This window comes from Platalea leucorodia (genome assembly GCF_965183815.1).
Source record: "Platalea leucorodia genome assembly, chromosome: 7".
In the NCBI taxonomy this organism is placed as follows: domain Eukaryota; kingdom Metazoa; phylum Chordata; class Aves; order Pelecaniformes; family Threskiornithidae; genus Platalea; species Platalea leucorodia.
Genome location: NC_138829.1, coordinates 62,723,856 through 62,868,034, shown reverse-complemented (window position 1 = coordinate 62,868,034; position 144,179 = coordinate 62,723,856). Strand labels below are relative to the sequence as shown.

Here is a 144,179-nt window from a genome sequence, read left to right as displayed (position 1 = left end):
TCAGGCAGTGCCCTTTCCTTTAACTGGCCTTTTTACTGCTTGGTACTGGTACTAATTTTGTTTAGTTTTTCTAAATGAGACAGACGCTAGCAGTCCCTGCGGTGCGCCATTAGACTCTCTCACCTCCTCTAACACTTTGCTGCTGATCGTTATCCTTTGTTTATAGAGTTGCTGCCAATTTTTCCATCCTGTGACTGCTTATGTGTGAGACAGTTTGAACTGAGTATGACAGGGAGCTGCTGTAGCAAATGCCTTAATAAAATCCCCAAAGCAAAAGCCTATTGCACTCTTTGCATCCACTAATTTTGCAATCCAGTAGAAGTGAAGTTTGTGCAACAAGATTTCTTCACAAGTGCACATTGTTTATTGCTCGGAGCTGCAGTCTTTGCTAGATGATTTGTAAATTTTGGCTCTAGGTATTGTTGATATTTTACAGGTGTCTGAAGTAATGGCGAGGACGACTGGTGCTGTACTTGCGTTATTCCTCTGGCACATACTGCAGTGCCGGTAATTTCTTTAGTGAATATTCCAGTGAGATTCACAGTGAGGTAATTCAGGGCTGGTGGAGTTTTTAGAAACTGACATTAATGTGAGGTCAGAATTTCATCTCTTGGTGCATGAGTGTTTATTTCCTATGTATTTTACAGTATATTTGACCTGAAAGAGCTTTGTATTTGAGGCAGAACTCCCACACTGTTGTGCCTACAGTCTTACCAGCAGTTCTGATTCACTGGTTTTGTTGGTTACTCTGTTGGGTGTTTTTTCATGACTATTTCACAAATGGTCAGATATAAGCAAAACAAGCTTAATAGTCAGACACACAGACAACAAAAATCCCTGCTGTTATTCCATGATCCCCCCACTTGGAGAGCTTCAATTATTTCATAGTATTCAGGCTTTTCATCTCAAAGCACATTGTAAACATTAATTAATTCCTGTTACTGGTAAGCAATCTAATTTTTTTCCTATTCCCAACCCCTTCTTCTCTCCACCCACCAAGACATTTGCATGCACAGATCATTCTCTCGACCCTTCACTGGAACTGGAGCTGGAGTGACTAAGCAGTCAAAAGACTTGCATCACAGGTTTATCAATCAGCTCTGCCAAAAAAGCCACCCACCCTTTCCTTGGTATTCAAGGCACAAAGGTTACAGGACTGGGTGTAAGTTAGATTGGCTTGGTGTCACTAGAGAAAAGTCGAATAAGCACAGCCCTGGAGGGCTGGTTGTCTCTCTTTAATGACAAAGAAACAAGAGACTTCAGCATGAGTTTTGGAAGTTACAGCCGCTGTTAAGAATGTGCGTATTTCAAAATATTGAAAAATATCAGTCAAGAATGTACATGGAGGCATCTTGTAAAAGTCTTCTGTTAGATTGATTAATTTGGTTGGTTAGGGTGTTTGTTTTGGGAAGACTTTGATACTTTGAATATATTCTATCCCCGTAGCAAATACGCCTGTATGAAATACACACGTGTCATCTCTTCAGTTCCCCGTGTTAGGTAGCACAAAGGCAGAGCTTCCCCTTTTGAAGCAGTCACATCTTTCATTTCAAATCAGATCATAGTGAATGGCATTACGACCAGCAGGAGGAGGAGAGCTGACTGAGGGTGCGGCCTCCAGGTACCAGCTGGGTGTCTTTGGTCTCAGCGTAGTGCTTGTTCACGGGCTCCCGTTACATGTGGACATCACGCTAGATAAGAATGGCAGCACATAGAATGTAGCAGGATAGTTAGAACTGAATAGTGCTATGCAGTATATGTGTGTGTATTTTTATTGTGCAACGTGTATTTGATCACATTGAGTAAATTATTCTATAGAAAATAGAATTAGATTAAGCTTTATTTTACATTAAAAAACCTTAATACAGTAAAATATTAACTTGAGAGCCAAATTCTGCCTTCATGCAGGCAATCATAATTCCATGCAAGCGAATGACTTAGGTTGTGTCCTAAGACAGATGAAGTTTCATTGTGGCTGAATTGATATCACTGCACATCAATGTAGAATTCCCTTTTCTGTTTTTTTTAAGTAGAAATTTGGCATTGCCGAATTAAACTTGCATTACAATAACTTCTCCTTCCTTCAAAACAAAATGTCAGTTTTGTCATAAAAGAGCTAACTATCCTAAAGGAAAAAATATTTCTTATGGGTTTGTTCTGACATTTTATCTTATCAGAGCTGGAGTTGGGGATTTCTGTTTCCTGCTCTCTCTGCTCTCTGTAAGATGACATCAACAGCCGTATGTCATAGCTAAGGATGCCTGTGATGCAACTGCTTCCATGCACTGTGCGGGTTAGGGAATAGAGTGGGAGCACCACTGCTATGAGATGCAGTGGAAAGGTTTCCTAACTGGAATATTTCAGAGTTCTTTTTTTTCCCCATCAGGGTCAAACAAGCTAACTTTTTCACAGTGCCAACATTTGCCTTAAAATAAAACATTCTTAACCAGATCTGTCTAAAAACCCTTTGGAAATCCCAATTTCAAGCCCAGTAGTGCAGTGATATTTTTCCATGACACTTCCTGTATGTGAGGAAGCATTTGGGTGTCTAAAATGTGAGCAGCTGGCTGCTGTATTGTGCTTATCACCTGTACTGTGCGAGGCCAGAGGGAGCTCAGTGTCAAGACTGAAATAAATAGGGCAACCTCCCCCCTCATCTGCCATGCAATGCTAATATGTTAGGTAAATGTTTGACAGTAGGGTGATTTTATGTCATTTAAAGCTTCAAGACAGCAGTAAGCAGTGTTTAACTGGTCTTCGTGTAAGTCTTGTTACAAAACCCAGCAGTGGCTGGAGTGTGTGGCTTTTCCCACTAGAAAGGAGTCAAACACAGCAGTGACAGTTGTGCTCTAGCCGCGCGCTCCTGAAGGGCAGCGCTCAGTGTCCCCGTAACATCCAGAGCAGGGCTAAGGCTGAGAGCCTGCTAGAAGGGAAGGAGGAATTTCAGTTGTTCCTTCAGCAGTTTCCCATGTGTATGTGTGAAAAGCCGTGAGGGACGTGATCGTTTTATCCCTTCATTCAAAACTATCCACCCAGCAAAAGAGGCTGTCCAGATTTCAGCATCATCAGGACCCTTCAGAAGTGACTTAGGTAGCGAGAGCAGCAGAAGTGGGCAGTCACCAAACCTGGTCTGGAGTTTGGAGCTCTAGTTTGTAGCTGCCTTCAAAGTATGGGTGGGGGCCCCCAGAGCAAGGAGGCATCTTTGCCCTTTCCCCAAGCAGCCTCTGCTCTGCTCTCCCACCAGCCGCCTCGCAACCATTCAGCTGCTTACCAGATCTCTCTCTTTCCTGCCAGCATTTGCTTCTTAGCTGATAGGATATTCCAGTTTACCTGGGCAACTCACCTTTCTTCCCCTTCTCTTGAGATACAGACAACCTGATAGAGACCTCATCTCCTCATAGTACAGTCTTCTATCCTGTTGCAGTCCAGGCGAGAAATCAAACCAGTGGGATCGATCCAGTTCACGGTCCTGAGTAAATTAAGGAAGAGAATAGCTAGCTGAATTACTGAATGAGGCTGATGGGGGGATTAAAGGATACCCTCTCCAGAAGTGAGTGCTGTTGGTTTTTTGTCAGAGATACTGCTAGTAATCTCTGCACTATTTTGAAATGTTAATTTTCTTCCGCAGGAGGTGAATATTGGCAGAAATTAATGGTTTGTGGGGTTTTTGTTTTCTGTGGTTGTTGGGGGGGAGGGGGAGTTAAGCAAAATCTCAATTATTTCAGCTGCAAATCTGGAGATTCACTTTGTTCACATATGAGAAACATAGCAGAATTAGGAAAGGAGGGTTCAAAACCAACCCAAATTATGAAAAAGACTGTGTTCATAGATCAGACATGAAGAGACAATTCTAACCATAGATTTCAGCTTCCCATTTAAGCAAGTCATCAGAGTTCAATATCTTAATTTATTTGAACTAGAGCATCACTTTTAGAAAATGCAACCAAATTTGTATTTTAGATTTGTAATGAGGTAAATCCGTCATAAATATTGGTATGCTTTTTCAAAGGTTTATACTTTCTTTTGAAAAATGTAACATATTTCTAGCATGAATATTGTAGGGTTTTGGTTCTCATCATTAGATCTCTTTATATTTCTTGTTATCTTCATAAGAAAAACTAAAGCATTTTTTCTCAGTCCTTTTAATTGTTCTCACAGCTCTCAACTGTCTTCAGTATATCAGCTGATCTTTCTTTATTTCTTAGCACTGGAACTAGGTACCATATGGTTGCCGTAGTAATACCAAATGTGTAGTAGTAATGTACTTTTAGGCAAGGTTCCTCCGTTTTAACGTCCAGGCATTGCAACTCTCTTGCTCTACCGTAATAGCTTGTATTTAACTAATTGCCTGTCACACACCAAGTCATTTTCGATTTCACTGCTTCTAAGAATGAAATCTTCTGTCTGTAACACTTGGACTCAACCAGTAAAAGTCTTGGGTGGTACAACCATGTTCCAACACCTAATATTAAGTTAGATTTAACCTGAGCTGAATTTTTCTCTGTAATACCTCAGGCATGCTGACTGTAAAGTTCTTGGAAGCTCTGGGTGCAGCGCCTCTACAGTCCCAGGCAGGCAAATTGCTCACGACCAGGTCACCGGTTGCAGAGCTGTTCAGATGAGCCAAAAGCCCAAGACAGACATCATCTGACCAGTCTGTCTGTGTGCTTTATGCCTGCATATGTGTGTTTGCAGTGACCACTTTGCCAGATGCCTGGCAAGCCAGGAAACTGAGTATCCAGCAGACGGTTGCTATGAAGACGAAAGAAGAATGTGTGCTCTTTGACATTTCAGGTCAGATTTAGGATTTCACATTAGAGTAAGAAAATGCGGTATCACATGAGATGTCTGGCAAACCGTAGAGTGGACCATACAGTGATTTTCAACTGAGGGTCCAGTGTGTAGGAGTATGCATGTCGTGCTCACTTCTTTGTGCTATTGACTGTCATCATCACTATCTCAGAAAAAAATAGCACTGCATCATAGCCATTAAGCAAGAACTCCTTCTGACATGTTTTTTACTGTTAATTCCAGGAACAGAGCAATGACTAGCTAATACATTCTTTCAACGCCCCCACTCGACAAGCAGAAATCATTTCCATTTCAGAAACAAAGACACTGAGGTAGATAGGCAGGCTGCAGCATGCCAAAGGATGTCGCCCACTGAAAACCTGCAGCATCTCAGGGTTAGAAACCAGGAATGTCCTTTTAACCCTTCTCTTCATGTGCTCCTCCAGACAATTTGCAGAGAGGACAGGTGATTTTACCATGAGGCCCAAATCTGAGGGTTTAATTGCACCTAAGCAGACATATGAAATGAATATGCTTAAGTGTGTTGCTGGAGAGGTCTGTGTGGGCAGTAGCGGGAGCAGCCTCAGAGTCACGCAGGACTGAACATAGTGTTGCGCGGACCTTTGATGGTATTTTAGTAGGCTTTCTGATCCCAGCTTGATTGATTCCTGTGTGCATAAATAGTGGGAGGACAGACCGACCTCAGGCATTTGGAGAGTTTAGTAAATTCTTAACTTTTTTGTTTGTTTGTTCTGAACATTAGGCCTATCTGTATGTGGGTGTTGGGAGCTTTTAATGACTTTTTAACTCCATTGAAGTTTTCTGTCAGTACCTTTTGGGTCAGCTCAGAGAACTTCCCATCTTTCAGCACAGAGAAAAAGGTGGAAAACTTTTCTCTGAAAAAAGCATTAGAACACCATCTTGAGACAGTGCCTTCATCAAGTCCTGAAGTAACCATGGGGCTCAGTCGAGTTCCCCTCACTGTCCTCCCCTGTATGGTTCAAGGCTTTTCGCAGCCTCTGCTGTATCAGAAATGTTGCTGGAGGTGGGAGGGGAGAACTCTCAGTTCCAGCACTTCAACTGAAGAGCCTCCAAAGAGTTTGCAGAGGATGACAGCTAATAAGCCAAACTTGGAACCTAAATGCAGACGTTTACCACACGACTCCTGCTGAGTACAGACTCTGGAATTTGGCATTGCTGCCTTGGGCTCTCCAGGATTTCAACAGATGTAGTGCATTGATTTAATGTTTAAAAGGGAACCCTGCTGTGGCTTCCACAGCTTGTTTCATCGCTTTAGAAATCAGGCAGTAACATACAAACAATACAAGCAATTTTGTGTTATAAACAACATCCAATGTTTAGGGAATTGGGATTAAAATAAAACCTCTTCAAGACTTTTGGCATTCCCCTGTCCTCCATCTGGAGATCATTTTCTTTTTCCAGACTCTTCCCATTTTTGTCTATTTCTGAATTCTCAGTATTTTCCTTGTAACTTGGAAATATCTTCAATTAGCACTTCTTTTTTAACCACACACTTACCTTGACAGGGCTTGTTGTTTGCCCCAAATAATAGCTAATAAAAAAGCTAACTTCACACATATGACAGTACAGTGTTTGTGCAATGAGCACTCCACAGTGCTCACTGTGTTGTACAATACTCATGTGCAGTAAGACACAGAGCCCACAATAAGATCATTTCTATGTTAACATCCATGCTTTTGTTTATACATTCTTGGGACCTGATGCTTATACTAGGCTCTCTCAGTTTGTATGTGGTATGGGGAGGAGGTCATCATGCTTCTGAAAACACTTCTAGAAATGTAAAAGCATGGAGATTTGCTAAATCTTTTACCATTTGCTTTCAAGGAGTTACTTTCAGAAGCATTCAAAGGAATTTGCAGAAATAAATCCAGGTTCCTTTACCTCTACCACTGTGTTGTTGACATGATTCCATGTCCAAAGAAAAATAGTAGAATAAAAAGATAAAGAGAAAGGCAGATAGGGCAGTAAAAGATAGGGACCACCTTCTGTGTTGAGCATGACATGAGGTTTTGTTGAGCATTACATGAGGTTTTTAGCTTAGAAAAAGACAACTGAGTGGGGATGAGGTAGAAAAGTATAAAAATCATGCATGGAGTAGAGAATGTGACTAGGAAAGCATCATTTACCGTTGCTCATAGTTCAAGAAATAGGTGGCAAATCTGAAAGAAATTGAGATACTTCTTCAAACGCAAGGTAGGTACACCACAAGCCTTACTGCCAGAGGGCGTCGTTGATGCCAGAAGTTTACCTGGATTCAGACTAGACCTGTTCATGGAAGTAAACTCCACCAAAAGCTATTAAACACAAATGTAATCATCTCTGATTCCGGAAATTATTACCCTGTGTATTTCTGAAAGCTGAAAGAGTTTGTCAGGGAAAAGGTACTATACACTTCTTCCATTCTCTTACTCCTCTATCTGCCATTCAGCACTGTCAAGACAGGATACTGGGCCGTATCCTGCTGTGAAGTCCAGCAATTCTTATGTTTCTAGTCTAAAACTTTATTTCCTTCAACTTAGCTTCTTTTCTCTTTGTTTCCTGCAGTTTCTATCAGTCTTCATTTTTTCCATCTATCAAGCCATGCTTTTTGCCTTTTTTACTACCTCTGCTATTTTCTACTTTCTTTAGGTCATCTTCAGAGATTAACTTGTTTGACCTCCAGCAGATCTTTTACCTTGAGACCCAGAAAAGACCTAGAAAAGAGTTTAGCAGCTTGACACCCATCTACATTTTCTAGTTACCAGTGATTTGGGGATCTAAGAATGAAGTATCTCAAAGAGCAGTTAGAGCATTCACCCCCTGAAAAAGTAGGTGTGTTTAAGGAGTCTCTACCCAATTACCAAAGAATTGTAACATGCAAGAATTTGGTTGTTGCTACTATTTTACTTGTTCAAGTGCTTGTTAAATTTTTATGCCTTTAGCTGAGGGTGATTTTTAAAAAGCGAGGTGTTGTGACTGCAATATTGGGCACAGTGGGGATCATGAAAAATGCCAGATGGAACAAAATTATTCTGATTTTTGATCCACAAAGAGCCTAACTGTCAGTCATGCTGAGCATCCAGCAGCTCCCATTGAAATCAGTGGCCCCAGGCCAATCCTGCTAGAACCGCTTAGTTTAGTTCACTGGATTGACATTATTGCTGAACCTGCCTCGCACCACAGCTGAGCTTAAAAGAAAGAGATGATAGTGTCAATAAAATAAGGAGATGCAGAGAAGCCCTGGGGAAAGGCAGGAGATTGATGCCCTACTGTTCCTTCCTTTTTCTTTTTAAACTCTTTTGCATTTTTCATTCAAGTGTCTTTTCTGTTTACAACTGCTCGACTCTGTCAGCTCTATTTTGATTTGGTAGGACCTGGCAGGAAACATAACTGATTTGGAAATATAAATTTGTGTCTCAGGTAGCAGCCTGAAGTCATACTTGTTGAATCCTTTGCCTGTTTTGTAGCACATTCTTATGTCAGATTATGGGGAAAAAAATCCTCGTGATCATACTTGGTTGTAGTATACTGGAAGGCATGGCTACAAGCAGCAGAGCAGTTCCTAAAAATACACTTAGGATTCACTAATGGAGTTTATTCAGGGGATTGTTTAGTCTTCTGTTTTGTCTGAGAATATTTTTCAGCCGGCAGTTCAGTTTTATTCTGAAGCACATCAGAGCTCCAAATCAAAACATGCCTGAAATTGAAATAGAGAACTTCAGACCCAAATGTAAGATTATTTGGATATTTGTATTCATGTCTGAATTTAGCCCACTCTTGAGAACAGTGGAGCTGTGATGCAGATTCAAAGCCCAAACCTAATGATTTTATTTGAATCTATCTCTGTATTAAAATAGCAAAATAATTACTGATATGTTTAGAAGAATAAGCATACATACTCTGTTGAAGGTGGCCTGTTGCTCTGTCTGCAGGAAAATAAACTGTTTGCAGAACAGAAGGATCCCTTCAAAAGGTTCAAAAGCCATAGAGGATACATAAACTTCAAAGAATGAGGCTGGGATAATAAAGAAGAAGGAAACAAGGAAAATAACAAGGGACCTGAAAACTTTGGTCGCTGCATCTTCTGGATATAGTTCCGTTTCTAGTTCACGGATGCACTCCAAAGTAGTAACAGCTTCAGATCCCTGTTACAGGAATGTAATCATATGCTCACCTGTGAACAGGGAGGGACGTAAGTCTACAATTCACTTGAAGCACGTCATGAACAGAATGTGTTCTTTGAAAACTGATCTTTTAGCATAAGCTGGTTTGAATTCTGCCATCTACATGGTAAGACCCTTATCTGAGATACCATAGTTCTATGGAAATCTCGCAAAAGCATTAAAGTGGCGGATTACTTTTTCATAATGTTAGCTTGTGCCTTTCCGTATTTAAATTGCTTACAAACGTGCTGTTTAAGCTTCTAGCAACACCTTTTAGTCTGGACCTCAATGCAATTAGGCTTGTGTTGGTCTCCTGTGTTGCATAGAATGATGATAGCTGGGAGAAAAGAAAAATGGTAGCAGAAGTCAGAATGGGAAGCTGGAAGTGAGCGCTAGGAGCATTGCAGGTGTTTTCCCATGTGAGTTTATCAGTCTGCAGGAGAGGCCAAGGCTGTTAATAATGACTGTGGATAGTTATTATTATCAAAGATAGGCAATTAAGTTGCTTGGATTGCCCAGCACCTCGGCCCCATATATATACAGTATTTGGAGGTCCAAGAAGTCTAACTGCTGCTTCACACCATATCCACAAATGTCAGTTACAAGCCTCCTGCCGTATGGCAGAGCTGCATGGTAGCACACTGAAGATTCACAAATGCGCTGCCAGCCCAGGTGCGTGTTTTCTGTCTGCTAGAGATGGAGCAGTCGTGGCAGAAGAAGGCTGGCCACCAAAGCCAGCAGATGGGCTTGTCCTTGGAGCAAATCAAGCAATGAAGCCAGGTGGCCGAGAATCCCCAGCTGGCCACCTGTAGCTAGGGATGGCCAGTCTGGAGGAGCCAAACTTGAAGCTTTATGCCTAAGTTTTCAGTGGCTCATATGCAGCTCTGCAAGAGACAAAAGGGAAAACAAATGGGAACTACCATGATAGCAGGCTAATATTTTGCCAGGCTGTTTGCTTTACTTTTCGATGTCATATAACATAATGAACAATTTCTCCAGATGGTCAGGCCTCCTTCCAGCTGTCCTTTGCGGGTGGACTATAGGAGGATGGGATCTTCTGGCAAGTAGTTGCTACATAGGAAGCCTATACTGGAATCTCCTAACTGTCCATTTGCAGTTTTTAACTGCCAGACTTGAACAGACTACTTTGAGTTTGCTTGTACCAATTTGCAGCTTGGTGGCCAAGTTCAGCTTGGTCCCTAGCCAGTGGTTACCCCAGGATAACGGTTTGCCTTACCCTTTGTCAGCCTTCCTCTGTGCCGGGAAAAGGTAGTCTGTGCAAACTGTTGTGTCACAATGTTGGTAATAAGCTTTTACTCCAGTGGGAGGCCCTGAAAAGGTGCGTTTTCACCTAACTTTAATAAGTGCATCTACAGATGAAACAGAGATAAGAGGAGATCTGTGTGAGAGAATGAGGTGTGGTTGCTTAAGCCCATTTACTGTACTGATAGCTGGCAGCAGATAAGGAGATGACGTGTTCAGGACTAGTCTCTGTATTATACCAGTTTGGATCTTATTTTTCTAAAGCAAACAAGCAATTTATGCTACCAGGTAGTTGTTCCTTTTGTGGGAGACATGATGCAGCCTTTTCACTAGGTGAACTCTGTTTTGAACATTCAGAACAATTATTCAGGTTTTTTTTCTGACTCTTAGCTAGCTAAAGGTTTCTATATATAATAACGATCCATCCCTTCAGCCTCCAGGAGTGGCTGTTGAAACAGCCAGGTATAAATCCTGGAGAGTAAACAAAGAAAAATAAGCTCTCTATACCGTGTGCATATATGAGCCCTGAACTCTGCAAGTATTGTGAACTCTTCACACAGCCGAGTAAGTGTGCTGTCTCCTTTTAAATGCTTTAGCTCTGCTGGTTGCGTTGACATGCTCTGCTCTGACTATTGCTCTGGGCTGCCGCTTGCTCTGGCTCTCAGCGCTGAGTCTAGCGCTTGGAAGAGGCACTCGCCAATAAACTGGCTGCTGTCCAGCAAAGAAAGGGGGTTATTTGTGTCTGCCTGCATGGGGTTGTTTGTCTCTGTAAATGGGCGCTCTATTCAGTGCTGACAATTCCCACAGTTTTATGATATGGCTCAATATTTAGCGCTGGCCTAAGAGTCAGACCTGGGGCATTGTGTGAGATGTGTAGAGGACTTATGATCATAAATATAAAAAGGGATGTTTTCCATTCTCTTGAGTACAGTGGATTGGAAACACCAAAAGGTAAAAGCAAAATTTTCCTTAAAATTATTCTTTTCAAAAATTCTATCACTTTATTTTTGGGTGCGTGACACGGTTTCTGGCTGGCTGAAGTTGACAATACTGCATTCATCTGTTTTCAGTGAAACCGTGGTAAAGTCAGAGTCTGCCTTGGCAATGCCTGCAGCTCTGAGCTCCATTACGCGCTGATGCATCACAGATTTAGCAGCACAGTGTTACTTCATGGTGCTTTCTGCTCGCTGGCTCGGCAAATGGCTTGCACTAACCCGATCACATATCGGCTGCAGCTTGTGCTCAACACAAATGATGCTACTGGATGCGATGGCTTTTGGGGTGGGAAAGCACGGACGCAGGGAGATGCCTCCCGCCTGTTGACCTGGCTGATGAAGCACAACCGCACTTCTAGGGAGTTTGTTAACCGCCTCTCGTAGCGGTGTAATTTGTACCAGGTGCCAGGCAGATGAGAAGTGAGGAAGGTGGCCAGCGGGTATGGTGTCTTGTGTAATAAAGACGGGGAGCACTTAACCTCCCTGTGTGGCTGAAAGACTTGGGTTTTTTACTCGCATGAGGGGAGATAGAGAAGCTATTAACCTGCCAGCAGATTCACAGGTTTAAGCCCTGAAGGATCCACAGTGATAATCTAATCTGATTTCCTGTATAATATAAATTGTGGAATTTCCCTGGCTTAATTCCCGCTTCGTGCTCGCCCTGTTTGTCAATGAGAAGGTGTTTGTTCGAGAAGTGTCCGATTGCAATTTAAACATTCCCAGTGACGGCAGCTCCCTTGCAGACCTCGACAAACGGTTGCGCGGCGAGGGGCGGGCGCGGGGTCCAGCCTCCGGAGCGGCGAAGGCAGGAGCTGGGGCTGACGGCGCCTTCCCCTCGCAGTCCCGCCCCGGGACCCCCGGGCTGCCTGTGCCCGGGGGCGGTGCGGGGGCCGCCCCGCAGCGGGGGCCGCCGCTGGGTGTCGCTGCGGGGCCGCCGCCGCGGAGAGGCACCGGCCGGGAGCGGCTCCTGCCCGCTCCAGGGAGCAGAGGGGAAGCGCTGCAGAGAGTTCGCCGGGGCCGGATTCTGCTCTCCGTTATCCCAGGAAATTCAGGAATTACTTCGTTGTTTACCGCCTTATCAGAACCTTTTGATGTGACGTTTCTTCCAGTGACATAATTTTGAATTGAAAGTCCGACTGCTTTTCAGTCTGCGTCACTGCGGTAGTTATCCACCATCCCTATGATACTGGAAAGCATGAGGCAAGCTAATAACCTGATGAGGATTTCCCAGATTTCCCAGGCTGACTGCGTTCATTCCCAGAAGGTTTTTCCAGCTGTGAATAGCAGTTAAACAAATGTTTGTCTAAAAAGACGTGCCATGTTCTGGGTGCTGAAAATTAGGCTGCAGAGGGAGCTAGTCTCAAGGTAAAACTCTTCTTCCATATTCCCTTTCCATGTCAGTTGATGTGATCCCTTCAGGTTGTTCTCCATGCCACCGAGATAGGACTACTGAAAATCCAGTTTTCCCCAAATATACCTTGTGCTGTTCCCCAACACGACTGTTTTCCAGGCCAAGTTTGAGGATTGAGGCTGTTTGGGATTTTGTTACAACAGAGTGGGTGAAACAGTAGTTTTGAGTGATGAGCCAGTCAGCCAGAGGTATTGGCCGAGCACTGCGAACATCTGCACCAACACCACAGTACAGGTCCAGAGGGTCTGATGCAGCCTCGGATGTATCGGACAGTTGCTGCACAGATGGTTGGTGCTTGCAGAGTAAATACGATGCAGTCAGAACTAGTCAGACTTACCGCACGTGCTCGTATTTCTGCATGGAAATACAGCAACCCGGCGATCCACTGAGGACCACAATGACAAATTAATCTGAGGATCCTAGCCAGTGTAGCTCAGTGCTCTGGTGATCTCTGGGCAGCCTGGGTACGGTGGAGGTTTGCAGCTGTAAAGCCAGTTATACTCAAAGTGCTCTCAGCACTTGTGGTTGTCGCTTCACCTCTTGCTCCTGCAACATGGTAGTAGCAACTCATGTTATCTCCCTTAGAGTATGGCTGCTCCCCAGCCCCACTTTGAAGCAACATTTCCCTCACTAGCTCTTAAAAAACAAAAGGAGCATAAAGCGAAGAAAACTGCTCTCAGCTGGGCAGCTCTCAAGCTGCCGCCTTATGGGAGGTAGCGGCAGCTGCCAGCTCCATGTCCTAGTCTGGTTCTGCATCTCGTGGTCTGGTCAAGCAGAAATCTGGGGAGGACAGAGTCTGTATCAACTCCCATCCCATTGCAAGAGGTGGTGCTTAGTTATCGACTGGCTTTGGTTGCTTGGCCCCTGACTGTGTGTCTGTATACAAAGTGTTTTAAATCTATGTAGATTTGGGTTCCTCTTCACCACGGAAACACATAAAATGACAAGTGAGCAAAGACTGATAATGCCAGCAATAGGGAAGAAGATGCAAAGACTTTGACCCCCGTGTCCTCAGCTTGGTGGATGCTGTTACTGTCTGATGAGTTTTCTGTGGCCCATGTGAAATGATTCAGTGTTGTAAGGTCATCTCCTACCTCGTCTTCCGCTCTGCAGCCAGCAGGCAATCGCAAAGCAGTGCACTGGGATAAGTATCATGTCTTTATTTCTGAGGCGTGTGAGGGTGAAGTAATTTGCCCATGGTCACCCAGGTGGTCAGCGGCAGAGGTGAGGGTGGATCTCTCTATCTTAGCCCTAGTCTGGTGCTGTAGTTACCAGACTGCGCTCGTGTCGTGGCTCTGCACAGGTGACCAGAGCTACAACCCATGCCAGGATTTCAAAATCTTCCTCTGTATTTTTCCTGCATGAGCAAGCTGTAGAACCTCTTTTCCATTTTGTCTCAGTCTCATGGCCAGGAAAACATAATTTTGCTTTGTCCTTTTTAACCTCCATTTAAACTTTTGCTTAACAGAGTTGAAAAAATAATCTACTTGTCACTATTTATCATAATCTAGTTATCTGTTTATATCATTAATAGAGAGAAACTGTTGAAAACAAAGGTTCTAATGAAAAAGTAAACACTTTTAGAAATAGTTTGTTTCAGGCTGTGATGTTATATATATATATATGTGAATAGAAACCCAAATGCAAAGGGCATAAGGAGTTGAAATGGGAGTCCATCTCTGTCATGTTTTTACATTAAACATGTTTCTCAGCATGCCCCAGGCTTTGGCTGATGGGTAGGGTTTCAGTAACAGAAAGTCTGCTCAGCACAGCCAGAAGCACTCACGGCACCAGGAATCCGCGGCGCCTGGAGGTGGGGGGGAGCGCTGCTGGCACTCGGGCTGCTCCCCACCGACGGGGGAACGCTGTACTGGATCTGCACCACGTACTGTACCGAAACAAAGCCTTTCAGCATCTGTGGCAGGAAAGTCACCAATTGCCATATGTCACTCTGCTGTGCATATGTTAAGTGGGCCCAACCAATCGCATTTGCACATTCTCTGTGTGACTTGTTGTCCCACACAATGAGTGCCCTGTTGTCACCAGCGCTAATGCGATGCAATCTGCTTTGCCGTAGTGCAGCAGGCAGCTCGCCTCTTCATATCGTAGCACATTTTGCCACATAAGCGTGGCCCCGATATCGCCGGATGCTTTGCAATCTGTTGCTCTGCCGAGTGCAAGCCCTGCTGTCACGTTTGCTGCAGCCTGTTGGGCCACAAAGGAGCAGGCGGGCTGCGGGCAGGGCCGCGCTCTGCTCAGCTGCCGTCTCAGAGCCGTGCGGCCCCTGTGCCATGCCTGGGCTGCTCGGCAAGAATCAGTCACATAGCAGGAGGGACGGGTGCTGGTGACAAGCTTCACAGCTCTGTTGTCCATAACTAATCATCCCCATTCCTTAATAATTTTTATTTGTATTTGTTTCATGCGTAACAAGCACATCCCAGACTGCGAGTCAGTCTGACTTGCACAAAGGGAAGAAATGGGATACTTTCTTACGTTACTTGAAGCACTTCTTACACAAACAGCTGATACAGACAAGGTAGAGTAGTGGCCCAATACTTCGCTAGGAAACAGAGGTCACTGCAAGACTTTCTTCAAAAACTCTTTGTGTACCACCCTTTAATTCAAGTCTAGGAGACATATAAGGCTTTGGTGCTGTGAACTTCACTGAAACAAACCTTTGAGTGGCACGGCCTTGCTGAGGATTGCAGGCTGAACTTCTGCTGAGAGGAGTCCCAGGAAAATAAATATGTGCGTCTGCAGTATTCACATACCATGGGGTCATCTCCAGGATACAGGTAGTGATGCTAGGGCCACCTGTTGACCAGTGAAGATGTGATAAAGCGCTGAAAAGCTTGTGCTTTCAGATGTACTACCAGAACCACTAGCACCCATTTGGAGATTGTACTCTGCAGAATAAGGTGTATATACATGGGAACTAAATTAGGGCTTGGAGGACAGTTTTAATTTAGGCATGCCCTAAGACTAGGTGCTTGATTCCCAGACTCTAATTCCTTATTGTAGCTTTTCTCGATGCAGAGCAGTTGGCCCTCCTGCCTGTAGTGTCTTTTGACACACAACTTGTATAAAGTCAGAAAAAAGCCCTGATTTAGCAATGTAATTCTATAACATTCACACCTTTGTTTCCACTGAGGGCTTTGAAGCCCAGTAAAATGGATAAGATAGAAAAGAAAAAAAGAGACCAAGAAAAAAAACCTGCCTGTAGAAATATGACTAATGCCCAGACCTGTCTGTACTTGTTCAAATGTGCTAGAATGACAATGTTAACAGCTTGGCCAAACATCAGAAAATCACTACTTCATCTGATGCTATTAGCTGAGTTATTCAGTAAAGGCAGAGCTGGAAAAATAGTGATGCCTCCCTGGGCCTCAGGGTGGAGCGGCAGAGAGATCTCACATGCATGACTAAGAGATGCTAATGAGTCTGGCCCCTTATGCAAGCTGCCCCACGCTGCTGCCACTCTGTCTTGAGTGGCCTGGTACCACTGGGCCTGGAAGGCTTTCTGTGTCTCACCAGTCAGCAATTTGGAAGGTGTGTAACATGAGGGGCCCTCCTGGACAACACTTCAGAGAGACAAAAACGCTACTTTATGTTTTGCTTGAAAGGCTATGCTCAGGCTGCACAAGAAGAGCCCAGGGTGAACCACCAGCCACCCCGAGAATGAGCTGTGTGCCTGATAATCGCTTTCAAATGTCCTCTTTCCCTGTGGGTGGGATTTTTTAACAGGAAAACAAATCCCCATCAGCTTTTGTGGCATAACTTGGACAGTTATATTTCTACAGCATTGACACCGACAGCAGGATCTGTCTCTCTGGTGTTTATCTTTGCCTGTTCAAAGGCACACCTTTGGGAGGTGAAGGAGTTGATCTTTGGATTGGTGCCTCACCGTTCTCCTAAAATGCTGTGCGCTGCCTTCAGGTTACAGGCCCCGTCATGTCTGCCTTCCAGCGAGGCACGACTCTCACCTGCCTGGCTGAGAGGGGGGGAGGTCTGTGGGTTGTGTTTGTGCTAAATCCTGTCTAGCCCAGTGTCACCCCCTGAGCAAAAAGTGACGCAAAGGGGGGAGTCTGTGATAAAGTCAGAAGTCCTTTATACTGCAGGTTTGCGTTTCCTGGAAATGTCTCTAGGAATAAAGGACAGTGCTTTAAACAGCACTTGCCGTAGGCATGTACTTCATTATGGTCTTCATGCAAGGACACATTGAAATTCAGTTCAAAGAGAGAAGGAAAACCATTTTGCAGTAACCAGAGATCAGATTATTTGGTAAGCACAAAAGCCTTTTGAGTAATAACTTTCTGTGGAGAGTCAGATGGTTTCTATATGCTTAGTAGTTTTAGTTTCCCTTGAACTGTGTAATTCAGTTGAGGTGCCTCACTCAGCTTTTAAACCATCTTACGCCGATGTATCACAGTGCAGCTGTATTCCCGGACTGGCAAAGCCACTGAGCATCTCTTGCAAGGCCAGTATCTGCAGTGTTGGGCCTTGATATTCGGAGGGATACAAGGAGAGTCTGACTAAAATCCAAGTCTGTCTCCCCCAGTGGCCTGCCTTCAACAGCAGTTGGAAGTAAATTGGTGTTTTGAATTCCTGTTTGTACTACTCCCGCGGTGCATAGAGGCCTCCAGGAGCGACAGGGCCTCTGTTGTTTTATGTGCTATGTGACATAGGGTATCACATAGGCCAGGCAATAGAGAATTCGGAACCAAGCCAAGAGAATACATAGCTTACTGTATTGGCAGTGATGTGAAGAAATACAGAGAAATAAGCAATCAACCTGAAATAGAACTAAAAATTAGAGGATTTTTTTTTAAATGTTAACTTTGCTGTCTCAGCAGAAGCCAAGAAGCCAATATGTTATGGTAACGGTACAATTTTCCTTCTTTTCAGCAGAGCTGAATGTTTAATTGATTTAGCAACTGAAAGTGACGGGTAGGATGCTGCCGGTACAGGGGACAGTTTTGGAAAAGAATGGAAAAGACAACATATTACATTTGCTTATACCTTAGTAGTTCCCTAAAAATACATATAGACTAAGGTAGTAGATACAAGCTATTCCCAAGTACCAAGCTGTGTTGCTGGACCAGACCATAGTGAAAAAGGGGAGGAGGACAAAAGGGTATTTTTTGTAGTAGTTGTTCAGGTGGATCAAATCTTTCCAACTTTGGTGCATAATTTATGTTGATGGATAAATTTCTACATTTTGTGTTCATGCTGTGCGCTAGAGAAGACTGAGAAAACCAAATACCTTACCAAATCCTGCTCACCTTGTGCTGAGGGTCCACTCACTATGCTGTTAATTAGGCAGGAAGGGATCAGCCCATCTGCAAAGGAGGCTCAGAAGGAGTTGCGGGTCGTAGTTATTCATGATGAATGCTGCAGCTGTTCTTTCTGTATACAGATCCAGAAAGTAGAAGGGGGACAACCTTCAAGATTTACCGCAGATCAAAGGGAGGTCAGTGGCTGGCAGGAATATGGGAGGGGGGAAGAAAGGTGAGAAGTTTCTGTTAAAAAACAACAGCGACCCCCTCTGCCTGCAGGTCACCAGCATGTTTAAATCGGTAGTTCTTTTCTCTTGTGCTAATTAGTAGGGGCTACAGTGGAAGTGCATACTCTGCCAGCTTAAATTCAGTTAGTCAAGAAGGTAGACTGTGCCTTATAGGTATTCTTTTCGGGTAAACTCTTCCTATTAGGCACAATATATTACCTAGGGACCCATCATTGACTCACTTGAGATCATGGAAAATTTCCTGTGTCCCAGCTGGGATCATAAGTGCATCCAGAAAGATGAAGAACAGAGGCCTATTGCTTTCCAGGATATCCTAGCATTGAGCGCACACATAAGCAGAGCACACTGGACAGATGGGTCATGATTTGTTTGTACTACCTATATGTCCTATGTATCTCTATGTTTCTTATTTATCTTTATATATATTTATTAATTCAAAGACCATTTAGAATGATTCCCTTTATTTAAACATCCTCTAGATTCTATCTGCTTGTTTGTGCCTCCAGGAAAATCAATCCGTGTAGGGTACTGAGCACAAGTGTAATAAAGGAGAAAGAAATAAAATAGACAGTGAAATACGACGTGCTCTCTCCAGAAGGGAAAGTAGAAGCCTCAAGCCAAAGTCCAAAGGTTACGTACCACGGTAATGGTCTTATCTAACCTGATTATACCTAGTACTTGCAGGTAAACAGATTGAGACATGCTGCAGTCATGAAATGACTACAGCGAAGCCTGATGAGACTCACTGTCACACCGTGCTCTACATTAGACTGTGTTGCAGCAGCAAGCACCAGAATCCTTCAAGATCTAGCTGTTGTCTTAGGGCCATATCCTTTTCTTGGGCATCCCCAAAGATTTGGGCCGCTTCGGTGGAGGGTCTGAGGAGAAAATCTGGAACATGCATAAGTCTCCTGGGCTCCTGCCTGAGGGACTTTGTCAGCTGTTCAGATCACAGTGATACTTCGTATAAGCACAAAACCCAACTTCATTGTCATATGGATGCTTAAATCCAGTGATTGTAGGCATTGATACAATCTTGAAATGAAAGGGAGTAAGAACGAATGTTTCTTTTAAAGACATTTTGGGTTGTATCTTGCGTTGTATCTTGGTCAGTCTTTCAAGCTGCTTTGTTCACTTGCTGGCAGAGAAGTTTCTGCTCCTTTGCCTCTTACCACGGCCTCTCCGTACGGCTGGCGTTTCCTATATGATGTGGGGCTGCAGTGGGGGGCTGTGCATACTCTCAGCACCGAGGCTGTTTCCCAGTTTTCAGCAGAGCTGAGCAGCGCGTACTCCAAGTCCAGCGTCCCAGCTTCTCATCCGGTACTTTGCTAATGGCTGAACAGCATCTTTGTGTTTAACCTTTGAACAGAAAGCTTAAATATTATACAGAATTCCTCTTTTTCTGTTTGTTAAAGAAATGGACACCCCACCCCCTGTTGTTTGGGGACCACAAGGGTAACAAACTATCCACACTGCACAAATTTCTAAATTATATTGTGCAGGTATCAGTGTCCATAGATCTCCTTTGTAATCGTGACCATCTCTTACGCATAAATACTTGTCTGTCCTGTCGACAGGCAGCCGAAAACAAGCTCCAGATGACGTGTTGTTTTTTCAGCCATGAGTGTGTGTTTGGAGAACTGTTAGTCTCACCGCTTCCCTGTTCCCCTGTTTTGCAGACACAAGCACACCACACTGCCTCCTACCACCACACACTCTTCGAGTAAGGAAGAGCTGGTTGCCGGAGCTGACGGACCACTTCACAGGCCCGTACTGTGCAGCTCTATCTCCGTGGCTTTTATCTCCTTGCTCCTCTTGACCTCCCACCTGCCTCCCTCGCAGGGAACCTGTGGGGCAGCCCTCATCTTGAACTTTCCACCCCCTCCCAGATCTTTCTTATCTGTAAATCTGTCTACTGCTGCATCCACGGCTTTCCCATGCATCTCACAGGCACACCTGAGAAATTTGTGCCGTAGCTTCTGACGTTGGCAATGGTCACTCGCAACTCGCCGGCCACCTGAGCGCACAGAGCTCTGCACCTGTTCTTTCAGTATTTCAGGGATTATCTGATCTTCTCCCCTTCCACCACTCAGTAGCTCCCTACCAGGTTATTGGCCTTATTAATATTAATATTAATTCATATTAATGAGCACCCTGTACACTTTCCTCAGTCTGGTCCTCTGGGTTAATTTCTCTTTCTTTGATACTTTTCCAGCTGCCTCCAGTTGTTGATTAACACTGACTTTTGTCTCTGCTTTTTTATTTGTCTGACCAGAGGTAGTGGAAAAGCCTTCTCTGCAGTTCTCTGAAACAGCCTTTACCCTATCTCCTGCTTCATCAGCTTCATCTTCAAGTCCTGGCTAATCCCCATGGCTAATGCTTCCTTTCCATTGGTATTCGGGTATCTTCCAGTTAACTTTCTTCACTGTGCTTGTACCTATTCCCTTGGTGCTACAGTTTGCAGGGCAGACAGTTCTCTTCCCACCTCCTCCTGAGCTGAGAAACCACACTGGCTGAGAGCTGGGCATGTGGAATGAGCCTGCCTGGCCACCCGTGGCTGCCCCGTTCACCTCCTGTCAGTGGCTCCTGAGCCCTTCGACTTGCACTCTCAGAGTGGCCGTTGCCTTTGTACCACTTCCAGCACTGGCGTTCTTAATGGGAAGATGTTTTGTTTGCATGGAAAAAAATGCTAAGCTGATGCCATAGTTGTGTCTGAGTGCTCTGCAGTGCCTCACCCAGAGTGAAGAGGAATTGTGAGCCTTGCGATCCTAGTCTCAAATAATAGCCTTTCAGAGAAGGGAGCAGTCAGAGAAAAAGTCTGCAAAAATGGAGGGTCTCAGATCTCGAGACCCCCGTTCACGTGTTTGCTCGCTGCCCACATGACATTGTGTCCTTTTGTTGGCTGAGAGACGGCTGAAAGTGGGCAGGAAAGCCAAAAGGTTTGGCGTTTTCTTGTTACTGCACCGCATCTACCTGCTCCTTTGCGCTTATCCAGAGCCTATCGCTGGAGAGTCTTGGGGCACCTCCCAAACATGACTCACCACCACCTCCCTCAAAACAGGAGATCATTGGGGGAGATAGGGGAGCGCGAACCCTGCTGAGACTAGTGTTCTCTCTCCCACATTATTGCTGTAAACTCTGGAGGTGAACTGCATCGTCAAGTTTCCACCCATCGTGGTGTTCTGATGATAAAGCTTAGATTAAACCCTTTTAAAAATACAATATAGTCATAGTAAAACCAATACAGATATTTTACAATGAGGCCATCGAATTCTCTGTGCTGTGGAATGGTGTAATACGTGCACAATGTGGTTGAATCTCGTACTTCGTTGCCTGAGTTTGTCGTATGTGAGTTCAGTTTAAAACTAATGGAAAGGCCGAACGTGCCGCAGACGCAGGTATTCCCCCCTCCATCCCCTCCAGTTAATGTAGAGCTGCATCAAGAAGGAAGTGTGCGTATAGTGCATTGAAAGGAGCAGTTATCATGTGAATGCTGTTCTTGTACGTTTTGCCAGGTATAACGCTCACTAGGAAGTTCAGCATCACAGGTGAAGGGATAAGAAAAGACAAGTATCTTGGAAAAAAATAAATTCTCTGATAACACTGTAAAGAACATATGATCTTAGCAGAAAGGAATTTTTAAAAGTCTGGAAAAAACCCTAATTCTTTAGGCCCTGCCAACAAAAAATAGATTGAGCAGGATCTTTAAATATGGCTAATAAACTTACATGCTTGGGGCAGGAAAAAAAAATCAGTTTGTAGTTTGTTAATCTACTGGCAAAGTCAGCTGCACGTACAGCTCAGTGCTCTGTTCAGACAGAGCGTGTCTGAAAGCTGCTGCTGGAGGTCCAGAGAGCAAAGCATTGAGGTGCACTGCAAGGTAAGCGTGAGTAGCGTACTAATACCTTCTTTGAAGTGGGTAAGTGAGAGGAATGAAAAGGGACATGTACATCTTAATCACGGCTCCTGCACCATTTGCTCTGATGGCCCCAACCACCATCCTTAGTGGGACATTGACTTTGCCACAGTTAGGGAAACGCTGTAATGCCTAAGGCTCCAAAACCGCACCCTGTGTGTGGACATCTCTAACAGCCGATGAAGATGTTTGGAAGCAGACTTATGAAAAAATTTTTTTTTTTTTTTTTTTTTTTGCTTTCTGCTCCAGTTGAATAACATCAAGGTTAGCTGTTTATGCTCTCAGCTCTAGGATAGAGTGAAGGGGCATGGAAAGCAACATTTCTGAAATTCGTCAACCTAATCCTATAATGGACTCTGCACACGCACCCAAAACCACTCAATATGGAAGGAAGGTGGCTTGAGAAATCACCGGTGCTGGATGAATTGAGACCAGTCACTTGCACTCCAGTGTCTGTGCTCAGCTGATTGTCTCAGATACTCTTCTGCCCATTGCCCATGCCCACTCTCTCTCCCTTTCTCTCTCTGTTTTCCCACCGAAACCAAGCTGACAGCTCTTTATCTGTCAGGGAGGCTACAGGGTGCCTTGCTGCTGGGATTTTGGGGCTTTCTTGATTCTCCAGAGTGAGGCACGCAAGAACGGAGGCCTACAGCAGCCCTTTTCTTAGCTTAAAGAGGCTATGTCCCAAAACTGGAAAGGGCTAATAAGAAGCATTACAGGAGGGGAAAAAAAAAAAGCAATTCTGTTCACTGACCTAGAAGGTGAACGTTTGTCTGTTTTGTTGTAGCCTTTTTCTTAGTTTTAGTTCTCCCTCCTTCTTCTGATGGCCTTTTTTTGTTGTTATTGGTCTTCAAATTATCCTTTTTTTTCTTTCTTCCTATTTTCTCCTGTCCTCAGCTTTTCATTTGCTTTGAAAAGCAATATCCTGCTACTCATTTTTTTCACAGTCACTTGCACTCTGGGTTTCTACAATTTTCCTTTTCCCTCCACTCCCAGGACAGTCTCTCTACCCCGTCCCTCCTGCCCTTCCCACCTTCACCAAGTTTCCAGTGTCTCCAGCCCAGCTCTAGCTTTCACAGAACAGCAATCACGTAACAATTTACAGCCATTACCCAACTGAGTGTCACACCTCTCTACAAGGTAAGTAATTATTTATGAACATTGCCAAGTTACCGCTGTTTGGTGTAACAGATTGTTCAGCTGTTTCTGCTCAAAGGTCCCCAGACAACAATAGGAAGGCTGTGAAAGGTCAGGGTGGGGATGAACAGTTAGAGCTGGGGGGGGGACGACACACACTAGACATCTGCTAACACACTGCTTAGCTCTGAACCCTCCTTTTACTCTTGGGTTTGAGTGTTAAACGTGCTCTGTATTTGTAGCATCCAATAGGCTGCATCTTTTAAAAAAAAATATCCACAGAAAAGTCCGTGGACCACGCAGAGCTCATCATTCTACACTTCATAAATGGCAGGGAGTAACAGGTCTGTCCTTCGCTCCCTGACCACGCTGCCGGGCTCGCGTAAACCCGACTGTGCTTAGTCAGGGAGAGGCCATTGCTTCTGCTGAAGGCAGCTGGTTAACGAACTGGCGGTGTGACGTTACATGGGGACTCCCAACCTGAAATGCTGCATGATGTTTTTCCCAAAGGTGGAAGATTTATGGTTTTTAACCTAAATTAATTAAGAAGCAGAACCTTAATTAAGAAGCAGGTTGCTTCTGAAACAGCTAACCCACTTCAAAGGGCTGAAGCCGTATACTTAATGGGGAACAAAGAAGAGAAAACAGGGTCAAAACAAACCGTGTCTGTGCGTTGTTCTCAACCCATTCATCTTGCACACGGGGGGTACTCTGCTGGCATTTTAAAAATGGCAGTGGAACATCTGCCACCCAAAAGGAGAATTGGGGTGTGGAGGGGGGCATGTGGTTTATTCAAAAGCCACTGCTCTCCTTTTGAAGCAGAAGATGAGCCAGATGTACGTTTTTTTTCCCTGCCAAGTCCTGGTCATGTTCCCATTGACTTCACTTGGTCCAGGATATCCCTCTTATTCTCTTTTTCTTTTTCTTTTTTTTTTTTTTTCTTTTTTCTTCCTAGCTGGTGGTTTCACTTCCTAAATGCAGCAGGCAAGTTGATCCTGTTTCATCCTCTCATCATACCAGGTACAGCTGCTAGCTGGGGTTTAAGAAGTGGTTTAAGAAAATCTAGAAATCAGTCTCTCAAAAAATGTCGTGTTTTTAGGACCTCAGCTCCCACAGAACTCAGGGTCCTTCTGGAAGAAACACCTCAACCTCGGGTAACTACTGTGTTCCTCAGTCAGTTCTAGTTGACAAGTTAGCGATGTTTGCTACCATAAAATTTTGAATAGGTCATTCCTGCTTCGGGAATAGGGGGGGATGGGTGGCTTTTCCTATTAAAACAGTATGGTTTAAATGATGTTTCAAAAAAATTCCCCACTGTTTCTTTAGGAAGACACAAGCTAGAGGTAGCCACGTTTCTTGCCGATAAAATGCCAGAAGGCGTACGGGCTCGTTGTTGAACGCGGCTTCCAGACGTGCCAGCCTCGAGTGCCATCCCTGCAGGTTTTTGTAAATCCTGCTGGATGTCCGTTGCGCCTTCAGGGAGGCAGGCAGATACTGCTGCGAGTCTCGCCTTGTGCTACTTGGGAAAACGCTTTTGAAAGTTGCGTCCCACGTTAAAAAGAGATTGATGTAAGAGATTCAGATAAATGCACAAAACACTTTCATTTTCTTTATTTTCAATCGATACTGTATGAATACAAAGTTTCTAGAAAGCTACAAAAATTCTACCACTTTATCAAGAAGGCATCAAAATGTGTCACTTTGCAAAGACATGAAAACACCTGCAGTAACCGACACAAAAATAGCATTTTTAGAGTGATGAAATAATTGCACTTAACTGTCATGGATATTAAAGTTATCACACATATGTACCGCGAAAGCTAGAATACATTTTTTTTTTTTACAAAGCACTTTATAAAAAAATTCTCTGCACACAAAACCTATAATTTTCATATTACTATCATACTAAAGATAAATTCACTTTAAAGCCAACACTTAAAACATTTTAAACAAAAAAAGGTACCAGTACCTACACACAGACAATAACAAATACAAGAATACTGTACTGCCAAGAGGTTTGACGGAAACTCCTTTTGAAAGCTTCTGCAAATATGTTAAGAAAACATTGGAGAACATTCACTTTTTTCGAAGAGCCTTCCCTCCCTGTCTAACCTAGAGGTACTTTATCATCAAAAGGCAAGTTCTACATCAAAAGTTACCAGCAGCAGTACAATATTAAAGTAACCACTGACCATATATGAATATGCTTAAGTCACAAACCCATTTTATACACATTACACAAATAAACATAAAGTGAGAATTCCATTAAGTCATTTACAAATGTGAACAAATGCACATGGCAAAAAAACCCCAAAACAAAACAAAAACCCAACCTGTTTTACATAAAATGTACTGAAGAATTAAAGGCTATTCAGGTTTTCAATGTTATAAAATTCTTTTGTCTTTTTTTTTTCAGGCACATATTGTATTTTTTGTCTGCAGTCATGAGCCTGAATCAGAGGCCCATAAAACAAAACAAAACAAAAACAAGAACACATATTCTGTAAGGAGGTAACAGGGATCCATCTCCTTTTAGTCAACTGAGTGCATTTAAGATTTAATTTACACACTAAAACTAATTACATGATCTCCGCAAGAATGACCTGAAAAGTTAAAAGATGAAGATGTCCAAAGTGTTTCTCGTACTTTGACTTATCCAGCCTCAATCTTTTTTAGGGGGCTAAACATCTCGTCATGAAAGATAAGAGGGGGAAAAGAGAGCATCCTGAGAAAAGTACAAAACCGGACTCTTATTAGAGACATCTGCTGTCTGACCGGGTACGTGGATCGGCACGGGTCGAGTAAAGGGTAGACAAAAGGTTGCTCAGTATGAGTGATCCAGGAAAACTGTAAGGGGAACTGCTTCAGAAAGCAAGTATGCCCTCGGACTTGCAGTGGAAAAATAAATAGCTATGGATTAGTACGTCAAATGTTGTATCTGCCTTGAACTGGCCAGTTACTTACATTCAACATTAATGTACACCCTTCATTATTTCAAATAGCCTATACCGTGGAGGTTTTAACGGAAGAAGCTACTGCCAAACTTAAGGAGCTGTAGCTGTGGTAGAAAGGGAAAGCGAGAAACAGGCATTATATCTGCAATTCCTTCAAAATAGTGGTGCAGTACCTAAATAAAATCATTTTGGAATTCAAGTAAGTAAAACTACGTTTGTTAGTAGTAATTTTTAACAGCCCCAAATGGTACCGTTACACTTCTTTTAAGATTTTAATGAGACAGAAGTGTAGTTTATCACAAATATTGACTAGTACAGCTGAAACGTTTGGTAATAACTGAAGATACATGCTCGACTTGTGGGGCGAAAGCATCTTTGCCCTACCTCAGTCTCACTGAGTTCAGCGGGATTATTTGTTTTATAGAGGTAAGTGAGATTTAGACCTTGAAGGAATAACAAAAATAATATTTTAGAGACAGGGAACTTGAATTATCACAATATTTACCACACAGTGTCACAATATTTCTATATATAAAAAGTTAATCTTAGTTTTCATCAAATACTTTAAAAATCAAGTTAAAATTGTATTCACAACTATATAATCCCTCTGACAGCTTTTGGTTTTGCTGATATTTGTTCTTTCTAACGTCGTTTTCTTAAAATCTTGCTCCTCTTCCCATCAATTTTTGTTGCAGCGTACAGTATGGCCCCCGTTCACAGAAGGTATCAAATACAGACACATTATTAAGAGGAGCTGATTTTTTTTTTTCCAAGACATCATCTGGGAGAAAAGCAAAACAGAACAACCCTGTGTTTTGAATCGTGCTGGCCAGAGTTCCTCTAACAGCACCTTCATCCACAACGCTCGCACACAACATTTCAATGCTTAAGAACACACAATTGCATTTACCCTACCTATTCTCTGTTCTCCATTTTCATCTTGTTTTACGCAGCTGACTTTCAGCATGCACAACTTTGTAAACAAAATCTTCTGTCTAAACAAAAAAATCTTCACAGATACTGGAATATTATTAGAGGAGAACAGTAAAGTCACATTTGTCCGCTGTCTGAAATTCTGCAGTATCTGGATCTCTCATGCAGATGAATGACGGGATGAAGAGAATATAAACGTGAATCATTTTCATTTTTATATCACAGACAAATCAGTTGCTGGCTTGCAATGCTGTCAGAAATGGCAAACAGTAGATTATTCTTCAGCAGGTTGATCGTTAGCAAAATTACTTTGCTATAAATGGTGCTCTTTTGTGAATGGAGGCCTGTAGATTCAACTTATTCCAATAAACCAAAGGCATTACGGTGATAACTAAATATTTTTGGTCTCTCTACAAATTGTCATTATTATGGCAGCACTTTTCTAAGCTGGAATTTCAAACCAAAGGCACTTTCATGCTAGAGTGCAGAAGAGTCACAATTAATTATTTGGTCATGAAATTTAAAAAGGCAGCATTTATTAATACAATTCACTTTTCACGGATAACTAAGAATCTGTAACCTTTCCTTTTGGTATAGACATTTAACTGTGTAGTAATGGGACTGACTTGTACAGAAGGTTGGTTTAGACCAAGCAGTCAAAAAGCGTTTCTGTGGGAAAAAATACAGATTTTTTTTAAAAATGGAACCAATTAATAAAACAATATATAAAATTTATGTTAAGAGGCTAAAGGTACTTCTAATATAATGCTAAGGCACTGCATATTGTAATGCTTTGGCAGCTCTCAATTAAAAGGTTCCTACAAAAAAGTAACAGTAACAAGATAAGGACTTCCAGCTTACAAAAGAGCTCACAGTTTACAGGCAGCCTGTTGGACTACACACCCCACACCAAACAGTTGAAGGATTAAGGCTTTTTAGAATTAACATGTACAGGGTATGGATCATTTACAGAAGTGTAAAGAAAAGACGATGGAAGTAGTTTCCCTAATATTACATATGTGAACACCAATAAACGTCGTGACTTTTTATACCCTATAGTTACGGCATATGTAGTGTGCCAGATTCTATTAAAAAAACTGTACCTGGTTTTGCAAATTGACTTACATACTTTATATGCCTCAAACGGTTTGCTTGTTATTAAAAAAAAAATAAAATCACCAAAACCACAATTCAAACCCTAAATAAAAGACAACTTTAGAACAAAATAAAACAAAAAAAGTAGTTTTTGACTTGTAACACCAAGTGCTTAGAATAAAGGGCTACCGTTAGGCTGTTACAATGCAGTGCTTTTCCTGATGTGATTGTTAGTGTTAAAAATGAGTGTTAAAAGAGACCTTACCATGGACATATTTCTCTGTTCAGTTCACAGAATATAAACCAAAAGATCATCAGCCCTAATATCCACAAGCAGGTAACAGCTAGACATCACAGCAATCATCCACTTCTTAGAGTTAGACCAGAGGCAGGCTAAGGAATTTAAGCAGTCGCTCTTCCCCTGGGTGATGTTTGTATCGTCCTCTAACCCGAGTCCTCACCGGTGTTAATCTGAACATGGTCTGACGTACAGCAAACTGCTACCTTGTCTGGGCTACATTCTAGTCTAGATAATTCAACAATGGGCAATTCTAACAGAGGATATTATGCAAAAATATAATATCAAAAATAAGACTGGCTTTTCCGAAGACTACAGCACTGTGCCTGGGAGTAAATTCTAGACTTAAATTGTGCATGGGCGCATATCGGTAAAGGGCAGGGAGGAAGGACCTGCTAAATGTTAACTTCTTTGATTTAGGACTGCAAAAGACTTTCCCAAGAACACTCCTTGCCGATACCTCATGACTGATCTTTAAGGTGGCTTGTGCTTGGCCGGGCAGCCCTCAGCCTTTCAGACAAATGTTTCGTGTGAGAACCCGCTGCTGCCCAGCACCTGCTGCAACAACTGCTGCCTGGGGAACTGAGGGGCAGTGCTGGCTGTGCAGCAGAAGAAAAGAAACGGAGCAACGCTCTCTGGTGTAGCCAGGAGGAAGGAGACTACTTCTCTCGCATGTGCGTACCTCAGACAGTCACTCACACCCACATCCACGGTTTGAATCCTTACAGTATTAAAATATCTCCAGCTGTACTTCACTTCCTGGAGTCTTCCCTGAATATATCAGAAGGATGAATGCTACCACAGCCGGCTGCAAACGGACGTCAGCCCCCACGTGGTACGAAGGTGTGTGTTTCAGCTAAGGTCTTCGCCAGTCGGAACTGGAGAGACGACTGGGAGAGGTGTAAGAGCACCATGATAAAGAGGAAAAGGAGAGAAAAAATCTCCACTTTCCAATCTTCTTTGCCTGATGTTGGTTGTGATTTTCTAGCGTCTCATAGATATTAAAGCTGTTGATCCTTTCAGAGGTGTATGTATTCTTCTTTCAAACACATTAGTGTTTTGCTTTCAGTTTACGAATTACTCGGTTGTTTTGTCAGTTGTTTCCGTTCATCTGTTAATTTCAGAGTTGCAAGTTTTTCACTCAACTTATTAGAAAACATAGTTGTCCATATAAAATATAACTGCACACACAAGACTACATATAATGCGAGTCTAAATCTTCAGTATTTACCTACTTATTGCAAAATGAGCCATCTTTTTCATTAAATAATCAAATTTTCATATTAGTACAATACAACTTTATACTCTTTTAAAATACACTAGATATGTTAGGGGTAAGGGGTGATGTCTTCTTTCTCTGCAATACCTGTTTGAAAGTTTAATGGATTAGAAGATTAGTTTTAGCGTTGAGAAAAAAATACAAAATTTGCCTAATTTTAGGACCTGTCTGTTTCTATCAGGCATTTCTTAAGGCTACATTTTTCATTTGGTTTCAAACAGAAAAACGTTTCGTTTTAAAAAATAATTTAGTGAATTACATTCGTCCATATCTTCCACCCTAATTAGTTACAAAGATAATTCTATAAAGATTATTAACTTTGTGTACTCATTTACAGTTATAGCTAAAGATTCATTTCAATTTCACTTGCATTGTAAAACAAGTATTTCATGTTGGAAAAAAACCCAAAATAAATTCTTATAAACGCTGTCAGTTTTTCCCCATGGCAAATGCTCTGTCATACATTTTTCTATCAGAATTAAAAATAGGCCTCCACAGACAGAGGCGTCAGGTTCTTAAATACAGTCTTCCCAAAGAACTGTGGTTTACAAATTTGAAGAACACTTAGTTTTAGAAATAATTTTTACAACTGTACCAGAATTTCACAGCTACAATTATATATGAACACATTAAAAATGACTTCACTAAAACAGGATTTAGAAAAATGTGGGTGAAAGTTGGGCCAGAGGCACTGCCACTTAGTGTTGAGGTTTACAGTCTGTGTTTTGATAAAGAAGTGAAATGAAGTGTATATATAAATAACTGCTCAGTCCTTTACAAGCCTGTAGATATGATGCTGTGCTCCATGTTCGCTGTTCGACACTTCAAATACACAAGCCATGCAGAGCAGGGTTTCTTGTGTATCCCTGTTTGTTACAACCTGTTTGAGGGGAAGGAAGAGGTAGACAGTATGTTACAAACCTGGAAACACCAGGGCCCAAACAAGAAATGACTGGCTGAATTAAAGACAACCTTTAGGTGTTGCCGTTTGAAACGTGCGTCCCCTTGCTCTCTCTTTGGCCGTTCAACCTGACCTCTGTGACTGCGCTCGCGTAACGTGCTCTGGGGCTGAGCTGCAGGGCCGTAGCTCGCAGCGGAGGGCACTGAGATTCATCCCGCCCTGGCTGTTTGACCGTGAGCTGCCAGCGTGTGGTCTTGGCTCAGCCTTCCTCAACCTGAGCCCCACTTCAGCAAAGGGAAACCAGCGCACCCCTGTCACCTTGTGTTTGCTTGCCAAAAGGCAGCTGAGCGGGGTGCATGTGGCTCTGTGCTCACAGCCCTACCTCTTCCCCCTGCTGCCAGCCCTTGGTCCTGCCCGAATCCTATGGAAGCAGCAGCAGCGTGTGGCTCGAAGTGCCACCGCAAAGCCACAGTGAGTGACTGGGTGAAGCTGGCTGAAGGGCCACTATGGGGACCATTCTTCATGCTTTAGAGCACCGGTTGGGTGTACCCATTACTGCCTGCTTTCCTGGCCCAAGAACTCATTACCACCACTGACAGTTGCAGTATTATAGCTGGCACCTCAGTCAGAGCACATTAGATGAATGGGATGGTTCAAAGTTACTGCCTCAGGCTCGCTACAAACACCAAACAGAGACTTGCATGAAAAAAAGAGAGAAGTAAGCTGAATTTTTGGAAAGTAACAAAGACGTTTGCTCATGTTCTCAGCCAGCTTAGCCTTTTCATCCTTAGCGTCTCTAGTGCACAAGTCCAAGAGTATTACTCTGAAGTCAATAGGATGATGTGTTTAGTAAGCAACATGACTAAGGGATTCGGAAACTGGTTCTCAATATTACAAGTTAAGCAAGCCATACAAAGCCTGAGAGTATTTTAGAAATGAAAAAATAAAAAGTGAGTCCATACCAATAAAATTGTAAAGTTTTCCAACACGCTGTTCATCATGTATTTCTCTGGTAAATGCTTCAACTTGTGTATGAAGTTGATCATATATTCACACATTGGAGAGCGATTTATTCTGTACACGAATCGGCCATTCTCAAACCTTGCATATTCAGTCTAAAAAAAAAAAAAAACCAGCAACATTTAGTATAAGATAACTCAGAAATAGCAAAAAAGTGAATACTAAATCTGTTTTTTTTTTTTTCTTTCTTTGTGTAGACAGAAAAAAGAGAAAGTGGCTCTCAGACACACACACGCCTACTTGCTAACTCCCTGCTTGAGCTATGCAGTGGTTTGCTAAAAATTCAAGGGCCCTTAATTATTAAGAGTTATAATATCAGTACTTGTTCTCTAATCTGTGAATTAAAAACTGAACAGATGAGGATTACACAAAGGTAAGTCCAAGTCAAGTAAAAATGAATTAAGCAGAAAACTGTGGTAAGACAATTTTACAGTAGTTTTGAGGCAACTGTCTGCAAAGGGAACAGCAAAAATAACCTTATATATTTATGCATAAACATACACATAGAAACATAGCTATACTATTGCAGGATTTAATAGACAATTTATGAATTACAGGAAGATGCAAGACTACAGTCGGAAGAAAACCAGACTTTTTTAGATTGCAGGGGCTCACGAGGGGCTGAAGGAAGGTAAGGCTGTGACTCTTGACTCCTGCTGCCCAGCTACCAATTGCTCAGGTGCGCTACTCGGTGGCTTCTGGGTTTTTTTGGCTTTCTCTAAGCTTGGAATAATGGAAATGATGGAAAACTTCTTTATGGTCACCATACACAGAAAACATATTTAGTGTAAGAAGGACACGAACAGTGACCAGGACATCTATAAAGGCTCAACCTGCAGCTCTAGGCTAAAATTCCTGTACAAAAACTATATTGCAGGTAACAGCTGTGGGTGTGGGGCTTAGTACCCAGCAGACAAGTTAAACAGGTGCAGTACCATTGTACAATAAACCAACCAGCTACCTGACCACTTGATGCAGTTCTGTGCTTAGAAAAGGTAAAAAATAAAGGCACTTGCATGTTAAGAAAATACGCAACTTTGTATTCAAAAGCTGCTGTGACTGGGGACAGCATGCCTTTCTGTGCATAAAGTAAGATAAAATAAGCATGCGTATAGACAAAACATAGCACAACATCCATGGCTTTAAAATGTTTAAAAAAATCTAGATGACAGAGAGCAGCTCGTCACTGTGCTATGGTTCCAAACAGGCTACGTGGCTGCCAAGTGTTTGGAAGTGGGAGCAAAAGCGTTTTTGCTTCAGCTCTGTTCTGCCAGGTGATGGGGGAGGTGGCACTGATGTCAGCTGCAGGTTCCCCGCCGAAGGGTGCCACAGGCAGGGTGGAAGAGGGTCTCCAAAGCAACAGGTAACTAGGATTTTACTGAACGGTAATGTCACCATTCACATGGTGATTTAAAATGAACCCAAACACTGCTGGGAAGGAAAATACTCTTCCAGCAAGGATTAGAGGAAGGAAGGAAAAGACAGATAACAGCAAAGTAAAGACAAGAGAGAGAAAAGCCTAATTAAAATGAAAGGGAACCAGAGAATCGTCCCACACATCCCATCACAACACCCACCTCTACTTTTTCTACTACTTGCTTTCCAAACGAGCAGACTTTGGTGGAACAGGTGATTGTCATGTTTTCTGAGCTCTCGTACTGACTAGTGACTCCGTAAAACGCTCCTGTATCATCTTGAATGTTGCAGTTTAAGTCAGCCTGTTGGGAAAAAGTCATAGATGTTGAAGATTTTTATTTTTCATTTGACAATGTCAGTAGCATAAGCTGTAATAGCTCACCGTTCTTGTCAGAAATAAGGGAGGGGGGGGGAGTTTTATAGTGACAACAGTGACAGTGGAAGTCGTCTGTCAGGAAAGCACCTGCCTAATTGTTGCCGTAAAAACCTTAGGGAAGCGGCAATTTCTTCAAACTTCAAACAACAAAAGACAACTCAGTATTTCTCTGGGCTACAGGTGACGTTCTTGGCTGGCAGATAGCTGATGAAGTCCCTGGAGCAAAGGGAATGATCACCTGCGAGGAGCCTGGCTCCAGCGCTGACTCCTCTGGAGGGAACCTGCCCTGTGGCCTCGAATTCAACCGAGCCATCCTGCTCCCGAGAGGCCATAGTTCACTTTCTCCTTTTCCTTTCTTAAAGCAATGAAATCCTCACGGCAAAGGGAGACAGCTGTGCAACACGGGGATCGATCTCTGATAAGACTCCGTCAAGCCCTATGGCCCTGATTCAGCAGAATACTTGCCTTCATGGAGCTGGATGATGCAACTCACAGGCTTCACGTGAGCTGTGCGCGCGCTGAGCCGCGCCAACCGCACCAATAAAATACTACGGAACGTATTTCAGTTCTCTTGGTATTTCTCTGCAGCCTGAATAACTATCCGGCTGCCTTTGATATCTACCAACAGAGACTGAGACTTGCTGGATCAAGTGAGGAACAGTGCTACCTTTAATTATTTATATCCAAATCCAAGCCCTGAGCACAGCGTGATTAATTTGGCTACAAAGCAACAGCACAGGTCACATGCTGAATCCAGGCTCCCCAGGCCTGCCGCGGCACTGAAGCTGTTCTGCCACTGTGCTCTTTGTCATCACGAATCCATTTTCAAAAGCCCTCAACTTGAAAGAGCACTAATATGGACATAGGCAGAGTCTAGGGATAGCCACAGCTGGATTTGTTGATTCAGGCATTAGCTCTGCTGACATCTTTGGTGCCCAAGGACAGAGTGGGCAGGGTTTTCTTTTTATGTGGAAACAGCTGATCAGCTACTGCAGCGTAACATCTAAGAATCATCTGAATTTTTAACTTACTCTGAGACGAGCATTTTAGCAGAGAAATGCGCTTTCCCAGCTGTTTCACTTGCAAGTCTAGCTCTGCTTGTTTTTATTGCTAATACAGAAATGTAACAGAAAAATTTTGACAGAAACTTTCATGCCTACCTTGAGAGTTTTTAAAAACCCAGTTTACAGGTATGTTTATTTACTAGTTAGTGTGGAACATTTATAATCCTGCCTTTGCTATAGTTCAGGTCATTTGTAACTGCTATTTAATTTTTAACTAGGCAACAACTCATTAGTTCTACTTAGTGTCTGCAGTCCTTATTTGTGGTACAACATTCTGAGGCAATATGCTGATAATAGCACATACTGCGCTAGCTTGTGGTACGGAGAAGACACAGGTCTAAGATTACTTCAGGCTGGCTTTGGTAAATTAATCAGTGGAGAAGTCTCCCGAGGTTTACACGCAGTAACACAAACAGCCCTATAGTCACGTATTTTGCATAACAGAAAGAAATCCTGTCACTGTTGCACCTTGCTTCTTGCACATGTTTTGCATGAGGTCAGCAGTTAATGTTTAATGTACATCTAAAGCAGTGTGTTCGCAGTGAGCTGTAAGAAACTGTTCTAAGCTAATAGTAAATAAGCAATTTGCCATCACAGCTGGCTTGCAATCGAAACATGACAAACATCTAAACATGACAAACTGTAGCAGCCATCAGCCATGCCACAGCTGCTCCACCGCAATTTCTGAAGAACAGGGATTTCTGATACGACAATTGCATTGTTGTTAATAATAATAACAATAACTAATAATAACAATCATCATCATCATCGTCATTGTTATCTCTTAAAAAGTGGTTATTCCTGCTGCTACTACAATTACAATTTTACTATCATCAAAACATTTTCTTTTTTTTTCCTTTCAGATATAGACAAAATATTTAAGAAATTGTAACTAAAATGCTCCTCACAATTTCGTGTTGTCAAAAGGGTTAGCTGCATAGACCTTACATTTCAAGCTGCAATAACAACTGTTTATAGAGTTAAAAAATAAGAACAGCTTTTTATCTGCTGCCTTCTGATTTTGAAGCCCACTGAAAGAAAACTCTAACTGTTGTATTTACATGATGACATTTAACCTGGAAAAGTAACACATGTGGCCATCTGGCACCCTGTTGATCACTCCCACAGCTCGTCCAGCTCTTGCTGAAATCACCAGGAGTCCTGTGTACACAAAAAATACAGGCTGGGACCCTGATGTCTGAATGAGGAATGCTTGAAATTATCACTCAAATGTCATGATTTATTTTTATGCAATCACAACATTGTTGCAAAAGCCCCATGATGGTAATATAGATGTGACTTATCCTTATGTGCTATTCGATTTTTTTTGAGTCTAGCACCCAATAAAGGTGTTTTCAAGGAAAGACAGAATTTTCCTTTTAAACAACAGTTTTCATGTTCAACTAATTACAAACTGCTGGGAGCTGAAGCTTTAAGACTCCTCCAAAAAGTGAAACACCAACATAAAAATCATAAGAGTTGGCAACGGCAAATGCTCTTAAATGAAGGCTTCACCAAAGCCTCTTTTAATACTTAAAGAATTTTGTCTGTTCTCACATACTATAACAAATCTTCCCCCTCGGTCTGGGTTTAAATTTTTTCACTAGAGGCTGAGTACATGAACACTGGGAAGGAGCGTGTGTCATTGCGAAGTGGGGATTGTCATGTCAAGGACGTGTTCTGAACCAGGTATTGAAAGCTTTGTTCCATGCTGAATACCTTTAGAAAAGAAGGAAAGACTATCACTTCTGGTAAAATACAAAACTTTGGTTAAAAAATGATGGTGAAAGACTTGCTAATTATATTGTTATGGCTCACATAGCAAGGGGTTTGTCTAAACACAGACACCCGAGAGCAAAATTGTATTTCTTTAACTGATGAAAGCAGGTCACAATTAAAATTTGGGGGATCTTTTTTTTTCCCCCAAAAAAAGGTTATGAGACTATCACCAAAAAAAAAAAAAAAAAAAAAAAAGGCTGTGCTAAAAATGAGCACTGCTGTGGCTGAAAGAGTTGTAGAGGTAGCTTTGAGCAGGAACGAGGTGATGAGTTACCCTGGTATTCAGCTTTAGCAGGCTCCTTACTACAATATTGATTCCAGTTTTTGTGTCTACATTTTAGAAAGGATGTTGGAAAATTGGAAAGTGTTCAGAAAAGAGTTACAAGAATGATTTCAGGTCTGGAAAACATCCTTTGTAGTCAATGACTAATGAAACTCCATCTACTTACTTTTTCCAAGGGAAGTTTTTCCACGACTTTGTCATAGCCTACAAGTTTCTACATGGGGAAGAGTCTTCTGATAGATTAAATCTTGCAGAAAAGGACATTAAAAGACAGAAAGCTAAAGCAAAGCAAAAGCTAAATGAGAAACAAGGCAGTGGCTGGTAACCCTGATGGCAATGAAATACTGGCATAATTTTCAAATGTGGTGGAATCACCATTACTTGGGGTCTTTTTTAACCAAGCTGAATACTTAACTAACAGGGATGCTCTAGTTCAAGTATGCCTATTGTCTGGAGGCAGACATTACTTAGTGAGGTTCACTGCCTATATTACAGAAGAGGCAAGACGAGATAAATATTATAATAATAGCAAAATTGAAATATCGGGATTTATCTTATTAACCTCAATTAACCTTCTCCTTATAATTTCCTTTTTCAATGATCCCTGTGAAAAATGTGACAACAGTCAAGCTTCTGGAGTGCTGTGCTTGCAGCGTCTCATGCTGCAGCCAGCTTTGTCTCACTATTTCCTTGGTACTCTGTCTCTAGCTGTTCTCTTGCCTTTCAGACTCATATTGCAAGGCTTCCTGGGCTGTAAACCAGCTTTCCCTTCTGTACAGCTTCTCATCCAACTATGCTCTGACCCATGGCTCCAGGAATTAGGGTTGGTGAGCACTGTTGCAGCATAGAGAGATAAATAACCTTTTGAATGGTTATTTCAAATATATTGGCATGATTTCAAATATTATGGTATGATCACATGTGATGAACAGGAGTCCATTTACTCATTGAATTTTAAAATACAAGATAAACACAATTTAGGAAAAAATCCCCAACAACTTAAAAACACGAATGGATTTTTTTTTTTTTTTTACTTTCAAGAGTAAAACTCTAATTCTAATTTATTTCTAAGAGCTGAGATTTATATTAGCTGAATGCATTTGGAGGCGGGAGAGGCACTCAGCTTTCTGGCACCCCATCTACAGTCATTGTGTAAGAGCATGATTAATTCATTAATAAAGCATAGCTTGACAATGGGTAACACTGGAAATATTGCATATTAAGAGCACCAAGTGTTTGACGTGCTGCATGGAGAAGCCTCTGCCAGTGTGCCAGAGCAAGCACCAAAACAGAGCTGGCTGCAACCAAAATAAAGCGTAAAAACAAATAATAAAAAAAAAATCTTCACATTCACTTCAAAAGAGCTCTCAGGCTCTGTGTTAAAGGCGGGGGGCAGAGGGTAGAGCGCTTGTGTAATAATAACAGCTTTAGCTAACAAAAAAGCAACTCCAGCAAAAATTGCTGAGAAGAGTCTAAATCCTTCCTGCTGAGTAGAAGGAAAACAGCACCTACTGGAAACAGCGGGATCTGGGGAGGGCCAGAACAATTTACACTGGCATTCAGTAGTTAACGTTAAGCACATAAGGTCACTTATTAACAACATATAGGTTTTAACAACTGCTGACTGCAGGGAGGTGTGTTACTCATATGACCGCATCATGCCTCCCCTCCTCCTCTCCAAAGAGTGATCAAAGAGCAGAGATTACAAATTGTGAAGCAATTTTTTCCAACGGGAGCATCTGGGTCGTTGGCACGTTTCACCGCGCGTTACACTGCAGCTCAGGAATTGCGTCCAGGTCTGCCACATGGTTGGGCTTGTGATGGACAGGCCAAGCTGCTCCGGCTTCCCAGCTGCTCGGCCCCTTCCACTCATTATCCAGCCTCAAGCGCTAATGCCCTTGCAGCAATTCGCGAAGGGGTCCTCCACAAGCACCACGTGAGCTCCCTGTGCCGAGGGTTGTGATGGGGAAAAGAAAATGGATGTCTGCTTTCTTCCATATCTAATTTGTTTTGCATACATTTGCATGCTGGCCATAGACCCATTCACATTACGGATCCCATTTGCGAGTTGCAGATCATTTGCCAGTCAAAGCTGGCGAGTGTGCGTGTGTGTCTGTGTGTGTGTGGAGGGAAATCCAAGATTCTAGATTGTGCAATATAAATTACATGTAAAAATAGAAAGAAAAAAAAAAAAGGCAGTAGCCACAATTGTGTGTGTGTGAATGAAGGGCACAAAGAATCTCTGCACCTTTGAAGACGGCTGGAGGCACATGGGGATAAATTCAGGAGGGGGTGGGAGGGGACCACAGGCGCAAGCCATTTCTGAACACTGATTACATGGGTAAATTGTTTGTTCCAGTGTATCACAAAGAGAAGGAGCATTATTTTTCATGCCACAGCTGTTTTGAATAAGAATAGGAATAAACTTAACCATCCTCCTCATGTTACTTACCACTAATTATGGCATATATTTACATCTATAAAACAGTGAAATTTTGGGGGACATAATTTCATGCCCCTTTATTGTGTAGATTCCTTTATTTCCATCCTACATTTGAATTTCAAAAATGTTTAGGACTTCAAAGCATCTTTAAAAGCTTGCCCTAATTATAATATGCATTACTTTATAAAACTCCTAGTTTGCATTGCAGATTCCTGCAAATAGAGGCATTCATTTTAAACATCAATTAATATCATCCATGCATCTTCAGATGAGTTTGGGTCTTTATTTCAGAGTTGCACTGGGCTCTGACTAAGCTTTCCTCAGTTTGAAGAATAGTTCGAGCTACTGCAACCATTTGAAATTAAGCCAGTGGATCAGATCAGTAGAAAGCCCGACAGCCCAACATTAATTTATATCAGCTGTTTTTTTTTTCCCCTGTGTCATTAGTTAGAAAAATCCCTCCTCCTTTCAGATATATTTGCTTCCCATATCTGTTCCTGTAGCTGCAGAAGTCACAGTTCAGGTTGGCACGGAGCATTTGGCGGTGGCAGAGACACAAAAATCCTCGGCCACATTATTGCAAGGTGTGCTTGCACCAGCGCTAAGGGTCCCAACGGAGGCACGGACCCACTGCACAATACTGTAGGTTACATAGAAAAGTCATGCAAAAAGAGAATCCCTGCCTCAGAGTTTGCAATCGGGGGTTGAGGCAAAACATGGGAGAGAAATAACTAGCTAAACCAGAAGAATTTAGTCTAGGCTGCAGTGGACAGATAGGCACTGCTGAATTAACATTAAAGGGGCTCTTAGTAGTGAAAAGTGTTTGCTGGCTGAACTAGTGCTAGATAGGAGCCAGTTACAGAACTAGCAAAGCTAACCGGGGCAGAGAGGGAGATAGAGAGTTGTGCCTCCCTAGAGCAATTCCCTTGCTGGAGCCAATGGAGATGCATGTGGTAACATAACAGCAGAGTCAAAAATGAAGGTATGTGTTGGAGATGTGGCTGAGGGATACTGGATTCAAAAGGGAGGTGGTGTGAGTGGGACAGACATACCATCAACCTCCTGCAAGAGAAAGTGGAGAGCCAGGGAGGCAGAGCGCTGGGCAATCAATCAATCAGCACTGTGGGCCAGGAAGGCAAGGCCAGCAATAATGTTTTAGACAGACATTTTGGGGTAAAGCTGGAGGTGCAATCTATCATTTAGTTTGAACTCTTTCAGGAGGCTTAAGTGTATTATTTAGCATTAGATAATTCAAGAATAGTAGTGAGTAATCAGTGGGAATAGCATTAGATATCAATATGAGCAGAACTTCAACCAATAAAAGAAACAAATAGAGGCAACGTGTTGACTTAGCTTTTAGATAGGCTAATCAGAACTTCAAAGACCAGAAAACTCCAGGGCTTTTCTCAAGTCACAAAAACAGTTTAAGTACAAACTAACCAACTGGTATGTTGACCTTACTAGATTAAGATTAGATGGCATAAATCACATCTGGTTGTTTTACATAGATTGGGTTTATTTTGCTAGTGACTAAGGTAACAGGAGCAGGATTGTGCACTCAACCTGCACCCAGGGAAAGGTTTCATCTGCAGATATTCTGCAGCCTTGTCTGAATTCCTCATCAGCGTTCTAGGAAATAAGTTTTACATTTATTTAAGAATATTTATTTTTGTTTTCATTTTATATCCCTGTAATCTCTGGTTTCATATCATTGTCACACAAATTTCCTGTGCCATATCGTTAGTACATTGTTCCTTATTTACTCATTGTATTGAGTGCACAACATACCAAGTAAAGCTCCTTCTACCTATTACTGTAAAAGCCTGTCTCTGGGGTGACTTCCCTGAACTCTCTGGTTCCCAGTGACTACCTGGGATAAACAGAAGAGTCACTGCATTCAAGGTGCCAGACAAGGACCAGGACATTGCTTTGCAGGGCTGTAAGGTCGGTTGCTTTTACACCGTAAAAGGAGAAGTCTCTTCCTTTTATACCTCCTGCACTGTTAGGTAGGAAGAGGCCCAAAACTGTCACGTTCAGATGTGTTACTAGGACCAAGGCCAGAAGCTCATCCATTCCCAGCACCAGGCTGTATTTCACAGGAGATACAATCTGTATGAACCAATACACCTCTGCAAAGCAAAGCAACAATTTGCTTTGTACTCCATACCTGTCATGCTTTGCAAAGTCAACTCCACAATTGCCAAATGTCTTCTTGCAAGATCTCAGACCTTTCCCTCCCACTTTTTTGTAATCAAACCTTATTACCTTTATCACAGGGAAAACCATTCTGCTGAGAAGCCTCAAGCAGAACTAAATGGGAAAGAGCAAGAGGAGTATGCCTTCCAGCTACTAGAGCCAAGCTGCTTTCTGCCTTAGTCATCCTCAATGCGACGGCTCATCTCTGGTCTTCCTGTTTCCCATCCTTCCTTTCCACACTAGATTTAATGTCTAAACAAAATACCCTCTGTGCTGCCTCCAGCGACATGCTGACTTCTCTTTAAATCCATTTACAGGCTTACCATCCCTTCTGGCATCAAATCCTCACCTTTGCTTTCAAGCTTCCACATGCCATGACACCCGCCTGCTTTCTTCTTTGGTTTCCCTAAACTTGTTTCACTCATTGTCCCTGGATTTCTTTTGTTGATTCTCCTTACACTGCTTTCTCACCTGTGCTTATTTGCCTAACACAAATTCATGTTCCTCTTTTACTCATGTTACCATCAAATTCCACCAAAACATGGACTGTCACTGGACACTGATGCTAGGATGCACTAGCTTACAGCACTGAGCAAACTATCAATGGTTAAACGATAATGAAGGGAGAAGACAACAGAAAGGCTGGGAAGAGGAAAAAGGTTAAATAAAGGGTGAGAGCGAGTATTGTGAGTAAGCAATAACCATGCAACATGAACAGAACCTGGGAGAAGCTGAACTTTCAGAGCAGGAGGAGGTAGCGGATGGTAAGGAGAGAGTGGATACTGATTCAGAAGTGGATACTTAATTTAAAAGAAAAGGACAAGAACACAAACATTAATCTATTTTCATATTAATAAACTTGAAGTTACTAATAGGATCAAAAAGATTGTCAGCAACCTTTGCCAGCTTTACACTGGTAATATATGACTATTTAGAACAGTTTCTCAACATTCCCCATAAAAATGGGAACAGCGTCCTTTTTTTCTGAAGAAATGTCCTATTGGGGTGAAAGAAATTAAGGACAGTGAACGAACAGTTTAAGATCTAATTCTCATGACTAATTACACAGCCATCTTCTGTTTTTCCTGTACATATTTCTAGATGGGGGCACTGGTGTGAAGTTTATTCCTAGAAGGGCATTCATCGTGACTCTCACTACACCCAAACACTGCCCCTGGCACCTTCTCTCTGCCTCACTCACCCCACGGGAGAGAAAATCCCCTGGCCTATTTTAAGGTCATGGCTCAAGAAGGCATTCTCACCACATTTTTAATGTATAACTCAGAAAGATGTTAGCACTGTATGTTTCTCAATCTCTAAGTTAATACAACACTAAATTGTATTAAAAGACCATTATGTTGGAAGGCACAGTGAGGTTAGGAAATGTTGGATTGAAGTTGCCTGCACATCCTGATTGCTGAACTGCATCATGATACAGTCTTTAGCTACACGACTGCACACTTGCCCTCTCAGCATCTATACGATATTTCTTTGTCTTCATTATTCAATGTGGCCCAGTCCCTATTTCCTGCACCTACTCCAGACTTGTGCTGAACACAGAATTGTTAATGGCATTATCTCAATTCTTTATAAACAGCCATGAGTTTGATTTCTCAGTGACCACCTGAGGTGAAGGGATGGTATCACCCCCATATTACAGATAGGGAACTGAGGCAACGGTGTTAAAGGTGTGCACTGCTTGTAGGAGATCAAGCAGAGAAAGCTGGCACTTGAATTTTCAAAGTCATGAGTACAACACAGACCTTAATGATCCAAAGAAGATCTCTACTGGCTTTAGATACATCTTTGAGCGTTGCCTGAAAATCAGTTTCCACATTGAGAAAAAGCAGAACATACAATACATCAATGACCGTATCACAAATCTCTGCTGCTTCCACGTCTAATCTAAAGTCTGAGGCTTCTCATTCTCTGAACTGAGAACAGGCAAGTGAGGTGACATTCATTCTGCTAGCGGGTTTCACAAGTATATTATGCAAAGTGGATGGGTGAGATGACAGTCCCCAGTTCAAGCCCAAGTTTTGCAAGGAAATGTATTTAGTGGTCACAGACCCTTAACCTCCATGCTCTATTGCTCTGCAGCCAGATTTCTTCTGCCCTTACGCTTGTCCTGTTCCCACCTCTCACATACCTGTTTCTGCTGTATGCCTTCATCCCTATGTTTCCCCGCAGGCTCCTTATCCCAAATGCTCCCTCTTCCCACTGCCTCCCTCTTTTTGACCCTACATTCTCACCTGCCTTTTCCCAGGCTCCTGGTGCCTGCTGTGTTTCAGCTCCTGGTTCTCTGCTGCCTCCTTTTCCTGGCCTCTTTGCTCAGCCAGCCCTCAAATGCTTGGCCTACAGCTCCCATGCCCAGTTTTAAGCCCCATGAATTTCTCAACAGATTTCTTCTGCAGTCCACCACAGCTCTTGCTCAGTGGTTTATCCATTCTACACCCAGATTTGAGAAAAGAGAGTCTCCCTCATTCCCAGTTTCCAGTTCCAAATCTGGTGCCAAAGAAACTCTTGGCAAGATATGAAGTCTGGGGCATGTGCATGGTGGAGAGTATTTCAGGTCACATGGATAAACACTAGATCAATATACAATATCTCAGCCTTCCATTCTAATTCTTTTTTCACTCTTGCTCACAACTGATATGAACAGATATAGCTTTTGGAGCAGAGTCCCATGGTTGACTAATAAAAAAGGAAGGGAAAGGCAGATGTGCTCTGGCAACCAAAAAATATTTAAGAAAAATCCTGGAAACCTCCCAGGCTCACCGTCGTCCTGCTGCACACTTGGTTCAAATCCTGCTTGGTCCTATCTGCATAAGTGTGGACTGATTGCAGGACTGATACTTGTACTGTTTGCATTTGGCAAGACTTCAACATTTGAAACACTAAAAAGCAGTCTCCATCTCTGCGCGTCCCCGGGTTTTTTTGGACCACTAGATGGCAGTTCCCCATTTACAAACGAGGGCTCTCGTTACCTGTTTGCTCCTGCCCAGCAGCTGTGTCAAGCACAGTTGAGGCATGCATCTGCCTTTGCATGTCGTCTGCAGCACAGACTTCTTGTGGAGCTGTCAACAGGAGTGGCTGTGGGCCAGCGCCCTACCTGAAGGATATACAGCTTTGCACTTTTAAATGATGACAGAAGAAATTTCCACAAGCACCCTGAAGAATGCTAAATACTAAACACAGGCCTTATTGACAAGAGAGGTTCTCCACGTCGTTCATGTCTTACTCACCCAGAATTTTACGAGGAAGAAAGCGTTTTGGGGCCCCTTCCCAAACAGTTCCTTTAGACCGCCCTTCTTTTCAGGAAATTTGTCATAAATCTGACGAATGTCCACCGATTCAAGCAACGGGTCACTGTAAGAATGGTTAGCGTGTCCAATGTGTACGAAGAGGTGTTTATTGTACTGCAAGAAAGAAACAGGAAAATCAGTGCTGTACAAAAAGAACAGAGGTTTATTAAGGCATGGGTCTGCATGTGCTCCTGCGGAGGGTAGCATGCTTTGATGGATTAAATGACTCTCACATTACTCCTGGGACTATGATTTTCTGCGGTATGATTTCCATGAACAACTTAGTGATTGTGTCATAGCCCCTTGTGAACAAGGGTCAACATCAAAAAACCTGTGTCCCTACTGCAAACCACAAAACATGGTCATCTTCAAGGGAGTAATTTACACTGAAAGACCCAGCGGCAGCATGGTGATAAAGAGCCCTTCGCAGAGCATAATAAGATGAATATGCTCATGAGGAAAGCCTATTTCTGCCTCTTTAAACCATGCCTTTTAATGTCCCATGTCCTCAGAGCTTGAATTTCTGCTAGTGCTGCAGAGCCCACACGTATACACCTCCTGTTTGTCTATTAAAAAAACCCAAACCTCTATCTATAGCATATGCTAATGCCCCTTAACTAAAAGAGATGGAAGGGATTTTCTTCTAACTCCAGAATGACAATAACAAGAAGGCCAGTTACTCTGTGTTGCTGTTACTATAGAAGTGGTCCTCATTGCATGTCCTCCAGTATTTTGACCCATGTAATATTAAAGAGCCAAACTTTTACCACTTCCCTCGGGAGCTAGCTCTATAGATGACCATTTCTCTCTGCCAAAACACATTCAGCTTCAATTTCCTATTCTTAACTTCATCCCATCGCACCTCATTATAATAATGGGAATCACCTCAGCAACCCCTTTCCTGCCTGGGGGAAATCCTTGGCCCAGTGAAGTCCACAGCAGCCCCCTACTGAGTCCAATATGGTCTTTTAGGGGCTGCCATTTCTCCAAGATGAGAACACCTTCCAGTGCCTGAAATGAAAGCGGAAGGACGAAGCCCGAAGACCCTCCGCTAGTTAAGCAGCCTCACAGTGTTGTGTGAGCAGACTGAAGGAGCTTGAGAGTGGCAGGATTAAACACTGGGGTTTCTAACCATGCAGATCACAAAATATTTTGCTAACTCAGTTAAAGGAATGCTGATATGCAGTCAATGAACACTAGAAAACCCTGTTATATTGAACAGATGCTGTATATAAGGGGCAATTCCCAAAAGCTAAGCACAAATAAAATATTTAAAACCCCAAAGCAGACCTCATTTAAGCTATTTGGTTTACAATATACCTGCCGAATGAACAAACTGAAATGACAAATCTAAATTAATTGGACATCCACTCAGAGCCTTCCTTTGGTGTAAGCAGAGTCTTCCCTAGCAGATGTCCAAAACTCTGGGGAAAAGGAAATGGACTGGCTAGATTTCTGCACTTAGGAAATTAAATTGAAATCTATTTAAAAATCATCTAGCACAGTGAAACGTGAATTTAGAATCAGAGAACACTCATCTGTGTATGGAGCCAAAACTGAGATACGTTCCATGCTTTTTACAGCGTTGTATTTCTTTTTTAATTTTGTGGAAAGAAAAAGGAAAGCCTAACACTTTATTAAGGTGTTTGCAGAAGCAAGTCTAAGTCTGAGAGCACCGGTTCCACAGATTTTCCTTGCAGCCCTCTTTCAAAAGAATGCCATCCCAGCTTCTTCTGTGCACAAGTAGAAAACTTGCCCGGCCTTTACTTAGTGCATGGGGAGCCCAAAAGGGGCAGAGCTGATCCAGAGAAGCTGTTTCTACCTTGAAGAGGAAAACAGGCATGGCAGAGAAAGAAATGGGCGATGGGGAGCTGAATGCACGCATGCAGGAGTGAGTGTGCCCATGAACGTGTGCCAACTAGCCCTCCCCCAGCGCGGGTCTAGCTTGCACGCTGATCATTTACACACGATACAGGAAATCATCGTACTGGTTGGCAACCATGAGTGACTACCGTAACAGTATCCGTGGTCAGATTTAGCACCTTACTTTATACAGTAGTGACAAAAGTGGACTAAGGAGATGTTTTAACATGACAAAACAAACAAAACAAAAAATGCAAAATAATATGAGAAAGCACCATGGCTCCAACTTTCGGATTTTTGACACTGTTGTCACATATTTAGCTTGTGGTACTAGTAAATAACTAGAAGTCATGTTCAATATTTCTTGCTGTATCTTGCTGCCTACTGAAAAAATTAGATCTCAGTAAAATGTATCAGCACCCCATATACCCGGGAACTGCCAGAAACGCAAGAAAGGGAGTCCAGAAACCTGCTCCCGTTGCTTTCCTAAGCTACCAGGGGTGGAGTGCAGGAGGACGGGGCACAGGCTGGGTCACCGAATGTGGCTATCGATGGAAGCCTATCTGCGATCAGGCAAACATCTCCATTTTTCAAGTAGAATGATGAGAATTCCCCAGTAGAGGTAAGCACTTCAGCCTTTTCTAGCAAAATTAAACCAAAACGTTTCCCTTCCCCCAGCACCCCCACAGCCTGCCTAGGAGTGCCCAGCAGTTGTGCTCCCCCTGGGGATGTGAGATGCCCCAAAGCATCTCTCTGCTCTCCCTCTTTCAGAGTAAGGGCTTGAAAAAACTGTCCCCACCACTAGTGATCAGGCTATTATTTATTTTGTGATTGTTTCCTCTCAGTTCTCTCTGCTGGAGTTGTTCCAGGTTGTACAAATAACCACATTTTTATAGGAACAGAACTGAGGGCTCAGGTTCTCCTGTGCCCAGGAAAGGGTCTTCCCCAAAAGGGGGGGTCTCTCTCCCAGGCCTCAAGGTGGCTGTGGAGTGAAGCAGGAGGGGAGAGCTGTATTTTACAGTTTGGCAACTGCAAATTCCCAGGACAATTCACACACTGTACCTTATTCTGCAAACCAGGAAAATATACAAATTGCTCAGTATCCAAACTTTAGTAAAAGCAAACACATTTATAGGAACATAGACCATGAAGTCTTAATACTGTTTAAATATAAAAGCAAAGTTAAAGGCAGCTGTAAAGCTACCACAGTTGTCTGCCAAGCTCGCCAAAGTGCCAGATGCTGCTGCAGCAAAATTTCCGAGCGGGTACAGTAGGACAGATGGTATGACATCACCTGACAACATTCTTAGGACAGAAATGTTTATTTTGATATTGCAATGTGTGATTATTTTCTCCTTATGTTGCTGCAATTCCTATGCTAAGTACAATCATTACTACCCTAATTAGATATGGCATATTTCTATGAACTAACAAACGAGAATATAATACTAGGAGCAGGGTAAATGGATACCGAAATGATCCCTATCATTTTTACACAAACATACTCCATGACAGGAATTTATGCATAGATAAATGCAAAGAAGCTAAGTTTTATGCCTGTATTTTTGAGCCCATTAGTGTCTGAAAAGCTTAAAAATATCCTCATTATATTGAGAATTCACTGTTCTTTTAGACTGAGTATTCCAGAGTCATTGAAGTACATTAGATACTGAGGAATTTACTCATGCTACAGCATTTAAGGTATTTGCATCCAGCATTGGGGTAATAATGTGCTTTAGATGCTGTAAACCATCATAGGCCAAATCCTGTATTTTCTGAGGATAAAAACTACATAAAAATACAAAGAACATTTTCAGCTATGTCTTCAGCATCCGCATTACACGACATGCCCTGGAGATGGCTGCCTCTTACTGAGCTCCTTTGCTTAAAAAAATTCTAACTATCCAAAGAATGCAGTAAAGCCATGAAATATGACTGTTGTCAAATAATACCACGAGAAAAATTATAATCCACTTAGGAATTTAAAAGAACCAAGACAAATTGCCAATGGCAGGGGATGCAAGCATTTAAGCTGGTGCAGAACAAAGACAAATCACCTACATTTGTTTTATCTGCCAGCATACATATTTGCAATAGCTCCTCACCAATTTTGCACTTATATTCTAAGGCAACAGCCTTTCTGGTCCATGAAACACAGGTTTGTAAATTGCTACAGCTCTCTCTGCCGCATCCCTGTGCTTCCCCACACCTGTGGAGCTACCACCAAGCCTCGACAAGCCTGTAGAGGACCAAGTTTTTTATTAAACGGTGGCGGCCAAGAGGCAGATAGCAGTGAAGCCACCCTTGTCACGCTCTTGGTGCAGGTGAACTGGGCATGCAGAGCTGCTGGGCTACCCGCTCCCTTGTTGCTCCTGTCTGTCAGGGCTGCGCAGCCCTACACAACCATAACGAGCAGCATGTGGGGGGCGAGCAGCTCCCTGGGCCCTGTTGAGGCTGAGTGACACAGATGCGGAGCAAGGTGGAAGGCAGGTGGCCCGAGAGAGGGCCCTCGGCAGCTGCTTCTGCAGGGATGACCTTGCTCATGGGCATAGCATCCTGACTGCAAGGGCGCTGCAGCCTCCCACTGCACCCAGGGGCACAGCCGTGATTTCACGCCCTGGCTTCGCACTCGCACGCCTGGGAGTCAACCCACACCAGTGCGGACAGTATAAGCTCCTCTGCAAACACCCCTGGCCCTGCAGCGGGACAGCGAGCTGGTGGCTTGCTGGACCTCGCACACCCATGGGACGGTTGAGCAGGACATGGAGGTGGCAGCACCCTGCTGCCTTGTCTGCCCTACGTGGCCCAATAACAGCACCTTGCTAGCTGGGCTGCTTCATGAGAGCTGTAGGTTCCTGCAAATTTCAAGCATAACAACCATGAGGGTGAGGCCACCTGTATCATTACTTGCAGCAACAAATCCCTGTGAGAAACTACCATGGGGAGAGGCTGGCAACTTGAATGGATCGTAGTCTTGTGTGCCCAAAGAAACTCCACCACCCAAAGGAGAATTACATTAAAAAGGCTCTGCTGCAGGTCTTAGGGACAGCCTCTCAGCTCTCTTTGGACCGAATGTATTCTGTACTGCAGGTCACAAGGACTACTGCCGCAGCTCAGAGGGACAGGTGAGTGGAAGGCAGGTGGGACAGCCTGAGCTTTCACTGAAACAAGAGAAAACAGCACTGCTCAAGTGCCTGGCACTGTGCAGTGGTTCCTTCTGTACCTCCACAGACCGGTCCAACCCATCTTTTAAAAATATACTGCTGCCTGTGCAGCAACTGTGCTTTTGGAGGAAAAAGGAGCCAGGTGGGGTGGACTGATTAAAAACCAATCACTAGTATATCAGCTGTCTGTGTACGGCTCTAACCTGTACCCTACCCAGCCTCAGCTCTGCTGTCTCGCTGTATCTTGTAAATCTGACACTCTTTAATTTCCTGCTGATGTAAGAAAATCACTTGGTCTGCCAACAAGTTTTCTTATTTCTACCAAAACACTAGTAACTGAATATTTCATTCCTGTTGCTGTTGCCCTCCACTGAAGCAGACTGGGAGTTATATTTATAACATTTTAATGCTATAACTGGAGTCTGTACCAACTCCTGTTTTTAACATTTTCATGTGAAATGTTAATCGAACTTTCTGTGCTTGTATGCTACGATACAACTGCATGTTCAACCTAGTCTTTCAAGGCCCTCCACCCCTTCAGACTCCTGCCTGGATCTGCTCAGGGATTGAATCAGGAATGTGAAGTAAAAGGAGATCTTTGACTACTTCATGGTTGCAGAAATGGGGAGGTAGGTGACGAGCAAGGGCAGTTCCCAGCCCTGACACATTAATGCTGCCCCGCACTTCCCAGCTACTGCCATAGGAGTCCCAGTGTGAAACTGGGACTTGCTGGTTGGGCAAGGTGCTCACACGATGTTTTCATCAGCTTTCCTGCAACAGTGAAGATGCATCCTTCAGTTCTGGCCTGTCTGATTTGAGACCCTGCGGTCCCAATTCCAGAAGTGCTGAGTGCTCAGATGGGAAAATTATGCCTGAATATAGGAAGCTCTCGATAATGTTAAGTATTCTGCAAAATCAGGCTCATGACAAATCAAAGTGGACCCTCAAAATCAGTGCCCCATTCATTCTTTTGCACCTGAACTTCTTGGTTTGTCAAATGTGAGTAATAATGCTCCTTCATCTAAAAAATGACTGCACTAATACATCTGTGAAATGCAAATGGGAGGAATTATTAATTCCGTTTGGAGGAGAGGTTAGACAGTGCACAGCGAGCAGGGCATGGGGCCACGCATTTCAACAAAAGAAGAAAACAAACAACTGAATAGTTGCTTATCAAAGAAGGGCCATCTACATCTACACTGAATGAAGCAGGAACAAATAAACATGTGAGCATCTAATTAACTGCCGCACTGTAGAGCAGACACACGAGGACATTTCCCAACTTCTGAGAGCTTGACTTTGCAGCCCAGCTATGCAATTTTGGGGTGGGTGTACTGGTGGGGGAAGCTGCAGCGGAACGAGATGGGAAAACGCTGGGCAGAGGCACAGCCAGGCACGAAGCCCCTTGGGACGAGGGCGAGGGCGGATGCTTGGGGTTCAGCTCACAGGCAGGGCAGGCAGCGAGGGGGAGATGCACAGCCATAGCCCACCGCACTGCTAATGCCAGCCCAACCCACGCGTCCTCCCACTCCTCCTCCCTGCGGGAACCGCACAGCGCTGTGCAAGGCTGTGGGAGGCAGAGGGCCCCCCACTGTGATGACCCCACGGATTTTACGGCTCTCCTGGGCTCATCGCAGGGGCTGTGCGCCTGGGCTGTGCTCCAGCTACCTCACAACCTCACTCACTCGCTCCTTCCCTCCTCCCCAATTTCACATTCCCCTGGTCAGAGCCGGTGCCCTGTGTAATGTCAGGCAGCTACCCCTACCCTGGCTATTTTCAGCACCTGGGCTTTGTGCGAGGGCGGCCTGGGACACAGGCAGGGCTGGGGCACCAGCTGCGGTGCCAGGCCTGGCAGAGGGAGCTACCGTTGCTGCTGGCACCGGTGCTCCTCTTCAGTTATGCAAAAGCAGCACTTTTAATTTTGCTGGGAAATTTCCGGCAGCGGTGGTGGGTTTTGAGAAAAGAGAGTGTGCGTGGAGGCAGTGGCGAGCGAGCACAGTCAGGCCCTGGCGGTCTTTCCACCCGTCCACAGTGCTTAACGTGGGCCGACTTCAAGGAATAAATTGTGCTTGGTCTCTGTACCCACTTCCATTGTGTTTTCACCCCAGGACACTCCCTTGAAGAGCCCATGTCCTGACCCTACAACTGGGCTGGGGGAGCTGGCCCAGGCTGCCCACCACATCTCCAGGTGGTCCTGGGAACATCACCAGCCAGGAGGTGTGCTGCGATGCCATGGTTTCAAGATTGGAGACTGTGTCAATACTGGCCCCCCTTAAAGTGGTTTCTTGGCACTTCTAACTACGGACACCTGAATATGAACATTTTACAGAGTATGACATTTGCTTCCCAGGGCCAGCACGTAGCTCTCCTGCACTGCAAAATAAATGACCCTTGCATTCAGTTAAACTTTGTCTGAATTCAGATTAAAATGACCTCAAATCCTGAGTCTGACACTCCAAGATGCTCATCCAAATGTGGGTTTGCTTCTTCATCCTTTCAAATCCAAAGATACCAAACCAAGGACTTCCTTACGACTGAAATACTGAACTGCTTTTTATACTGTTTACAGGGAATACGGACAGAATAAACAATGCTTGTAACAATGGATATTGTTCAAAGATGGAGGGCTTCTTTTGAAAAGATCTCATTTATTTTTCATCACTTAGGTGGTTTGATTAACTTTGGTGAATTTTACTGCATTTGGCTTATGATGGCAGGCTGTTTTTATGGCCCTTGAGCAATTGCTTTCACTTTCTGGTTCTCAGGCATAATTCTCCCTGGGCTCACAAAGCCCTTTTACAACAACAATAAAACCTGAATTAAAACATAAAGAATATTTTATTTCTTCACCACTTTTTAAAATACATTTTGAAATTTGGACCTAACACAATCTGACAGTTTGGATAGGTGGATTAATACTGAAAATGCCCATCAGCCCTGTTCTTTATAGCCCTATATAGATATTTTAGACGTAAAGCTGTCTGAAGTGCTCGCAGTCAAAAATGAATGTGGCAGCAAGAGTGAGAAACCTCGAAGAGGAAGAGAAGAAAAGGCTTTTATTGTTGGGTGGTGGTAGGATTTTTTTCCTGATTGGAAAGCAAGCTTGAATACACATATATATATATATATATGTAAAAATAAAATAATTGGAATTATTATCATTTCAGTGTTATAGTCTTTGAATTTTATAGCTACTTGTGTAACAGTCAATTGCTTAGATCCCTTCTAATCTGCTTGCCTACTCAGTTTATGTCTGTTAGGGAACATGGGATTACTTGGCTTAAGCATTTGTCCTGAACTTTCACAGAACCACTACAGCAAAAATGGAAAGCCCCCATTAAGGAAAACCTGTCTTGAAAGCAACAGATGGGTACATAAACTTGTTAATCTGTTGAGAATATAGTTACATAGGGTAGGCAATAATTAAAAGTAACTAAAACGCTGATGCTTGGACCTATGAGGGCAGCTTCTATGCAACATTTAGGAATTATACTTGAGCATAAAATGCTACAAAAGGAAAATACAGCTTGACATTTGTAAACGGAATTGATTTTCATGTAAAAGGAGAAGTAATTTTACCCATCCTTAACTGCAGAGTTGGTATTCCAAGATTTTGCAACTGTGCCATCTTATGTCTCCCAGACTATCTTCTGCCATGCAGAGTTACAGTGAGGGTTGCTTATTGTTTCCTTTCTATAATTTTTTCTTTTGTAAATGGAACAATTTTGTGCCTAGGCAAGGGAAAAAAGTCAACAGCCCTCCATAAGTGACAGGACTCTATGGAGCACATTTCCGACCCACCAGAATGCCCACTCTAAATTAACATAACTGCCTGACATTGAGGGGCTTTTGTACTTTTAAACACCAATTGCCATTGGAAGAACCCCAGAAATGTTTAAGGCCCCACTCCTACAATGAATTCCCTGTGGGTGGACCTTTGTGTCCATGCACAGCCCCATTGAAGTCGCTGGGAGTCACCATGGGCAGACAAACTTAAATTTCTAATTGCTGTACAGGAATATAGACTGCAAGGGGCCTCCCAGGATCACCGAGTCCTGGCCCCAGGTGCCATGTCAAATAAGCCTTTTTCAATAAACTTCCAGGTTACATTTTAAGGTGGAATTGGTCTATTTGCCCCCCACTACTATGACGCTTTCTGGCCTGGGTTTGGGTTAGGATGGAGGAATAGTCATCTTTTTTTTTTTTAATAAAATTTTGGAAACCCATTTGATCAAAATAATACTTTATGTCATTTTATGTAAAAAGTCAGAAGTGTAATGAACATATACCTATAATTTTTCAGAAAATAGGTGAGAATTCTTACACGGCTCTCATGTAGCAGTGTATACATATATTCGTTTCTGAGGTCAGCAAAGGCACAAAGGCGTACAGGAGATGCTGCAACCACAGCACATGCCTACACGACTTCATATGTACATTGCAGAAAACACACATCTTGCCTTGCTTGCTGATTTTGTTATTTAAAAAGTAATAAAAGCCCATCCTTTCTATGCTGCTCAAACCATATCTGCAATAAAATGTTGCACCAACATGAAGGAAGATGTACAAAACCACAGGCAGAATTCATATTTTCTTCAACAGCACTAAACGAGGCTGGGTGTTGGCTCTCATCTCCAAAGAGGACTTTTGGTGCTTGCTGGAAAAGTCTGTGCACTGGGGATGGGGAAGGCTGGCAGGAGGAAGGGCCCCTCCGAGCTGTCCCTGCAGACAGGCGTGCGCTACCGCCTCTGCCCAGTGCCTCTCCAGCAAGTGCCCTTCTGCACTTGCCCTGGGAACTGGTCACACTGCCTTGGGTTTTTTTTCTATGCCCTTGTTTAAGATCCAAATAATCAAATTTACTTAATTTAATCTAAACAATGCTTCCCCTTCTCCTTACTCCCCCCCTTGCCAGGCAGCGGTGGTGACACACTGCCCACAGGGGCTCATCCCTCAGCTCCCCACGGTGCCCGCCCAGCTGGTCCAGCCTGTCCCCATGTAGCCCTCGCACAGCACTGCCCCACTGCACTCGCAGCATGGGTGTAAAGAATGATCTAAATTGGGATTAATGCATGACTGGGAATTGACTTTTCTTCATGTCTCATTTTTGCAATGTTACAGCATGCGAGTAACTTTTTTTAGAAACAAGTCTGGGTAGTTTGATGCTCTTTCTTCTCTAGTAAACCTCCTGCATAAATGCTCTTCATTTAAAATATAGGTTTCTCAGCAGTATGCTCGCAAGCTGGGACAAGCTCCAGTGGGCCTCGCTTGCACCCTCAGGAATTTCAAATAATATTAGTTTACTCCAAAAAAGGCTTTACAGTATTTACGGGGCCGTCCTGGGTAACCATGTTTCTATTCAGGCCTCCGCTCTTTCTCTGCAATGCAAGTGGATGTGTTGCATTCCCCAGAGCCTGCACCTGCCTGAAAAACGAGAGCCCCAACGCGTTCCCAAGCTGCCGGCCCACACACTGTGCATGAGCACAACCGGCTCTGAGCCGCACCACCACAGTGGAGCAGGACCCACGGCTCCTTCCCCTGCCAAAGCAGCACCTTCTCCTCAATTTTGGTCTGTCAGTCACGTTGCAAATATACTCACGTCACTCAGCTGGTTTCATGTCGCAGACACCAGCGGTGTGACGGACAACCATATGTTACCTGTTAAGACCACAGTTCGTTTGAGGGGAGTTTTTCTTAGAGGGAAAGACATAAAAGTTTGTTTGTTGCTGAACTCTCATTCACTCTCTTACGTAAAGCCACACAGATATACAGAGGCTCTACAGCATATAAGACCATGGGTTTTGCAAATAGTTTTGCATTATAAAAACCTATGGAAAAAGGATTATTAGGTGGTACACTGGCAAAACAGTAAATCAAAATACACTGAAATGCCATTTCATTCACATACAGCACAGTAATGCTGAGCATTACATGGCCACATCCTGTTTTCCTGATAACCTCGAGGCACACGCATAACATCCTGGCGTGCAGCAATCTGGATATGGCAGAGCCCATAAATCAGCAGGACATGTTACATGGGGTCAGCAAGCCAAGGACTCCGAAAGCTGTGTATCAATAAGGCTGCCTGATGAGAAAACCTGGATGTTGTGTTTCTGCATCGGAAATACAAAACACCGTCTGGATGTACTCGGGGCTGGGGATGGAGAAGGCATTCCAGCTGCAGATTAGTCTGAAGGACACTAAGATGAAACTTTAGCCCACCAGAGCCAGAATTGCTGGGAGAGCGTGGGAATCAGGGCCACAGGAAGGCAGAGGGATCCCAGGGAAACCATTCCGTATCTAACAGTCAGGTAAGTGCTGAGATAACTGTACCTGCTACCAAGTACTTCCTCCCTCAAAGTTAATTCAACCAGGCAAAACGTGGTATTTAGCAAACCAACACACTGCCACATATTTAGTATATGAATAGCTGAGATATGGTATATTTTCACTGGGATGTTTCTCCACCACGAGCATTCCGCTGTTGTAAGGTTTCTGGGCTATGTCTCCAATCTCCCATTATGCAGGGTAAACACTCCCTGGATAACACCCCTGGCCAGAGCCCATAAATGCTATGGTTTCCAGTGCTGAATTATAAATAGCAAGTGATAGCTTCTCTCTGCTCCAAGCTACTGTATTTTATCAGGAATCTGAACAAGAATGGCCTGTCTGTATCACCCATTCAGGAAAGTATTTGCTTTTCAGAAATTATCTCAGTAAAAATTCTCAGGTTAGAGCTGAAAGAAGCTCTTTTGATTTATTTGCAATGCAGTAGAAACAGTGCTAGGCTCCTAACAAATGTTCATGGTAAATATATGATGATTAATATCATGGTTCAAGGCTAACTGGAGTAAATGAAACATTACAGCCAACTTCATAAACTACCCTTGCATGTATAGTATGCAGACTAAAAATCAAAACAAAACCAAAACCTTCCTAAAAAAAATAAAAAAAAAAATCCAAACCTTGGACTGGACCCTAAGACACAATTAAAGAGCAAGGAAGACTGAATGACTGGACATTTAGATAGGTAACCTCAATTAAAAAAAAAAAAAAAAGTGATACAGTTAAATGGCACATGCTTGGGAGGCTGGAAGCAAAAGGGACAATCCTGATACTCAGAGGCTATCCCAAATGTCAGATATTTAAAATAATAAGCATAGTTTCTATGCAAGTCCTTAATTTTGTTTCTGTTAGGAAATAGATTAGGCTTTAACTTAAAGTACTGAACTATTACAAAAAACACAATGCAATTTGGCATAACTGCTAAACTGGGTCAACAGTGAGACAGGCGCCACAGCAAACCACACCTGCTTTCAAAGAAGCCTCTCATTTCTGCAAATGGGAAAAAAGAGGGCAAGAAAGGGAAATACAGTACTACAGTGAAAGGAATATTACACTGAGCAGTAGCGAATGCAGAAACACCAGGTGTATTCCATCAAGCTTAACCCTGGAAAGCATCCTCAGAGGGTGGGAAGCAACAGAGAAAAGCTGAAGATTAGCAAACACGAGGGCAACACTTACTGATTCGGGATCCCTCTGCTGTTCAAGGAAAGCTGAAAACTCCACCAGCCTGAGCTTGGTCGTACCAATCGATCGGCCCTGCCACGCAGGGACTGAGGGAGCTGGAGCTGACGTAGGCTCAAATCCTAAAATAAAGGAACCATTTTCATGAAGGCGTTGATAATTCTTCAGTTTATATTTTCTGAATTCAATATAATCGGGAATTATGCATGTAGCCTGTGGATGTTTATATTAATTTAGCAAATAATGGATTCAGAATGAGTTAAAATTGGGAAAACACGGTAAAATATGTAGAAAAAGAGGTCCCAACCCAGCAAGCTAATAATGGTGCAAATAAAAGATCTACTTCTTTGTTTCCTTAGGGCTGTAACTCACTGTAGAATTTTTGTTTAAATTATATACTAGATTATAGAGATTTATAGAGACTTCATGTAGACTTACAGCTGACCCTTCCTCGGAAACTGGCAGCAAGACTCACAGGAGATATTACTGCCTTGGGAGTCAAGACGACTGGCCTCCATTTCTGGCTCCTAATGTGCCACATGTTACAAGTAAATCACCTCTCTTTTTGCCTGTTTCTTCTGCCGCTCTCAATTCCCCTCTCCTATTTAGAGTATAAGGTTTACAAGGCAGGAACTGTCTCTTACTATGTATTTGCACATCGGGTCTTTGACTTCTTTTGGAGCTTTTAGGCAGCATTATATTACAGATAATAATAAATAATTACTGTAGAGAGCTGAATCATACCCTAAAAAGAAAAATAAGGTTTTAAATTGATAATAAAGAGGGAATGACATGATCTAGAGAGAGAAGGGATGTTAACCACCATCTGTAATTCACCTCAAGAGAAAGAATAAATGCTATCTCTTGCTCCACATCGTGGAAAATTAGATGAGAAGGAAACAAAACAGTAAAGGAAGAAGGGAAAGGCAGCAGCTCGAAGGCAAAACTGATCTTGGGAGAGACACAGGCACAAGGAAGGCAGGGGAGAGGCACCAAACGTTAGAAAACAAAGACAATCCTGAACTAGATTAAGAACCAGGGAGAGGTCATGGGTTGCGTGTGTGCACATCCCATAATGGGAGTATGGTACCTGACTCCAACCCTCAAATTTAGGCAATGAAGGTGTGAGGCTTGTATGAAATAAAGAATAACAAATGTGACTGGTTAGACATGAACAGGAATTCTAATGAAGCAAAAACTCATGCATGAGTTTTGACTGATTTAGAAATACTAATAATCCTATTCTGAGAGAAAATATGGAAGAATAAAAGAAGACGATTCAAAATGTCTGCCTTAGAAAATAATGTTGTAAATTAGGAATATCAAGAAAAGGAAATAATCAGGGATGCAGAAAGATAGCCTTAGTTCTAAGCATTAAATAGCAGCAAGTTAGAAAATCATGAAAAAACTGGGTAAGAGTCAGAAAACTGCAGTTTAAACAGAATCAGAAGCATGGTGTCATTTGGCAAGGGAGACGTAAAGATAGTTATCATCTGCAAAGAAATAATGATCTTTCTTGAAATGAGCCATGAAACCAACTTGGGAACAGGAGTAGGGAAGTAGCCATGGACGGGCTTGATCAATTTGAGCAATGGAAGTCAGAATAAACTTTAGGTACTTATCAAAGCGGTACCAGGCAGAGCAGGACCTTCAGCAGGGAAAGAGTTATCAACAACCAGATACACAGAGAAGTTTTATACTTAAGGCTAAACGTATATGGTTTTGGAAGAGTTTTTAGCCTCCTTTTAAAATAAATTAAGGCATAGTCTTATTACAGATGGAAGCAAGATTTAGCTATTAAAAAAGAAACATGCATCCTATTACTCATTTTTTATAAAGCATTTTCCTACAATATGGAATGCTGACTGGAGATCACATATCACAACTCCTTGCATATGTATTAGTGCTTCCTACCCAAAATAAAAAAAAAACCAACCAAAACAAAACAAAAAACCCCAAAGCCAATGATCTTCCCTCAAATATAATCAAGTAATAGGATCGGGACTGGCGTTTGGTTTGGCTACAGGGAACATCATATATGGAGTAGTGGCTCTGTTCATCTCAGGAATTAATACATCACATTCAGTACACAATTCAAGTGTTTTTAAAGGAGATTATAAATGGAAGAATTACCTGAAATGGGAGCTGTGACTGATGGCTGTATAGGATAGGCCTGCTGAACGAATGGCTTTACACTGGAATAGAGAATTACACAAAAATCATACATCATGCCATCCACAGTAAATTCCATTAGAGACACATAGTATAAGAAAATACATAGTTAATGACCTTTACCCACAAACATACCTCTTGCTTGCATAGCATATTTAACAGACAGACAGTGAAGAGGTAATAGAGAGAGGGGGGGATGAGAATTACACCCAGCATCTTAAAGTGAGGAGCTCATCTGCACTCAGTCACCCAGCAGGAAACCTGACCCCCCTGTTGCAAGTGTTGCGGCAGACATGGATAGTGATTGTTTGACTCCAAATAAATCCAGAGGACACTGGACTATAGGGACACAAAGACTCCCATGGATCTCAAGAGAATAAGGTGGGGAGAAGCTGAAAAATAAGGCTTGGAAACATTGCACCAGAGACCACCACAGGGCTGAAAATATAACACCTGACAGAGGGGCAAAGGCTTCCTTCTCCATATGGTGCTGTCGCTACCATGGTGTCGAAGGGCAGTAACCCCACTGACCACTAATGGGCCTCATGCGGTCACCTCCTGCCCTGCAGGAAAATACATCCCCCTTGCCTCTAGTATTGCTCATATATTCAAAAGAGGATGGAAGTATTTGTGCCGGAAACTTATTCACAGGCAAAACCTTACCAGCTGCTTCCCTGGCATTATCATTGCATCTTGCCATGCAATGAGAGAAAAAGGAGTGTGCCCATTAGGTATTCAGCTTCAGCTTTGAGTTCTGGGATCCCTTATAACTTTTTGAATGTGAGTTCACATCACTGTAAAGGCTCTTCCTTTTCCTACAACTATCTTTTTATCCTTTTTAGAAAAATTTGCAAATTCTTGCCTCATTGATATCCTCAGGCAGCGAAGTGCACAAGCCAGCCCCACACTGCATATAGAAGCATATTTTAATTTTCAGACTTACTCTTGCGAGGATCCAGGCTGCCCCGTTTGAATCATGCCTGGCCAAAACTGAAAGAGGAAAAACAAACAAACAGACCCACAATTGTTTTCTTTGTTGAAAGATTTTGGATATTTCTGAACACACATGATTCCTTTTGCAAACACAAGTGAAAGCATTAATCCATTCATTCAGCCTTAGTTTTCTACTGAACATTGTTAGAGAATACAGGGATTTTTTTGGGACTCGGCTAACAACTTACCCCAGGTGCCCCAGGAAATGTAGGACGGGGAATTCCTGGCAGGCCCAGCTTGTTGTGAATAGCAGTAGCTGAGACTATCTGAGCTGATGACATTGCTGCCATGTGCTGGAGTGCTTTGTCCTTTGCTGTCTGATCCTTTAATATGACAATTACATGGAGTCTTAAAACATTTGGCACAACAAATGATGTTAAATAACTGCAGCTACAAGCACATAACTAAAAACTTAAAAAGCCACACAGAAAATGCAAAAATAGCAAACCATGCAGGAAAAAAAAAATACAGCACGGAGGCTAACACTCAAACTACCTCAAGGCAAAACCTCCTCTCAGACATGCATGGTAGACCTGAATTCTCACAGTCTGCTCTGCCAACACGCAGGAAGCTCTGGGAGAGCAAACTACTGCCCATTTGTTTATCTGGGCAAATTCTGCTGATTTTAAATCAGGCTGAACTAAAACAGGGTCTGCTGCTAAGGCTCTGCCTGCAGGACAGGGAGCACTGAGATTTGAGCTCTATCATTTAGATCTAAGAGAAGTTTGCCTTTTGTATTACATTGTAAAATGAGAACACAGAATTGCGACTGGCTCGCAAACAATGACAGATTTTTCTTCATGCTTACAGGTTTAGAAACGTTTTGGATTCTGCTTTATGACAAGTATTTTAAAAGTTAGGTAACAAAAATGTAAATAACATTTTAAACTTCCAATTGTGGTATTGTACTGATTTACAGTGTTCCCAAAGAAAACAATCAATCAGCCATAAAATTTCTGCTGTTTTCAAGCATACAGGAACAAGTTTAGGAAAAGATGGGTTGTTATCGATTACGTGTATTAGAGCAGCGCTTGGAGTCCTAGTCACTGCCAATCACATATGATCACAGAACAGAAAAGGAAAGCCTCTCAATGCAACAGAGTTATCTAAGTGGATATCTTAGATCAGGTAAAATAAGTAAACAACAGACTGTTACTCTCTGGTAAAGTGGGGTTCCTCATCCAGAAGTACTGTATTAATAAGTGCTAATATTTAGGCACGTGACTTAGAATGAAGGAACACAAGCAGTATTAAGCAAGGATTTTTTTGGTTTTTTTCTGGTTTTATTTTACAAGCAAAGTAGCAAGCATGCTGGCAAGAGATGCATGCTTTTATATATGATATATGACTTTGCACATATGCTCCCTCTAAAGCTCGTATATAGTAGTACTATAGGTGAGCAGTTTCTTCCTTTGAATAGCTCCTTTAGAAACAGCACAAGCTGAAAGTACAGGAAAAGCTAGCCAAAAATTCTGCCAAGCACAGCTAAGGTACATAATACTTGGTTTAGTTAAAATACTTACCATGCTTGTTACCTGGATACAACAACAAACAGTTTATTAAAATGCTTGTGTAGAATAGCAGATTCTTAGCAAAATATGAACAAAACAGTAAGAGACAAAGGAAGAGCAGTTTGCTCAATATTAAATATCAGGTTTAAACAAATGCATTATTTTCACCTAGGGACTGATTCATTAAAAGGAAAAAAAAAAAAAAAAAAGGATAAAAAACTAACAACAAAACACTGGGGGGAAATAACCCCCGCCTCCCTGTGTGAAAGCTGCAGATACTGAATGAAGGGGACTGTTGCTGAGCTTGTTTCCCTGAGCTGTGCAAGGAGCCCCTGCGGGTGCCTCTGTGGGATGCAGCCTGGGAGAGCGGCAGGTGGAGCAGGGGAGTAGCTGCTCCAGCAGCATCCCCCCTCTGCACCTCGCAGGATGCGAGCCTCAAGTGCAATCCGCTGCGGTGCTGCCTGCAGCAGCATTAACACCTGCGGACTCACCTGCACTGCCTCACACACAGCAGCACTGGACGCTGCTTTCTGACCTGTCCAAGCCTCAGGACCGCCTTGCTGCAGCTGACAGTGCATCTACAGAGCAGCTTCTGAAGGCGAGCGGACATGCTACCCATCAGTGCATGAAAAAAACATGGTCGTTTCTCCAACTTGTAGCTTTCCCATATAACCATGACCAGTTCACTGGGTAAGAGCTGGAAGTCAGCTCTGGTTCTGCTGGCTACTGGCACCCACCTGTCCCTGCCCCAGGGAAGGAGGGTGTGCACAGGAGGTTTGCAGACAGCATCTTTTACTGGCTGCCTTTGGATGTCTGCAGACCACTGGGCTAAAAAATGCTTTGGTGGGTGTTAAGAGGTGGCAGTATCCTGAGGTTCATGCAGCTCTCCAGAAAGCTGATCCCTCTACCCTCCTGCACAGTAAGAAGGACATCCATCATGAAAACATGAAAATGAGAAGATGTCCTTAGGCAATATAGAGACGCTAGCCCCACCAGACTTTTCTGTTCCTTTTCCCCTTTTTTTTTTTAGGTGAGCTGGCTTGGAAATGCCAAACCACGCAAGTCTCACCTGCAGGCAGCTGAATCATAACAAAAACAAACATACAGGGTACAGATATCCTGTGTGTGAAATGGATGATTCAAGAGACATGTGTGCCTCTGGGTCCTAATAACCTCCAAAACTACGCGAGCGCTGCTTTTGTGACTACCTCGGTATTCTCCAGAGCTGCTGCGGCACTACAGCCTCTCCTGCACTGCCTCCCGGCTGCAACCAGCCATGCCAGTGCCACCACATGAAGGTGCAGCCAGTGCCTGTGCTCCTGCCAAGTTCCCAAACTCATACTGTTCTGCTGATATAATGGCCTTACTATTAGGCGGATCTAAACTAAAGAAGAATTTAAAAGTAAAAGCTTTGTTAGGGATATGAAAGTCCATATCTGGGAGTTGCGTGAGCCCAGGGCAAATTATATGTCTATGACATAGTTCATCTCACCTTGCTTTAGCCATCTTAAGTCTCCAGCCTACGGCAGACAGCTAACCTCCTGCTATTGTTAGCGGAGCAAGCACCTACAATGTATTTCTTCCTTACCAGGCCAACTGGAGTGCATTACTTTCTGTAATGTTACCACTGTCCAAGGACTAGAATGGAAGCTGGGACACCCAACTTCATGGCAACAGTTATGGCAGGTAAATCCCACCGTAACAGATGAACTAAAGAGAAATTTTTGAGAATTTACACTTCCTTCAAGACCTTCTGTTCACAGAAGGAGGAACGCTTAGACTGTCCTGTGGAGCTCTTAGCCGCCATTAGCAGTGAATCTGATGATCCTGAATTTTAGGAACAGTGACAGGGATTTTTGGAGGGAGCAAACATCTTTCGCTTTATGACATGAGAAGGGATGTGCCTTCCTTCTTGCCAATTACTGCTTTTCACCCCAGAATGTCTACATTTTGTGGTGGCCATTCATCTCGTCCACTTTGACTTATTACATTTTCAGGAGGATGGAGAGAAAGCAAAAATATGTAGGATGATATCTCAGAAATACAGCCTCTGTAGGGCTACTCTTGAGGACTTTCAATGACTCCTACAAAGTTTCCCGATGGTGACAAATCTGCCAGCTCCACTAGACATCAACTGACTCAGGCCAACACACATCAACGGGAAGTTTCACCTTTTGTAGGCTTAGGAACATCTGCATACTTAGAAGATCAGTTTTTCCCAAAGTAACTGTAACTTCACAGTCAAACATCAAAGAAATCAAATTAGAAAACAAATACAAATACATAAGAGGTCCCAACTTCGATGGGCAAAAAAGCACCTTCAGTTCCAGGAATGTTTTGAAGAGCTGCAGGGTGGTGGCCTATGCTTGTATAATCAGGCAGACTTCATAGTCTTTAAAAACAAATGGGAAAACCACATATTAAAGCTGTTTATTTAAATTGAAATATTAGCTTGTCTGCCACTTAAAAAAACAAGTGTATGTGGGGTTTTTTTTACACCGTAATGGAGAACGCTCATAACCAGGAGGGAATGAGTCTTTCTACCTATCACTGCAACGCGGCTGCTTCTGGGATGAAACTTGGTAACTGATTAATAACACACAATGGTATTACATCACAGTGTAGGCAGCAAGAGAAGTAATATATCCAATTAAAACGGCAGGGGTAATTTAAACAGGCAGATTACAGTAATTACCCAGGTTGGAATTTGGCCAGGACAAATGGGTTAACAGCCCTACTCTAAACAGGAACGTTGTGGGATTTTTAATGACCGCAAATAGTTAAGACTTTGATTGCCTATCTTGTCCGAGACAGAAAGGGTTTGGTTTTGCTCTCACTTGTGCTGCTGTGTAAAGCTGGAATAAATCCTTTTGGGTCAATGAGGTTTACGCTGATGTACGTAAAATAAAAGTTTGGCCCAGCGTGCTGCAGAGTCCCGTGCTGAGGTTCGGCAGAGGCTTGGGGGGACAGTATCTCCTACTGAATCATTAAATCCTGCTGGAGCTTAAGGTATTCCTTGGATAGGTCCCATCTGGACCTGACCTGGCTTGATCCTACTTAATTTATGAGCTCTGATGGGATTGCTGCTGCCCAGGAATGACACTGTAGTAAATAACAGACTGCACTCTTAGACTGCTGCCTTCCCCTCCCCTTATAAAAGTCTTCTGTGCTGTGGTCCGTAATTAGTAATGAATGTTACCGAGGTGGATTTAGAGTACAATCAGTGGAAATCTGGTCTGATTCCACTAAACCCCTAAAATGTCATCACTGTAATGGACATCAGGGTCTGCCTCATGTTTTAGCCGACTGCTTCTGGCTGCAGTTGCAAACACTTTGTTTTTGGAAGACGTAAGCACTAAGAATCTAATGCAAGGAGACTATATAACTTTTAATGAATCAGGCCCTTGAGGTTTACTTTTCACCCATTAGTTTTGGAATGCAAAATACATAGTTAAATTAGATAATAATAATTCCCCAGTATCATACAATTATAAATCTTAAAATCTATAAAAGCCCCACATGAAACAAGAGTTCTACATGACAAGCACAAAAGGATTTGTGCTTGACTTTCTTTTAATCCAACATAAACAGAAGAATAATTCAATCAATCAGTTCAAACAAGTTCTACAGCAAAAAATAAAAACTGTTATCCTAGAATGATAAATGGGGCTTTGAATACCATGTTATCTATGACTTTGGGAAAAAAAATCTCAGACAGTATGAGGAAAAGTAAGCACAACAGAACACAGTATTAATTCAAGAAGCCCTAAAACGTGTACCAATATTTAAAATACAAAACTTTTCTTGTAAGGAATAAAAAATTATGTAAGAGAAGAAACAACAATTTGCTCACAAAATGCATATTACAGTAACACTAACATAAAATAGATTCCTAATAAGCAATTTTGCAGATGTTATTTCTGCTCAGATCTCGTATTGATTCAAATAACCTTTGCAATAATTAGCTGTAGCTCAAAAAAGATAAACAAATCATGAAAATATACAATTGTTCTGGACAAAAGATAGAGAGCACTTCAGTGTTTCTAGCCCTGATCTCCAATTTGCTTATTATTAGAGAAGACAGGAGTAAATACAAAAGCTGGCTATTTCAGCCAGGCAATAGCTAATGCCAAGAAGAGAATGCGCATTCAAAGCTGTCCCAACTTGCTGCCTAATGAGTAGCAATTAATCCATCTTATTGTATTTCAAAATGCTGAAGACTCCATTCACATCAAAGGGAATTTTTCAAGGCTTTTATCATTGTTCATTTAAAAAGTATAGAGCTATCTTTAGCATTTTATAATTGACAACAATATTTTCTTTTTATCCCTCAATGCGGAATGTAGAATAATGGATTTTAAAACATGTAATACGTGTGAACTGTAGGCATTTTAATGTTTCTTTTTGTCTCTGTCTAATTAATCTTGCACTATGAAAAAATATCTGAAATGAAAGTCTAAGATAGATGTATATCCTGCTGTGAAGACCTTCACTCTCTATTTATGCACAACTTCCAATCCATCTTTTCTCCTGAATGGACAGAGGTGACTTTGGCTCCCTGTCAGTGCAAAGGTGGGAAATGCTGCAACCTAACACTATGGACTGGTGTATTTGACACGGAAATACAACATCAGAGCATAAAAATTCTGCTTTGCCTCCTCCGGTCTCTGCATGAGAGGAAATGTCACGAAGAGGAGCCGCCTGCCAGATCTGTCTCCACGGACAGCTTTATCTCAACCTCCCCTTCCGTTTTCATGAGATGAAATTTCTCTAACTTCAGGAAGATTTTAATAACTGCAGAAAATTAAGATTAAAATCTCCAAAATAGGAGTATTTTCCTGCTGTAAAAAGAATTAAAATGTACAACATTCCTGGAAGGGCTGATGGGACATCTCTACTGGTGGTCTTGAAATGCAGCAATAGCATTTACATGTGAAACTTCTCTTTCTTGCAGGCTAAGGATCCATCCATCCAGAGCAACTGTAGGCACTTATCATCAAAGAAAAGGGACTTCGCTGGACCAAGCAGACCTTACAGCATGCAGGTGAGATAAGCTTCAGTAATACTCTATACAATGCCACGGGTGCAGACAGCTCTGAAATCCTTCCATCCATTTGGATTTTTGCAGAAGATAAACACAGGAAGATTCACCCAAGTCCTCTCCTTGCCATGAGCAGGATTCAGAGCAAGGTGAGAGAGAAAGGTCTCTTGGTATAAAATAAATTCAGCAGGTTCTTGGGGAACAAGAATACTTTGTTATACCCTTCATCAAAGTGAGAGACCAGGAACTGAGGTCAACAGGACAGATTGGCCACATCCCAAAAGATCGATAAGAAATGGTTTTGAAGAAATGGATTGATAAGAAATAATCTTCTTTGTATGAAGAAAACCACTAGCAACGATGTCAGCTGGGGGACAAGAGCCTCCGTGCTGTGCCCCTGCAATCCTCAAGTGCCTGCCTGTGATTATTTCAGCTAAAGTAGTGATGGCACACAGGGAACGACCATCTTCTCTGCAATACCCTGCCCCGTGTACGTGTGGGAGGTGCACAGAGGGGATGTCTGGTGGCAAGAGGAAGAAATACGGGAGATGGAGATGGCCTCGGGTCAGAGCTGACTGAACTTGTAGCTATGGACTGGCATGAAGGATCTCTGCATTAATCCACAGAGTGCTTGTCCCTCGTGCTGTAGGTAGGAAACTTGATATCAGATGCATGTGGGTTTTTTTAAGTAGTAACTGCTCCCCTGGATGCCACCAATCACAAGTTTTACAGAGTAATTGCAAGCGCTGGCTTGTTGTTAAAAGGGAGAGACTGGCCCGGGTCAGAAGCAGTGCTTCCCTTGGCTCCCTTCTTCTTGGTCAGCAGTGGGCAGCACCCACTCCAGGAGAACAAGAGCCCATCATCTTCCTGAGGAGGTTGGTGGGGAAGTCCAGGCTGCTGCCAAAATGGCCCCTGTTGAAACAATGGGCACTCATATGCCAAAATGTATTCACTTTGTCTTACTTTCACATCAGGGATATCCTTCTCAGGCAGTTTTCAAAGGACACAGGACCATACAGATGGTTCAATATAGGAATCATAAGAAAAATGGGCAGTAGTGCTAACAAAATGTCTGGAGCCGCAAGGTTTCTTCTCAGGTCCAAAGCCAGCGGCTTCTTCCACTTTTAGGGAGTAATTGAAGCTCCCTGGCAGAAAAAGCAAGGGCTCTCTTTCTCATAAAGGCAGCTCCTTTATGGCACCTTCTTGCATCGAAGTTTCATCTTTTCCACATGGGGAGAAAAAGGTCTGTGGTAGGCTGCAACTTCTCTGGAAGAGGCCTGTGCAAGAGGGCTGACATCGTGCCATGGCACCTTGTTCGCTGAGACCAAGAACGGCAAGAAAAAGAGGAGGGAGATGGGGAGAGCCTGGCTCCTCTGCCTTTTCTGGGTACCCCTCTGGCTGGGGGCCATGGAGGAGTCACCAGGGCTGTGTTGGGGCTCCCAGGGGAGCTAAATCCTGGAGGCAGTATGAGTACCCGGGAGCAGGGGCAGGAGGAGCACCCCTCGACCCACTGGCCAGCAAGACCTGCTGGGGAAGGACCGGGGCAGCTTTTGCCGCCAGTGATGCCTGGAGGACAGCAAGGCCAGGGACGAGAAAACCTGTGTCTCCAGTGTGCGCTCTGTCCTCACTGTGTAGTCGTAGGGAGTCGAAGCAAATGGCCCTGCAGAGCATCGGGGGCGTGGAGGTGGGAGACTCTTCCTGAAGCAATCAATTCTTTGCACCAAAATGGCGGCTCCCCCACTTTCTACTCAGCGCTGGGGGAGCTGTAACCCACTGACGGATGGGAAGGGGCAGCAAGGTCTGAAGCTCTTACAAAATATTTTGTTGCCCTAACAGTTCTTTCCTCCTTCAGGCGACTCCTTAAAATGAAAAATCGCTCTGGATCTCTATTTACTGCAAATGGCATCTAGGCTAGAGGTCTCAAATATTACCAGGGTTTAGCTAGCTTCTCTCTTCTGTGGAAAGCTTCAATAAAAATCAGACAGCAGGTGCAGTACTTAAAAATATTTTTTGCTTTATAAGCGTCTTCATATTTTAAGCTATTCTGGGCATTCAGAAAGGGAAGTGTTTTAGAACAGTAAATCCAATATTTTTGTTAGGCTCCTAGGCCTGTATTTTGGTATCTAAATGGGCTTCCTGATTTTTGTAGCCCTGAGTGCTCGCCAGTCCTATAAAACTCCCAGAGAGCTGCTGGTGCTGAGCACCTCTGCAAGTAAGGCCACCTATTTACATACTTAATTTTAGGCATCAAGGATTGACAATTTAAGCTTAAAATGCTACATATCTCTGTATTATTGCACCCTCGGTTAAAAAGCAGTATGTTTAAGCTGTCTTAGTTGTTCTTTACGAACCCCAACTGCTCAGCCAGTGCAGCTAAAAAGCCAGCCACCAACAGCCATACAAGCTTGCCAGCATGCTGCCCACTGCGGACGAAAAACCCAGTGCTTCTGTCAAGGAGGCCTGTTACAAAGCCAGGCTGTTATTTATACGCTGCAGTTCCAGGATCGTGGTAAGCATCCGCAGTGCTCACCGCTTAGTATTGTGAAATTACTTTCTGAAACATTTTGCTTTTCAGCTAGAACAAAAACGTGATTTTTTCTCATCTGGAGAAAAAAAATCAACAAAAAGAAAAAAGGGGGGAAGTTAAAGATTTACAAGTTCCTTCACTCTTTATTAAAAAGAAAAAAATCAACAGCAAAAACTGCAAAACGCCCTCTTCCACTTTTAAGTAATGTGAAAACAAAACAAAAAGAGTCCCAAGATCTCCGCTGGAAAACTTGAAAATACAAGCAATCCAAGAAACCCCTATTAAGCATTTCCAAGAGTTTCTTTTTAGCCTTAGAATATATTTTATGGAAACCAGGGAAAACGGGGACATGTACAATGCATCACGTCAGATTAAGCAAACATACTTAATATTCCCCGAACAGGACTCTGACTGAGGCTCTCCAAAGATTAAATGTCAATATTTTGCTTTAAAAAATAAAATTTCAGGGAATCTTGTAAATAGTACGTAACTTGAGGTGATACTAGACTGTACTCTAGAAACACCTTATAGTTAGAGCAATCTTGATAAGCTGTGCTCTCTGGCACTTGGAATAAACGATCTATTTTAAGTATTCTCCATAGCATTTCAAAAGCACAGACAAAAAACATTTGGGAATGGAAAACAATTACCCCAATTACCCCTCTGGAAAAAGCAAAAAAGAAAAAGCATCTACACAACTGCATAAAAACCCCGTGTATTTAAAAACACTCCTAGCACTCAACTGTTTAAAAAAAAAAAAAAGAATAATGGGTTAAAAATCAGGTTTAGGTGCTGAGCTGTTAAAAGAGTAGTTTACTTTGCATTTGGACAGTGTTAAAACAACGTTTTTAATGTGGATGCTAGTGCAGAAACCGGAGATTAAACACAAAGAGACGCAGACAGCTACCACATGCAGGAAAACGAGGTTACAGGCACGGCAGCACCAGGCGCTCGCCCATCACCGCGGGGAGGAGGAAGGGACAGGCATAGCAACCACAAGCCCAAAAGCAGAAAAGCGCATACCTTCAGCTTGGAATGAAAATCACGAGATTTCCTTCTGGCAAGAACCTGAATGTGACTAGACACCTGCAGGGTAGGGGAAGGGAGGAAACAAAGGAAAAGCCTGTAACCATGGAGATGAAAAGCCCCCTACAACTGGGCAAGCCAAACGTACCTTAATGGCGGCTTGAATTTCTCGAACTTTCTTTCTTGCTAAGACCTGTATGTGACTAGACACCTACATTGTTCAGGTTTATAGGGAAAAAAAAAACAACAAACAAAAGAAAAACAAAAAGCAAATCAAATTTAAAATGTTTATTTTTTCCTTTTTAAAAAAGTAACTTTTCTGAGGGGAGGAAGTTATTTGCATCTTCAGTAAGCTCTGCTGTTAAAGATACCACATTCCCAGCCAGATACCAAGCTCTTAGCACCGAGGCTTAACAATACAGGTCATCACTGCAGTGACTTGATTAAGGAAAATAAAAAGAAAAAAAAAAAAAAAAAGGTGCAACCCACCAGGTTGTGCATTCAGCTACAAGATAGAAGACAGTTCTCAGTTGGATGCAGCCCACGTGCTTTGGTACTGATCCCATCCATGGCCAGGCCCTGTGCTCTCGCGCTGGGAGCCGAGAGGATTTCTACCCCATCTGCCGGGGATGCAGATGCCCACTCTGACCATTTGCCACTAGGCTCAAGACATAACTTGGCACCAAGAAGTTTTATCCATTATTTATTGTGTTCTGCAGCTCCAATGAGGAGCCTCAGGCTGTATTTTGACCCCACTGAAATACTCTAAATTCTGGAACAAATGATAAAATACTGCACAGCATAGGTCCCTGAACCTGTGCTGGCTTCCTCAGTAATCTCAGCATCAAGTCTGCCCACAAAACACTCAGGTAAGTGGGGACCAGTAACTTGGCATCAACTTTAGCGATGTCCAAGTTTAGCCCATTGTCATTACATTTGGTAAGAAATTTGTGTAAACCCAGCCCTACACTGAATCAGTTATTGGTCAGAAGTTGTCGCCTGTGCAGTGAAGGGTCTGGGCCCAGATTCACATTCCTTTTTACTCAGGCAGGTACTGAAATCCATGCTATTGATGATGAGGATTTAATGATGCTGCCCAGCATCACTCGGTGGTGCTAAGCGTCCTACAGCCCTCTGTGTGAACATTTAAAACATGCAGTGATGGTAAAAACTGCTAAAGAGAAATCTCTTATTCTTATTTGATCCAGGGCATACAATATCGAGTATTGTACATTTTTCCTAAGTTAGTTACAATTCCTGTCTGGGAAAGAACATAGCAAAAGAAAAGGAGAAACAAAGCTTGATTTTCTCCCTCTGTAAGAGTATTCCATGACAATAGTACCAAAAAGCCTGTATTTTTAGTAGGGAAGCAAACAGTAATGCATAAATGAGCACAGCCCCTGAAGGCCACCTTCAGAGATTTCTTCAGGAAGCAGCTCAGGAACCAGTTTGCAGTAATTCAGAGTTATACTATTGCTTACTAAGCAATTTTGTAGTCAAACTCATAAACCAAGTTTTCACACGTGTTCATTTGTTTTGCTTTCAGTGGGATATTAGTGGTGTTAAAGGTTATACAAGAAGCACAATCGTAACATTTAATTGCTCAATTGAAACTCAAAAGTAACAACAATCAAACTTTTCTAAACACTCAGTCTAAAGTGATTTATGAATCGCTATAGAGGGATGTACAAGTACAGAGGCAGAACATTGCCATATGTAAGCCATCACAGCCTTCTTGGTTTCACCAAGGTTTCACCAGCACAAGGATCTAGCCCCAAGGTCTGCATTTTGACTCCTGATGTGATTTTAAGATCTCAGCGTAACCCCCGACTACTGGAGCTCGCATGGGCATAGTAGGGAAGAACTTGGGACTTTGTCTTTTGTTTCAGATTTCTCTGCCAATCTTTTGTTTGTTGCTTCTCCATGTGCTGCAGTTTCTCTCCTTTCTCATGTCTTTTTCATCCCTTGTACATACGCTTTCTTCCTAACTGACAAAGGACACCACCCAGGGCAAAATATCACCCAGTCCAAAGTGCTTTAAATCCGAGCGCTGGCAGCAGGCCATCTTTGTGTGTGCTGACTCAGCGTCACCTTTCCCTGCATTACAAAACACGCGTAGCATGCAAGTGTACGAGCCTCTGCCTTCCCCTTCGTCACGCACGTGGATGAGGAGAAGGGGAATCTTGCACTTGATGTTAGAGAAAGTGAGGGGACTCTGCGATTTGTGAAGCATTTTGAAACAGCACACGGGTTTAGTAACCACTGCATAAACTACACAGAGTGTGTGCCTTCTCTGAGGCTGCTGATCACTGTGGATATTGTAAATTAAAGGATTTAGTCATATGAGATAAGTTAATGGTTGTGTGATAATAATCTGAAAAAGACTTAAGACTGGTTGGAGGTTTATTCTGACTCTTTGATGAATGAAATCTTACCGTGGTCATAGACCAGGAGCCTGAAGGCTCTTAGGCGATTTTTTAAATTACTTTTTCATCCTGTAGAAAGTACTGCCTGTGAGCTGAGAGCATGATTAGGATCTGTCCTGCTTGATAGTTTTTATTTATTTACCTCTCATATCCAAGGATCATAACCTCTATTATATAGGTGAATTGGCTGGACTTTTAGAAGTTCCATTATTCACCATCTCAAAATAATGATTATATTCTGTAATTGTCCTTATAGAGAAATAAGGCACAATGCTTTATGCTTCTGCTTCAACTTTTGAATTTTTTTCCCCCAAATACAGGGGATAATAGCTTCATGTACACATAGGTTAATAAAAAATGCATCCTCAAACCGCCACTGAAATGATGTACAACATAAACGGAGTTTTAAGTATTTTCTAAACAACATGTATTTAATCTGAACAGTGAAGTCAATACATCATCTCATCAGAGCTGAAGCACAGACAGCCACTGCAGCCAGAAACGCCATGTTTTGTCATTCACTGACATGCATACTTCCCCACTGGGTTATTTTACCTGCTTCCTGGTCCGTGTCTTCCCTGTTCTAAGTTTGATGTATCTGGCTATCAATTCATTCCTACCTGCAACAAAGAAAAATTCATTATAAGGGACAAGCAGCATCACATCCATTTACACCATCAAAATACCACATTTAGACATAAGAATTCCATGCATATGAGGCCTATGTTTTCTTACACCTACTCCACTTTTCCTTTGCAAACTATTTATCAGTATTTCTCATTGTTCATCAGTATTTCTCTTCCCTCTCCTTAACAGACATTTCATGTTCCGCGTGAACTATGTGCAGAGGGCTATGGGTTCAGTGTTTTCCCACTGAAGTCCTGCAGCTGTTTGCAGGCAGAGAGGCACCTCCTTGGTCAGCAGTGGTGCCCAGCATAATCTCTCACTGGAGAACCCCCCATGCCAGGGGCTGAGACAAGGTCTGGCCTCCTCTGGTTTTGGTTCTGACTGTACCGGGTGCCGTTTGCCCCCCTGACCCACCTGGACCTCTGCTGAGAGGAGCAGCTGCTCTTGAGAAGGTCCTGTGCCATGTGAGCCAAAGTGCCAATCACCCAGATGTTACAGTTTCGCATCAGCTTTTCTCCGAGTTTTAATTCTATGAGGCGGACAGCAAAATCTGTCCTTCCTGCCAGGAAGCACTCTGCCTCCTCCACTGATGGAAATCACTGTCCCAGTTCAGCAGGTTATCAATCACACCCTTAACTCTACGCGCAAGTGTGGTCACCCTGCGGTGCCTAAGTTCCTGCTGCAGTGAGGCCGATCAACACGGTGGTTTGTTATTTAGAGCTCTATTTGTCTTGGAAATGTATAGTATTTCCAAGTTTCTAAAATGGCTATTTGACTCTTCTTCAGTCACACGTTATGCTGCCTAATACATACTAACATTTTCTTTGCAAATAATTTCCTTCCTAAATATTGCTGACATGGAAGATAACACAGTTTTATGTGGTGCCCTGTTTATTTTCACTGCATATTATGTTACTTCTCCATGAGTTGTAATAACTTAAATATACTTGTTCAACAAGTCCTAAGTTATGGAACTATTTGCATTCAGCACAGGGGATAAGCAGCCCATGTGTAGAAAATGAAAAAACTGATTTAGCAGCAAGCTGAAAATGGGGAGGTTAAGAAAATAACTTGTCACCCACCAGGTTATTTTAAAGTGGATGAGTACATAGCTGGGGAGTGCAGAAAGTTATTCTATCAGTCAGGGACTCAAACTCTTTCAGTTTGATGTTGTGGGGGAGAGACAGGGAAGTTTTGAAGTAGCATGCCTATGTCTGAAGGGTATTTTGTTGACTGAAAGATTGAACACAATTAGTCAAACTGGACCTTCATTTTCCCTTTTCCTTCTGTCTTCCCCTCTGAGCCTTATTTTACACCCTTTGTATCAAATGTCTCACGGCTCCTGTCTTTTCCATGGTTTGTTTGCTAAATGGGTACTAGAATATGAAATATCAACATGCTTCAGAGTAGAGCTATGTTTTCTCTGATTCCCTTTTTGTTTTGGTCTGGACTGTGTGCCAGGTTTCCCGCAACGCACCACTGTAATGGCGATGTGAGGTTTGTAACTCTTCAGCAGGTCTCTTCAGGACAGACTTCAAGAGGTAAATTTTGCGTGAGCAAACAGTTAACCAAACAAGCAACGTTTCTGCACACAAATGAGGGATTTCCATGTGCAAAAGGAGCAGCTAGTTACCTCATTTCACGCAAAGACCTTGTCTTTTGGCTGGACAGCAGTTCTGCAGCCTGCCATGCCCATAAGGTACTTGGCATTTGCAGTGAAAAAGAGCCTTTGTGTTCATGGGGTGAAACCAGGGAATGCTCAATTTCTGTATCTCTCTATTCTCATGTTCTTTCTCATCATCCAAACAGTTCACTTCAGATATGGAGAATTAGTTTTCATAGTGGTGGCTGTCCCCTATGTCCTTCTGCTGTAACAGCAGCTACCTCACAGCGACAGGACTGCAAATTCACTTGCAGGTGTTGGGCATGGACAGAAATGGAGCCGCTCTACTCTTCGTTAATATTAGATGGAACAGTTCTACAGTGGAAAAAGATCATACAGCTTGGGAAAAGGAACAGACAGAGAGGTCAAGAGCCTGAGCCCATGGCAACGAGAAGGGAGAGGAAAAGGTATAAGACGATGGCACATCGTACTACATGTGCTTTGGACAAGAGTTTTCCAAAACCCTCTTGCTTGGTACTTTTTATGCCTCCAGTGTCCCTTTAACGAGTACTAGGCTAGCAGACAGTAAAGAGGTACACAAAAATGGGAAGAAAAACAGGAAGATGCATTTCACCACCTGCCAATGGGGAGCCCAAAGGGGTGGTAGCCTGCAAGAGCAGCCCTCTGCGATCCAGTGAGATTCAGAGATCACCATGTTCCTTCAATCACTGGTATGACAGGTGGTATGAACATTTTCATATTTCTAAATTCACATTTGATTTCATTGGGGAATGTCCCCCCTCCACAAAGTACCTTCTTTGCATATCTTTAAGTATGTGCATACATTAAGCACCCAGAATAGTTTTTTGGTGCAAAAGGCATTGTCAGGTTGTCCTTAGCAGCAGCCAGTGACTCTGCAAGGTCAATGACTCTGTAAGGTGATGTAAGGGATGCATTGCCATCTCTTGTCCCTCTGTCTGTACTGAAGATGTTTCAGATACATGGTCACAGCACAGGTCACTCCAGCCATCCCTTGCCCATTAAGGCAGTCCCTATGCAGTCCTCAGCCATAGCTGAGGAAGGAAGAGTTAAACCTTCTCACAGTTTCACAGTTTTCTTCCCAGTCGAGAGAGCTAAAAACCTCTTTTTAAAGGAAAGCTCAGATTCCCAGGCAGCCACTTGACAGGAAAAGCAGCTTTATAAAAAACACCAAGCACTGAAAGTCTAGACTGTATTATTCAAAATACCAGCCAAGTGCTGTCTCCAGTTGAGCCCCACTCCATCCATGAAGTGCTTTGGTTTGAATCAAGGCAGGGTTTCTCTAGCCACTATCTAGCCCGGCAGGGGTATGACTAACAAGATTGTGGTTTCACAAAGTCATCGATTCCCCTTAAGGTGAAGTCTAGCCAGAGCCTAACTCAAGAAGAGTCAACAGGGTGGAATAATTTGACTTAACTTACAGTGAGGAGGAACTCTACAAGGAGCCATACAAAGTGGCCAAGGCAACAGCCTTACGTTTTCCTTACAGCCATATTTTCAACACAGCAATGGAACATGCACCAGGTTTAGCCAGAGCAGAAGATACTGCAGCCTCATGAGGCTCACTAAACGTCTTCTGCCCAGCCACAATGATCTGAAAAGACATAACTTCTTTTTTGGACTACCAAAAAGCCATAAACACAAACATAAGCACTACAGGACATATACAAGATAGACGCCCCTTTTACAGCTTTCATGTTATCTACCAAACACTGGTGCTCTTCTTTACCAACTCTGACAGATACTAACAGAAAAGATCTTATCTCCTGACAACCAGAGCCCAGAGAGGATTTTAAGGACAGGAAGGCTGAATAATCCTAAAAACACCCTTTCCTGTTCTTGGGAATGAGAAGAGTCTGAAACAAAAGGAGGCTCAAGGAACTTCTTTAATTGGCCATTAGAAACCTTAGGGGGAAAAATGCTTGTTAATAAATAGATCTGTTTTTCTCTAAGAAGAGCTCAGCTGTGGAAATACTTTCCATACACGCCCTCCCTCACTCTCCCTGTCATATATATCTGGGAAATTGCCTGGCAGAAGAGAAGAGGTCAGGTTTATGAACTGTAAATGTTCATCTCCTTCTTCTTGTCATCTACTATGACAGTCTCCTACTTTGAATGTTTTGGTTCAGGTATCAAGGAGAGGCGTGGGGAGGTGCCCAGTCAGATAAAACATCTTCACAGCACAGGAATCTTTTTCCAAGGATCTTGAAAGGATTAGGAGAGGACCAGAACAATTATTTTATATAGGCTTCTTCTTGTGTTTTTTTTTTTTTTTTTTCTCTTTCTCCTTTTAAATTCAGGTTTTATCTGTCATGTCCTTCTGTACTGTCAGTGCAACTGCAAATTATAATTCTCCCTGGACTGATGCTGAGGAAGAGGCACTTTACACCACAGAACACCTTTTTTAATCATGGCGGGAAGTAAAAAGGGGGTTCAACTAGAAAACACTGCAGGTGCTAGAAAACCTGCGAGGCTCCACACGGTGCCAAAGCCTCACTGTGGTCCCTCCGGGAGAACAGCCGGGCCCCCAGGGCAGCCCTGCTCCTGCCAACCAGCAGGACACAGGCTCCCTCCGCCTTCCCAAAGTACTGCCCCATCCATGAGGAGCATCACCCTAAACAAGGGAGTGTGCAGTGATCCTGGACACCTCACAGGCGGCATGGAGGACTGACATTTCTGCTCTTCTTGTTCAAAATAAGTAGAAGCAGCTGCAAAGCAGGGAGGCTCCCACCCGCCTCTCCCTGGGGGAGGCAGTTGTTGCTCTAACAGAGGGCCCTTGTGTGGGGAAGCCTCCCCCACTAACGTTATTTCCAAAAACAGCCTAAAGCAGCCAAGCATCAGCCCCCACAAAGGCCTCCACGAGGCTGCCGGGTGCCACCCTTGGTGCTGAGGGTGGGTTTGGCCCCACTTGCCCAGCATGGGCAAGGCCCCCAAAGGTGAAAATCACCCCCTGGGTGAGGAGGACATAACCGGCAACCCCTTCATGAGCCAAAAACGACACAACCACCTCTGCACAGGAGCTGCCAGGCCACCACAGGCAGCTCTACCAGGACCTACGTGAGCTGTGGACATGGCCCCAGCCACGCGTGGTCCCTTTCCCCGGGTCCCGGCCACAGACATCACTGCTCAAACCCAGTCCCCGCCAGCAGCAGGGCAGCAAGCCGGTGCATCATGTCCCTGCAGAGCCACTGGCTGTGTGGCGGGCAGGCGTCTTTATTTAGAAAATTAATGACACAAATTAAACCTCCGCCCTCCCAGCTCCCAGTAATAGGCACCATCCGAATGTGATAAAAATAGAAAAGTGTGGGAAATCAAGCCGGTTAGCAATTTGAAAATGAACAGCTGATTTTAAAAAGTTTTCAAACTCAGCAAAATAATCCAAGTAATGACCAAGTAGAAAAGCTTATTCTTTTCAGATAATGGCATACTATGAATTTCTCCAAATTCTACGAAACTGTGGCTTGAAATAGGTATTTCACTTCCTTAGCGCAAAGTCTGGGGACAGACCTGCACAAACATTTCATCTCCCAAGTCATGCTCGTGGTCGTATTTTCACCATGGCAAAGCTTTTCAGCTGGTTTTGGTAAACTCCATTTCTGGTTGCATCTGCTTGAAGCTGCTACGACGGCCTGGTGATCGCAAAGTGCCGCACATGTGCCCAGGGGCCAAATTTGGAGAGCTAGTGGGATTTTGCTTGATGAGGAGCCTGCTGACGAGCTCACTGCACCTCAGGCGAGCGCTGTCCTGGGACAGCCCCTGTAAGCGGCACTGAACCCCTTGTCTTGCTGCTGAGCATGGGCCGGATCCAGATCCCACCCGATGTCACGAAGGTCCGTGTGCGGACGTTGTCAGTGGGGACGGGCTAGTTTGAACGTTTTCCTCCATCAGAAGGTGGCCATGGGGCCCTCGGGCAGCCAGGCTCGCACCCTGCAGAGGAAGAGCCGCTCTGCTGTGGTGCTTGGCCTCAGCACTTTTCTGCTCCATTTTGCCGGCAGAATATCTGGCTTTGGGAGAGCTCGCCTAAAATTTGCCGGCGCCGCCTTCTGAAGACGCTTTAAAGCTAAATTGGCTAACAAAAAGCCTCTTGTAGATAAAAGAGCTCTGCAAGTCAACAACTGGCTAAGCAGTTTAAACCCCTAAGTAAGGCATCCTCTATTTAAACGTTATGGGCAAATCTAATTTAAGCTTTTAAAAATATTATGGGCAGGTGTTTAAGTCGTCCGCACGCTCAGTTTTGCGAGGGCTTCGGAGGGGGCTGGGCGGCGCTTCCCAGGCGGGCAGCATTTTGTTCAGACAAGCTTTCTGCAGAAGGCCACGTGACATAGGCCAAATAAACAGCATCTGGGGATTTTCAATTACAGACCTTCACCCAGCATGCCTGCACTGTAATCTCTACCAGATGAGGCTCAGGCCTCACTATTTTCAATAATTCACACACTGTGTACACATAACATGACAATAAGGGCATTCATGCAACCGCCTGATTCGCACATCAAAGCTCCCAAATGGCCAGCTGTAAGCATGCTTACTGCTGAATAATTCATTCTTTTCACAGGCTTGAAAAAACGCTCAGCGGGAGTTGGCAAGCTTGTGTTCTTTCCTGTGTGGTATGCTAAACTCAAATTTTGAAAGAGGTACAGCCCCACTAAAAAGAGTCAGAGATCCAACTATTTAAATGTGCATTTGCGAGCTTTCGGATGGCTGCTCACAAAAAAAAAAAAAAAGAAAAAAAAAAAAGAAGCCCTACATTTCCAAGTGGGTAGGGGAGATAAGATGAAATAGCCTACATGTTTTCTGGGGCAGGTGTTTAATAGAAATAAAACGATAAAACTGTTTTCTGGATAGTAGAATATTTTTCACACATATTATTCCTCACTAAATATCTTAGATATACCAGAGGCATAATAGTTAACAAGTTCAGCAAACTTGAAATTTCCACATACTTAGCATAAATTTTCTGCTATATGGCAAAGAGGGTTTTAGTTAAGACTAACACATATGAAAAAGGCAAACACAGAAACACCAGAGCTAATTCTGTAACTCCTATTTACTGTTCTCACAGATATGGGTTGAATACTAATTTCTAGATGATATTTTAACAACTCCAAATTTGCAGCTGTGTCTCTGAACATTTAGCTTGCAAACGGTGAGTGTTCCAGATTTTGAAAATACTTTGGCTTTACACAACAGAGGCATCATTTCTTTAAGAAAAAAAAAAAGGGGGGGGGGAGGGAAGGGGGGGGAAGGGTCTGCTTCATAATATCAACTTTTCTTGACTGTCAATCAATGCCAGAACCAGCAGGATCAACTAGTCGTGACCTCTCCTTATAGCAAACACATGCTGCTTACCAGCTGTGGACTGTGTTTTTTACACCCTTTTCTCTATCATTCAGAATGGCTTCCTCCTAATCACAATAATCCCAAAAGTGCTAAAACATATCAATCGTCCTTTAAGCCCTGCCTACAAAAGGCCAGCCGTCCGGCCTTTATGGGCTTGTCCAACAGCAGCTGATACTTCATTCAACTACAAATCCAATTTAGCAGTTACAAGAGGTTTAGCATCACTGGAAAAATATTGGTGTTGATCCTGCACTCTTAAGTCAGCAAATATTCCTTTGCCATATTGTTTAGCTTTTTCTGCCATATTTACACTTCTGCTGGATTTCCCTGAATGACTTCAACAACAGCATTTAACCTCTGAACTGGTAATATTTACAGTTGATCAAACAGCAATTTTTAAAATATGTTTACCACAATTACAGAAACATAAGCCTATTTGTATTCCAACTGTTACAATTCTGAAAAAAAACGTAACCAACAACCCTAAAAACAAACACAGTCATTTCATTCAAAACCATAGAGCACACTTTATGTAGTAGTTATGCAGGATGTTATTTATTATAGCCCTTTGGGCAAGTTCATGGCAATTCTTTCACTTACGTATTTTTAATTGCCAAGTGAGCCAATGCAAACACTCCCTTGATCCCCCTCCACTTTTGTTTCTTTTTCTTTTTTTCCTCTTTAAGCAGCAGTATATATAATGCCTTAAAGTAAAGATGGGAGACCCTGTCTAGGGAATTTACTATTCCCTAGCCCAAATCTGCAAATCTGTGGGACCACTCATTTTAGGCAGCCTTTAATAACGGGAATATAAGGCAGGAGACAACTCCTCCGGCCCCATAGACGAGAATGGGAGCTGCTTTTCACTTGCTTTGTAGCGAAAATAATCAGCCTCAAACCTGCATCAAGCACAGGATTTCCATCTCTCTGCATGGGCACTTGCCAGAGGGCCGGGGCTGCCCAGCTCACTCGCAGCCAGGGACACAGGCAGGTCCCCACTGTCCCCCAGGGAACGGGGTGGGGGCAAAAAAAACCCAATCGAGCGTCTTAGACCCGCTGTAGCTTGTTGCTTAACTCTGTATCGAGTCCTTCACGAGCCAAGGCTCTGGCTCTGAATTTAGGTAGGGACCACGCACAAAACTGGCCATCCGAGGACAGGATTGGGAGGAGACAAAGACCACAGGGTTCCTAAAATGGGTTATAAGAGCTGCCCGAGTGGCGTGTGTGTATGCAGACACACACACACACACACACACACAAGATTACAATAAGCCACTTAAGTATTATTATACACAAATTAACTGCTTGCAAAGTATACTGTAACTGGGTTGCCCAAGAGGACAGGGAAAAGAAAAGATTCAAGAAACAAAATAACCAAAATAATCCCTTTGGATGCTAATGAGTGAACAATTACAGTGACTCATTGAAGTTATATCATAATGATACTTCCAAAGAAAAGAACTTTTTGTGTATTGTATTAAAACAACAACAATAAAATGATCCCAGATTGAAGCAATACCACAATTTAATTTATACAGCAAAAGGGAAATGACCTAATAGTAGCACGGAAAGGTATTCTCCTCATGTCAAGTCTTAACCTTTTGGTTTTTATCCCAGCTTCAGTTGTAAAGAAAACAACCAAAAAAACCCATAGACACATCTGGTTCAAAAGTCTTCATTGACACTAATGCAATGCATTGGATTCTGTTTGGCAGCTCTTCATACTGGGAAATATTCCACATAAGCAATGTTTATTAATTTTCTTCTTCTGAGTTTTTAAAAACACAGACAGAACATATTTCAAAGAGAGAGAAGAGTGATCCAGAGATCTCTCTGAATATTCATTAATTAATATTTTGTCAGTGTCAGTTGTCTCAACAAAAGAAGGTTTTATAATTTACTCTAAGCCCCATTTAATTAAAGTTTAAATGTTACAAAAATACATGGAAATTTTTTGCTCCCTTGTAATTACATTATTTTCTACTTAGTATAAACTGTGTTTTACTGTAACCAAAAATGCATTTCAAAACAAACAGCAATTTTAGGCTTCAGAATATACAAAGAAATCCCCATAAGAAAAAAAATCCCCAAGCTTGACCTTTGCCATCTCTCTGGATCAGCTACAGATGTTTAGTAGATTATACAAAAACCTAGATGTCCTTAATCTGACATTCTTTTTTTTTTCCCTGCTATGATAGGAACTCTTAGTAACCTATCTGCGAACACCCCGTGCAACTTCCACGTGCATATGTAATTGCTGTGTTGTTTTCCAAGGTAGCTGCAATTTTTCAGCAACAAAAGCATTTCAAAAAGGAGAAGACTCTTACCCAACGCTACTGACAGAAAGTCTGATTTGGACAGGAATCCTTCAAATACACAGACAATGGGCTGGCTGACCTGTCATGCATGATGGATGAGTTAAGGGGATTAAAACCACTATTTGCATTAGAATAGATAAAAATTAGCAAAATAGAATTTCTCAGTAGGTGGCTTCAGTTCTATTTGTTCTCTTAGGCAAAATGAAGTTCATTTTTAAAGGAATTACGATTGTTTAAGTAACGCTCATTTGCAGAGAAGAAATTTTGGATGCCGGTTTGCTTTCTATTGTTTATTCTTTAAGAAATCCACTTTAATTATCTCTATAACAGTATCCTTTTCTCCCCCATGTTTAATATTAAAACATTACACAAACACGATGTTCTAACCGCTTTAAACTGTATGTATATCTTAATGCTTATATGTTTCTAAGCTGCCTATACCCAAAAAAATGTTTTGAGTTCAGAGAGAGATGATCAAAAAACCAAAAAAATTACTTTAAATTGTGTATTGATGCTTCACGGAGGTTCTGAGTACGAGCCTGTGACTGAACAACTGTAAGAGGCAGATACTTGAAATACTGCACATTTCTTTTGACTAGCTTCATACTGCACACAGTGACGGTACTTAAAAGACTCAGAAATGGCTGCACAAAGTAACATAACAAAAGACTCGCCTTACAGAATAGCATTGTATTGTTTATACAATATAACTTTGAAAGAAATCTGTATGAACAAGTCAACGCACACAAGTAGGCAAATAGATGTAGAAACTCCAGAAACATCCATGGAGCATCTCCCCTCACTCCTGCAGAAAGTAACCAAGATTTGTCTGTCAAACAAGAGCTGTGAAAGTAATGGAGGTCCCCCTCTTTGTAAGGCTCACACATCCCATTTGCAGACAGCAAGCAGCCTCCGGAAAATCCAGCACACTTTTAAAAAACATGTCTGTGTACTGCCACATATATTTTTGAACTCCTCGCCCGTTTTAACGGTGGACTGCGGTCAGACTGGTGATATATTCCACTATGCTCTGTAGCAGCTTTAATAGAGAGCAAAGCTGAGGCATTAAGGAGCTAAATTTCTTCCACTGATGACATTACAAACGGGAAAAGCTGTGACATGATTTCTCAACTCAGCATTTACTATAATGAGATTTTAAGAGAGCAGGTCACTTCTCTCACTCAGTGATGGGGGTTCTGGCCAGATCCAGAGGCTGTCTAAAACAGGCCAACGCCAGAGCCCGCAGCCAAGCACGGGGTCCCACCATACGGCACCATATGGGGAGGGGGCGTTCATCTGCAGGTGAGGGAGGACCCTGTGAGCTGCCTTCTTTTTCAGCTCCACAGACCCTGCGTTGGCATTTCGTGCAGCTCTTTACACAAACTATTTATTTAGCTTATGAATTATTTGGTGTCTGTGTCCCATGCAGTTAAGATGCTTTATTTTCACAGCAGGTGCAAAGAGGTAGTTACATTTGCATTATGTCCAGGGTATTTAGACTCAGTTTGTGTTAGATGACAGCTTCTGACAGCAGATGGGCCAAGTGGAGAAACGTTTGACCGGCATATGAAAGAGCTTGGGATACATCCAACACTAACCTTGGTTTCCAAGTTATTTCACAAGCACAAAGTAACATTTTGTGGAGATTTTATAGCTAACAATGTCATTCTAGCTACAGTACAATAAATATTTTGCTCCAATTACGAACCCACAAGAGAGACCCACAACATACTTGAGCTACAGGGTAAGTCATTTCTTGCAAACCTGGTCTCAAAACATGCTTGAAATTGGGACTCCTTTAGCTCTTTTTTCAGCCTAAAGAAAGACCTGTCCGTACTTCCAGGTGTGATATGAACCTATCCAGATCAATTGCCCATTCCTGCCTCCCTGCTGATCCCATCTGGGTCACTTCGAGCTGAAGTGGAGGAGAAGAATGAGATTGATTCCTTGCACTTCTGAAGGATCCCCAGGACACCAGCCCAAGGGGAGAAAAAGAAACTTTAATGCCACCCTGAACTCGGGTATGAAAACACAACAGGCTCTTAAAGAACGGAAGATACTGCTGCTTATTTTGACGCTCAGCTATGAGACACAGCAATGAAGAGCCGAGTAATCAAATAATTCTGCACCAGAATGTATTTTGTTTAAATTTGGAAGTGTTCCTCATAACCTACTCATTCATCAGAGTGAAAAATGCTTGCCTGCCTCTTCCTGCCCCTCTGCCCCAGGCTCTGCAGCCTCCAGAGACTCCAGCAGTCCACAGTACGTCCCAAGCAGTGTAAATACCATGTTGCTGATTTCCTTATAATTGAAAATACCCACTTGTGCCTTTCAAAATCTGCAGGATTATCCTGGAGAACCATAAGGAAATTTTCCTTCGTGTATCTGCCAAATGCATTAGTCCTAACATTTGTAATTTTCTTTATAAATTATTTTACTTAAAGTTGTTGCTTTGGATGATGGAAGGGCTCTTTTAAAAATAATTTTAAGGGGTAGGACATGCCAGAGAACCAGAAGAAAATTACAGTTATTGATAATCTTTTTACCACTTATTTGTTTCTACAGTAAATCACTAGTTTCTTTTGCTTCCCAGCTCATGTCTTTATGTTACATAACACTTATCAAAAAAGTGCATTTGGAAACCTTTTCTTTGTTTTGGATAAATGAGTAATGGAGTGCAGACACAGTTTCACGCGTAATTCTTAATCTCACTTTCTTCAGGCCTGATGCAGTAGGAGAGAAACTTTACAGTGCGGTTGTTTTGTGGCTAAGTACCGTTGACATGGGACTGGGAGAGCAGACTGGGCTTCCAGCAGCAGCTCTGCCATGTTTCCTTGTTGAATCCCTATACTCTCTTCACAGTTTTTGCCTGTTATAGAGGTTAGTTCTCTAAAAATCATGGTGAAAAAGGTGTGTGAAAGATCAATCCCACTTTCTACCTGATGTGCCTCCCCTCCACCCGCATCCATGCCAGCACGGTTATCATACTGAACAGCCTCAACCGCCAGTGGCTTCTAGTCCTGACAGCAACAACAGATATTTCACGAGGATCAGAAGGACTTTGCTTCTCAGCTCCAACATGCCTCGCTGGGGGCTGGGGGCTGCGGGCCCAGGGCTGGCATTAGGACAAGGACAGGGGGGGACATGTCCCAGCGCAGTGCCCACAGCTAACATCACTAGACCCACGACAGGTGCACGGGCAGGAGCTGTGACCATGGTAGCCTCATGCAGCAAAGAAGGAAAGCTTAAACACACACAGATCTGGAACTGCATTCAACATTTATTAATGCCATTTAGAGATTTCTACCCCTACTACGCTCTCAGTTTGCTCATGTGACTTTATCATCTGTTTAGTCTAACCTGCTGATATGGTAACCTGTAGTCTCCGGCACATAAAATGATTTCATTTTTCTTTTGAACAATGGCCCTTTATGCACTTTTCTCTCCCTTCTTTCAATGCTCTCTCTCTGTTTTTTACCTTGAACAGTAAGGACAAGTAATACCAATCCTTCACCTTAGTTGTTTCCAGGATAACCCTCCATCCCGTATTGGTTCAGGTTTGAAGATCACTGCCCTTCTGCCCAGCCCATACCGTACAGACTCTACCCTAATGAATGCACAGGCTGTCACACACCACGGGAAGGTTATTTTGCAGGTGCTACTTCCTAATGGGCAAAGCCCCGAACAAGACTCCTGCATCTTACGTCTAACTTGGCCAGTGGCCGGATGGATGCATCTTGACACATGGAAAACTGCAGTATCGAGTGAGGGATTGGTCCTGAGTTTCACCGGTACGCAGCTGAGACTGACAAATGAAAAAGGGGTTTAAAATGTTAAATACTGTATGCTTAATTTCAACCTTCTGACACTGGTATAAATTCAGATGAGTCCCTTGGCAAAAGGGTACTTCAGATCAGTGCAATGCAATCAGCATCCCCCTTCCTAATTCACAAGTTTCTGCCTATGCAAGCACAGAAATAGTCATCCGGTCCTTTGCTAAAACACAGGCAATGTACAGAGTACTATACTGTACCTAAACTTCTGTCAAGTCCACCTGGCAGCAAATTTCTTAGTTTTACAAACCTCCAAGTGCTCTACTATATTTTGATGTTTTTATAGTATACGTATTGGTCATGAAGGCATTTTCACTTAGACAACCGGCAAATCCATCCTGAACCTGGCAATCGCACCAGCATCAACAATTTAGCGCGCACTAGGTTTTTGCTATTAAAAGACATAAAGAAATGGTCATTGGGTCAGCCAAAGAAATTCCACCTGACACCAGGCAGAGCCATAACATATGCAGGAAGAGATTCAATTAGTGCTGCAGAGACTTATCAAGAGTGCTTGCAAGAGGGACATCCCTTTCATCTTTTGAGAGATGCATATGAGTACTCACCCCTCCAGACGCTAAATTGAGCCATAGGCTGATTTTCCATGAGGACTGGTGGACTTGGTAGTGTTAGGCTAACGGCTGGACTTGATGATCTTAAGGATCTTTTCCAACCTAAATGATTCTAAGATTCTATGACATAAGAACAAGAAGTAAAAATATACTTACTTACCTCAGAGGCTCACAAATGTTTATATGAAGCTATTAAAAAGCTGAGATTTAAAACAACACATTCATTTAAAAGAAAATGAAAGGTTGTTTCTGGTATGGCTGATGCAGTTATATGTTTTCTGTTGGGGGAAATTTATAGCCACATTATTGCTGTCAAGGAGGGTAGTGAGCCACAAGGATTTCCAGATGCCATGTGTGAAGTTTCTCATTTCCCTTGCTATACTAAAGTACATTATCACCCAAATGCAAACAAGCTTTAAAAAGTATCTGTCATTAAACATGTGTGGCCCCCTTGCCTGGACTTAAGAGATTTGTTTTTTTCTTTTCCTTTCCTTTCTTTTTAAGCCGGATGGGAGACTGTACTGCAGCACTCCCCAGGGGCCTAGTACAGATCATACCAATGTCGACAGTAATACTTCGGGCTGCGTCCCTACCGCACCCTGCACCCTGTCAATGACAAAACCTGGCTCTGCCAAACAGTAACATTTCACTTCTAGAAAGTCAGTCAAAGGAGTGGAAGAATTGCTGCCATGACATTTGTCAGAAGAGCTATGAATGTGAAAACAGAGGTTTAAAAGGAACACAGGAGATAAAAGGAAAAACAATTCAAGTTTCTCCTGTACCTGTAAATACAGCTTGCTCCACCAGCAGACAGCTGAGGGACCTGTCCCACTGCATGGACACCAGTGAGCAGCAGGGACAGCTGCCTGCGCAGGAGACCACCCTCATATCTAGCAGTGCATTTGCAGAGATGGCAACCCCATGCCAAAAGGACAAAGGCAAAGACCACCTCCAGGACAGCTTCAGCAAGCCTGAATCAGAACAATCTCTTATGCTCAGGCGTGAAGCTTTCAAGTGGGAATGGGTGCAAAAGAATACCTTGCAATTAATGACCTTTCCAACTCTTACTAGGAGAATGGTAGGAGAATTAAAGCTAGAAAATCTTATGCAAGAGAGTGAACTTTTGTTCCCAACTGGATTTGTTTTTTAAAAAGGAAACAGAGAATTTATGCAAAGGTACAGCACAATGGTGCTGAAAAGAAGACAGAGGTGGAACCATCAGAAGACTGACGCTGTATAGTCCCCACTGATTTTTCATTTACAGTGAAAGCCAGTGTCTCAAAGCAGGTGTTTTGTTAAATGTTGTTAACCTGAATCTTTTGCTGAAGATTAAGACTAAATTGGAGATGTTGAGTCCAAAGCAGAGCTGTCCCTTCTGTCTCACATCTGGAAGCACACCAGCAACAAGATCTTGAGTGGGACCAAGAAAAACAGTTTTACTCAAAACCCAGAATGAAACAGAAAGTCTATCAAGGAAACAAGGACATGCCGGGATCCCTCACTCCACCTGAAGAGCTTCCCCACTTCTATAGGGCCAGGCGCACAAAATGGCACCTGTTTCTGAGGTCCACTTAGCAGAATGAAGGCTGAGGAGAGCACCATGCCAACGGCAACTGAAATGATTGTATGCCAGTTTTATCATGTAACGTTTTGTCGATTATCTCACGAAACAGTTTCCATGTCTTCAAGTCTTTCTTATGGCCCCCTCAAAGAAGGTATATACAACACAAACCTCAGATATCAAAAGATCACTCTTAGAAGCATTAAAGCAAATCCCTGAAACTATGTTTTCTTGATCACATCAGACACTTGGCCTGCAGTTATGCTATAGCATTTTCTGAAAGAAACATAGATCTGAGTAACAAAAATGGTCCCTCAGAAACTCTCATGCTCCACATTAATACTTTAGAAGAGAAGAACTTAATCTCTGCTACAGCAACCGCTGCAAAGAGCTGAAGACTCAAGGTGCAGAGTGTGCGTGTTTGATGAAACAGAAAACAGCCAACACAATTATTTCCATAAACTTAAGACAAGTAATATGGACAAACACCTTTTCAAATCTATACAGGGCAGATGATTGCGTAGCTGTAATATCATGGTCGAAGCTGAACCGCCTGAGTCTTCACGGCACTCACTTCTAGCTAAAGAAACTCCTCTAGAGCGCCTACCGCACCTGTCAGTGCTTGATACTCCAGTCTTGTTAAAAACCCAAGTTAATACATTGAAAACAAAAGTGTCATTACAGTGCTTTTAAAACAATCACTCTGGCTTCTTCTTCATCTTTTCATTTCCACTAGATTAATTAGAGACTTCAATTAAAATGTAAGCCAATTTATAATAGTTTTTAAAATTCAGTAACTCAGACCTTTCCATCCTAGTACTTATTTTCTATTGTAACATCTGCCATTATAGCAGGCTTTTGTTTGCATCTTTTCCCATTCTTACCTGGACAAAGGGCTCTTTTTTATTCTCCAGATAAAAAAAAAAGTGAAGATGTCAGACATTTCTATGTGCATAAGTAAGGTCTTTCAAGGGTGAATATGGGCTAAACAGCCTCAGCAGCTCTAAAAATTAGTTCATAAATTTTTATGCCTGAATTATTTGCTGGTTCTCTGCGCGCTGGAAATACTTTGACTTGTGCATCTGAGAAAGTGAATCTCCACAGAAATCAGATCTCAGTCTGTCTTCTTTCTGTACCTTTCCAAGCAAGATCCCCAAAGGCTCCTGCCTCCCTGTTGAGAGAGAGGTGTAAATACCGAGGTATTTGCACAAGAGAGAATGCAGCCAGGCTCATCATCTACGTCCACCAGGCAGGTGCTTGGTGGTGTACGTACACACTGCACAGGGGAGGCACGGGACCATGCTGTGGCAGGATCAAAGTCTCTCACTTGAAAATGCCTTTTCTTAGCCTCTGCCTTTGCTGAAGACCTGCCAACTGTTATCCTCTGCCCACAGTCCATCTTGCCAGCATTATCACTTAAATTAAGAGTTGCCCTTGCGTTGCTGCCAACAGTAGGTTTGAACAAGTACTTCTATGAGCAGCAGAACTAAGGAGGCCTGGTTTCCTGTGGCTCTGGATCCCGACGTTGAGCTTCTGCACGGATCCTGCTGCCTCGCCTCCTGAGGACTACACTCAGCCTTTCCCCAGCAAGATGCTCATAGGGTCTCCCTCCCATCTACCCACTTTCTTTTTTTCAAGGACCTTCAAAAGACATTTCCTAAAGTGCATCACCTCTCTCTCCAGTTTGGTTAACATTGAGCAAAGGATTTGCAGAAGTGACTGGGGAGAATTGACAGGCAGACATTTGTGGACTGCTCTGGAGCTATGGACAAAAGAAAAGTTCAAGAGAGAGAGTCCTGTTTCACTGTTGTATGCAAATTTCAATTTAAAGCTCAGCTGCTTATGACATTTGAACATGACTGCAAACTGTGGGTGAAGAAAACTCATCTCAGCCATCTAGACCCTCTATCCTTGTAGTAAGGAGTAAAGATCACAGGAAAAGAACAACAGAGACCAAAGTGGATCAAGAAGTTTTCCTCTTCAAAAAGATTTTCTCTTCTAAACTTGTAGTTTTATGGCTGTGCTTCAGCAGAGAAGATAACAGACACCTGGGATAAAGGTCTTTATGCTGGAGACATTAGTGGACAAAAATAATATATTCAATCCCAGTTCCTACATCTGGTCTTTTACATAGCTGATGGTTCACATACTCAATACATACCTCTTACTAAACTTGGGTTTAAAATAGTTTAGGATTAAGTAGAAATTATTAATATTTTACAATGCCGAAATATTTATGGGTGAAGAGATTAAGATAGTAAAATTGTTGACCTTATAACTTTAAATAAATGTTTATCTGGCTTTAGGAATGAGTAAATTGCACTAAGGTATATTAACTATTATAATTTATTCTAATTTGAGAAGCTTAAAACCAGTGCAGGTTATATAAATTAGGCATACTTAATCCCTGTGCTTAAACTCCCTTAAAGTCAATCCTGTTCCTTGGAATTTGAAAGGTTTCATCAAAGTTGTTGTCAGTGGCATCTTAAGGTGTGTATATAATGAAGAGCTTGATTTTAAATACACATTTTTTTTTAATTGATGTCATAAAATAAAACACACTTCAAAAAATCCTGTTTTCTTTCATATAAATGTCTTTTCCTAAAATGTGGGAAGTAAAACCATCTAGCATTCAATACTGGGCTCAGTAGAAATCATTGGCCTGAAAGTTCAGCATTGTTTTTTACAACATAAAATCCAATACACCCAATAACAGATTACGTTAAATTTGACCTAACCAGTGGGCAGGGTTCTTTATCAAGAAATAATACCCTTTTGCACAAAATCGGTATTTTGAAGGATCATAATCTTAAAGCGGCCTATGGAAAACAACGCCTCTTGTATTCCCAGGAAGATTACACTAAACCAAAGGATGATATATGCTTACATCCAACAAGGCAGAAATACCTACTGAGCCATGTAGGAACAGGCCTCAAGTATAAACACCCAACACTTTTTTCACGAACAAAGAAACTATGCCGCTTCATCTAGGAATGGTCTCATCCGAATGTAGTTCAGTCTGTAAGAACAGAGAAATGGACCCATTTCACAAGAAATGGACACATTTCCAGAAGACTTTCTTTGGTCAAGATTTTCCCATTTTTACTTTATCAGCCCACTTGACCTGCAACACAAATGCAGGGTTCAGTTAAAAAAAAAAAATACCAGCATGCTGAAGGCATCTGGAAGAGCAGTAAATTACTAGTAGATTGGAAAGATTGATTTGTGAAGAAGTTACAACGAAGTGGAGACATTGCAATCAGCATGTACATGGTGTAGAGACCGAGTCTCCCAGCAATCTCTGAATGCCCTCAATTCCCACTAGCAGACTGAAATCAGTGGGAGCTCAGGACATTCAACAATTCATAAAAATTAAAGCAGGGCAACGATTGTTTTCATTGTTTGTTCTTGGCAGTACCCTCTAAGAGCTAGACGCTGAAGGAATGCATGATCTATGTTGTGACAACTTTGCAATTTAGAAAGATTTAAGCAAAAGGGACAGGGTAGTGAAAAGGGGTGTAACAAGTGAATAAAGTGATCAAAGCTGATGATGGCTGGCATTCTTTATTAATACAGCAATCTCTGTATTACAGGTAGAGACTATTCCCAAAGCAGCTCAACCCACCTGTTATTGACATACTCATTTCCTACAAATCACAGTAAAAGTGCTTCTCGCATGCTTCAGAAGGCTGTAATCTAGAGGACTGTGGGTACTGTATGTGGAGAGGTTTACGGGCCAGCTCCAGCACTACACTGCACTCACGGAGGGAGCGTGCAGCAGGATGTACCCACTGCAGGTGGGAGTGAAAGGGGCTGGTAAAAGGAGGTGGGGGGAGCAGCACAGGGGGCCAGGGGCTGCTTCGTGGGCACAGGCAAGAGTCCTGCAGTATGCAGCATGAAGGAAGACAGCTGAGTTGCATAAAGACAGAAGAGAAGCAGAAAGAGATTTTTTTTTTTTTACTTGATATGTGAGAATATACACAGAGGGATGATCTAAACAAAGCAAAGTTTAAGTATTAAGCAAGAAAATACCTTCCAGATTTAAAACAAGCTCCAAAGAATGTCCCATGTTGAGGCACTAAAAACTAAATTGGGCAATGCACTAGAAAATATACCGAGAGGAGGAACCTTCCACCATTTTTTTTCCCCAATGGATGTATATTTAATATATTCTTCCTGTATGTCCTAAAAATCTACACCTATAACAGAGCCCCAGATGACAGGCACATCATAAACCACGTGACAGGCCTGCAACACAAATATCCCTGAACCAGCCCAAACTCAAAACCCCTACAGTACCAGTATTGTTATTTACTTTGACTCATATGGTTTAGTTTTAGGTAGTCCTGTGAGGAGCAGGGAGTCGGACTCAAGGATCCTTGTGGGTCCCTTCCAACTCGAGATAGTCTATGATTCTATGACTCTTTTCAGTCACATTTCTCTAAACCTGAGAGTTCAATAGCCACACCCAGAAGGCACTCCTTGCTTATCTTTCTGGTTTTCTTACACAAAACAGAGAGTAAAAAAAGTAGGATGTGATAAATCACGGGATGATTCCTCTTCAAGAACGGCTGCAGCAATTTAGTACTTTAACGTCACTTTTCTTGTTTACCTCACTTTTTCTCACAAATTACACTTTTTATTTAAGCATAGACTCTGCATTTCTTATACACTTGGAATATGCCAAAATATTTCCACAAGTCATCTCCTTTTCTTTGAGGGAAAAATAAAATAAAATAAGGACTTACTGTAAAAGCAAGGGGCTGTCCCACCTTTAACTTCCTTCTCATGCTTAACACCAGGCTTAAAATTGTACCATATAAACACACAGAAGCTGAAACACCACAAGCAGCCCTTCTATCTACTTTGCTTTACACATTAAACCACGATTCAAACAGAGTCCATTAAGGCATCTAAATGTGACTTACCACATGTGTTAATTGGGTGGGGAAAAAAAAAAGAAAACACAACCCTCGAATGTGGACATTTATGTATTCCCATTATTCAGACCTTCTTGATGCCACAATCTCCCACTTCTATAGTTTATAAATGTTTGATTTAAAATATAGCCATTTTATCATTTGTACCACATTTACCTCATCTTACCACTGTTCTGACTGGATGAGAAGCTAATGTAGCCTACACTGTCTGGTCAATTATTGCATGGACACCAGGGACCAATTAATGCCATCCATAAAAGCCTGAATCATTCTGTCAATTAACTAGAACTAACTATGTCATCAGATATATTACTGGTGAGCAAGTCTATTTGGTTGCAATATGTCTTGAAGGAGAGCAGTATCAAATGAATCACAATTGACTTGGACAACTGCTAGCATAATTTCAGAAGATGAAAAGACAAATGTGGTAGTTATTAGTGGTCCCCTGAGGAATTACGGCCAAGCAATTGTAATGTGCTAAGACTGTACTAGCAGGTGCCCACAGCACAAATCAGGCAGAGGGTTAAATCAATATTTTCAATTTCTTAGGATCAATCCAGTGTTTGGACAAGATGGAAACTTGTTAGCAATTGGCAGAATGTGTAAATGAAAAGTCAAACTTATTATTATTTGTTAAAAAGGAATCAGTGCTCTGCATCATGCCCTTGGCACAAGGTAATGCTTTCATGATCCAGTTGCTTGGGCATTCACTAAAAATCTAGCAGTTCTTAAATTTTAATAGAGTGCAAAAGGTTACTTTAATACACGCCGAACATTCAAGATCTTTAGAAATGATTGAAGTGTCAATAGGAAAGTTTTTGAGCTGTGACAACAGCATAGTTATTAATGATTAGTGCAAGAAGCAGAAGAAACCTCAATCGCTTTAGGAAAGTCTCACCAGGAATGCAGCTTGACATCTTTGGTACAAGTTCACATTTATTCTGTTTCATACGGAGGAACCTTAGGATCATTAACTGATCCTTTACCAATTTGACAAGAGAGAAAAAAGTGACCTTACAAACCGATTTCATTTATCACTGCTGGGTTTAAAGATGCCTATAGCAGGACCTAGAGAATTGGCATCATATTCTTTAGTTTTAACACAAAGGTATCAAATGCACCCTTACATCTTATTATTGTTTTACAAAAAGAAGTCTCCAGCTACCCTGACAATCAGGTGAGGTTTGCATAATACCCTTAAATTTGAGTTAGGGAAACATACCCTTAAAATGATACCTTAGAGAGGCCACAGCCAAATCTCTGGGATTTGGAAGCAGAAAACCGGCAAGTAACACCATTGTACCTGGGAAAAAACAGGTGATGACAGGGAAAGCTATTTCCATTATGCACATCCAACTCTTTAGGCGCATTATTTCAAACAGATCAAAAACATGAACCATTTTTCATGTTATAAAACTAAAGCCATTTTTATTAGGAAAACAAAAAGAAAGCCCTGATGGCTAATTAAAAAGAGGAAACACAACAAAACACGGCTTTGAAACACATATGCCTAACAAAAGTGCCTATGCTGCAACCATAAATACATTTCTCTGTATGCTTGGCTGGTATAGGAATTCTTTGTATTGTCTTCAGTGTTTGAACTTCAACTCATGGGCACAGACAAATGAAGCGGTAGGTGAAGATCCTCTTTCACAATTGCTAGGGATAGAAATATTGTTTTTAATGTTCTTTGTTGGCTGTTCTTTAATTGTGAAGATAACAGTAATTACAGTATTGGAAAAATGGTTCATCTGACTGGAGTGCCTTTCATCCAAAGGATCTCAGAGCACTCTCAGCACCAGAGCAGGGAAATGATCTCTTGCTCAGCATATGGTCAGCCTGTGAATTCACTGCTACAGAAAGTTATTAGCAACACCTCTACAGCTGCTGTTTTTTAAATAATAGTTGCAGCCTTCACTGATACAGGCCAAAATAATAAAGAGCACTTGACCTTCAAGAAACTGAAAACCCTTTTAAAGCTTTACATTAGATGCTGCAGATGAAGTAGGAGATATTTCTTCTTTCTCAGCCTTTTCACGGGAAAACAAGGGTGCTGAGCCAAATGAAATAAAAAAAAAATCATCGAAGCAGATTTCCCTATTTCAGTGTTGGCCCAGCTAATCTATTATCAATGTCTAACTCACTGCAGCTTTGTCTGATTTGCACAATACGTTTGTCAAGAAGACCTTTTTCTCGATGTACATTTAACACAATATGGGAGGCGCTCCACACCACAGAGCATCGGGTCCAAAGTACACAGATACGCTATCAGTGTAAGACAAGTGCAATAAAACTATGGGAATGCAAAACATTGCAGTACTTCCTACTAAATTGGCCCCAATTAATTACAAAAAAATAAGAGAAAGAGCTCATTATAGTAATGATATAGTTATTCTTTGAAGAATAATGCAGGGAAGATAAGCCCTTTAATCCAAGATACACAGCCAATAGATTTTTTTTCTTGCCTAACCCCTCTATCTATGCACTGTGCATCAGTAACAACGTGTGTTTTTGGCTCCCTGTACACACCCTCAGGTGAAAATCATTAGCTGGCTTCATGGAGAATACAGCATACAGGTACTTCCTTGTGTTGGACTGGGGGAGCTTGAAGAACCTACACTTTTAAGAAGCACAGCGAATGAGTGCAATCACTTGAAACCAAGGTTCAGCAAACAGGAGACAATAAAATATGGAGTAACTTGAAACCAGCCCACGCACTGCCCAAGAGAAATCTCCAGCTTGTCTCACTCTCAGACACACCCTTGCAGCTCTTCTGGAAAGCTGTGCCCTGTTTGCAAGACAAGGAGCTAATTGATTCCATCGTCTTCTGTATGCGCAACTATAAAATAAAGTGCATACAGAACAGTGCGGACATACAGCTCAGCTGACTGCATTAAAAGACTCTGCTGTCTAACAACGCGCTGATCACAGAACAAGCACTGCAATTGTTCCAGCCAGACGCCACGGGACCAAGAATGCATAATTTCAGTACTTGTGTGTCCAACAGTAGGACATACTGGCAGCAGAATAGCAAACCGGCTTTAAGTTCAGCTATTGTTAATATTTTTCTCTACCATCTATGGAGTTACCGAGACAGTTTAGGACGGGGCTGGTCCATGCTCCACCACCAGCTCACATACCTGCCAGAACACCTCCTCTCCGCGCGCACAGCAACAGATTTTCAGCTTCACAAAGTGGCATTTTTGTTCCATGTAGAAATTATATTCTTTAACTTCCTCTGTAACAACCTTTGAGCTGGGGTTTCCACTGTCAGCCAGAAACCGGAGAAAACAAAGTCAATCTTTTCAGACTGAACCTGATATATCACTCAGTACCTCCATTTTATTTCTTTTACAGCATGATTTATTTCACAGACTTTCTGGTTCTGACCCAGTAAAACTCACCAGGCTGGAGGGAAAGTCTGACACTGGATCTATATGGAAGTTCCCAGCAGTGCGAGGGGAGGGTCATCTGCCACAGAAACGTAAGGAGAGTACCTCTGCTGTACTCGGCCCAAGGTGACAGATGTAAGGGCTCTACTATTTCAATTCTTCTGAAATATATGCTTAAAAGCAAAATGGGATGAGATGCATCTCAAGCAGAGCAAGAAATGTGCTATCTTTGTATTCATGTGGCAATCTTTCTGCTAAGCAAAGGCATCAATCAATTCCACTAATGATGAAGGAGAGAAATTTTATGTGAGAGCCCATTCTGTGAACTGTGAATTCAAACACTGCTCTTGGATCTCAAACATAACAGAACTTGCTACTAATTAAGAATGAGCTATATAAAGCTGGATATTAAATGAGTCTAAAAACACAAGGCTCATGATGTCTTTGAAATGTTTGTTGTTTTTTTTTTTCTCCAGAAATAATGATATGAAAAATATTTAGAATACATACTTCCTTTCTGTATGAAAAACTGTTGAAAATTCTGAAAATCTAGGAAAGACCATACAGCAGGAAAATAATTCTAAGCAAGTCTCCACACAATCATTGAGCTTCTTACATCAGTTCTGGTTTAAATATGGAGTAACTTCACCAAACAGGGCAACAAAGTCAAACTGATGTAAAACTGGGGTCTGACTGAGGAGAGTCAGCTCTAAAGTACTTGTCAGATTCCACAGATTTTAGACGCATAACTTACAAATCCCACAAATGCAAGTTAGTGGGGAACCAGCAGTTCTCTACCAGGTACAGAAGAGCTATGATTTTAGTCAAGCTAGAAACTAATTTCAGGTCTTGGCTAGATAAATTGAGCAAATTGGAAAGATGTAACAAACTAGTAAGCTCATGAACCTCATACCCTCTGATTTCTGACAAAACCAACAAGAAGCAGTATCTGGCCAGGCGTCTCCATGGACTTCAAGACAGAATTTCACCTGAGGGTCTCAGTTGTCCCTGCCCCACAAATGAGTGACTTCTCCTGAAGCTGTCAGCAATGCCATGGTTCAAATCAGTCAAATTCTTGCACACTATTAAATTCAGACAAATTCTTTCTGGAATAAAGGCAGGGTTCGAGGATCACATCACAGGAGAAAATATTTACATGTTGCATCTGATTTCACATTGGTTTAAGTTCACTGAATTCAAAGGAGTTAGTGACAGTTTGCTCACAAAAAAGTGACCCTGTGTTTTTCCTTTCCTTACTTCCTTATGCAAGCCCCAAGCCCTACGCTAGCAAAAGGTAACAACCCATACAGTCAGCCATACGCTTGATGCAAGAACTTGAATCTGATCTGTTATTAATGCTCTCGTCCTTAACTCATCTTTAGTATTCACTGATCTTTAACATACCTGAGGTCTGACTTTCCTCCCATCCTCCAATTTATGACTCTGTACCTTTGCAATGACTTAGAACACCCATAACGAGACTGCTCCTTCCTTGTCAACCAGCCTTACAGACCGACTTCTTTTCAGCTCCTCTGATATCATCATGATCCATCTCGATCTTGCTACAACATCTTAGTAGGGCATTTAAAGAATAACGAGTCTAGGGGACAGAAAAGGCAGGAAGCAGGATTTCTCTCCAAGGCCGGAGCATGGCACACCTGCCCTCAACTGCGCCTTAGGAGGGGATGAGGAGATCACCCCTCACCCCTCAAATGAGCTGGGAGAGCAGCTCCCCTCATCGCAATGACCAGCAAATAGGTCTCCACATTAACACCTAAGAGAACATTTACAAAGAAAGTAAAAGCAAGATTCTCAAGTCTGTTGCTACACATAATCTAGTATTTCTCAAATTTATTATTATTATTGTTTCCATTATGTCACTGGTATATTTCTGCCATGTAAAAAATATACTCAAATAAAAAGATTTAAATCTTCTCTTTCCAGAATTACATACTTTGAAAAGCAGAATCACAAGTCTGTACGTTCTTTCTTCAACTAGAATTTCTCTCCCATAGTGCTGTGAAGTAAAGAACAGTATTTTACCATGACCTGTTAATGCTTTCCTTGGATGTGGTACTGCTGTTAGCCAAAATGGAGGGCAACAATAATCCTGACTGATCATCACTCCAGAACAGACACCAGAACCAGGAAAATTATTGCAACTAAATAACAATATGAAAATAAACACAATCACTTTGTGATCAATTTTATGTCATACATTTAATTAGAATAGTCCTAAAAATGTATCTGATTATTTACAATTCAAATCTAGCATGCAAGGTCAAAATGGAACGCAGTGCATCCTGAACTCTGCTTAATGAAAGAAAAAGGAGACCTCTGTAGTTTTGAAATCAGTTGAGAACTTACTCATGCTCCTGCATAACTGATTCTGAACCCTGAATAGTTTTGTTCAAGCAGATATGCTGAACAAATGCACTCAGTATATAAATGCTGGGTAATACTTATTTTATTCACAAGGCAGTGTCAGCTTTAAAAAAACGCGTTACAAATTATTCCATGATGTTGATGAAGATGTTGAATTGCTGCATCATGTTGATGATGTTCTGCAAGACAGATGTGTATAGCCTGCATGAATTAGGCTTAGCATAATAAACATTATATTTCCATGTTAGATGAGAGTAAATCAGTGAAATCTATTCTAAATCTATCTAATGCAATGAAGTTATCTCCCTAGACTTATTCACAGAAATATGTCCAATCACTTTTGGACTTATGCAGATTTTATGTTTATATGGAAGAGGTGACTTCTTGCTTAAACTGAACTTTGCATAAGTTAAATCCCCGGGGAAAAAAAAAACCATAATTATAGGTGCAATATCATTCACTGAAGAACACAGCTTTTCAAATTTAATTATAAACCCTAAACGTACTTAGCTAATCGGATCAATTGCAAGTCACTAGCAAAGCACATTCTAATTTTCAAGACAGATGAAATTTTGCCACCTCTCAGCCTCTGTGAGAGCCAACGTCAGGTGAAAAGTAAGATAAACCAGACAAGCATGTTTTCCAAGCACCATATTACAGCAAATTTTTTACAACTGTCTTTGCAGAGATGTTCTCTGCAGATCTTTGATTTGCTAAGGCTGGTTTTATTTTACTGAGCCTCTGCTGAGCAGCAACCATCCTTTTGAGGAGGCAACAATCCCTTTTTTGATAGGTCCCATTGTTCTTTCTTGCCCCAGGAATGCAGAAGGCCAGTTCTCAAAAGCCTCTTTATGAGTTTATGGGGGCAAAACTGAAACTCTACATATAGAAGCATAGGTGAAATCTCAAAATAGCTCCTAAGAGGTCCCGCTCCAGACCATAATTGCTGAGCTTACTCTTAACAGACCTGGAGCAGAGACTGAAGTAAAGTCTTTCTTCAGGCACTCACTCCAGCAACATGACTTTGCCACCATTCTCCTTCCACCGCTGAGCTGGGGAGGCTCTAGTGTCAGTCCAGCTCTGCGGGATTTCTACTGAATAACCAGCCCCTCACAACAGGAAGGCAGCCGACGTGTTGTGACTCGGGATCATCAAACCCTTCTGGCTTCCTTCATCTTTTCTGTAACATCAACCCGTTCTCTTTTCTGCAACGGTGAGTTCTTTCCGATGAAGACCACCTCCTCCTTGTGACTGTGCAGTGGTTGGTATAATGAAAAATAAAGCTTAGAGTACTGCAAGACAATCATATTTTCAATGCTCCAGCTAGGTAACAAGCCATCAGACTGTGTGATGTATGGCATCTCTCTTCACAGGCCTCTCTGGTAACTCTGCTTTGGTTGCACATACTGTTATTCATATGAACGGGCTTGAGGATACTCTTGGCAAAAAAGGCAAAACTGAGCCCAAAAAAAATGGTTTGCAAATGCTAAGATCAATACTGCAGTCAGTCTACTGTAAATAGAAGGCAAAAATTAGCATATACAATAATTGCTGGTTTGTGTCATCGTTGTGTTTCCTTTTATTGCAAACGTCATCTTAAAAGCTCCTGATGACACAGCAGTTGCAAAATGAACTGCTCTAATCACAGCACACTCTCAGGTTGACACAAAGGCACTTTTAAAAGGAATTAGTATTGCATTATAATTAGATAGCTATAATATTATTTATTATTTGCAAAATTTGCAGCTACTTTGAGGTCTCAATTCCATGGTACTGACTGTTTAAAAACACAGTTTCTCAAAGCGCTTGCTTAGCACAGAAAATCAGAGACAACAGGTAGATGTAATGGGCAGGTGAAAGGCACAGCAGAGAGGTAAAAATAGCCTGACAGCTGTGCCAGATAAAGTAACCAGTATTTTCCTCTTTTTAAATAAATTTTGGCACACGTAGGGGCAGGCAAATCAAAGCAATTCAAACGCTGCCAGAGCCCTATTGACATCTATACAGTGTGCTGCTTCTCTATGAAAAAAACGAATTTCCTCTAAAACACTCCACAGCCTCCAAGGACCGGGAACGTGCCCCAGCATCACCCTCTCTAATCTCTAACAAACAGAGGAAGTCTGGGCTGGGAGAAAAGCACTGAGAAGCGCAAGGATCCCAAGGAAAGACAAACAGGTGGACAATAAGGAGCAAAACAGCAAGGAGACCACCGGTTGTACATGAAAAACACTGAAGAGCAACATGGTCCCAGACACGTGAGATAGGGTGCTGGGCCTGGCCAAAGCCTGTCGATGCCAGCGTCTCACTCCTGAGTCAAGGAGGATGAATGTGGGGCCAGCTCAGCAGAGTTCTCCCAAATGCAAATAACTTGCAGCAAAACAGAGTCCTGAGCCAGCAGTGCCTCTGGATATAACATGGGATTTTTCTCCTGTCCATTTGCTTTCTGACCCTACATAAGCATTTAGCTTCCACTATATCTTCCGAAGAGTTTCATAGCTGAACTAGATCTTGTATCAAGAGTTATTGCCTTTTGTTTGTTTTGACCCTGTCACCTAAAGTTTGAATTGTTGCAGAAGCAGCAGTGAGCAGCTGCTCCTCATTCACCTTCTCTGTCCAACTCAGTTTTACAGACTTTGACCCTATCCTCCTTGAGTCACCTCTTCTGGACTGAAGAGGTGCAGTCCACTGAGTCACTGCTTGTGCTGAAGTTGTTCATAGGGAAGTTCTTTGATCCTCCTTGTTACCCTCTTTGAATCTTTTCCAGGTCTGCTGCTCTCCTTTTGAGAGGAGGAGCTGAAGTGCACAGACTATGCAAGGCTGCCTTGGCTTCCAGACACAGCAAACTTCCTCAGGCCTGCAGCACCAAGGAAAAGCCAGACTTCCTGAAAAAAATCCTGGAGCGCTTTGTGCAGTGCTGCCACAGAGAGTCTCACTTCTATCACCTAATAAAATTTAAGGCTAAAAATCAAATAATCACTTGCACTTTTATTTCCTTGCATTTTTTTGCTTTCTTGCAAGTATGGAACATTAGCACGGACTGTATTGTTTCAGGTTTTGAAATGTGTAGCCCTCTTACAGTATCTTTTGATGTTTTATGGACCTCCAGACATCCACAGACCACATGCTGAGTAACACTGCTGTTCAGTGCTTTAACAAACAAACAAACAGGAGTTAAGGGGACAAAACAAGTTTGACTCAAACTGCCCTCTATGGTACGACTAACTGCTCAGGAATTCTCTGTATATATTCAAAACCACTTACACATAATCTGATGCTCATTTCCCATGCTATAAATTCACACACGTATGCTTGAGTGTGGTTCACTGTTTTGGACCTGAGGCACAAGAAAGATTAACGCTTCCTTGTGAGGATGCATCTTAATATGGAGGTAAACCCAAGAACCACGGGGTTCATAGCTGAACTAGCTATGAACCCCCAGCCACAGCATGAAGAATATGGCCAAAACCCTGTGACAGACATCATGCCTGTGTTTTAAGGCAAATACTAACAAATATCAACTATTTTCTCACAGTAGCTGACTTATGTGTAATTTTTTATGACTCATTGAAAACTTGGAACAGCTGTAAGAAAAGGTCCGTAAATTTAAGCAAGACCAGAGTAGATCAGCAATTGTACTGAAACAAAATGTTACAAACCTAAGTGATAAACTGCATGTTGTTGGCTGCTGTTGCAAAGGATCACCCACGAAGATGGAATCACTGGACAAGAGATGAAGTCAATATATTCCTATGGATTTACCCATTTTATTGCTTCTAACTAGCCTTGCCGAACTTTGTAGATCATAAACTTGAAAAAATCTGATTGAAAGAATATGCTATAGCAGCTGAAAATTTCATGTTTGCTTGAATTTATTACTAACTGACATTACAATTCCAGTAATTCATAAATTTCCACACTGGTCAGCAAGCTATGACCTACAGGGAAAATGTTATGCTGACTTCACTGCAACAGCACTGCTAAAAGCTAGAAGACACAGTTATCAGTATTTTAGCAATGGCGTTTAGATGGATTAAACTAGTTGAAAAGCTAGTATGATACTCAAAGGTAAATGTTGGAGTTCTGGAAAAGGAAACGATTGAGCCTATATGTTGTGGAAAAATACATGGGATAACAGCTCCTTGGGAGAATGTCTGCAGAGACTAAATATGATACTTGCAATCTACATATCTGAAAATTATAAATATTTATTTTATATTATTTAGACTCATGAGTAGATCTAAGGAAGCCACAAAGAAGTAATTTATACTGAGAGAAAGCCTGGTGAAAGAAAACAATCCAAACAAAATCCCCAAAACTCTAGAATGGAGGAATATGGCAAGATTTTTTGCATTTGATATCATGTAGTCCCTTGGGAACATAAGAACTCCTATTCTCACCTAGTTTAATACCCTGTTTCTGTCACTTACAAGCTTTAGATGTTCCAAATAAGGTTCAAAAACATGACAGAATAACTTGCCCACAGCTTATTCCCAGTTTGTAACATGAAGAATATAAGTTTATATTCCTTATAAAATGTTTATTTCCTCTAACGCAGTTGCACATTCTTACTATCTACATAAATATCTGATCTTCCCTTGTATCTCACATGCTACAGAATCATAGCACTGAAGAAGGACCTGCATTTCCCAGGATTACCACTGGATCCTTTTTAAAGACAATCTGCTTCCTTCCAGCTCTATGGTTCAGCAGCTAAGTCCGAAAGAGTCCCCCCAAAATATTTGTGTGCACATGTGACTTGTTTTCATTAATTACCCAGGTATTCCATTCTGCAGTTCCATTTTGCACCTACAGATCCAGTTTTACTGACTTGGTGGTAATTAAGACTAATTCCTGCCCTTTTTTTTTTTTCCCCATTTTATTTTGCATTTACTGAACTCGCACATTAAATTCAATGGGCTTACTCCTATGGAGCTATTCTGTTCTCTCTGTCCCAGAGGCACAAGAAAGAGAAAATGGGTGAAGGTTCTCAGTCATGCCTGAACACCCTTAGTCCATCTTCAGAGCACTGCAGGGAGTGGGAAGGAGACTATCAAGCCTTCCCACCCTAGGGAGCCACCCAGCACCACCACTGTGGGTGCTTTATTCCGAGTGCACACTGACAAACATCAAGCCATAAATAGGGATGATATTTCAAATCAATGAGAACACAGACACATCCAGCAACAAAGTAGCCATCCCAAACAACAATTAATTAAACGTCACCATCTGAATTGTCTTTGGGGACTGGAGGACAGAACCATCCTCATGAGCTCCTGGATGTTCACAGAGAAGGGTGAGAGGGGAACTGTGGCCCACTTGCTCCCAGCGAGCCAAACCCCGGGGGTGCAGAGAGCGGGAGCACCCAGCCTATGCTCCGGCAGTGCTGCAGGTCTGCATCAGCAGCCTTAGCTGCAGGGCTGAGCACCCCACTCCCCTTTCAGGAAGGTTTATGCATGTTTAATTATAGGCATGTGCCAGGAGAGAGCTCAGCATTGAGTTTCCCCCTTTCTTGCCTTGTTATATTTTCAATACTTAATGTTCCATAATTGCTTACATGCAATCTGTACCAGCTGTAGCTACAAGGTACTGCAGATTCATTTTGGATGTAGAGGCAGTAAAATTAGAAACGCTCAGGCCACCGATGCAATTCACTGAATATGTTTGGCAAGACAGAAACAAAGAATTAGCGCACTGGAGACGAAACTTTCAGGAACAAGACAGGTTTACTCTGAGCATTAATTCTGAAAGGAATGAGGTTGTGGTTTCAGTTCAGTCTTTAATAGGTCTTCATGATAAAAGCACTACAGATAATATCCCATAATCAGTAATTTCTGATCAGGAGAGTCCAATAAGCAATTTTCCAGCACATACTGGAACTAAGCTACTGCTGTAATCTGGAAAAAAAAAAAAAAAACCCCAAACAAAAAAAACGAACAAAACAATGCTCTAGTCTACATATATCAACAGAAAACACAGGCAAAACAATTTAAATATTTTGGCTGTCGAGTCATTTGAGGGTCTAGCCACATCTTCCCTTAAAATTAGCATCCAAAAACTCCAGTTCTGCTTTGGAGTACTCATATTTAGAGTTTTCTTAGTGTGCACAAAACATCATCTTTTATTGTTTCTTAGCAGTGGTGACTCCCTCACTACCAGTCTTGGTCCAGAAAAGTAAAAGTATTCCAATTTAATGAAAATTATTTTTTTATCTGTTTTGTGGAAAAACTGTTGGAAAAAACAGTTTGAATTAAAATCAGTTCAGCAGGAACATTCAATTTTACATCCCCTCTTTAAAATTAGTGTATATGGTTATTATTTTCTGAATCATACCATGTGCTCTTGCCTACAATTATTGCTAACTGAAGTCAACAGCAGTACTGTCATCCATTTTAATGGGCTGGGATCACGCCACAAAACACAAAATAAAGACACTTCTTGTTTCAAAATGCCTAGGATCAAAACAAGAAAAACACAAGAGACACACTGGGAAACCCAGAGGGATGAACGACTAGGAATTTAATTTCTCATTTATTGCTAATATTATTGTTGACTTGCTTGTTAATGTAACGTAGCACTTACATTAAGGGATCTGTGTCAGAGTGACCCACTAATGATGATTTGTATCTGCTGCCAGGATAGGCGGACATAGAAGAGACTATTTCGGTGGTGTTCAGGGGCTATTTCCCTGTCATTTAGGGGATTTAAAGCTCCTAAGCAGTTACAGGCTTGTTTATTTTTTAATAATTAGAGTTGGCTGAATTGTAAGTCAAAGAAGACAGAGGCAGGATAAGGGGCCTCTGCTATCTATAGTGCAATCGCAGCACAAAGGAGAAAGCAGGAGCTACAGGACTGTTTTTCTTCCCCTCCACACCAGGTGGGGAGGGTGGAAAAGCCTCCTAATTTTCTTGCTCAATGCCCCAGCCAGCACAGCTATGCCCCTCTGCAGGTAAAGGCAGCTCTTCATCACCACAGGATTTCCTAAGCCACAGCTCTCTCTGAGTGTGTGTGACTGGTGTTTATTCCTCACGCAGGACTGACCAGACCTCCCTGCCGCACTTTTTCTGTATGGCTGTGTTAGGCACCATCACTAGCTGTATACTTGGCTTCATGCTCACAAAGCAACCGAAACAGTCTGCTGGAACTGAGCTGCTGCAGGAGTACACCCTGGAGCAAGGAGCTCCCTGCTTATAAATATTATATTTTTTGTGCCATGCTGACATGTCATCTTGGCTTCCAGGTTAGCACGGCCAGCTCTGTGAAGCCCTGGCAGCTGATCAAGGGCAGTCAGGGAAGGGGCTGCGGGGGAGAGGAGGGAAAATACTCAACTTTGCATAAGTAAACTGGACCCAAAATTGGATCTAGTGAAGCCATAACTATGTAGCAAAAAAAAAAGTCCTACAGCTGATACACCTCATCTAAAGAACAAGCACCAGGCAGTGCAAATGCCCTCTTTTGCCAGAATAACCTCCATTCCCCATGGAGGGCTCATCAGCACAGCTCTACTAGCAAACCTCTCCTAGCGCACACAAGCCTAAAAGAGTCACAGGGATACACCTCCAGCCCAAGCTTTTCAAAATGCCTTCCACCACATTTATTCTTTATTAGGGGTCACTGACTGTGATTGCATAACAAATAGCACAAGGGGAATACATACTTAGAAATGTCAATTTGTAAGACAAGGAAAAACCAGCTGCTTGTAATGGCAGGCATGGATAGATGCACAGGGAAAACTGCCCTAATACCAGTTGGGTTTGGTTTTGCCTGGTTGCTTTTCAGAACAGTATACTGACTATTCCACCTAGGAAACTGGTATCACTTACCGATGAAATTTGCAACCTTTTACTACATGAGCATTCATCGACACAAGCGTGCAAGCAGAATAGGCCAATTAAAATAGGCAGAACACAATTAAAAATATTTGAGTGGCAACTAAACAACTGCTGCTTTTAATCACGGGTGATGTTTATATCTGTGCAAGTGGGTGTAAAATTCTTCTGTTATTAAGGCAAAGCAGTGGGGAATCAAGCCTGTGGCTCACACTGCAACAGCAATCACATTATCCTGTCTCCCATCCTTGGCCTCCACTATGGCTATGAGAGCCAATACCAGCAATAAATCAATAACTCTCTACTCTTCACATCTGGGTGTTTGTTTGTTTTTAAATCAGGATCATACAGAAGCCCTCACATATCTGTAGCAAACACTGGAAGGAGAACCAGGCAACTGATAGTATCCAGGCCCTTGCAAAGCAGATGCAAGCCAACAGTGTTTCTTGCCGTTCTTTCCTTAACTGGGCTGGTGCTTTATCCACTCCATCTACGACTATTTAGACTGCAGGCTCCTCAGGCCAGGGACCACCTACTGTGTGTGTGTTTCTACAGTCTCCGGAACAAGGCTTCCATTTTTGCTGGTTCTCCCTAGGCTAGACCATAATAAATATCATTATTTTAACAATAACATACATTAATAATCGTTAATGCATTTCTTGAATTTTCCTTTGAAATGCAATCTGTGCTCTCCTCCCTCTCAGCAGTTTAATCGCTGGCTGAACTTTTCTCAGTTAACTGAAAGTGCCATAGGTAAGATTTTCTCCATTATCAGCACTTTTAATCTTTGAGTAATTTAAAGCAAATACATCTTTCTCTGTGATTGCAAATGAGCCCAACTGTTGGGGGTTTTCTTTGTGGTTTTTTGGTTTTGTTTGGGTTTTTTGTTTTATTTTTTTGTTGTTGTTGGTTTGGTGTTTTTTTTTTTTACTTTTCTGAACTTCTAAGTTACTTTCTAACAGCAACCTGTCCTGGCAGCAGTAGCGCAGACATGACATAACGCTGGCTGTTAATGGCTACCTAACCCTGACTGTCAGCTCTCCCCTCACTTTTGATGAGTAAATCCCCATTTTGATGAGTGCTCTCAGACCCTCTTGTGCCTACCAAACTCACTGTGCTCCCGGGCTGGGCCACAGTCACAGCTCTATATAAGACAACCAGCTCCTTTCAAAGCCCGTGTCTTCCTCAACTCAGAAATGGGGCTCTACCTTGTTTAAGTGCACCAGCCTGTCTGCTCTTTCATAGGCATCTTCAAGTTCCTGGGGCCGTGGGAGACCAAACCTTTCTCAACTTTCCAGCACGTCGCTGCCGGGAGCGGGTCTGTGCCAGCAGCACTGAAAAGCGTGCGGGGGCGTTGAGGGGGCGCCGGGGAACAGCTGCCTGCCGCAGAGCGATCACCTTTCCGGGCGGGCGTCCGCCGGCCAGAAAAATCTGCGTAAATGTTATGAACTTCGCTGGCACGCTGAGGAAAGGAGAGTCAACCAACACCACCCTGGCCCTGAAAATAACCCCGCTCCCGGGACTGCTGGTTGGCGTCCGGCTCCTGCGTGCCTGCGAAAGAGCAGAGCAGTGTCACAGGGCTGGCTGGGTCTGTCCACGCTCTCCCGCTGGGGCTGCGCTCGCAGGGCACAAGGCCCTGCCGTGCCCGTCTGTGCCAGCGGCCAGCTGCATGCTATAAGGAGAAAAGTCCAGTCCTCTCAAGGAGAAAAAAATCCAGCATTTCAGCTGGCTCTTTAGGTTTTAAGGAACTATCTTCCTCACACAAAGAATTCCTCTCATCTTACTCCACATCAAACACGATTATTTATAGGAGTGGTATGTATGACAGAGGGACCGGGGGGCCCCATCACAGACCAAAACCCCACTGTACTAAGCACTGTACAAATACAGAGCAAAGAGATGATCCTTTCCCCAAAGAGCTTACATCTAAGCATAAAATGGAAAAATCTCATTATTGACAGATTAATGACAATCTGTCAGAGCAACCATTCCTATTAGGAGTGTCTTCTGCAGCAAAGTAGTACAGGACCCTTATAATTAGCTAAGGATAGCTAATCTGATGTGAAAATTGAACAGTTAAAATTAAGGACTCACCTCCACGCTAATATTATATTAAAAATGGTGCGTGTGATATGAGTACACAGAAACATTTTAAACAGGACATGCAGATGGGTACCTCCCAGGGAAGAGGCCAATGGATGGATTTCTTTTGTGAACTTCATAAAAACATGCAACATTCATGTCCTTAGAACTGGTGTTTTTAAATAACGTCTGTGGATTTTCCTCTTTCAGCCCAGTTTACTGAGCTAGTTTTAATACTAATGCGACAAAAATAAATAAGTCACTGACAGGCTACGGGTTGGGGCTTTTTTTGCATGTTTAGTGCTACCTTACATATATTTGTGAAAAGAAGATTTTCCTCAAATTAGTGCTTCTTTTGCTTGATCATCTATAATTCAGTTATTAAAGACTGGCCAAACACAGTGCTAAACTTCCTGAGTCACACAGCTTTCATAATTACAAGAAGTTAGTACAGAAAAGGTCATAAGTATTTGTTCTGCATGTCCAAATTGCATCCACACACAGAGCTTGCAACAGCCTAAGGACAATTTCACACTACTCTCGTTCAGTCTCACAGTTGCCACCTGAGATGGAGAAGCCTTTTGATATTCAATACAGTATTTGACAGTGTCGGCACTTAGATGATATCTAAGTATACGTCAAGAAACACAACTAGAAGGAGCTTGAGGAAAAAAGCTCTTACATCCTCATGTGGTGTAAACGAGCACGCACTCATGCATGCCAGTGAAGATCACGCTGATTTACACGATGTGAGCATCTGGCTCTTTTCCAAGGGTAAGGACTTACTGCCCAAGGGCAAGAAACAGTCCATGACGTTATTTCACGTGGGCACATGATTTTCGCTGCATTATTACTGGGTAACTCCCACGTGGCTTCTCCCACCCTCAGGAAGGAAAGATTCTGACCTCGACTTCAAATGAAATTATTCAGACCGAAATTATCTTGGCCATAAAATGTTCAGGCCCACAGCTAGGGCCCAAAGCACTACTGTTGTACCATCAATGTCTGACTTTAGCATCAGGACTTCTGAATTTTTGCACATTTATTGTGACCAGTCTTGCTATTTACTCCTGTTACACGATCACCAGGATACACACAGTGCCTAGGTCTAATCCTGCAGTCCTGACGGTAAAAAACACCACAACCACCCAAAATTCAGTTTCAATACTGCTTTAAGGCCTTCATTACAGACCTGGAAAAGGTGTCTAAAACCAAACATCACAACAGCAAGCAAACTCTTGAAAGCACTGAAATGCAAAATACGTGCATTTTCAGTAGTTTACTAAAACCAATGCAATCGTTCCAAAGTGCTTGCTGATCAATAGGATGAAATGAGTGTGCTAAATATGAGAAGAGCGAGCTTGGAATTAACTGAAAGCATATGACAGAACACAAACAGGGCAATTCTACTTCTCTGAAAATTAAGATTTGTCAAATTTTAAAATGACAGCCATTGGTACTTAAAGAAATCTGTTTATGGCTTATGCACTGCTTTAAGAAACTTCCAAAGATGAAGGAGAAACTGTTCCAGATTTCATACAGTTAATGTATTATACCAGAAAATGCTTATTTTTTATGTTTTTCATTGACACACACTGATATACATTATGTCATTTGAAAAAATGGCAGCTTTGTCTGTACTTAATAACTAGAAGGCGTGGGTAAGAAACAGCTAAAGCATAAAACCCTAAGGACAAGGCCTCATTGTGAGCATTAAATAATTATTACAATGCAAAATTAGTCAGAGTAATATCTCTGTTTTACTTCAAGCAATATGAGGTCTGATCCAGAGCTGAATTTACTGTCAACTCTAGTTACGATGGCATTTCACACTGTATTTTTTGCTTATAATTAAAGGGGAAAAATCAACTTTATTTTTTAACCAACCAGTTTCATTTATTAAATACAGTTTCTGATAATTATTAGTTTTAGATTTTAAACTTGCCCGAGTTTTATTTGTAAGTGTATCTGAATTTGTTTCTCCTTATGTAAAAAGCTCTTTACCACAAGAAATTGACTACACAGGGGAGAAACAGTGGGGTTTCTGTCTGTCTTCCCCCAAAAGTGACAAATAGATATTATTAGGAGTTTTGAAATTAATAATTTTGAGAGGAAAATAATGTTCTTTTAAATACCATTATAATTTTTACACAATAGCAGACACAACATAGGGTCTTGCAGCAGGCACTATATTTTCAAATAATGCCTATATTTAAATTCAGTCAGCTTCTGTATTTGCCAAAAGAAACCTTGTACATAAATTCTCCCTGGTAGAGGAGCTGTGGAAATGATTCATAAAAAATGCTACATCAAACTGAACGTTAGCATTAAGAAACCTGTTACATACCTATCTGATTATTATTTATATAGAGTAGCACCCTCCATTTCAAATCCAAGAGCAGAACCTCGCTGTGCTAGATAAAAAAAAGAATAAATAAATGAATAAATACACTGCAGCAGGTCCAATTGGCAGGGCCAGCAGGGCTAATTGCCTCCCACTTCTGTCACGGCTGTAGAACAAAAAAGCCCACACCCAAAAATAAGGCAAAAAAATCCTGTCAGGGTCTGTCATGTGTGGCCTGCCACCCAAAGCCTATACTGAAGGGTCGTCCCCTCCCGCAGCACAGGTCTTTTCCTTGAGGAGAGGAAGCACTTTTTTTTCCTGGAGCGTATGCAGATCCAAACCGACGACAGCTGAAATATATGTCATTCTAATGGGTTCTGTCATAACTGGGCAAAACACAGCAATGTTAGAAAGCATTTATCAAAGATATGACAGGGCTTTCAAATTATGCTGCCTTTCAACCCACTGCTTAATAAAAATGTGCGAAGTGATAGAACACTTTACGTCGTCAACATCACTAGCAGCAATAGACTTATTTTCTTTGGGAGCAGCTATTCAAAAGTAACTTGACTGAACTTCAGAGTCATAATTATAGGAACTACAGTTAAAGGATTAAAAAAAAAAACAACACCTGTGTGACAAAGTAATTATATAAACCTATTATCTTTAAAACAAACGTTTCAGCTCTAATAAAGTTGCTTGCTTTCCTTTCCCAAGATGAGCAAAAATTCCCTTGTTCCCTTCAGTCCTTCGGCAGCTCCCATGAAAGGGGAGCCTGGCATGAGCAAGGGCTGCAGCACGGGCTCCTGACACCTCCACAGCACTCCTGCCATTTGAAAGGCAATTCAGCTGAACAGACTCGGATGGTAAACTCTCTTGAGCTTTCTACTCTACTCAGTGTTTCTGACATGCTACCTTAATACAAATAACAGTACAGAATATGTTACTCTAAGTTTTAAAAAGCTTGCTATGAGGACCACCCCTTATGCCCTCAGAAGTCGAGAGAAGTTTTGCATTGATTTGAGTGGGTTCAGGAGGAGACAGAGAAGCTCATGTTCCGCTGAAGACACTGACGAGTTTCCACTAATCTCGGCTACAAAAACAAGCCTCCATCTCATGTCACCCTTCAAGCACACACCAAATATCGCTCAGTTTTTACACATACACAAGAAACCTCCTTCAAAGTCTGCAGATTTCAATGAAACCAGAAGCTCACAAACAGTGTTTAGTTTTGGTAGACTGCAGCTCAGCAAAGTATGCAAGGAACATGTCTAGCATTATTTGCTTGGAAGTTTTCTGGCTGCCTCTTGGGATGTGAAGTGTCCTCAGCTACAACCCTGTACGTAGCAGTTATTTGTAAAGCTCTGGTTACAGAGGTGGCACAGCGACCCACTGTGAGCACCTCTGACAGGCAGGTCCTTTTTAATTCTTGCCTGTTTATGGATTTAGAGGTCTAGATTTAAGCAATCAGTTTTGTATATTTTGCCTTCTGGGTCTGAATCTGACTGTTATCACAAATATTCACTGTGAATTAAAGTGTTAAGAAATACATTGCATAAAAAATCTGTTTATATCTTAGCTTTTTTATATGAAGGACTCCACCGCTTACAAATACACTTAGGTTTCCTTACCCAGTAACTTTGTGCATTATGGACATCTTTCCCTCTGTCTGTTTAGTACCAACCTAGAGTCAAGAACCCTAACACCAAATTTCCATTGCTTAAGCTCCAAATGCTTTACATTTCTCTCATGGCCATTTCACTCCCTGCCTTCTACTTGCAGCACAGAAACAGAGCCAAAATTCAAATTCACTTCAGTTTCTGAAACTTCCTCCTCCTGTTCCCCATTTCTTTATTTCTACAGTGGATTTTTTCCAGTTTGTTCCTATGTTCCACACCTGACAACGCAGCCATTCCTGTTTAACCTGCCCTGACTGCTTGTGTTAAAGCCCTGCCATCCAAACTCTGCAAGCCTTTGCCCTTGCTGCTCCTCACTGGTTACAAGTGAGAGATGTGACCCGTCAGCTGCTGCAGGGCTTTCTGCAGGCACCCATGTTACCTTGCTGTAGGCACTGATGTACCCAGCTGCCCAGCATGGATGTCCCGCCACAGGAGGAGGTGACCTCCCTGCCACCAAGGGTACGCCCGGCAGCTGAAGAGGACAGTGCTGTTCTGAAGGGGCAAAATCTTCCCTTTGAACACCCTTTCAGAAAACCATCACAAAGCCTAAAATCCCACTGATGACCTTGAAACCCGTGAAGCTGCCCATGCCGTGGAGAATTAAACTCAGGTCTAAATTAAACTAACTTAAACAGACACCAGTATTACAAGTTTTAACTGGACAGGTACTAAATGATATACAGCCTTGCTCTGTTTCTACACAGAGGCTTCAATTTCCCTCTAAGTGAGGCACCAGTGCAAGAAACCTAGACACAAAAACTATGTCTCTCCCTGGGCTTTCATTTCTGCCCGTGGGTACCAGCCCCTCCTGTCCCAGGCTCACCACACTCACAGACCTCGAAACTCGCTTTTTGTCTCACCACTCCACCGCACTTCAGCTTCCACCACAGTCTTGGTATCTTAGATTATGAATCAAGAGGGCAATGCTGTAAAATAAACTCACCGGTCACATGCCCCTTCCTTGCTGATTTCTCCCAGAGCTCCTAATAAAACTCATTATGTTAAAACACACACAAAGTGGTCAGGCGCATACAGACACACATGCACGCACACCCCTATTTATTAAGCATAGTGGCTTTATAGTTAAGGTAGTATATCAGAACCCTGAACAGAATTTTTAACTGATATATTAAACAATTATTCCTTTGGCAAGAAATGCATTTGAGCCTCCATTTTCAACAAGTTACTGATTTTGTATGGGTTCTCCAGGGGTATTCAGACTAAACCATGCATGGCACAGGTGTTCAGCCCCAGCTGCCTGAAGGGACCTCCGGCAGAGCAGCAGCTACCCAGACAACAGGACCACCGGGCAAATTGTGCAGAGCGGGCTGGGTTTCTCATGCATCCTCATATCCACAATCCTAATTTGGAGGGAATGCCATTAAAAATAACCCATGACCTCAGTTCAACCTTCCAAGGTTGTACAGTTTTGCCAAAGAGTGGTCCTTTACTTATGTTCAATATGCAAAATAAAATAACCACCCTGCCAATTTTCAGTACAACGTGAAATCCTGGCTTGTGACATCCCAAAATGGAACAGTAAGAACATATGCAAAAAAATCCCTGTCAGCACTCTCCCTACTGCAGTGGCTATGGGCCAGATTTTTCATGATGCAATTTCCCAGAGGAGCTGGTTTTCAGGCCAGAATCTCACCTAATCTGTGCTGAAGAAACTCTAGTGGAGATGCATGGGTGAATCTGGCTTTTTATGTGTAACCTACTATCACATTTTTGTCCAGAGAATTTTGTTCTGTATTTTAGCATCATTCTTCTTAACAACCTGCAAGACAATTTTCTTCAAAGAAAGCTCTTATTAGGCTTTATATCTATGACCTTAGGTTATCTTTTATAGTTAATCTACACAAGCTTAGAAATCAAGTTTTGCCTGTGGTAGCCAGCCCATCAATTCATTCGATTGTCCAGTACAACTTCCAATTCTCACAAGCAATTTGACAATTGCGAGTATTTTGCACTGCATGTTATGAAGTCTAGTGCTGCAAAAATAACGAGACCTGGAATTACACACAGCATTGCAAGTCTACTCATTTAACCATGAATTTTCAGGTAATTTAGATGTTTCGATAACAGGCATACTATAGGCCAACCTGTCATATTACTCTTATCACAAAAATGTCATGTGCCTGTCTCCTAGCTTGCACATATGCCGACTCTCGGACTCTCATCGAACCTTCCATAATTCACAGGATACACAAAGCAAAATGCATTCTTTTTAATGGATGGTTTCATAAACAGCAGAGTCCTCCAGCCACTAAATAGCGCGCTCGAGTAATTCACTAAGGTTTGTAATTCATTAATAGGGGATATATGAATCTCCCTTGATGGGAAAGACAGAAGAAACCTGGGTCAACTTGGCCCGCGAGAGGCACAGAGCTGGACTCTGCTCCTGGTGACTTCTGTCACAAGCAGGCAAGGAGAGGGGTGTCCTGCCTTTCCCCCTCGGTCCCACATGAGAAAGGCCCTTTGCTTGGCTACCCTGGAGTCAAACGCTGGCGCAGGCTGGAAAGCTACTGCCTGTGGCTGCCCACTCCAGCCCTTTGCTGGGGGTTAGGAGACTTGTCACCAGCTCATGACGAGCAGACTGGCCGCAGCAGGTCTTGTGCACATCCTCTGCTGAGAAAATAACTTCCCGAAGGGAAAGGTGGTCCACGAGGCGGAAGGGGGCAGCGATTGCAGGAATGGCTGGGGCATGAGTCACAGAGCGAGCCCCTGCTCCTGCCAGGAACTGGGGAGGAGGCACCTTGCCCCAGCTGCCAGGACACGGTGCCCAGGTGCCCATGGCAGGACCAGGACTCCTGGCGGCAATGATGCTGCAGGTGGCGACATCATAAATAAAATAAATCACAACAGATCATAAATCACATGATTTATGGAATGTGAAGAATTTATGAAATGTCATGTGATTATATGAAATCATAAAATAAATCATAAATAAAAGTAAAAAATTTAAAAGGCAGCCACCCAGCTCCAGCAGACCAGAGAGCGGTCTGGCCTGGCCGCACCCACGCCGTGATGGCTGGCTGTCCCATATCACCAGACACCATTTCTTTCCCACTTTCTCCTCCTTCACCTACTGGCTAAATCACCGCATGCCCCAGTGGGTGGGTGCAGAGACAGGCTGCCTGTGCATAGCTCAGCACCCGCCCTAGAAATGTGACTTCACAACTGTTTGCATGGCCCAAGTTTAGCAACCTGTAACAATATCTCAAATCCCCCTTACTGCTGTATTTAAAGTTAGCTTTACTTCTTACTGCTTTTATTTCTGCAGTTAATCTGCAGCTTGGAGCCAGTGAACTCTGAAGCCTTACAATATGCTATACTATGGGGTTAACCTGCAGTATCTTCTTAAATTACACGGATGGTTTAATTCAAAGAAAAATGAGCAGGTACAGAAAAGCCAGTCTGAAAGCACACTGTAAACATTGCGCTGCTTTCAGCAAGTTCAATTCTCTTCCAATTCTGACCTGATATTTTTATAGATTTAATGAATCTGTCAAGTTGGTATCATGCAATGGGATAAGTGAGCAGTCAGCTTTGTTGTTCAGGTTTTGTTTTCATGTTTCCAAATAAAAACAAAAAACCAAGCAATTAATGGGAAACATTAAAATGTAAGAATGCAACAGCTTTTAAACATATGGGAGCTTTCATCTGAGCAAGAATTGTTGCTGGAAAAGATTGAGGTGAGCTCACAACTTTCAATCAAAGATCTCTCTATTTCTAAAAAACTTAGTTGAGGTTGGTTAAGGTTATCACATAATAGGTGAATTTACACAACTTTAGAGACTGGCTTTACTAGAATGAATTATTGATGTCTTACTTTTGTAAGTGAATGACTTGCAAAAACCAGCATACAGTATGTTTCACTGCTGCAAGCTCTGCAGACTTAATGCAGCTCTGGGAAAGCGAGCTGAATTTTTTCTGTGAATTGCACATCAATGAAAACAAGACTGTAAAGGATACAGTTACTTTGGAAACGGACCAGTCTTTAAAATGTTAAAACCAATTTCTGTACCTGAACCCCGTTGATAATTTATGTGGCCTTATAACTGTTTTTCCTGTTTTCAGAAGTTTTTCTCTTCCATGCCAACTGACAGAAGCTGAACATCTATTTCAGTGGAGCTCTGCCAGTTTATACAGGCTGAGGATGTGGCCCATATTTTTAAAAAGGGAGGTCCTTTCCACTGTTTTGCCATCTGCCAAGCTCTACTTTAAGCTAATTAAATAACACCAAGTCCTAGCAGGCGTTTTTCAGGCCATCAGAGTTTTCCATTTCTGGACCCCTACAGGTACCCAGCAAGTCTGGCTTCAGGAGAACCGTGCCCTAGATTCAAAGGTGCCAACAATGCTAAATGCCTTTTTAAAAGGTGGAAAATATCCTGACAGTTTGGACACTCTCTGTGGTTTCCATCCAAAGTGAGTTTGTGTAAGATCTGTGAATGTGAGCAAACAATCTTACACACTGGGGGTTACTGAAGGATTGCCTTTGAGTGTCTGTTGTTTCAACTGCGTCAGTCACTAAGTCGGATAGCACGGGAAACAAACCTATGTAATGCCCCGTGGTAGACTGAAGGGTGCAGACAGCTTGCTCCTGATAAACAGCGAGGCTTTTTATCACGTTGAATTGTTCCCCCCTTCAGCAGTCCTCGTGTCGCCAACCTTGCCTACCCTTTGGTCCAGCGCCTCCACAAGTTGCTCGACCCACTGCCTCTTCCCGCCCTGAGCCCTCCGGCTTCCTCACAGCGCCCTACAGCCACGATGCTGGCTGGGGAGATGAGCGGCAGCAACTGCCCGCTGGGAAAAAGGAAAGGCGTTTTCTTTACCTTCTGCTCTGCAGTTACAAATGTAACAAACATCGAATGTCCCAGAGATACCTAAATGAACAGTTACTCCATGTAACCATGGATTTCCTATCGTTTTTAGCATTTTCTTTCCCTCTGCTATTCATATGATAAACCCACTTATGCTACTGGTCTTAAAACAGACTGTAAACAGCCGGAGTAGAGATTGTCTCATCTTGTGTGCACAAGACCTACTACAATGGAGCCTTTATCCTGCCTGCAGACTTTCAGCACTGCTATAATTCAAATACTACTAATAATGATAGTGAATGTGGAATAGTATGAGCGAGACATTAACATGAACAGAGAATAACCCTCTATCAACCAGAAGCTCTATAGGAATAATGGAGTACACCAGCAATACTGGCAGGGTTTGCACGCATCCTGCTTTTTATTCTGAAAGAGCCCAAAACACCTTCTCAAATCTATGGAAAGACTGTTTCAAACACATCATATTGAATGAAGCCCTTTTATCAAGATGCAGCAGCCCTACATGCCATTTGGGGCTAAAAAGGAGAATGACCTTTGCCAGCTGAAACTGTTACTGGAAAAGGGAAGGGAGGCCAGTGCATACCAGCATGGCTGAACAAGCTCTGGCTTCTGGTCTGCCTAGGGTAAAACGAGAATTACCCCAGTCTAAATCTGCCTCTCATCCATTGTACTGCCCACTAAGAAAAAAACAAAACCAAACAAAACCCCAACAAACCAAGCATTAATAAGCAAAATGTCCAGCAAACAAGAAAACGGTACTTCTCACATAGCCTCTCATGCCAGGAGCATCCTGGTTTCAGGCCAGACATAAATGTCAGATCAAGACACCAGTAAGATTTCACTGTCATTTCAATGACACGCTCACACCTTCAAGTGAGCCTCTATAGAGGTGTGTGCATATCGGGACACACCTCTGTATAAACTTCAAATGTGATTTAAGTATGTCATCCTACACCGACAAAGTCATATTAGTACAAACCCGTGCCTATTGTAACTGAATCATGAGTACACGGCAGATATTTTACCACCACTTTAATGGCTAACATAAATAAGCGTAAATCTCCAGTGTACTTTGATTTATATGACCACAATAGCTCTTCTCCTTCCCTTCCTAATTAATTTATCATATGGAACCAACATCCACAGGTTGCCCTTGAAACGATGCTAATGTAAAGGAAAATGAATAGGACTACAATGTTCAACACAGCTGACCAGCATACAGCGACGTCCTCTTAATGAACAAGCTGGAGCTGCCTGAAACGGCCCGGGTTTGGAGGGAGGCAAGTTTCCTCACGGACCTGGACGAAGGTCTGTGCCTGCGAGGCTCATGGGCTTGAGCGTGTGTTCTGGGCAAGGGAACACCGCGTGGGGTTGGCTGCAAGACGCTGTAAAAAAGGCCCAGAAGTAAAGCAGTATTTTAAAATGCACAGTATTCCTGGCAAGTCAAATGCTTTGCAACTGGATGTAAATCATTGCAAACTTCAACTTTTGTTTCCACAGAACTTTTTAAATGTTTTTGCTTTCACACACAAGGCCCTGTTCAGCATCTTGCTGCCATGGTGTTTTTCTGTCTTGACAATTCACTTCCGTGAGCAGGCATGCAGCCAACTCAAATGAGACTCAACGCAGTGAAAAGCCCTTCAGGTAAACAGTGTGATAAGCTAAACTGCAAAAACGAGACAATGTTTTTGGACTATGAGGCAGTTGCTATGGAGACGGTTGCTAATTAACTGCATTCAGCCAAGAGAACAAAGGGTTTAAGGGCAGACAGGACTCTGTATCTTAGAGTGAGCAATGCATAACGTCTTATGCAATCTGCACATCTATCATATCTGGAATACCTGAGCCTTTGCTTAGGTTGCAAAATACCTCAGGAAATGACAACAGGGTGGTTTATTCCTTTAAATTTGAACTAATTTTTAGGTAATTAATGATCTATCAGTATTTAAAAAACAAACAAAATCCATACTTATAAGTCACAGGTATCATGAATCAACGCATCAAGTCGGAACTATATTAAACATTGAAATGATTTACGTTCATTCAGAGTTACTGCTTTCACAGCTAATAAAAATGCCATTGAAAAATCACTTCTAAGACAATATAACGTACCTAATCTATTATTCTCTCTTGCATCTTAAAAATCATTAGCTTACAATGCTTGGAAAGCTTGGTAAAATTAATTCTTTGATTCCTTCCTAAATGAAGTTCTTAGAAATATACCTTGGACCTAAATACTGTGTTCACATTAAAGTGGGCTACTCTGAACAGACACTGAATTACATTATTTTAAAGGGCTTATATTTTGGGATAGCTATGTATTATGATTCTTTACTCTTTCTATAATGCATTGTAGGCCTACAGTACTCTAGGAAAAACATAAACTTGTCGGAAGCGACATAAATCCCAGAGCAGCATAGTTCCACCTTATGGAGTCCCCGTGTGTTCCTGGGGAAACTGCCCACACGCACGGCAGCCCCCTGCAAACCCAAGGGCCGGGGCGTTCGCCGAGCCCTGCCGAGCCCTGCCGGTGGGCGAGAGCTGCACAGGCTGTGCTCGGGCCAGACCAGGCACCTCCGTACGGTATGTGGGCAGATCCTAACTCACTTTTCAGATGAAGACTTCAAAAGTTGACCTCTTTTCCTAAGTGAAAGCTGAGAAAGCCAATAAAAAGCAAAGTTACTTATTAGAAAGCCTCTTCTATTAGAGATGAAAAGCCAGTGGATAAAATACATCTGTGCTAACACAAGATTTCTTTAGGTCTGGATAAATAAGGCAACATTTTTCCTTTTTAAGTCATTAAATATACGATTTAAATAAAAACAAAACAGGGCGCTTTTTTAATGATTTAGATACTGTTAGGATTCAAAGGGTCACAATCAATTTTGAAGTTAAGTCCTTACTAAGGGGAACGGGATGAGTTCACACCTCATATGAGGATATTACTTCAGCAAAGCTTGCTGCACACTGAACAAGCAGTACATTAATTTACTACACGAAGGCCTAAGGTTTGGGGTTTTTTTGACATTTTAAATTATGAGGCATCTGCAAACAGATCCTAAATCTGAATTGTACATGGATTTTCCACACCAGCCAATTCAGATTGCCCCTAGACATCCCCTCCAGCATTAATCACTCACCCACACTACTGTGGTTCATATTTCTTTTACAGAAACAGAGGTCTGCAAGATTCTTAAACTCTTGCCTAGAAAATAGAAATTATTACTTATGTGGCAAACTAAGTTTTAAACATAAGGGACCCAATTCTGCCTTCAGTTACACTGCCATAAATCTTTAACAACTCCATTAGATTTATAACAGTGTAACCGAGGAGGAAATTGAGCCCAAGATATTTTCTAAATCGGTAATTAAATAGCAGAATTTCAGTTTGGCACAGAGTAAAGACCTCTTAGATTACGTCTTTGAATAAGGCTACATACTTTTTTGTTCCTTGAATAATGATGTTATGAGCAAATTAAATCATCTTATTTTCACCAGCCTCTATATTACTCTGTGGAAGGACCGTATCATCTCATGGAGGATCAACACGGGGCTAAATATTGCCTCACTTTCCCATCCACTTTCTCTCTCTCTTCTCCATATAAATGTTAGACTATTTATAGCTGTCCATTATTTGTACATGGTATATAGCACCTCAAGGACCTTTTCTTGTTTGTTTTCAAGGAACTACTATACTAAACAAATGTCTAATAATCATAATAAAATGGCATTTAGCCAACTCCCTTATTAGAGGTGCAAGACATCCTGTGGTCACATTATGCAGAGATTGTACTTTTCAGAAGATGCAGCCTGCTCTCCCAGCGCACAGGATGTGGTGCAGGAAACATGGTTTTGCCACAGTAGCCCCAAGCTCCCCAAGGGTCACTGGATAAACTGTGAAAGGGGCCCCTTCAGCATTAAAACATAGATGGCACTGGGGGGAAGAGGGCTCAATTCCCAGCTCTGCTATAAAACTCTTTCTGACATCGGACAAGTTATTTAATCTCGCTAGACTTCTTTTCTTCACTGGGGTAAAGGCAGCTTGTAAAACTTCCTGTCTTATAATTTTAATAGAAGCGGTTTTTTTCATGGCTATTTTACCTCATTTTTATCTTTGCTCAGTATTTCCAGTTCTAATGCACCTTTCCTATTATTTCCCACTTTGCTAACCTCACACGCCAGAGCCCACGCCGTCCCCACCAGCTCTGTGCGTGTCACGCTCGCAGAGGTCAGTGGGAGGCTGTAACTTGGGACAACTGCTACCAAATCGGGGCTGAGAGAGATCGATAGCCTTTGGGGTGGCCAGGCCAGGCCAGAGGGTTAGCTGAACTGTCCCACCTGCTAATGACACTCCTCTGACAACCCAGCTATATAGCTCCAATAGTCTTTTTTCACTGCCTTGCTGGATGGAAAATTCTGCGGGTGGCTCCTCCGTACACTATCCCTTACAGTAATTCTCAGCACTTTCACAGCCTCTGGTGATTAGACCTCCTATAGCTAAAAATACACCATGCAGTCTAAATATGTAACAGACAATATATGCCTGCATACCTCACCTATCTAAATATATGCCTACATACCTATCTAATAACTACTAAGAATATGAATCATAATTTTTCTTTGCAGATAGCTCTCACAGTAGGTTGCATTCAGTTGCCAAAGCAAAGAAGGAAGGTCCCAGCCAAGAGGTAACCAGTTCGTTGTGTGTAGACCTCCTTGTTGAGGTCTCTTAAATACATTTTAACTGGCTGGAAGGGAACACATTATATTCACACACACACACATATTTGCACATATATATATGTGTGTATATATATGTATGTAGCTATTCGTAAGCACTTATTTCACCATTAGTTGTACTAAAAGGTTTATTGCTGACAGTCTATCCAAGGAAGAACTGAACAATTGAAAATGCAGTTCTTTTTCAAAGACTTAAATGCTGAAGTTACCAAATCACATGAAGGCACCTGTTAAAATGATTCAAAGACTACTTTCACTATGGAAAATTATTTTACTACTTATCTACAGTTGTCAATAATAGCCATAAACAACAGTAAGCCTGCTGTCCCAGACACCTGGAATTGGAACCATTTGGGTTAACATTTTCTTTTTCCCAATGCCTAAGACAGTAGTGTTACCTGTTAGTTTAGGGGTAAAACTGATGCTGAATCCAAGTGGCTGAAAATGCTTTTTTCGTCTGTGTTCCCTACTCACTTGCATTGCTAGCATGACATAAAAGTCATTAAACTATGATTTTATTTAAGTAATGCTTTTCTTTTCCATGCTAACCAAACACCGGTTGATGTTAAGGTATAAGTAAGCGTAAGTGAAGCAACTTCAGGCAAACAAGATTGAAATGTTTTAGTTTTGCTGCAATTATTAGGCATGCTGAAAAAGCATTTCATTCCTTATCTGCAAACGTAGTATAATACACCTCACCTACTTCCACACAGATTACTGGAATATGCTCCTTAACACCCCCAGGCATATATTCTGTGCTGCTGTCCCCAAAACTATCAGACATCAAGTCTGATACTGTTGCCTACAGGCAAACCAAGATTCAGCTCAAACCAAATCCATCACTGCCTGTTGGGTACCCTGCTTATCTCCTCCAAGGACGGCAATCAAACAAGGAATTGTTTATGATCTGATCTTTTTTGATGGCTCAAACCTCTGGCAAGCTTACTGCCCCCTTACAAAGGCAGGCCAGACTTTGTGGTAACTTTAACTCTGTGCCAAGTTCCTAAATTCTATCAGATTGTGTGGGTGCAAGACAGCCCAATCTCTGGATTTCTCTCTCTCTCTTTTTTTTTTTTTTTTTTTTTTACAAGACAGAAAGGAGACCTTGATAAAAGCATGAAATCTGCCTAAATCCAGGAAAATCCTCAGGAGACTTGACCTAGTTGGAGATGGCTATTGTAGGAAGGCTGTAATTAAGCAGTTGTGATAGTGACGCTGACTTTGCGCACCAGAGAATGCGTGTGTTGACCACAGTTTCTATTAGCAGTGCTTATTGAAGTCCTCTGTAGGTAAAATTGTAATGGTGTTTGACTGACATCCGAGCAACTCCCATGGTGTGCAATGCTTTCTCAGGGTTTCAATTTCCTCATGAATTTGGGATGCATTGTTGTCCCTTTTACAATAAGTCTAACAACCCATGCTACTTCCCTATGTTTAAAAGAGCATTCATGAAGTGGAATTAGCACATTTAGTTCATCTCTCTCCCCCCTCCCCAATTCATATTATTTTTGCTGACAAAAACATGTCCTTTAATCATCCAATGTAGAAATTTTAGTATGCCTAGAACAAAACCAAAAAGCTTCAGAGGAGCCTTTTTCCATTAGCTAAACCATTACTTCTACTGAAAGTCTGTAAACTGTTAATCCATTAGTGTCCAATTCCTTAAACTATACAGTCAGACTAAAATCATCTGGAAGCCCAGACTCTGAAGTGTTTCTCTCTGATGTTCCAGACCAAGTGTCCCACATTAAATTCTTTGTAGGATAGGAAAATATTCATACAATGGTATGACTACAACTTCTCAAGGGCATCACAAAAAAAAATCCTGCATGCATCTGTGAGGAAATCCCTGTAAGACACAGTTAAGATACATATTAATTTTGAATAGCATGGCCCTCAGGGAATTGTGTAAGACTCATGTCACAACAACCACAGCATTTACTCTCCAACAGTTAGCCCGGGCTCACTCCTGTGAGGTGTGGGGTGGGATATAAGGCTGCTTCTCAGGAGACTACATGTCCCCAGAAAACTAAAGATGCTGTAAAAAGTTCTTTGTGCTGCCACTGCTCCTTGCTCCCTGTAGCGTTATTTGTGATCACACCCACACTGAGCAAATCCACTAGGGGAGAGAGGGAACATTAGGATGAAGTTTCCCTCCCGACGTAGTTCAGATGCCTGGCTTTCACCACTCATCTCACTGACCCCAGCTCCGCCTGGCTTGAACAGCCGGCTAGGAGTCTCCAGTTCCAGCATCTCTTGGATGCTGGTGCAAGCCATGGTGATGGTACTGACTGTGGTGGTGGTACTGGTGCTGCTGGTGGTTAATGGGTCAATTTTTGATTAATTTTTTTCTGTTACTGGTCACGTAGGATGCTCTCTGCACTGCACAAGTCTCTCTCTTTATAAAACAACAGTTTCCGTGTTTTCTTACCTCTTCTGCTTCTATCAGGATGTCCAGAACAGGGGTGTCTAACATGAATATAGCTCACCTTCCACATCCCCACATAAGCACTTTACTGGGGATGGGGGTCAATGGGCTGCTGCTATGATTGTGTGAGATAATTTAGCTGCTACTTGAAGCTGGTGAGAAAGGAGACACTTCTACCATAATCTCATATTGGTCTCATGAAGAGGAATCCAAACCTGACAGCCCACCGTAACCCCCAAGAGCATGTGGGCCTTACTTGTCTAACCTGAGTTGTCCCCAGGTTACCTGAACCAGAAGGTTCACCCTGACATGCTTCTAGGAACAATCCCAGTTCTGCAAGGAAAGAGATCAAATAAATAACTACATTTTCTTTTATGCTATCTACATGCAGGATTTTCAATTATCTTGAGCTCTCAGTACTGTGCAACCAACTAACATGCTCCATCAGCCTGATCAAGGCTGTCTTAACTACCTCCTAGTGCGACAACCCTATTTCTTAAGGCTGCAAAACCATGCCTTCTGCAATTACAGGATCACAAGTTCATCTTGTGAAATCAGTGCTAGAAGAAAAAATGAGCTAACATAAAATATACTAGACAATCACCTAAATGTATCCTGGATGTTCTAGTGAGGTTGCATCACTTCAGTGCTCTCATGCTAACATGCGTCATTTCTAAACAAGGGTTTTACTAAAGGAACAATGTCATAAAGGAAAAACATCCTCTTACTCTGTTTAGTATAGCCATTTGAATAGGTCTAGCCATTAAGTGACTCTTAAGTGGTCAAATGCCTGATCTGAACCTGCCCTTGTAGCTTCCACTTAGTTCCAGTGGAATGTTGCTAGTAACTCCTCTATACAAGGGTACCTACTAAACACTGGAAGACTTGGGCAGCAGCCATACAGTTTACTTGACATTGTTTCCCACAAACAGGCTATAAACAACCTTCTGCGAGTTCTTCTTTATGTGGATGACTGAAAAGAACATACTTCGTAGAGACAGGACAAAACCCAAAGTGCTAAAAAGCACTTCCAAAGGACATCCTGCTTTTTCTGGTGCATAGTTTTTCAGCAAAACTTTCTAGTATAACTTCCCGTTTCCTTTGGAATACGTCATTCTCCTGACCCCACGCAGCCAAATGGAGCACTTGATCACTGTGCCATGTGTGACCTTGCACAACATTACTCACACTTTCAGATGTGGTTCTTCCCACAGCCTGCTCTCTTCTGCCTCCTCCCCAGGTAGGAGCCGATACCCTTATCATGCACAGCTCTTGCAGTCCCACTTACATTTCCCCCTGAAGATGGCAGCTTACAGCAAACGGGGAAAAAAAAAAGATTCTCTGCCTCATGAAGACTCTGCCACTTTATCTCAAACCATTGACAATTTACTCTTGAAAGCCCAAATAGGCAGATTAAACCCTGTCCCCCCACGTTTCCGAAATCCTCGACAAGTAAGCCCAATACCCTTCAGTTCTAATGGCAGCAGTGCCTATTGCTCAGCTCACAAAACCAGATTGCCTTCTTGCAAGCCAGCATGCTGATGTCGCAAGAACATCACCAGATTGCAAAAATGTTTATAGGCAGATTTGTTCATAATCTGAGTAATTTAAGTAGTAACTTTTCAAACAGATACTGTATCTTTGGACCTTCCTTTTCTTCACTTTTAACTGATGGCTCAGCACAGGCTTGCAGCCTGCCTTCGTGCATGCACTGGGCCATGATGTAATACAGTGAACAATCACAGGATTGCAAGAATGTTTCTAGACAGATTTGTTTACAATCTAAGAAACCCAAATAGTAACTTTCATAATAGGAGTCCCATCTCCACTGCATTTTGGGTATGTTGCTGTGAGACCAAAAATAAAAAATAAAATAAAAAAATAATACAAAAGCATATCTTTGTACAATGATTACAATAACAGATGAATAAACATGCAACCTGATACTTCACATCTGGTATTTCATCACTCCAAATACCTTATTCGCATTCAAATATATTTAATACTGTGGAAACTTTATAAGGTAGTGATGTCTTTATAGAGGCAGTAACTTGCATGGAACTTTTAAAATTAAAAGCGATAGTAAAAATAATTTGTAACATGTTACTCTATTCTTCATAAAGCTAGTTACCTCGCAGTTTCCTGATAGAAACCCAGAAAGACATCTAATAATAAGTTAGCTACAGAATCACACAAGCCTACAGAATAGAATTTCTTTTGTCGATGTACTAGTTCAAAGTTCAATTTTAATATTCAATTTATACAAGGTGCTTTGGAAATGAAGACTATTATTACTCATCGTGCAAAAATTCTATCATCTGAGCAGAAATTTTTATGAAAGGATCATTTTTGCTTTACTGTCATGGTAATGCAGGCCGAGAGTTTTTATGCATGACCTAATAAACATATACAACAGTTTTGAAAGGCTGCTATGCACCTTCTCACGTTAATTAGTACTCATTCTTCTCTGTAAAACAACTAAACACGCTACAAAACTTCCTTTTTAAGTCATCATTAATACACTCTTAAGTAGTTTTGTTGCAGAGATTAATACCTCCGATGCAAATCACGATGACTAATTTCATTCGTAATTGAAGAGCTGTTTACAGGTCTCAAAAATTAAGATCAAACTATTTTCTTGTCTTAAAGGCAAAAGCCACCTTTGCTACCTTGAGGCTAAGTTGGCAATGCTGATGGTAACACATCTGCAGGTGTTATTATGCTTATGTTACCTTGGCATTGTCCCTAGAGCTGCACTAAAGCTGCATCTCACTATGGTTAAATTTCAAAAAAAAAGATGAAAACACGCACACAGGGCCAAATCCATTCCTGTGGTAACTCCAGTGACTTCAGTGTTACACCAGGGATAAAAGTAGGGCTGCATTTCACAGCAGCTTTCATTCGTGTAATCTTTTCCAAAACACTCTCCCAGGAGCAAAGACAAGCACAGGCAAATATCCTGCCAATAAGTGAGTTCACAGGAATTGCTACAAGTAACTAAACTGTCAGCAGTAAAAGACCAACAATTGGAACAAAGTACAAACACAGGACAGCCAATGCCCTCTAATGGGTTAGAGTTCTACTATGTGCTGGATAAACAAGGACACAGAAATTCGTCGGAATTGATCTCCGAGAGGGGAGGCAAATTACAGGGTGTCCCGCTTTCTGCTAGTGGATGATATTTGTGTTTTATCAATACTTCTTTTGAAATGGTACAGATGAAAAAAATTCTTACCAATACCTTGCAAGACAAATGAAAATGACTCTAAGAGTTGAGCCTTTCCTCCATGGGCTACACTCAACAGCTTCCACAAAGAATGTGAGCATCAATTTATAGAGGTGTTCCTCTATCCTCCTTCCAAGCTTTCGTATTTATTCCCTCCTCTCCTTTTTTTTTTATTTTACTTACCACTAGTCAATGCCATGCTAGGAGCAAAACCAAAACTGTAAGATCATCACAAGCACACAAGCACATGAGCACACAGGAAGGGGGAAAAGGAGTGATGGATAGTGCTTTCCTGCAGAAACCTTATCACGGGTTTCTTGGCCTTACAGCGCACTCCATTTCTCTCAAGAATTTCCAAACTATGGTTCCTGGAATTTGCCCCTCTGAACCAAAACAAGTGCCTTTGCTTCTTACCCAATCATTTCCTATAAATTTAAAAACAAGAGTTTCATTAAGTTTTTATTTTGTTTTCTGAGGGTTTCTTCAAGGAGCCATAACCCTGTACTGGTGGCAGGGTCAGCGGCAGCCTGAAATGCTCCTGGTCTCACACAGGTCACGACTTTGTCCTTACAGCCCGAGGATGCCCCAGGGCCAAAAAAAGTCAAGACAGCCCCTTCCCCCTCCCCAGCCACGGGGCCCAGCAACCCTTCTCTGTGGGGTTAGGATTGAAAGTCTTTTGTTCTCATAAGTTACTTTTTTGGGAAGGCAAGGGGAAAGGAAAAGGCCCTCCCTTTCCCTTCCCGCCTTCGTCCAAGATCACAGCTGTAGAGGAACAGCTGAAGCGATTCAGGCTGCCTGGAGAGGCCACAGATGTCCCTCGGTACCGCTGGGGCAGCTCTGCCAGCGCCAGCCACGCCGCTGCTGCCCCGCTGGCACCGCGGGCAGGCGCCCCTCGGCCACCCACCCCGCACGCTCCCCGGATTTCAAGCCCCCCAGTCCTGCTCGAGCAATCCTCCAGCTCCTCCTGAGCCAACCGCCCAGCAGCCTGTACACAGCCCTCTTGGAAACACCACTTTTAAGGACAATTTTAGACCACCACAAAGAACAGTGAAGAAACTCTGGCTTCTGCTTACATGAATGTCGCAAAGCTCTCATTAAATCAAAGGCAGAGACTTAAAATATTTCTTCAAGCAAAATCTTTGCTCTTCTCAAAGTCTCTCTCCAAAGATAAAAAAAACTACAATTGCTTAACTTAATCCACACAGAGTGATCATTATATTTGCTTCCGTAAAGATCATATTTGTTCTAGTGCCTATATCTAAAGGTAATTCCAGTCAGAAAATGAAATGGTGCTCTCCTGACCTTTTGTGTTACATGGTTCATGAATTACTGACACATTACAATATCCCCCAACACTATGGAAGCTTAGAGATATTGCAATGTCTCTCTTGTAAGTGAAATAAACTTGGTATGCCACTAAAAGGCATTAAATTATTTTCATTATGCCACACAGAATCTAAAACACTTACACTGTTTTGATTTCAAAATCCTTGGAGAACAATTATGCTCTCAGGGCCATAAGACTCTATTAGAAAGTCCTCAGAAACCTAGCATGGTTTCAATAAATCCTCAAACACTACAAAGCAGTTACTCAGCTTGAAGAATGAAAACATGAGTTCATCCACTGCAAAGTCAGGATGTGAATTCTGCTCATACAGTACCCTGCACTTCCTAACAGGTTTCTTTTCTTCCCAATCAGGGCAACGTTTTAAGTCAAGTTTTAAGCATCAAACATGCATACCTCCTTTTTTGATTGAAAATAAACAATATTTCATTTAGGGTGAGCATAAATATGAGATGTGCATATATGCTTACGGTATTACTAGCTAGCAGTATTAATCAGCAGTTAGATATGCATAAATAGTTTTCTACGTATATAATTTAACAAATGTTAACATTCAGGATTAGAGAACCATTAAATTAAATCAGTCATTGTCGAAATGAATGGATAAATATGTTAATTTCTTTAATTTATACAACGGCACAAAGAATGCCTCAAAACACCAAAAATCAGATTTCAGGGGTGATTACTGCGGTTGTAGGGATCCCAATTTAAAAAAAAATGTAGCCGCCCTTATTTTGGCTGATGAGGCTGTTCAAGCCTAAGTAGAGCTTTTGAGCATAAATACACAATAAGCTTGTTTGTATATACATGCTTACGTCCTCCTAGGAAGAGCACAACCTTCTAATTAGGCAAATCATCTCCCCTTTCCAAAGGAAAGTAACAACACCGCAATGCAATCAAAATAGGCGGAAGGAGAGGACAAGAGAGGTTATATTCCCCTGTGCAGGGAGAGAAGGGGAGGGGGGGGAGAGAGAGCAAGAGAGAGAAAATAAAGAGCAAACACCCAGGCAGGAAACCGGGGCCCGGCAACTTTCTGCCAAGGGCAGCTGAGATGCTTCATCACAACTCTCTTTTTCCAGACACGACGTTTCGTGCGGCCGCCAGGGTCACACGGCAGCTGCGCAGGGAGCCGGGGGGGGGCTGCTGCCCGCCCGCCCGCGCCCCCCGCCGCCGGCAGCAGCCGCGTCCCCGCCGCCCTGACCTCGGGGGGGCCGCGGGGGCACAGCTGGTGGCAGCTGCAGCACCATCTGCTCGGGGCTGCGCCCCCTCTGCCTCGGGACGGCCCCGCCAGGTAGGGGCGAGGTCGCCCCTCGGTGCCCTCGCCCCCCGCCGCAAGGGACGGCGGCCGCCCGCCGAACGAGCAGCCGGAGCAAGGGCTCCGCCGCCCGCCAAGAGGAGCTTGCAAAATGGAAAAGGAAAAGCGACGGAGCTTGGACGAGCGGGACGAAAGCTAAGGAGCCCTGGAGAGTGCGTGCAGATGTCAGTATCCCTCGGCGGAGCGTATATTTATGGAATGCCGTCAGCACATCATCTGATTTATAGCAGTTTGCACGGAGCGAAGGGGAAAGGAAAAAAAAAAGAAGAAGAAAGGCACAAAAGCACCCCTAACTTGCCTCTTTCATCGAGAGGCTTCTGAACGCGACAAGGACTTTATCACTTTGCAGTTTAATATCACATATCCTGCCACGCGATCACACAGGCCGTATTTTCCATTTCCCTTTCTTCACCATTTATAGGAAAAGAAAGAAAAGTGTTTACTTTTTTTTATGCTCAAGGAGTGACACATTTAAAAGCTTCTTTTAAACATTCCCATTCAGCCACAGCATAGCATTCATTAAAGACACAATTCTGCATCCATGTTGCTTCCTAGTGCCAGTGGTGAAGGGACTGGTTTGGGCAGTCCTAAGCAACGCATCAGCCCAGCTGAACTCCCTCAACTTCACAGATTTCTTCAAGATTTACTCCAAAAATACCAAAATCAGAGCCAGGGATTTTCTGTAAAAACAAGCTGGGCTTTACAGTTCTCTTTGGGACAATTATTTCCAAAGGCTAAATGTGTGCCACTTACCATACATTTTGCCTTCATCTGATAAGATGATTTTCCTCCTCCCACATGGTGGATAGATAGCTAGAGCCTCCTGAAAGCTCTGTTCAATGTCAGGGCTCCAGACACCTTCTGCATCATTGTCAATAGGTTTATCTGCAGAATCACTCATTCTTTCAATATCTTCGGCAGGACTCTCGCTGCCGCTCCAGCTGCTGGGCTCAATGGTGATGGCTGAGGTCTCCAAGCCTAAGCCTGGAGTCTTAAAGGAAATAAACCTACAAAACAAACAAACAAACAACCCCAAAACGCATTAAAGACATGGAACTTCAGGCAAACATTTCTGTCTACTTCTGATACTAAGTTAACAGCAGCTGAGCAGTAACTGCAATAATGCAAGCATGGGAAGCACCCAGAGAAACTAAAAAATGAATAACCGTTCTATCTCAAATCAGCAGAGGTGGAGCAATAAGGTTATTCTTTACTACATTTTCTGACTGCAATTACATGAAGGCATAGAGTATCAGGTTATTTTTCACAGATAGTCAAAGTGGGTCTTAATACTGGGGAGAACTCTGTAGCACGTGATGCATTTTATCTGGCTGAAGACTAGCACCCATAAAATAATGAGCCAGATCCTCAGGCTGGGATAAATCAGCATACTTTCATTGCCTGGAAGGGAAGCACACCAGTTTATGCCACCGCAACCACCAGAGCCTAAAATCACTTAAACCTAAAAACAAAAGCAAAAACTATTGTTCACATTCATCCGGATGTCAGTGGAGTAAATGGAATTACACTGGCAATGACACAGCTCAATGTGATTAACTGGAAAAGGCTGTAATTTTCATATCTTACCCAAATAAATAACACAATCAGAATCTGAGCTACATACAAACAGAAATCTTTAAAATGATAATACCAGAGAGAGGAATTACAAGAAGAGATATATACTTTGCCTGTTTTAAAAGGTCTCTGTCACAGAACCATAGCAGAACAAAAATTACAAGCTTCAAGTTGCTGAATCAATTTAATAAGAAATAATTTAATATAGCTGCACCTGCTCACACCACCAGAGCTGCAGATCTGTCAGTGTTCCTTTTATATTTTTGAGAGAAATACAACTCTGCTATAAAGACTTGCTCCAGGCAAAAAAGCTGCTATACCAGACCAAATTCATCTCTGGTGTAATTCTTCGGGAAGTCAGTGAAATAACACCAGGAACAGATTTGGCTCAACATGTCCAGGCATAATGCAGTTTTATTTTGAAAAACGAATAAGTTTGGTGACTCTAACTGATCTAAGTGGATGGGAGTGTTCAAACATGCATGCATGAGCTGCACACGCACTTAAAAATCCAGTTAGTTGGCTAAACACTCAAAAACCCCTAAACTGTAACATTTTTATTCAGCTGGGGCAGATGAGAGCAGGCCCTTTCCACACACAGAAGAGAGGGGCTTCCCCTTCTGCACACCTCCATCCTCACGCTGATACACCTCTCCGCGGGGTCTCAGTATCTCGTAAAACAACAGGTGAAAAGTGGCAGAACGGTGTTCACCCCACAGAGAAAGAAGGGGAGGCTGTGTGTCAGAGGCCTTGACGGTTCTGACAAAACACCTTTGGGCTGGAGAACTCCCTGAAAGAAGAAATATTTACAGCAGTCCTCACCCGAACTAACCGATCAGCCAATCACTAGAGATAACCAAAACCTGACAGTCCGGTCCCTTGGAGGCTACAGTGCCTTGCAAAAAAACAGAGCTGAAACTGGGGAAACTGGGAGTAGTCTCTCAGTCTTGCTAACCAACGTTACCGGTCTGACGTCCAAAGTATGGGGTATTTCCACTTCTCCGGGCTCTAACAGGAGCTCGGAGGGATCAGTACAATGTGAAATGAACTCCCATGAACTTCATTTTCCTTACTTGCATGTCTGTTTCTACAAAGAGGCATTTCTTAACTTCTCATTTGCTTGAACATTTCAGCACAGCTTATAAAAATGTTAGTGCCTACCCACCAGCAATCTCAAGGCTAATCAGCGTCACGAATGCCTTTTAATAACTGATAATGAGGGAGCAGATGGATTCACGGGAACCACACACAAATGATAAGTGGGTGGGAAGTCTGGCCAAATACACCACTTATTGTCTGGGAAATCCAAAATGTACAAAATTTTTAAAGTCTCATCACAAAGAGGGAGATGTAAACCTTTGTGAAATAGTGAAACACCATCCTTCATAATTCTCACAAGGCTGAAGGGTTGATTCAATCCTTACAAGATTTGAAGCTTGTATGCAAGGTTTAGCCAAAACAAACACAGCAACGGTGGGAAAGAACTGACAAAAACAATCTTGTCCACTTAAGCCTTCAAATACAGGGGGAATTTTAAGGTAAGTGAGAGGTAACTGAATGTTGACTGGGGTAATTAGGGGGGGGTTCAGTTTTACTGACACAGTGCAGGGAAAAATGGCTACTGGAGATTTTATTGGCCTCACATGATTGAGACCACAGTTTAGCATTTCACCAGAAGACAGCCCGGAGCGGGACTGTTTACTGGGTCAGTTCTTCAAAGGTGACTCAGGGAGGAAATCCTTCCCCTCCCCGGTCCTGGGCGTGCAACGCACAGCACAGCCACGGGCATCTTTCACTCAGCCCAACCACCCTCCGCTTACAAAATCTGCCACAGTCATAGCCTCAAGTCTTATTATCATCCTATAAACCAGCCCTTGTTATTACATTGTACTGAAATAATAATTAAAATGCACACGAGGAAAACAGAGAGACTCTAAAGTAATTAATGTTACTTGATATTCATGTTAGATCTTGCATTGTGTTTACTGGTGAATTTTCACTAATGTGCTATCTCCCTTCCCATTCCTTTTTACCTACTTGGATATCATCTTGAGGCATTAGTAGTAGCTACTATTTCAGCCTCTAAAATGTAAGACGACCAAGTGTTTCTTCCAGAACATCTGTACGATAGGGGTGGGGACCAACCTGCTGTTTAAAAAAAAAAAAAAAAAAAAAAAAAAAAAATCCTTTCATGTACTAAAGGTTGCTTTTAGTGATTTCCATTTTGGTGAATGCTGACACTGCAGATCAAGCTAGAAGACCAAGGGGCAAAAAACCTTGTATTACAACCACTAAACGGCTCCCTCTTATTTCAGGAAAATAATGAGCTACTCAGTTAATCACTTCCAGCTCAGCTCTATGTATCAAAAGGCAATTCCACCTCCTCCTTAGCTTGAATTCTAAGGACCCAACTGTGATGAAAAATTTCAGACCTGTTACATTGGAGTTCAATGTGATTATCAAAAATAATACAAGCTGTCAATAGATGAGCTTTGTTGCACATTTCTAATGAGCTATAAATCTCATGTGAAAAATGTGGATTTACAGTCCAATTTAAATTCATAAAAGATTAAAACTAAAAAAAAGCAAGCCTTCCTTTCAGTAGAGGACGCCTGCTTTCGGTAGAGGAAGAGTTAATGTCCTGGAGGCAAGCAACCCCACCCCCCATCCCCCCCAAAAGCAGAGCTTGCATACATGACAGATCAAGTTGAAGAGTTCTGTATTTGCTTTTTATCATGTTAACTTTCAGAGAACCAATTTCATGCTTGTACTTTCTGTTAACAAAATTAAAATACCTCAACACCACCCAGAAAACCAACAAAAAAAAAAACCAAAAAACCCAAAAACCAGATTTTGGCTAACCTTTTTGTACTTCTAAGATTGCTTAAAGAACACTGTGGCAGTTTAGGAGGCCTCTCTTCAGAGTTTCTCCTGTGCATAAAGCTCTTTTAGTTGCCAACCTGAATGCATCTTTCTTGCATTTGCTGTCTACTATCTCTAGTTAAGTCAATTCTATGTAGTTTTCTCATGCAGTTATTAAGACACTTTTTCTATGCATGATGGAGGTATGTTCCCCCCTCAAACAACCCAATGTTACATTTAGCAACGAAGAAACTATTAGGGATGATACTGGATTTTATAAATCCATTTTATAGCCAATCCATTCAATACAGCTTCATGAGGTACAAGATATGACTTACTTTCATTATGTTCATTTGGTAGAGTAACTTGACAAGTTACTTTAAAAACTCAGAGAAAGGAGGATAGCTATTGTCAGAGCTGATCAAACCAATGAATTAGTTAAATTAAAAACCAAATGATAGTCTGCAACATCTTATCAAGGGAATGATTTCTTTGCTTGCATAAAACATTCTCTTATGCCTTCACTTTATGAGCAATGCAAACCTGGACTTGCCCAGAAAGTTGCTGCTCACAGACCAACAACTGAGATCAATAGCTCTTCACAGGAGCGTAGGACAAGTGCAGATTTAAGGCCTTGATATGTTTCATATCCTTCAATACTTGCACAATGAACTAATATGGAAACATTGTCTTTCAAGAGTCATCAGAGCTGAATCTTATTTTACAACATCCTGCAGAAGTTAAACCATCTTCTCTGTTTGTTCAATTAATTTACTTTCTTGAATTTCAGTGTACAGGTGCCGAGTGGTGCCTTCACTGAGGTATCACTGGTATATATACATAACCACTGGAAGAGGGTTAATACCCTGCAGGTATTGGTGCAGGAACATGAGAAAGACTGAAAACATGCCTTGCTTCTGAGAGATGTCTGAGAAAAAATCATTATGTCTCCTCAGTCATCTGAATTCTGTCTGCTTGAAGGGGATCAAGTGCAGATATTTTTGAGATAACCTGCAATGGCACCTGCAAGGATTTGCAGGTGAGAAAGCACCAGTGTAGTTATCCACACTGATCTTCTGGCTATGAATGGCTGCAGAAGGCTAGAAAATACTTCTTACAACCAGCCCAATATTTCTAAAACAGGTCTTTCAGAAAAATCTTAATTCTCGAGGTAAAGCTTTTGAGTGTTGAAGTGGTAAATTACACTTTTAAGAATACATTTTATTTTTAGTTTGTGAACAACTTAATCTTAGCTTCAGTTATAGAAAAACAATGGGACCAGGAGTCCAACAAGCTTTTTATAAACATCAAGACGATAATGAGCAGATGAGTAAAATCCAACTAATTCTAAATTTGCAGATGGCAAATTTTCTCTCAAGGCTTGAAAAGTTACAGGCCCATGGGATTTTCCTTCTGCTTTGTTCAGCAGCGCAAATCCACAGCTGGAGCAGTAAGGCTTCGGGAAAGAACTGTTGGAGAGAATCCAGAGGAAGAAAGTTATCAGATCTAGAAAACATGACCTACCAGGAAAGGAATTAGGTTTGTTTAAATTTAGAGAAGACTGATGTGAGAAGATAACCGCTTTCAAATAAGGAAAAGGTAACAGCAAAGCAGTGAAGCAGCTCTTGGCCGTTTCTACCAAGGACAGGACAAGAAGCAAAGAACTTAAGTTGCAGCAAGAAAACCATAGTTTGGGCATTTGGAAGACCGTTCAGACTCTACCGTCGCACACCAGAAGCAATCAGTCTGGGATATTGGGGAACTGCTGAGGGGAGAGAGGTTGTTAACAACAGGTGACACAAACATTTCTCAGGAATGATGCAGGTATGCTTAGCCCCGTCTGAGGCAGAGGAACGAACTACATGATGACATGAGACTCAGCAGCCAACACAGAATGTAAAACACCCCAACAGGGGGAAACCTGCAGTGCGAGCACATCCTTGACGAGGCAAGGGGGAACCCAGATGCTCAAGAGACTTCATAGATGTCCTACTGACCAGACAGCTTTGTCAGCTGCAGGGTGGAAATCCAGGGGAAACCAGGCTTCCTACCGCCAATGCCTGTGGAGCTACGTGCTCCTCCGCTCTGCGTGGTTTCCTCGCACAGCTGCTGGCCAGCCTGCTGTGTGAACATCACTGGCAAAAGCCACCTGTGAAGTAGCCCATCAAGACAGGCAGGATGGGGAGGGAGAGCAAACCACCAGGCTGGGGAGAAGAGGGCTCCTTCTGCTGGTGCTCTCCGTGGGAGTTTTGGGAGATGAGGCTGCCTCATCCCCAGCCACCTTGTTCTCCTTCCAGATATCTGTCAAACTACCTGACCCCCCATACCACATCCAGATTTCTCAAGCTCTTCCTACACTGATTAAAGTAAATATGGAATTGGTGGAAAGCTTGTATTTTAGTAGGATTTTATGTTTCTACTTTGCCAGTAAAAGTATCTTCGCAGTGTTTATGCAAGTCAAGCATTATGCTCAAGCCTTTTTAAAAAAATTACTTTTTTATTTAAAAACAAATTCATACTCTGGATTTTGTAGCTGTGGTGTGTAAGTGTGTATGGATTTTTCTGATTCTTTGAGGCATTCAAACGGCATTACTTTCAGGAAAACACTATATATATATTCAAGCCATTTTATATATAATTTAGATTTATAAGGAAAGGATATAACATAGTACGAAGAATAAAAATGTAAATCATTTATAGAGCATCCAATGGTAAAATCATTATCTTAAAATGACTTTATATTGTATTTTTGTTACAAGATCTACTTATCAGCAATTATTCCCTCTAAGAAGAAAGAGCACCAGGAGAGAGAAGCAGCCCATTTCTAGGATAAAGTATTCCTTTAAAACTCAGCCAGACTAATTCAGCCATTCATTTTTGCCATTGAAATGAAATAAAGAGTTTTTCTCTGACTGCATGAACACTTCAGGGAGAAATTCTGATGCTGTGCTTTTTTGGCGATCAAATAGTTGCATGTAATGATGCTTCCATGTACTTCCTATCATTCATATAAACTAGTTCTGTTCTAGGTTTAAAGTTACTATTTCTTGCTTGGGATTCAACCTTTTTACTAACTGCAAGCTACCTACTTCAGATTTGTCTTTGGGATTTGTGGAGGAATAATATGATCAGTTCATCTACAGCTACAGAGCACCTGTGAAAAGCAGCACGATGGTTGTTTTCTGGAGCAAGTGCACTATGCAGTGAGTGAATTCAGGCATTACTTTCTTCCCCTCAACTACCGCGCTCAGGTATGCATAAAAGTAGCAGGAAGACACACAGTGCCATGCTGGTGTGTAAAATACCAAAAACATGTAACGTAACATGAGTAAAGTGATAGTTTCTTTCAAATATAACTCTGTACCCTGCTCATCTGAGAAGACTTACACGTGTATTTTCACGAACTGTGAGGAAACTTACTGAACAAAGAATTACTTAGATCTGCAAGAGTAGGCAGCATATAAGCCTAAATGTGAAATTAGGATTATATGAACTTTTTCTAAAAAGAAACAATGCATTCTCCTTGAATTGCTCGATTTTTGCTTATAGAAACAGATTACTCAGCAAAGAGTGGGCTGATGTTAATACATGGGAATTCTTCACTTTGCAAACAGCTTTCGTCTCTCTGCGCTCTTTATGCAGCTGAAAAGAGTATTTCGTACCACTCAGAGGGCCTAACTTTTTTTTCCAAAAGCTGCTTTTGTTGATATATAATTATTGTTGTAAGGGTGCTGAGTCATTGACTCCAACCCAATTTTCTTTTCCATTAGTTTTAATTTCATACAATTAATAAAATGGTTCATCTTCTCAGTGGGGAAACAACTGGATTCTGACTGTAACTACACCACGCTCACGGGCTCTGCTGGCTTTGTGCTGGCTCACCAGGATGCCTTCTGCGAGCAGCTACAGCTACAAACCAACCACAACATCTAGCTAGTGCCCAGCAATCCAGCGTGCAAAGTGTTTTGTAAGGGGCTACACATTACTCGTGGTCCGTGGTCTGCACCGATTACCAAGTTATCACCGGGTAGGTGAATCTTAACATACCAGTTGTGAATCCCTATCTCATTACGGTCACAGCTGTTTGAGAAACAATTCCTTCCTCATGTGATACTGAAGCAGTCACATTCACCCTAGGTGCTAGCATTCATTTATGCCCAGCTGGTTTCAATTATAAGGGTGTTCCTGGGATTTAACCCAGCTCAAATATTGCATTGCGGTGGTAAGCAACAAAGATTATTCTAAATATGATTTGGCACTCAGTGGAATGAAGAATAGCGAGCATCGTGTCTGACTTGCTTTTGCTAATTACCAACATGAAGCAAAGGAAAGGATAAAATATTTACCAGCTCTCAGAAGGAGAAGCCATTCTTTCTGCAACTGCAGGAGGCAACTGTACAACAACCCAGCTGCTGTGCTCTGCAGTGGGAGCCGATCGTGCACCTACCGTCACCCAACAGGGATGGCTTGTGAATGGCAACAGCAACATCTATCACTGGTGTAACGCCATGGCGTGCTTACCCCAGCTGTATTCCAGCTGTGACTTTTCTATGACAAGAGCTGCTATATTGTGAAGTGGGGATTATTAATATTTCACCCATTTGCCGATTATTCAGCTTTTAGAAGAATGCTCTGTGACTGAGGGGTGTCTGCCCACACCTGGGGAGCTCTGCTCCTAGGGCAGGTGAAATGTCTGTAAGAAACACTCCCCACCCCCAAGACCTGTAAGTAGAGGCCACAATATAGTCCCTCAGAGCAAGGTCTGCAGCCACTGCTTTGCTTGGGGCATGTTTACGGAGCAGTTTGGCAGTTTGCTATAATTCATTCTGCTGCCAACACATGTAAACAGCAAATAAAAACTAGTATATGTAGCTATCAGGACAATGGGCTTTTTTTACAGACAAGACTGGAAAAAGGGACACAAAAATAGATGCAGTTCTTGCTTACATCTAACAACTGTCTATTCCTTGAATGCCTTAAGTTCAGCCACCCAATGGAGGCTAAGGCAGGGGTTCAGTCTGCACAGAGGCTCTGCGCCTTCCCAGTGACTCCACAAATTAAGAATTACAGTATAAAAGCCCAAAGAAAACAGACACTGGCCCTCCTTCAGCTACAGTGGTGTTCATCTCTCCCTATCCCTCCATACACATAACTTTGGCATCTGGACCTGGATACAGACACAAACACCCCGCATGCCTTCGGAGCTAGCCACCTTGTGCATCTAATGGTGATTTTGCCACTGTTTCAGTCCCATCTCCTTGGGAGTATGTGAATGATGTAAATGCAGCCAATGGTTTTCAGACATACAAACAATCTCTTCTTTGTAGTTTGTTGTAACTGCCTTTCCACAGCATCCCTGACCATGACTAGTTATTTTTCACCCCAAAAGACAACCTGGAACTATTAATACCACATACCAATTATTACAAATATTAGAATTAGGCACGTCCTTGATCTCTGGTGTGTTACTAGCTTCCTGCTGGGACCACATATGATCCACTGGTCACACATATGACAGACCTGGCAGCAAGTCATTCTGTCTAGACGTAGCCCTGAAACTGTTTGTTCCCCTGATTCCCTAAGCCTCCCCAATTTTATTGGAGTTGCCATGTCACACAGACATTTGCAGAACCAGATCCAATCCTTCATGTTCATAGCTCTCTTATTTTATTCGTGGCATATGACTTACTGGTTTTCTACTCCAATATTAGATTTTTCTCCTTTTTTTTATTACCTTGTTTTTAGGATGAAAGGGGTTTTTTCCACAATGGCTGCAAAAACATGAGCGCTCACTCTAACAGCTCCGACTGAGGTGGGAAAAGGGACAGAAAACCACCTGCTTGAACAACTTTATGTAAGTTCAGTCAGGAAAGGGAAAACCAATACTATTTGAAGGGTGGTCCAGCGTCTGACTGGTTCATATGTAACATAAAACTTTCGTCTATATAAAAAATATTTTATATAATGATTTAAGTATTCTGTTAAAAAGGTACAAAAAAGGCACAGTAAAGTAAAAGGTTCATTCATTTACTCAGGTGCATTTGTTTAAACAAGAAATAGCCACAAGATTAACCCTTTCCCTATACAAGCTGAAGAAGGACCCTTCGTTTATGAAGCAGGAGAAAGGCAAGTTTTGGACTAACAACTGCAACATCCAACTGGCCAAAGCCACCCCTGGAATGCAGCGTTGGCAACTTTTATCCCTCAAGTCCACTTGTTCTCTGCTTTGCCAATGTTATACAAACACTCCTTTGTGTAAGCGCGCACGCACACACACACAGGTACTTTTTCAAACATTCATTGAAAGAGGTAAATTTCAGCTAAAATTAATTTTACAAATTAAGAAACTCTGCCAAACACCATCTATAAGCTCTGTTACTCTAAAGCTGCTACAGAAGGTTGTGAATGCCTCGTGCTCACCTGAATACGCTGATTCGGTACCAGGCAGAACCAAGAGAAAACAGTTTTATTCTGCTTTGGTGTTACTACTCGAGCTACTGCCCCGGGCTCTGATTCTGCCAACACAAAGCCATTTTATACATATGAATAATCACTCCAAGTTTAATGAAGCTACTCACATCTCCATTAGCAATTGTTTTGGCTGGAAAAAGGCCCTGCCTATCAGCCCTGGAGGAGACTGGAAACAGAGGAGTGATAATACTGGGAGGCTCACTTTGGGAAAGGCTGTGGTTTTCTGGTGATAGGACACAGAATCACAAGACAAAAAAAAGGAAGGGACGAAATCACAGCACCACGGCCCTCAGCAGGGCTGGGATTTAATCCCAGGTTTCTGGCCTTGTTCTCACTGACTCTAAACAGAAAGGGATTTCAGAAACTAGCATGTGAGATCAGATAGGACTTGGGGTCCATGTCGACTAGTCACAACATGTCTAGTGGCTTGTCTTCATCACAAGCCAACACTGGAAACCCCACCTTGTGTTTTTGTGTATAGAGAAAAATCAAAGCAACAATTTTGTTTGCAAGTGCAGTAGCTGTCAAATAAAAATATTTTAACGCATTTTGTTTTCCAACTGCTAGCAGTAGTGTTACGGGCAAATTACCTGCCAAATTAAATTTTAAGTCTGAGTTGTTTATCTATGTAGTACAAAGGAAGCCTCCTATGTAAGGAAATGAGCATTACTAATACAGCCCTTCTACACTCCAACTTCTTTCTTCCATCTCACACTTGCCTCCAACACCTATCCTCCCACAGGTGGTGAGTGCATTGGCATTGGCTTTACTTTGTCAGTATGACTGTCTCATATAGATAATGACAGATCTATAGCTTCCATTTTGTCCATAATGGAAAATTTATTTCTGACATCTCAAATAAGATTCTCCTGAGAAATAAGGATGCTTTTATGCAGCAGGACTTGTATCTTCTACAAAGGAGTAGAAAACACTCTCCTGCTGAGATACTGAAACAATCCCAAACTGTGGCAATCTTTAATTGCTAAACATAAGTAAAACCTACAATGACTAGCTACAGCATTTTCAAAACTCAATATAATAGTTATGTAGTTATTCTGCACTTCCCTTGCAGTTATCGCCTGTTGAGGAAGCAATTTCTGTCTTAACCTCCAACTTACGTTTCCAGTCTATTTCAACTCCTTGTTCACTGTAGTTTAATCCTGCTTCAGGAGGGGTCAATTTTCCACAAAAATAACTTTGCTGGCAACCATTAGGATTGTGAATTCACTGGACGCTGGCAGAGTTAAAGAAGAGATGGCGCAATCCAGGCAGCAGCAAACAAAACATATATAAAAACGCAAACAAAAAGTACAAGCCTATGAACTAATCCTCATAATTCCACTGGACTTTAAAAATCTTGAATTTAACAGAAATACCGATTTCACAGTGCACTGTCATTTCTGCCACAGCACCTCTGCTCACCGTTCAACTTCATGGGCAATCATCACCTGCCTCTCACTCTGCTTGAAGAACAGCTTGCGTGGCCAAAACCTCCCTTATTATTTCCAGCCCCGTCAGTAGGCCCAAGTGCCTCTCACGAGCCGCCCTGACAAAGGCGTGCATGCCTTCTGGTGAGGCAGAGGCCGTACCACCAGGATCTGAGCTGGCTGGGTGTGTGGGAGCAGGTCCATACCTAACCTTAGCAGACCCCTGCCATTTTCCCCTGCCCGAGTCACCCTTCTCCTGCACTGCAGCTGGAGCTGTTTCTTGGAAAGGGAGTGTCAGACTCATCCAGCCCCACACGGAGGTCTGTGCTGGGGATTTTCACTGCTGTCTGCTCGCTCATGACTGGGACTATCATCTGTCCCTGCCACATGTGGAAGAGGGGGGTGGGAAATGAGCACAGACAGAAAGCCCTGCAGAAAGGACCCTGTCCAAAGCAATGAGAGAAACCCACAGAGTATATTAGAGAAACAGAAAGGAAACACATAGACATGTGTTGTCCCTTACTGCTCTTCACTCGGGACCTTCCACCTCCTCCCTGTCTGTCAGTCCTCCCCTGTTTGGCGGGAGGGACAC

General features: G+C 42.3%; 1 protein-coding gene across 2 annotated transcripts; it reads right to left on the bottom strand.

The window, feature by feature from the left end:
• Positions 1-30,384: 30,384 nt before the first annotated feature.
• Positions 30,385-132,168, bottom strand: TEAD1 (TEA domain transcription factor 1; the record flags this gene model as incomplete). 2 transcript variants are annotated; one of them, XM_082316894.1, is made up of 12 exons in its annotated part: positions 30,385-30,660; positions 31,644-31,796; positions 33,279-33,419; positions 44,504-44,677; positions 57,112-57,236; positions 59,248-59,309; positions 60,230-60,276; positions 60,468-60,602; positions 61,803-61,814; positions 70,382-70,444; positions 73,366-73,426; positions 132,002-132,153. In XM_082316894.1, the coding sequence occupies 12 exons, from the start codon at positions 132,151-132,153 to the stop codon at positions 30,547-30,549; spliced, it is 1,239 nt and encodes a 412-aa protein (XP_082173020.1). In that variant the 3' UTR covers positions 30,385-30,546. The 2 variants fall into 2 exon arrangements, with proteins under 2 accessions (XP_082173020.1, XP_082173021.1); XM_082316895.1 differs by lacking the exon at positions 61,803-61,814 and having other exon boundaries at positions 132,002-132,168.
• Positions 132,169-144,179: the final 12,011 nt, after the last annotated feature.